The 144179-nt window shown below is 43.8% G+C and overlaps 3 protein-coding genes across 3 annotated transcripts in view; 1 reads left to right on the top strand and 2 right to left on the bottom strand.

The window, feature by feature from the left end:
* Window positions 1–19759: 19759 nt before the first annotated feature.
* Window positions 19760–20333, bottom strand: LOC133105329 (chromobox protein homolog 1-like). Its single transcript, XM_061211321.1, has one exon. It carries the CDS (start codon window positions 20285–20287, stop codon window positions 19796–19798), a length of 492 nt encoding a protein of 163 aa, XP_061067304.1. The 5' UTR covers window positions 20288–20333; the 3' UTR covers window positions 19760–19795.
* A 16901-nt stretch (window positions 20334–37234) lies between these two features.
* On the top strand, window positions 37235–131329 carry SLC4A5 (solute carrier family 4 member 5). Its single transcript, XM_061211429.1, has 26 exons — window positions 37235–37313; window positions 42352–42522; window positions 55781–55910; window positions 85358–85518; window positions 86398–86553; window positions 87269–87364; window positions 89793–89848; window positions 93139–93296; window positions 93730–93817; window positions 94779–94933; window positions 95301–95504; window positions 97160–97334; window positions 99179–99312; window positions 100001–100272; window positions 104617–104675; window positions 106933–107133; window positions 110387–110500; window positions 111906–112067; window positions 112877–113055; window positions 114336–114408; window positions 123207–123275; window positions 123756–123929; window positions 126204–126353; window positions 128049–128133; window positions 129224–129291; window positions 131241–131329. The coding sequence occupies exons 1-25, from the start codon at window positions 37235–37237 to the stop codon at window positions 129256–129258; spliced, it is 3336 nt and encodes a 1111-aa protein (XP_061067412.1). The 3' UTR covers window positions 129259–129291; window positions 131241–131329.
* Window positions 131330–134287: 2958 nt separating this feature from the next.
* The window catches only part of MTHFD2 (methylenetetrahydrofolate dehydrogenase (NADP+ dependent) 2, methenyltetrahydrofolate cyclohydrolase), a 22032-nt gene continuing 12140 nt past the window's right edge, over window positions 134288–144179 (bottom strand). The window contains exons 2-8 of the mRNA XM_061211430.1: window positions 141024–141208; window positions 139448–139570; window positions 138672–138824; window positions 138146–138253; window positions 137219–137311; window positions 136709–136834; window positions 134288–135521 (exon numbers count right to left, since the gene is read on the bottom strand). Of these exons, the coding sequence (XP_061067413.1) occupies window positions 135358–135521; window positions 136709–136834; window positions 137219–137311; window positions 138146–138253; window positions 138672–138824; window positions 139448–139570; window positions 141024–141208 (952 nt within the window). The 3' untranslated portion in view covers window positions 134288–135357. The remainder of the gene's footprint in view (window positions 135522–136708; window positions 136835–137218; window positions 137312–138145; window positions 138254–138671; window positions 138825–139447; window positions 139571–141023; window positions 141209–144179) is intronic.

Below are 144179 nucleotides of genomic sequence, written 5' to 3'. Positions count from 1 at the left end.
CACTGCTACAACGCCTCTGGAAAACACTGTGGTGTTATTTAGCAAAGATGAAGATGCACATACCCAATGACCAAGAAGTCCCCCAAATTTACCAAAAGAAACAGGCAAACAAAATCACCCCAAAAGAAGGGATTTCAAGAAGGAAAGAATTGCCAACAATGTCAAATGTACAGAGAGATCCATCAAGAAAAGACCTGAAAAGCATCCACAGACTTTTGCAATTAGGAGTCTGATGATGAGCTTTGCTAGAGAAATGTTTGTGGCACCATGGGGGCAGCAGTCAGAACACAGTGGCTTGAGAGGAGAGTAGGTAGTAGCAAAAGGAGACCGAGTATAGAACATGCTATCAGGATGGTTGGATGAGCACAGACTCAGCACACAGAAATATTTAGTATGTGAGAAAGGTAGTATTTTGAACCAGTGGGTACAGGGTACAAAGTCTGACAAATGGTGATGTAACACTTGGGAAAAATAATAAGTTAAATCCTTATCTTATAGCATATACCAAATTAAAGTCCAGAAAAAACAAAACCAGAAAAGAACTAGAAGAAAATATAGGTGTACATAAACTTGGGGATAGTTAAAGCATTTCTGAGATTGACAACAAACCTAGAAACCTTAAAGAAAAATATGGATAAATTTGACTTCCTTAAAATTCACACACACACACACACACAAACTAAACACTTCTGTAAGGAAAAGAAGAAAAAGACCATAAACAAGAATGAATGACAAATGACAAACACAGAAAAATATTTACAATATATGGTAAAGAATTCCTATAAATAAATAAGGAAAGGGAAATACACCAATATAAACATGGATATGAATGTCAATTCACACACAAAAAAAATGCAGTTGCATTAGGGCTGGAGAGAGGCACAGGCAGTGCTCCAGCCAACTCTCAGTGGACACTGGACACAAGGAGGAAAGCACTTTGCTGCCAGGGCAGTTCCCTTCCTATGTCCTCCATCAGGAAGGATCCTCAGCCTGCAAACCTGTTCCCTTTGTGCATCCTGGAGGGAAAGCTACCTATCCCATATCTTCTTATTCCCTCCCCAATCCAGCATAAAGCTCACCTTCAAATACCTCTATGAAGTCAAAAACAAAAATTAGAAGCTAAAATAATCTGAAGTAAATGTCCAAATGGTTTAGACAAAACCTGGGTGCGTAGAAACCAAAGGGTTTCACTTGAATGCCTGACAGTAATGTCCCCATTGGTCTTCCCACCTGTGCTACAGTCTACTCTGATGCCAATTACTCCATTCTTGTACAAAGTCCCATTCCACATTCCTTTGAGTTAGACACATTTGCTGATGTTTATTCCTCTATCTAGAATGGCGCAGCCTATCTTACAGGCCCAAACCTTTTTCTCCCCAAATTTGTTCTGTGCCAGGGAAACCGCGTCCATGTTACCAGGATATACTGTGTTCTTCCACCTCTCAGTTCTTCATTTATGTGGCTCCTTCCCTCTGCCTCAAATGCTCTTAGAAGGCAAGAAATGACCATTTGTGGAATGAATTAATTCTCCAAACACACGTAGTTTCTCTTTTACTGAATGCCTTCCTCCCTTTGTACTTCTTTAGGGGCCTCACACTCTTCTGCTTGTGAATTTGTCTAATCTCTGGCCTGCTGGAAACTCCCTGAGGCAAAAGTCTGTCTGGCTTCTGGCCTAGGCTGTCCTGGTCTGCCTGAGCTTGAGGGGTTTCCTTGGCCACTGGACTTTTCAGTGCTTAAACCAGGAAAGTCTCAGGCAAACTGGGATGAGTTGGTCATCGTAGTCTTGCTAGTCTTTCATTCCTTGGATTGTGAAGAGAACTAGGATGTACAGTTAATGCGATGGCTCAGCCATGGCCTCCAGAACATTTTCCACTGTCTCCTGCAGGCAGGACTAGGTCCGAGAGTGTGGCTTTTCCATTGAGGGAAAACTCCACATGATCTAGGAATAAAGTAAGACTTTAAACCAGGAGATACATTTCCTACGTGAAAGGGAAGTAAACCCTGAAATACAGGTCTGAAGACACAGAAAATCCACAGAAGGGCCTGTGGAATAAGAGGAGTGGAGTTCATTTTTCAATGGAGCTTCCAGCCCCTCCTCTTCCTCCTATTTCTATGAGTCCATGGGCAAGTATTGTATTCTCTGAACCTGAGTTTCTATGTCTACAAGGTTGGGGATGAAAATGCTGTCCTGGCAGAACCATTGAGGAAGTTAAATAAGGAAAGGTATGTGTAGTACCAAGCCCAGTGCTTGGTTCCTGGAGATGCCGAAACTGCCAGAGACTTCCCAGCATGCTTCCTGCCCCCTCCCTGCGCTGGTGCCTGGCCTCCCACTCCCACTTGCTTCTTTTCTTTTCACTTCCCATTCACTGTCTCTCCTTTCTCTCCTCTCTCCAAACTTCCTATTTTCCACTTATTGCTCCCTCATCTTATGTTTCCTACTTACGAAGAAGGAAGTAATAAAATGAGGGCAAAAATCAGCATAAAACCTAGAAAAATCAGAAAGTATGCAACATTTTTCTTGCAGGGTTTTGTTTGTTCTTTGGTTTTCCGTTTCTGTATCCTTCTCTGAAAAGTCAGGAATTGGGGTTTGCAGAGCTGGAGTGGCAGTGGGATGTGGAACATTCCCCTTAATCTCAGGCTTATGGAGAGAAGAGGCAAAAGGTCTGACATCCTTCCCGAGGATTGCCTATTTTAAGAAGCTGATTCTCCCTGAGTAAATGCCTCGGCTGGCCCTGTTGTGCTTGGACAAGCTAAACCAGCAAATAATAAGCCTCCCTAGGACATGCTGATTAGATAAGCCAATGAGAATCATGGAAGACACAGACAGTAGATTAAAAAACATAAAATGAACGTTACTTTTACAGTGTCTATGAATAGACAAAGACCTTTTGATTCTAAAATAGATGGTTGGTGAAGCAATAGTGGAGGGGCTATCTTAATAGCAAAGGTAGAAAAAGGAGTAGCGAGTGGGTTCCAAATGCAAGGCCCACCTTAAAGAGATTGGATTCAAGGGCCGAGGAGCAACAGGCTGCTGCACTGTGGGTGAGTAGAGTGAATTTTAAATATATGGAGTTACAGCTTGGTTGTAGGTTTTGGTTTGGGGATGTGAGTGAAAGAATTGAGTAGTATAGGCAGGAATCCCCAGCCCACCGAGGGTCACGTGAGAACATTATTGCTTTTTGCTAAAGGTCTGTGCAAGACTTACAAAGCAAAGATAAGAGACAATCTAATTGTTTAAATTAATCTATAACTATTCCAACATGGTAAAGGACAAGTAAGAGAATGACCAGTTTGTTCTACAGTAGTGTTGCTTTTCTGTGCTCCCATCTCTGCCTTCAGAGAAGGGATCATGTATGCGTGTGTGCATCTGTACAGTGTCAGACTTCTACAGTGAGGGGCTGAGAATAGTTATATTCTCTGCATGGAGGTCTAACTACCCCTTTTCAATCCATGCTTTTCAACCATGGAAGTCACAGAGGTTGGTCCTGTGCCTACTTCACGCTTCTTCCAGTTCAGTAATGATTATTTATAGCATCTTTTTGGAGGCTCCTAAGAATCCAGGAAACATAGGACTTGTACAAAAATCCCCACTTCAGTTAAGCTTTCAGGCCTGAGGGAGGCGCCCTTTTATGAAGGACCCGCTTCTCGGGCTCTTGAGGGAGTAAGAGGGAGGGATGCATGAGAGGCCGGGGGAGGGGGGGTGAGTCCACATCTGCCTCCCTAGATGGAACAGACTGCATAGTACTGTATCAGGACCCCTGGAGATCAGATGGCTTTCTAAAGAAAGTGTCACCCAGCCCTTGATGAAATTCTGACTCAGAAACCCAGAGCCCTTGGCTCTGTGGGCTTTTGTCCCTGAGAAAGTATGTTTTACTCTCTCTCTAAGCAGGCATTCTGGAATTTGGAACTGAGCTGTAAGCTCATGAGCTGAGGGATTACCTCAGGAGTACCCTAAAGACCCACCAACTATGATCTTTCTCCCTCTCACCCCCCAACTTATTTTGGATGGACCAGTCTAAGGAGAGACATCTTTCCCCATCAATTGCAGGCACTCAGTAAGTGGTTTGTTGCTTGACTGAATGCTTGCCCACTATCCTTTCAGTCAAGTTCATTTTCCCAGAGAGGCAGTAATCAAGTACTTAAACTTAATAATGGAGCCACTCAAACATCTCTTTGACCTCTCAACAGGGATGGAGGCCATGCCAACAAAGGAGATAACTTCAGCATGAGTGATGTCATAACAAGAATCAGACAGTAGAGTGTGTTCTCCAATGTTATCACTCCCCAAACCAGAATCAACTGGTCTTGGGTTTCCTTTTCTCAACCTTCATTGTAGAAAAGATTGCTCCTTGAGCTACTTGAGATATACTTCCCTATCTAAAGAATTGGGCTCTGTGCTTCTATTGATTTATTATCTCAAAAGTACATGATTGGGATGATTTTATATAACCTTGAGGACAGGAGCCCTTTAAGATTCTCTTAATAAAAAATGAATTCAGCTTGGTTTGAGGCCTAATAAGGCACTGCAATACTCACTTCTGGTATAACAGGTCGTAAACTAGGTCTGACTCACCCTCCTCTTGTGTTTTAGCCTTCCTCTCCTTAATCCGGTACAAGAACAGCCCTAACAGAGAAATAGAAAATGACCATCCACACCTCCTTCATCTCTGCCTCTTTTACCTTAAGTCTGGGCAACCTGCAGCATCATTTTATTTTATTTTATTTTTTTAAACATCTTTATTGGAGTATAATTGCTTTACAATGGTGTGTTAGTTTCTGCTTTATAACAAAGTGAATCAGTTATACATATACATATGTCCCCACATGTCTTCCCTCTTGCGTCTCCCTCCCTCCCACCCTCCCTATCCCAACCCTCTAGGTGGTCACAAAGCATCGAGCTGATCTCCCTGTGCTATGCGGCTGCTTCCCACTAGCTATCTATTTTACGTTTGGTAGTGTATATATGTCCATGCCACTCTCTCACTTTGTCCCAGCTTACCCTTCCCCCTCCCCGTATCCTCAAGTCCATTCTCTAGTAGGTCTGCATCTTTATTCCCATCTTGCCCCTAGGTTCTTCATGACCATTTTTTTGTTGTTTTTTAGATTCCATATATATATGTTAGCATACGGTATTTGTTTTTCTCCTTCTGACTTACTTCACTCTGTATGACAGACTCTAGGTCCATCCACCTCACTACAAATAACTCAATTTCATTTCTTTTTATGGCTGAGTAATATTCCATTGTATATATGTGCCACATCTTCTTTATCCATTCATCTGTTGATGGACACTTAGGTTGCTTCCATGTCCTGGCTATTGTAAATAGAGCTGCAATGAACATTGTGGTACATGACTCTTTTTGAATTATGGTTTTCTCAGGGTATATGCCCAGTAGTGGGATTGCTGGGTCATATGGTAGTTCTATTTTTAGTTTTTTAAGGAACCTCCATACTGTTCTCCATAGTGGCTGTATCAATTTACATTCCCACCAACAGTGCAAGAGGGTTCCCCTTTCTCCACACCCTCTCCAGCATTTATGGTTTGTAGATTTTTTGATGATGGCCATTCTGACTGGTGTGAGAACAACATCATTTTATATCAGACTTCCTAGAACACAGGCTCTCTCTTTAGGAAGAGTCATTTCAACTCAACCAGGTCTTGTTGCTCACCTGCTCTGTGCTAGGTACTGTATAAGCACACTAATGGTCTGGTGCTGCTTCCTATGGGGTAAGCCCTCTTGGTCAGCAGCCATTTCAGTGCCCACCGTGTACATACAAGGCACTTTGCTAGGCTGTGGGGGCAGTATGAGGATAAATAGCACATGGGACCTGCCTTCAGGGAACTCACAATCTAGGGGGAGATGCAAGATACATGCATTTCAATTAACAACTGAAAATAATACTGTGTAACTATTCCATTGAATAAGCATGACCCATCAGATAAAATCAGAAAGTAACTTGATTTCTGCCTCCTGTTGCTTTTTAAAATTTATTCTGTAGGTCTAGATCTTGCTCTGCCACTGGATGAAATTTAGACAAGTCACATGATTGTTTTGGTCACCCTTGGTCTCAGTCTTATTTCAGTAATGATAATGTCCATCCCAATAATAACCCAAACTTCAGTTTCAACTTAAAACTGAGGCCTCTGCCCAATCCCAGCTTGGTGTTGTTGAAGAAGAGAAGCCTATGGTAGTTGGTGGTCTGGATGGGGAATCTGCTCTTCCTCCCTTATTTAGCTACCAGGGGTCTGCAACCCCTTCAGCGTTGTTGCCTGGGGAAGGAGAAGAGGCGAGAGGAGAGGAAATTCTCTCTACACATTTGTGATCTCCAGCCTCACCAGGCTCCTCTGAGGAAAGTGATGGTTCTTTTACACATCCCTGGTCTGGCCCCTCTGTGATTCCCCTCAAAGACCAAGCTTTTCCAGCCCCCTCAAAATCTACCCCCAACATTCCTCATGGAGAAAGTCTATGTGGTCTGGCAGGAATTTCCTCTACTTCTGCCCCCACCCGTCACCTCTTCCCTTCCATTTTCTTCCCTGTCTTGGATGAAGCTCCCCTCCTCCCATGGTCCTGGCTCAGCCTGTCACCTCTGCTCTGTACCATGAATCCCCCAAGAGCCAGTCAGCGGAACAGGATAAACTGGCATGGAAAAATGCCAGGATTTGGAGACCGAGTCCTTTTTGCGATAGGACCATTCTTTGTTGTGGCTCATTCAATACAGCTCCTCATAATTAATCTCTGCATTTAACATAACTCCGATCAAAATTTTAAAAATGACTATTTTTATTATTAAAATTATTTAATTGTTTTTTGTGAGAAAATGTACCTAATATAAAGTTTACCACTTTAACCATTTTTGAGTGTACAATTCAGTGGCGTTAAGTAAATTCACTTTGTTGCACAATCATTACCACCATCCATCTCCAGAACTTTTTCATCATCTCCAGCAGAAACTCTGTACCCATTAAATACTAACTCCCCATTTCTCCTTCCTTCTAGCCTCAGGTAATCACCATTCTGCTTTCTGTTTCTACGAATTTGGCTATTCTAGGTATCTCATATAAGTGGAATCATACAAGTATTTGTCCTTTTGTGACTGGCTGATTTCACTTAGCTTAATGTCTTCAAGTTTCATCCATGTTTTAGCATGTGTCAGACTCTCCTTCCTTTTTAAGGCTGAATAGTATTCCATTGTATGGGTAAGCCACACTTTGTTTATACATTCACCTATCAATAAACGTTTGGGTTGTCTCCACATTTTGGTTGCTGTGAATAATGCTGCTACAAACAATGGCATACAAGTATCTATTTGAGTCCCTGCTTTCAACTTTTTGGACATATACCCCAATTTGTTTAATTGTTTTTGACTAGAGAATACATCCCTATGATGGACAATATAAAAGGTACAAGAGGTTATACAGTAGCCCTTGAGCTCCTGCCTCTCACTTTCCCTCCCAGGAATCATCACTGTTACCAGTTTCTTGTGACTTCATCCCTGGAGAGACTGTGCACCTATAGGCACACCCCACACACAAATGGTGACAAACCACAAGCATTCCTCTACACTTTGTTTTTTTTCCCATTTAACAACATTTCTAAAAGGTCATTCCATAGCACTGTTTAAAGAATATCCTCATTGTATTTAAAATCTTTGTGATTTTTCAATGAAAGACAAAACTTATTTTATCAGTCCCCTATTGATAGACATTCATGTTTTTTCCAATGTTTTGCTGTCATGAACAATGCTGTAATAATAACAGCCGGCATTTACTGAGCACTTACTATGTGCCAGGCTCTCTTTAACATCCTTTCCATGCGTTATATCAATTAATTCCCGTGATAACCCTCTGACATAAGTGCAGGAAGGTGAGTAACTGCCTCAGACCACATATGTGTCTTTGTCCACAGGTGGGAGTGTATCTGTAAGATAACTTTCTACACAGGAATAGCTGCTACCCAAAGGTATGTGCATTTTCAGGTGTTATGAATATTGCTGAAGTGGTGCCGTAGAACCTGTACCCATCTGCCATCTGTCCAACTGCTGTGTGGAAGAGGGCCCATTTCCTTCCACTCTTGCTGTTGTGAAACCTTTTGATATTTGCCAATCTGAAGGTGAAAAATAATATTTCATTGTGGCTCTAATTTACCTATTTTTCTTTTTTTTAAGTGAGTAAGGTTGAGCATCTTTTCAAATGTTTAAAGGCAACTTGTTTTACTAGTGGGGCTTTAAAAACTTGATAAAATGATTCCACTGTTAACCTAGAATCCTGGATTCCTTTATATTTTAATTTTATTTATTTATTTTTGAAAAGGTAATATAGTAACAAGATTCAAAATTCAATAGGAGCAAAAAGGTATAGAGTAGCCAGTCCTGCTTCCACGTCTCTTGTTAGTTGCCCAATTCCTATCCCCAAATGCAATCAGGTTCCATTTCTCCTACCTGCTCCCGTGGTCATAACTCAGACCATGCCATTACCCTGCGCTACTCCATGTCTGAAATATTAAGTTCAAACATCCCACTCTGACCCCCACCACTGTCCTCTCAACTCCACACAGCACCTGACCTTCAACCTCACCACAACTCCTCTCATCATGTAACACGTGCCCCTTCCTTTCCTGTCCGGGTGAGATTCTTAGCCCCTCCAGAGCTTCATTGTGCCACAGACTCCAGCCACCCCTGCCTGGAAATCCTTCCTTTCTATTTCATAGCACCTCACTCAGAGTTGGTCAGCCCATGGGATCACTCATTTAAAAATCTTGAGCAGAGTAACCATATAACTTACTGCCCAGACTGCATGCCTTTTGAGAATGAAAGAGGGAACTGCTGATAATGAAGCCAAGACAACAGGGCACCTGGTGATTGTCCAAGGCAACCTGGGCTGCAAGTTCAACCCCAGTATTAAGGGACAATCACATTTGATTTCAGAGCAGAGATAAATGTGCTGAGTCCAACAAATGATTAGATTTCTGCCTTTGTCTGCTGCCCAGACTTCTCCTCTAAGTGTCATTTTTGAAATAGTGCATTTCCCTGACACTATTTTCTTTAAAAATCTATCCTTTGGAATACCAGTTTTGGTCCCTGCACTCAAGGTTGTAAGAAACATGAGTTTCTAAAACTCTCCATCTATATTTTGAACCCTCATTTTTAAAAGGTGTTGACATTTAATCCCTGTCTGTTCTGAGTGTCCCTCATGGTTTCCATTTTGGGGTTGGAGTGGGGTGCACTGCAGGGTTCTAGACTCTTAGGGACCTACATAGGTCCCTACACTTGATGTCATTTGTTCTTGTTCCATATAGTCCTTGCTCACTGGTGCCTGCAGGTCATTGCGCAGCTCAGAGTCCCCCTCCATGTTTCCATGCAGCCTTGAATGAGGGGCAGGGGACAGCCTTGATCTTTCTCATGAACATCCTCTCCTACACTTCAGTCTAGGTTAGCCAGGAGTCTTTTCTCTTCCTCTAAGGGAAGAGGCTCATTTTGTCTCTGCTTCCTGCTTTCATACATGCTCCCTGAGGCAAAACATGGAATAGTCTGGCTATTTGGGGGAAAGAAAAGGAGGCAAAGAAAATATCAGGCTGGAGGAGGCATTGGCTCATCTGAGGAGTGGCTTTACAGGGTGTCTCAGGTTGGCCCAGGTGGCCAGAGCATTGTCCCCTGGCTCAGGAAGTGCAGCCTGGGGGAGGGGAGGGGTGGCCGTTCTCTGGGTCCCTCTTGGGGTCTGAGAGATGAATTCCTAGGTACCCACAGTTCTTCTGTGGTCTCAATGATTTCCAATCATGTTTGCCAAATGATGGCTCCACTGGCAGTTTTGTCAAGGGCCAAACTTAAGTAAGGGGGCTGCCATCCAGTAAAGCCTCATTCTTCCCTAGGAAATACATCATCCGCAGAGTCCCTAACACGGTTAGCTTTCGCCAGTGTCCAACCAGGACCTCCAGAGGGCAACAGAGAGCAGGTGCAGAGGAGAGAGAAGGACTGGTTGAGAGCCTGCAGGGGGATCTTTGTTCCTGGAGAAGTAACAATGACTGCTTCATTCCTGCAAGCTGCCAGGAATGCCACTCCCCACTCCTCAGAATACACAGGTCGTGAGCTTCCTGGGAGTATAATAATTATAATAATATTCATAGTTAATACTAATTATTTCCTGTGGCCCAGACATTGACCTAAGTTTTTTTTTTTAATTAATTAATTAATTAAATTTATTTATTTTTGCCTGCGTTGGGTCTTCGTTGCTGCGTGCGGACTTTCTCTAGTTGCGGAGAGCGGGGCTACTCTTCGTTGCGGTGCGTGGGCTTCCCATTGTGGTGGCTTCTCTTGTTGCCGAGCACGGGCTCTAGGTGCACGGGCTTCAGTAGTTGTGGCTCGCAGGCTCTAGCGTGCAGGCTCAGTAGTTGTGGCGCACGGGCTTAGTTGCTCTGCAGCATGTGGGATCTTCCTGGACCAGGGCTCGAACCCATGTCCCTTGCATTGGCAGGCGGATTCTTAACCACTGCGCCACCAGGGAAGCCCTGACCTAAGATTTTATATACATTGATTCAATCAGTTCTCATAACAACCCTTGAGGCAGATATAATTCTTATTCTCATTTTTCAGCTTCATTTTCAGAGGAATATGAAGGAAAAAAACGATAGATAAGTTGCCCAAGATCCCACAGTTAGTGGAGCCAGGATTTGAACCCAACCATTTATGAGCCTCTATTCTAGACATCAGGGATAAATCCATGAACAAGACAAAATCCCTGCCATATTAAAGGAACAGACAATAAATGAATAAACAAACACAAAATATGATTTTGGGTAGAAACGTCATATAGACAAGGAAGGCAGAATTAAGGACTAGAGAGGGGCATTTTAGATGGGCTGGTCAGGGAGACCCCTCTTGGGTAGATGGCATTTGGTCAGAGAGCTGAATACACAAGGGAGCAAGTCATGCTGAAGGTTAGGGAAACAGTAAGTGCAAAGGTTCCAAGTAGGAATGAGCTTGGGGTGTTAGAGGAACAGCAGGACATGCAGTGTGGCTGGTGGAGAGTGAGCTAAGGTCTCTGATGTTGCTGGCCACAGGCCACAGCAGTGATCAGGGGGTAGATGGAGATGTGCAAGGCCAGGACCCAGCCACTACCTAACCTGAGCCTGGCCTTTTGGGTATCTCAGCTTCCCTTTAAGATACCATCTTTTTTTTCCCCTCCTGTGCAGACTTGACACCATCACAGTATGTTCCCTCCTTGACCCTGGATACAGTTCAAAAGCAGCTAAAGGTGACAAGAATCTGGGGCAGCCAGTCTTGTACCACCTGCCAAAGCTTGGCACAAACAATCTGAGAGCCAAATAATATACATACTGGAGTGACTCTTGCCCAGCTCATGGAGAATATCTTATGGATAAAAGTTCTAGATAGGCCTGCTGGGGCCTTGAAATGTGTCCTTATTCCCACCAACACAAGGACCTGAACCTTGCAGACCTCTCCACGGTAGGAGGCTTGTTCTCTCTTCATACTATGCCCCCCATGCCAGGACCCTGTGTCAAACCTGCTTAAACCCTGCCATATGTTAAACTCATGTGGAGTTCAGATGGCATCTGGCCAGGAGATGGAAGAGGATCTGTCCCTGTGAGTAGCCACCTCTCTCCACCAGGTCTCTAAAGGAAATGGAAGCACAGAGGTCAGAAACTGCAAATTACTAAGAATCTTTGCCCCTCCTTCTTCCTTGTAGAGCCCAGACCAAGATGGGCCCATGTAGAATGCTCTTTTGGCCTGGGTTAGAGACAGCCTAGAGCCTAGACCAGAGGGGGCTGAGCTGTCTAATCCAGGACTTCTCAAACTCAGCACCATTGCCAGTTGGGGCCGGCTAATTCTTTGTTGTGGGGGGTGTCTCATGTAGGATGTTAGCAGCATCCCTGGCCTCTACCCGCTAGAGGCCAGAAGTACTCTCCTCTCAGTGTGACAACCAAAAATGTCTCCAGATATTGCCAAATGTCTCCTGGGTGAGGGATACCTCTAACTGAGAACCACTGGGTCCAACTTTTCCCTTTCCCCTAAGTGTGGATCTCCACTGTTACCACTCTGGTGATAAGGAAGGACTGAAAGCCTCCAATTTATCCCAGAGCTTAAAGCCAGCTGGGTGAACCAGTCTCCTTGGAAGTAACATGGAGAGAGGCCAGCGGGAAGGGAGAGGAGAGAAAGGGGATGGCCAGATCTTCTCTTAACAGTTTTTGGCTCACAAAACTCAATCATGGAGAAGGGCAGGGATGGTGTTGGCCACAGGCATCATGGGGCTAGGTCTCCCTCCCCCTCCCCATCCTGTCTGTCTGTCTGTCTCTCCCTCTCACACACACCCACGCACACACCCCCCCCACACACACACACACCCCTCTGCCACTCTGTGTATTGGCTTTGTTCTCTCCCCCTGCAGACAGGCTTTCTTCAGAGATGAAAGGGAGTTCAGTGCTGGAGAAGGTTAATGGGTGGGCTGATCTAGAATACAAGATTGGCAGGGCAGGAGCCAGAGGTTATGGTATCACTGAGGGAGGAGTGAAGGGATTCATCATGGGGTCCAGACCAGAACAGGGAGTAAATGAAGCCACGAGGGGCTGGTGGAGAGGGGAGGAGAGGAAGATGTTTGAAGATTTGAGGTCTTCTTTGTATTGAGAAGCAGGAAGGAGGAGAGTCAGAGATTAAGAAGTTGTTTGCTAAGAGTTTGGTTTTTTTCCAGAGAAATAGACTCATAGAATCACAGGATGTTAGAGCTTGAAGGAAACTTAGAGACCGTTTAGTCCAATCAACTCCATGCTGGCTGTCTCATTAATTCACCAGCATTGGAATTTGAGAGTGATCCTTGTTCCCAGTCTTTCTCTCTATGCTTGGAATCAAATGAGAAATAAGATACAGGGGTCAAACCGCTAGAGATTAAAATAACTTCATAACAGATAAAGCTGATTGGAGAATATGGTTTAGAAAGTACAACCACAATCAGGCTTCCTAACTCTTTCCCAAGAACCAAACTTATCTTTCCAGCACTGGAAGACTCTGTACCTGCAGGACAAGAACCTGCCCTGGGAAGTTTACTGCGAAGAGAGGAGGAGAGGAGGGCAGCTTGGGCCTTCTCTGGTGCAGGCAGTTCTCAGAAGCATCTGAGTCCTGGCACGTGCCCATTTTATTCTCCCAAATTCATCAAGCACATGAGCCACTCCTCATCCACTAAGCAGGAGTAAGTAAGAGAGGTGAGTGGAGAGTACTTTTCTCAAAGCTCCAGAAAGGACAGAAGCTCCTACTTTGTAGGGAAGAGTAAAGTGCTTGGAGGGAGAAAGATGAATTCCCCTAAACAAGCCACCATTTATTAAGTGCCAATTCTGCTTCAAGGATACTGAAGCCCAAAGAGGTGAAGTATTATCTCAAGGTCACACAGCTTTGGGGACAGAATAAGGTTCTCCAGATTCCTAATGACAAGGCTTCGCCATTTCACACTTCTAATCACAGAAAGTCAGATTCATCCAGGGTCATCAGCATAATAGTAAAAATAATCTCCTACTCCGTCATTTAGGAGGTCTTCTCAACCATTCCTCCATCACCACCACTGCCTCCACCACCTCCATCTACATCTTTTCCACCTCCATCTATACGTCCACCACCTCCACCTCCACTACGTCCATCCATACCTCCAACACCTCCATTTATGTCCAGCTACCATATTGCCACTTCTACCATTCCACCTATCACTTCCACCTCTACCATTTCCTCCGTTCTTATCACCACCTCCCCCATTTTTTTAGCAGGCAGCCAGCACAAACCATTTGGGTGGAGTGGCAGATGTGAACTAGAAGGTTACCCATACAGCTCTGGTCTCCAGAAGTCTTCAAGATCTTTGAGATCAAAGATCTCCCCAGCTCATGACATCCCCTGATCCCAAAAAGATCATCTTGGAGTACTTTATGAAGATTGTGATAGAGATACATAAACATAAGTACACATGTCTATACAAAAACTCATTGACCACAAGTACAAATCGCTGTAATTTCTAAGCCATGCCCTAATCTGATAGCTGCAGATTTAGGTACCTGAAGTGTGACAAGATCCATTTAACTGGCATCTCAGCAGTCCTCAAAGCTCTAATGACCTAATGGTTGAAGATATTCAAGTGAGCTGTAATGTTGGTGCCAGCCAGTCCTGGTCACTCCAGCATGCATTCCACACCCAGGCCTCTGCAGGCTCCTAGAAGTGCTGCTAACTGCCTATAAAATGGGTGGCCCCGGGGCAGGACTGGATCATCTCTAAGGTCCCTTAGACCTCTACCTCTAAGAGCCCTCTAAGACAGAATTCAAAAGGATCTGGGATAGAAACCATGCAGGGAGATAAACCAGCATTTCAAAATCCAGGCTGAAACAACACTGCCATGTAAAATCACCAAGTTAAAATCTAAGAAGAAACTTAAAGATGTCTGCTATGATCCTGGGCAGCTCTGTTCAGAACCTGCCCTACCCTGGTCTGTCAGCCAACCAGGCATCAGTCCCTCACACTGCAGGAGTGTCCCTTCCCCCATCCTGGTCACATGGCTGGCCGCCACTGAGCCCACAAGTCAATCTCCAATGCCCCAAATACTGTTCAGCCTGGAAATCACAGAGTCCTTCTCACCAACCAAGAGCAACAGAACGAGTGGTTCTGGCCTCCCTGAGATTTGGATTGTGGTTTCCAACGCTTAGAGCTTGAAGGTAAGTTTGCAGCTTGGAGCATCAGAGATAGTAGACAAAGCTATGCAGATAAGGGAAAATGTGCTTTACAGTATGAGCACAGAGTATTTAAGAGTGAGCTTTACACACACTGAGAAGGAGAATAGCATGAAAGCTGAGTAAATCCTCCAAATGAGCATTGAATATTTGCCTTTCCTTAAAAAAATTATAGTGTGTCATCTTGGTGCCTTGAGTTCATTGGTTTGGAACTCACACCAAATGAACAGAAATGACAGGAGACTCATTCTCTCTGACACCCTGGTGAGTTCTCTTTTGTTCTCATCTGATGGAACTGAGACTCTTTCTTCCAGGCAAATAAGTTTCTATTGTCTTTGCCAAAGTTACAAGACTGACTGAAGTATTTATGAAGTATGCAAAACCCCTGAGACTTGCCTCTTCCCGGGAAAACTACGGGAAAATAGATTATATCTGTTAATGTAACATCTCAGAATTGAAACTGAATAATGGCTAGCCTCCTTTTATTAGACATTTCTGTTGTTAGGTTTTGGATATGGTACCTGGTTTTGTTACTGAAAGTTTGCTTAGGGATATTTTGTTTGCTTGTTTTTCTTTCCTCTCCTGGGGCATGCATTTTAGGGGTCTGCTAAGCCCAGAGGCAATGGATAAACTATTGGTTGTGAAGGTGGCCTTTCTCTGGCTTCTAGCTTAGTTTTTTTAAAGCCCAGTATGACCCCATGTCATTCTTGTCAATTCAGTTCACAAAATAAACCCAGAGGAGCCCTTGGGGAGGTCCTTTTCTCAAATACTTTGGGCTATCAGAGGAGTTCACTGGATACCATGTTGGGCTAGTCCCATGTTCTTAGATAGTATAATAAGGTCAAATGGCTTAAAAGATGGGGTGGGAGGAAAATCTCCCAAAAGGCTGACTTTTGATGAATGTGGCACAACTTTTTTTCTAGTTTTTTTTCCAGAGATATGAATGTCTAACCTGAAGGATTTTTTTACCATATTTTGCCCTTCTTCCCTAATAAACTATTTTGTTCTCTTTGTTTGCAGTGTCTAGTGCAAATATCTGGAACAAAGTGAATTTGTTGGACTGAATTGATGTGCCCTTGTGGAAGGGAGGTTGGGGTGGGGGTGGGGTGGGGGGAGTGTTTAAATGGCAGGTGATTCAATTACCAGGGTTTTGATGGTCAAAACACACTGTCTGCCCATAAGACTGGCTGTATCACCACCTCCTTGCTGCAGTGGACATGAAGGCTACTTGTGCAGGGGCCCTGAGTGTTCACTGGTGTGGCACTCTTGTCCTTAGCCTTACAGGCTTAAGGCATTGATTTTTGTCAGTAGGGTTTGGAATCGCAGGGTTCCCAGATGTGATTTCACACTGGTGGCAGGGGCAGTAAAGTGGAATGGGGCCCTTAAGTGACTTGGGACAGAAGAGAATTTGGTCTGATCCCTCACTGTAAAGCCATGCTCATCCCCCAAGACAATCTATGATCTAAAGATGGATGGGAGGATAATAGTGAGCTAGTTGGGCAGTGGAGGGGCTGGTATAGGTAAAACTGCTGTTACAAGTTCTTTCATTTGCTACATGCTGGGGCTGCTGTGTTCTAACACAATTCCTTTGGCAACATATTGAGGTGGATAGCTGTACTGGTTAATACTCTTTGGATGCAAGTAACTCAAATCAACTGAAGCTAGCTGAAGAGAAAATGGGGTTTAGTATAAGGCCATTGGGAGGGCTTATGGTTGGGACCTAAGGCAGGGTCTGGAATCCAGAAGTGGAAGGCTTCTTCCAGACCTCCTCTATCTCTTGTTTCTTTGCTCTTCTTCCTCCCTCCCTCCCTCTCTCCCTCCCTGTCTTCCTTCCTTCCTTGGGTCCCAGAAGCAGAGAATCCAATATGATTCTTGGCTCCACCATGCTTGGCTCTGTGACTCAGGAAAAATTACTTAATTTTCTGAATCTCCATTTCCTCATCTATAACGTGGAGATCAAAATTATGCACCTCACTGAATTTTAGTCAGGATTAAATGAGATTATGAAAACAAATATTTGACAGCCAATTAATATATATTATATGAAATGGTGGAGATAGAGCTTCTGTTTCAAAGTTTAGGTCATGATTGGGAATTTTTATGATGGGCCATGTAGCTGCCAATCAGAGCAGTAATTAATCTAAACACTTTCCATTTGGTCAACACTCTGCTTGAGTTGTTTTAAATGGATGGCTCCCTTTGAAGATGAATCTGGGGAAGCCTGGGTTCTTCTACTTCTGCATACTCCTGGAAGGGAGCTTCTCTCAAATTGTGAGGGCGCAGGACCCAGCACAGAGGAGGTGAGGAGGGAATGGTCTCAGCTAGTGCAGAACTGAAAGTTATGCATCTACCTGAATACGAGCTACATTATAGCTCCATACTTCTGTAGCCCTGGAGAGTTTTCATCTCTATTTGCATCTGTATTGTCATTTTGTATTCATTTTTGCTTGATTTCCAATCTGAAAAATCCATAGAACTTCAAATATGAAAAAACACATTTTTAAAACATGTTGGAAAACTCTTACTTCATTTGTATTATTCAGGAACTATTGACTCCAAGTGTCAGAAACCCAACTCAAACATGAGAAAAAGTAAAGTGAATTTATCAGCTCAACACAACTGAGAAGGCCAGTCAGAATTAACTGACTCAGGGAGTTACAGTGTTATCAGAACTGTTTCTCTACTTTCTTTGGATGCATCCTTCCACAGGGCAGGCGAGATAGTAGCCCCTCAAGCTTATAAGCTTCACAATGCCAGAACCAGAGCAAGAGCCAGAACAAGGCAGTGTTTTTGGATGGCTCAAGTGGAAATGTCCTGGGAAGAATTCTGATTGGTCCAGCTTTGGCCATGGGGTCATCTCTGAATCAATCTCTGACTGGGGACTAGGGAGTGTTTTATTGGCCAGCCTAGGTCACATGGCCTTTCCCTTTTGTGGTTGGAGGTGGTCTTTGTGAGAAAGAGGATTTGTTACTCAGCTTCTCTTTACTCCTCATGCTATGCCTGAGGAGGTGATTTTCAAAAAATCACCAACCTATTGGAGCTAGCAGTGTGTTCTCACGAAGCTTACCAGTTCACAATGCCCAGTTTGAATGAAAAGATGTGATATTGTTATGTATGTAAACCTCATGTGAAGCAAACTCCATGTATGGTGATTCAATTTAATAGAAAATATAAATTAGGAGCTATTTCCTTAAAACCATGGTTCTCAAAAAGTGTGGTCCTTGGATCATCATCAGCAGCATCAACTGGAAGCTTGCTGGAAATGCAGACTCTCAGGCTCCACCCCGGATCTGCTGACTTAGAAACTCTGGGGTAGGGCTGAGCAATCCAGGTTTTAATCAGCCCCACAGATGACTCTGATGCCCACTTAAGTTTGAGAACCACCGTCTTAAAGCTTCTTTTTTTGTAGGTCTCCTGAATATCATGATTCATTTTGAACAAACAGATTTAACCATGGATTTTCAGGGAATACAATTATCACATAAAGTGAGAGCACATATTAAATTATTTGTTTTAAAATGTTTAAAGTAAAAATAATATATAATCATAATTTAAAAATCAAGTAACACATGTAAGAGCTTATAATAAAAAGCAACAGAACTCCATCTCAGCTTTCTGCACACCCCACAGTTCTAATTCCCAAAGACAGTCACTTGGAATTTTTTTTTTTGATTATAAATCTATAGTTTTATTAAGACAAAAACTGACAGTGTTGGTATGAAGCTTAACATTTAAACAAAATTTTCACAGAAACCTAACACATGCCTAAAAATGTTTTACAATGGAGTTCTAGATGCAGGTCTAGCCGATGTCAGAACTGATGGATCTCATGATTCAAGACAGAGTTTTGGGTTTTAGTTAATTCTTAGGATTAAAATAATTTGTTTTGTTTTAAAGTGAGCCACTGCCCCAGTATGAAAATATAATCTTCTCCTGAGACCAGGGCTTCTGAAATCATTCAGCTCTTGAAGTGATTCAGTGAACTTGTGCTGTCAGTGACTGAACCCTGCCACCAATGGTTTCAAAGTTCAAAAAACAGAGGCTCCAAGAGTTTTCCACCCTAAGAGCACCGGCCCTTGTCTTTCCCTACTCTCCCACCTCCTATACCACCCTCTGCCCTTCCCCAAATACTTCAGCCAGTGGCTTGGGTGGAGAAGCTGATATTTATAACTTCATAATTGGAAAAGAAAGGGTCTTCTTGTCAATTTCAAGAATTATCACCTCTAAGACAGAATGACCTGCCTGCGTATCCACTCCAATAAGACTTTTCCTCCTCAACCAGTTTCCATCCCACAGACGACAGCTTTGGTAACTTCTTAACTGGCTTAGTGCTTTGTTGGGAACAGCATTAAGCTCAGGCAGGGAACACCTTGGCTTCTAAGTTTCAGGCATTCACAGCTTTTAAACAGTCTCTCACAGTCCTCATTTAGGTTGCCAATGACATTTTTTGAAAGGATGAAATATTCTGGACACAGAACCAAATCATCATTAGTTGTTCTTTCCTTTGTTTCACCATTTCCCCAGTCAGGCCCCAAATTTTAACAAAAATGACCCTAACCCATCTCCCTTCTTTCCCACCCCATCCCTCCCACCCCAAATAATACACCAGTAATACTCAAAAACTACATACATGCTACGCTGTAAAAATGCAGAGTTAACACTATTGGGAAGAAGGCTGTGGGTTGTGGAGATGCTCTTTGAAGACCTATAGTATCTTTTGCTCTCCCACATCCCATTCTGCAAGTTTTGTCCTTCATAGAAAGCCCTTTGCTTTTCTCAGCAAGGTTCAGAATGGGTTGCCTTGAAACACTGACCCTCCTTCCCCTCCACCGGAATGGGTGTGCAAACTATACAGCATGGAACAGCTTTAAAGCACTTGGGCTACTGTAGGGCACAGAAACTATACTGGCTCTTCAAAGGACATCTTCTCAAGCCACCTCTATGGTGTCAAGACAAGTAGAACTCTTTCTTTCCCCACTTGAAACCCACAGTCAGATGTGACAGGGGCTGGTATTCAGGGGAGTTAATTCTTGTCATCTTTTTTGTCATCATCCTCCGAGGGGTAGGAATGCCACATCAGCCTTTCCTCATAGAAGGATATGACAACCTGTGGGCACGTTGACTTTGGCTTCCTTGGCAGGGACCAGGTCAGCCTCATCAGAGTTTTTCCACTTCATCAGGAACATGAGTTCTCCACTGGAGTCTGTAGCTCCAATAATCCGCTCGGGTTCCAAACCCGAGCAAAGCCTTGTGGCTTTTCTGACTCTCTTTCTTCTTCTTGGTTTGCTCTCCTCCCCCTTATCTTCCGAATCAGAATCAGCTTTGCGCTTGCCTCCCTCTGATTTATCTGTCTCGTGTGCTGTTTTCTGTGACTGCAGGAACTCGGCAATGAGGTCGGGGCAATCCAGGTTTTCTTCTGGCTCCCATGTGTTGTCCTCATCCGAGAACCCCTTCCACTTTAGGAGGTACTCCACTTTGCCCTTTACTACTCGGCGGTGGAGAACTTTTTCCACCACATATTCTTCTTCCTCTTCTTCTAGCACCTCCTCCACTTTCTTCTTGTTTTGTCTTTTCCCCATGGTGCCCGCCAGCTTTCTGGTATAAAGGGTGACGCTGCTCAGAGCAGTGCCCGTGAACCCGAGAGGAATCAGTGCCGCGCTCCTGGTGCGTCTTGTCCAGCCGGCCAGGGGAGTGGGGACCAGCAAAGCAACAAGCCGGCTGACCGCGGTCTAGCCCCTCACTGAAGCGGCGTTCCGCAGGCGCTGGCCAACCGCCCTTCCCTCAGCCAAACAAAAGAGCCTGGCACTCTGCGCTGCCACCACCAGCATCTGGAATTATTTTTTTAAATTGAGAGAGAGGACTTCCTTGGCGGCGCAGTGGTTAAGAATCTGCCTGCCAATGCAGGGGACATGGGTTCGGGCCCTGGTTTGGGGAGATCCCACATGCCTCGGAGCAACTAAGCCTGTGCGGCACAACTACTGAGCCTGCGCTCTAGAGCCGGCAAGCCACAACTACTGAGCCCGCGTGCCACAATTTCTAAAGCCTGCGTGCCTAGAGCCCATGCTCCACAACAAGAGAAGCCACCGCAATAAGCCCGAGCACCGCAATGAAGAGTAGCCCCTGCTCGCCGCAACTAGAGAAAGCTGGTGTGCAGCAACAAAGACCCAACGCAGACCAACAAAGACCTCTTTGGTTGCTTCCAAAGATAAATAAAATAAATAAATTTTTAAAAATTGAGGTAGAGTTGAGTTATAATGTTACATTAATTTCAGGTGTACACATAGTGATTCGATAGTTCTAAAGATTATATTCCATTTAAAGTTTTTTTTTTTTTAATAGATTTATTTATTTATTTATTTATTTATTTATTTATTTAGACTGTGTTGGGTCTTTGTTGCTGCTCGCGGGCTTTCTCTAGTTGCGGCGAGTGGGGGCTACTCTTCATTGTGGTGTACAGGCTTCTCATTGTGGTGGCTTCTCTTGTTGTGGAGCACGGGCTCTAGGTGTGCAGACTTCAGTAGTTGTGGCTTGCAGGCTCTAGAGCACAGGCTCAGTAGTTGTGACGCAAGAGCTTAGTTGCTCCACGGCATGTGAGATCTTCCCGGCCCAGGTCTCAAACCCGTGTCGCCTGCATTGGCAGGCGGATTCTTAACCACTGCGCCATCAGGGAAGCCCACTCCATTTAAAGTCATTATGAAATATTGTGTATATTCCTTATGCTGTACATTACATCCTTGTACCTTATTTATTTTATACCCAGTTATTTTTACCTCTTAATTATCTTCCTCAATCTTGCCCCTCCCCCACCCTTCTCTCCACTGGTAACCACTAGTTTGTTCTCTGTATCTATGAGTCTATTTCTGTTTTATATTCACTGGTTTGTTTTATTTCTTAGATTCCACATACCAGTGAGAACATACAGTATTTGTCTTTCTCTGTCTGACTTACTTCAGTAAATATAATACCCTCCAGGTCTTTCCATGTTATTGCAAATGGCAAATTTTCATTCTTTTTTATGGCTGAATAATATTCCATTGTGTGTGTGTGTGTGTGTGTGTGTGTGTGTGTGTATCGCATCTTCTTTATCCATTTGCCTGTTGAAGGACAAATGGGTTGCTTCCATATCTTGGCTATCATAAATAATGCTGCTATGAACACTGGGACGCATGTATCATTTTGGATTAGTGTTTTTGTTTTCTGCGGATATACACCCAGGAGTGGAATTTCTGGATCATATGGTAGTTTTATTTTTAATTGTTTTAGGAAACTTCAGACTGCACCAATAGTGGGTGCACCAATTTACATTCCCACCAACAGTGCACTAGAGTTCCCTTTTCTCAACATCCTTGCCAACATTTATTACTTGTTGTCTTTTTGACAATAGCCATTCTGACAGGTGTGAGGTCATATCTCATTGTGGTTTTGATTTGCATTTCCCTGTTGCTTAGTGATATTAAGCACATCTTCCCATACTTACTGGCCATCTGTATATTTGCTTTGGAAAAATATCTACTCAGATCCTCTGCTCATTTTGTAATTGGGTGGTTTGTGTTTTTGATATTGACTTGTATGAGCTCTTATATATTTTGGATATTAACTCCTTATCAGACATATCACTTGCAAATATCTTCTCCTATTCAGTAGGGGTCCTCTGTGGTTCCATACAAGTTTTAGGACTAGTTGTTCTAGTTCTGTGGAAAATGTCATGGGTATTAGGATAGGGATTGCATTAAATCTGTAGGTTGCTTTGGGTAGTATGGACATTTTAACAATATTAATTTTTCCAATTCATGAACAGGGATATCTTTCCATTTATTTGTATCATATTCAATTTCCTTCATCAATTTCTTATAGTTTTCAGAGTACAGGTCTTTCACCTCCTTGGTTAAGTTTATTCCTAGGTATTTTATTCTTTTTGATGCAATTGTAAATGGGACTTTCTTTCTTTCTCTTTCTGATATTATTAGTGTATAGAAAAACAACAGATCTGTATACTAATCTTGTATCCTTCAACTTTACTGAATGTATTTATTAGTTCTAATAGTTTTTTTGGTGGAGACTGTAGGTTTTTCTATACATAGTATCATGTCATCTGCAAATAGTGACAGTTTTACTTCTTCCCTTACAATTTGGATGCCTTTTATTTCTTTTTCTTGCCTGATTGCTGTGGCTAGGATTTCTAATACTATGTTAAATAGAAATGGTGAGAGTGGGCATCCTTGTCTTGTTCCTCATTTTAGAGGAAAAGCTTTCGGTTTTTCATCATTGAGTATGATATTAGCTGTTGGTTTGTCATAAAATGTTTTTATTATATTGTGATCTATTCCCTTTGTTGAGAGTTTTGTCATGAATGGGTGTTGAATTTTATCAAATGCTTTTTCTGCATCTATGGAGATGATCATGTGATTTTTATTCCTCCTTTTGTTAATGTGGTGTATCACATTGATTGATTTGTGGATGTTGAGCCATTCTTATATCCATGCAATAAATCCCACTTAATCATGGTGCATGATCATTTTTATATATTGTTGAATTCAATTTGCTAATATTATGTTGAGGATTTTTGAATCTATATTCATTAGGAATATTGGTTTTTTTGTAGTATTTTTGTCTGATTTTGGTATCAGGGTAATTTTGGCCTCAGAATGAATTTGGGAGTGTTCCTTCCTCTTCAATTTTTTGTAATAGTTTGAGAAGGATACATATTAACTCTTCTTTATATGTTTGGTAGAATTCCCCTGTGAAGCCATCCAGTCCTGGACTTTTGTTTCTTGGGAGTTTTTTGATTACCGATTCCACTTCTTTTCTTTGGCCATGCCACGCAGCATGTGGGATTTTAGTTCCCTGACCAGGGATCGAACCCATGCGCCCTGCAACATAAGCACAGAGCCCTAACCACTGGACTGCCAGGGAATACCCACTGAGTCCATTTCAATACTAGTAACCAGTCTATTCAGATTATCTATTTCTTCCTGATTCAGTCTTGGAAAATTGTATGTTTCTAGGATTTTATTCATTTCTTCTAGGTTGTCCAGTTTGTTGGCATTTAACTGTTCCTAGTATTCTCTTATGATTGTATTTCTGTGATATTGGTTGTAATTTCTTGTCTTTCATTTCTTATTTGGTTTCTCTCTCTCTTTTTTCTTAATGAGGCTGGCTAAAAGGCTCATCAATTTTGTTTATCTTTTCACAAAACCAGCTCTTGGTTTCATTGATTCTTTCTTTCTTTCTCTCTTCCTTCCTTCCTTTCTTTCTTTCTTTCTTCTTTTGGGGGTGGGTCTCTATTTTATTTATTTTCTTTCTGATCTTTATTATTTCCTTCCTTCTTCTGACTTGGGGCTCTGTTTGTTCTTCTTTTTCTAATCTCTTTTGATGGTAGGTTAGGTTGTTTGAGATCTTTCTTGTTTCTTGAGGTATGCCTGTATCACTATAAGCTTCCCTCTTAGAACTGCTTTTGCTGCATCCCATAGATTTCAGAAAGTTGTGTTTTTTATTTTCATTTATTACAAGGTATTTTCTGATTTCCTCTTTGATTTCTCTGTTGATCCATTGGGTTTTTAATAGCATGCTGTTTAGTCTGCATGTGTTTGTGTTTTTCCCATTTTTCTTCCTGTAATTGCTTTCTAGTTTCATACTGTTGTGGTCAGAAAAGATTCTTCATATAATTTCTATCCTTTTTTTTAAATTGGAATATAATTGCTTTACAATGTTGTGTTAGTTTCTGCTGTACAATGAAGTGACTCAGCTATATGTATACATATATCCCCTCCATCTTGGACCTCCCTCCCACCCACCCCCATCCCACCCATCTAGGTTATCACAGAGCACCAAGCTGAGCCCCCTGTGCTATACAGCAGGTTCTTACTAGCTATCTATTTTACACATGGTAGTGTATATATGTCAATTTAAATCTCCCAATTCATCCCACTCCCCCTTACCCCCTGTGTCCACATGTCCATTCTCTAGGTCTGCGTCTCTATTCCTGCCCTGCAAATAGGTTCATCTGTACCATTTTTCTAGATTCCACATATAAGTGTTAATACACGATATTTGTTTTCCTCTTTCTGACTTACTTCACTCTGTATGACAGACTCTAGGCCCATCCACATCTCTACAAATGACTCAATTTCATTCCTTTTTATGGCTGAGTAATATTCCATGGTATATATGTACCACATCTTCTTCATCCATTCATCTGTTGATGGACATTTAGGTTGCTTCCATGACCTGGCTAATGTAAATAGTGCTGCAGTGAACATTGGGGTATATGTGTCTTTTTGAATTATGGTTTTCTCAGGGTATATGTCCAGTAATGGGATTGCTGGGTCATATGGTAATTCTATTTTTAGTTTTTTAAGGAACCTCCATACTGTTCTCCATAGTGGCTGTATCAATTTACATTCCCACCAATACTGCAAAAGGGTTCCCTTTTCTCCACACCTTCTCCAGCATTTATTGTTTGTAGATTTTTTGATGATGGCCATTCTTACAGGTGTGAGGTGATACCTCATTGTAGTTTTGATTTGCATTTCTCTAATAATTAGTGATGCTGAGCATCTTTTCATGTGTTTGTTTGCCATCTGTATGTCTTCTTTGGAGAAATGTCTGTTTAGGTGTTCCACCCATTTTTTGATTGGACTGTTTGTTTTTTTGATGTTGAGCTGCATGAGATGTTTGTATATTTTGGAGATTAATCCTTTGTCAGTTGCTTCATTTGAAAATATTTTCTCCCATTCTTATCATTGTCTTTTCATTTTGTTTATGGTTTCCTTTGCTGTGCAAAAGCTTTTAAGTTTAGTTAGGTCCAATTCGTTTATTTTTGTTTTTATTTTCATTACTCTAGGAGGTGGGTCAAAAAAATCTTGCTGTAATTTATATCAAAGAGTGTTTCTCCTATGTTTTCCTCTAAGAATTTTATAGCATCTGGTCTTAAATTTAGGTCTTTAATCCATTTTGAGTTTATTTTTGTGTATGGTGTTAAGGAGTGTTCTAATTTCATTCTTTTACGTGTAGCTGTCTAGTTTTCCCAGCACCACTTAATGAAGAGACTGTCTTTTCTGCATTGTATATTCTTGCCTCCTTTGTCATAGATTAGGTGGCCATAGGTGTGTGGGTTTATCTCTGGGCTTTCTATCCTATACCATTGATCTATATTTCTGTTTTTGTGCCAGTACCATACTGTCTTGATGACTGTAGCTTTGTAATATAGTCTGAAGTCTGGGAGCCTGATTCCTCCGGCTCTGTTTTTCTTTCTCAAGATTGCTTTGGCTATTCAGGGTCTTCTGTGTTTCCATACAAACTGTAAAATTTTTTGTTCTAATTCTGTGAAAAATGCCATTGGTAATTTGATAGGGATTGCACTGAATCTGTAGATTGCTTTGGGTAGTATAGTCATTTTCACAATATTGATTCTTCCAGTCCAAGAACATGGTATGTCTCTTCATCTGGTTGTGTCATCTTTGATTTCTTTCATCAGTGTTTTAGTTTTCTGAGTACAGGTTTTTGCCTTCTTAGGTAGGTTTATTCCTAGGTATTTTATTCTTTTTGTTGCAGTGGTAAATGGGATTGTTTCCTTAGTTTCTCTTTCTTTTTTTTTTTTTACAAATTTATTGATTTATTTATTTATTTTTGACTGTGTTGGGTCTTCGTTTCTGTGCGAGGGCTTTCTCTAGTTGCGGCGAGTGGGGGCCACTCTTCATCGCGGTGTGCGAGCCTCTCACTATCGCGGCCTCTCTTGTTGCGGAGCACAGGCTCCAGACGCACAGGCTCAGTAGTTGTGGCTCACGGGCCCAGTTGCTCCGCGGCATGTGGGATCTTTCCAGACCAGGGCTCGAACCCGTGTCCCCTACATTGGCAGGCGGATTCTCAACCACTGCACCACCAGGGAAGCCCCAGTTTCTCTTTCTGATCTTTCGTTGTTAGTGTATAGGAATGCAAGAGATGTCTGTGCTTTAATCTATCCTTTTAAATTTGTTGCGACTTGTTTTGTGATCTAGTATGTGATCTATCCAGGAGAACGTTTCATGTGCACTTGAAAAGAATGTGTATTCTGCTCTTTTGGGATAGAATGTCCTGTAGATACCTATTAAGTCCAACTGGTCTAATGTGTCATTTAAGGCCACTGTTTCCTTATTGATTTTCTGTCTGGATGATCTGTTCATTAATGTAATGTGTGTTAAAATCCCTACTATTATTGTATCACTGTCAATTTCTCCCTTTATGTCTGTTCATATTTGCTTTATATATTTAGTGCTCCTATATTAGGTGCATATATTTACAAATGTTATATCCTCTTCTTGTATGGATCCCTTTATCATTATATAATGCTATTCTTTGTCTTTTATCATAGACTTTTTTTTAGGGTCTACTTTGTCTGACGTAAGTATTTCTACCCCAGCTCTCTTTTCATTACCGTTTGCATGCAATATCTTTTTCCATTCCCTCACTTTCAGTCTGTGTGTGTCTTTAGCTTTGAGGTGAGTCTCTTGTAGGCAGCATATAGATGGGTCTTTCTTTTTAAATCCAATCAACTACCCTACATCTTTTGATTGAAGCTTTTAGTCCATTGACATTTAAATTAATTATTAATAGGTGTGTATTTATTGCCATTTTGTTACTTGTTTTCTGGTTGTTTTTGTAGTTCTTCTCCGTTCTTTTCTTCTTCTTTTAGTCTTATCCCTTGTGGTTTAACGATTTTCTTTAGTGTTATGTTTGTGTTCCTTTCTCTCTAGTTTTTATCTATTATAGGTTTTTTTCTATTATAGGTTTTTGATTTGTGGTTACCATGGGGTTCATATATGTTGACCTATAACTATATCTACTTGTTTTAAACTGGTAATCATTAAACACACTCTAAAAGATCTACATTTTTCTACTCCCCCACCATGTTTTGTGTTTTGGGTTTCATATTTTACATCTTCATGTCTATGCCTTAACTGTTTATTATGGTTATAGTTGATTTTTACAGTTTTTGTCTTTTAACCTTCATGGTAGGTTATTTAAATGATTGATCCTCAGCCTTTACTGTATAGTTGCCTCAGTGTTTACTGTATAGTTGCCTTTACCAGTGGGATTTTTCCCTTCCTATAATTTCTTATTTCTTGTTGTAGCCTTTTCTTTTCTACTTAGAAAAGACCCTTTAACATTTCTTTTAAGGTCAGTTTAGTATTGATGAACTCTTTTAGTTTTTGCTTGTCTGAGAAGCTCTTTATCTTTCCTTCAATTCTGAATGATAACCTTGCTGGGTAGAGTGTCCTAGGTTGTAGGGTTTTTTTCCTTTCAGAACTTAAACTATATCATGCCACTCCCTTCTGGCCTACAAAGTTTCTGCTGAAAATCAGCTGATAGCCTTCTGGGGTTTCTCTTGTACGTGACTCCTTTTTTTCCTGTGGCCTTTAGAAGTATCTCTTTAAATTTTTGCCATTTTAATTATAATATGTCTTGGTGTGGGTCTCTTTGGGTTTATCTTCTTTGGGACTCTCTGTGATTTCTGTACCTGGATATCTGTTTCCTTCCTCAGGTTCAGGAATTTTTCAGCCATAATTTCATGAAACACATGTTCTACCTTTTTCTCTTTCTCTTCTTCTGGGACCTCTATAACACGAATATTAGTATGCTTGATGCTGTTCCAGAGGTCCTTTAAACTATTCTCATTTTTAAAAATTTGTTTTCCTTTTTGCTCCTCTGATTGGGTGATTTCCATTATTTTATCTTCCAGATCACTTATGTGTTTTTCTGTATCACCTAATCTGCTATTAATTCCCTTTAGTGGCTTTTTCATTTCAGTTATTGCATTCTTCAGCTCTCCTTGGTTCTTTTTATATTTTCTAGTTCTTTGTTAAAATGCTCACTGTGTTCATCTATTTTTTTCCCCAGTTCATTTAACATTTTTATTCTTATTGTTTTGAACTCTTTATCAGTAAATTATTTAGCTCTGTTTCATTAGGGTTTTTTCCTGTTTTTTTTCTTCTCTTATTCTTTCATTTGAAACATAATCTCCTGTCTTCTCATATTGTTTATCTTTCTCTGTCTTTATGAAATTAGGTGAACAGTTACTTATCCTGGTCTTGAAGGCATGTCCTTGTGTAGGAGCTCCCTGTGCAGCCTGTGTGTGCCCAGTGGCTTTGGTGGGAGAGCTGGATCTGAAGTAAGCAAGGGCAGTATCTTCCCAGGGTGTGCTGGCAACCACAACCTTGGTGGGAGGTAGGGATGGAGTGGGAGGGGCTACAGCCAGAGTCTGGTTGAAGCCATGGCTTATCCTATACTCAAGCAGGAACCCTGAGGGAGTTGTTTCTCCCATGTGTGGTGGCCTTCACTGAAGGCATGCCTGGGATCTGAGGGCTTGGGGCTGCACTTCTGTGCTGGTTTCATTCTTTCCCCAGTGTGCACACCTTGGTTATAGGCTGGGTTGGGGCTGGTGGGGTTGGTGCCACACCGCTGGGATGGCCCTGCACCCTCCCAAGTGTGCTCAGAGATGTGTGCCTCAGCAATGGTGGTCTCTGCCCTGGAGCTAGCTTCACTCCTTCCAGGTGTGCAGATCCTGAGCAGATTGCTTCTCCTCCCTTCCTACCAGATTCCATGTGGATCTTTCTTTACAACTTGGTTGTAGAAGAGCTGTTTTGCTAGTCCACAGGTCAAGTTCAGTGAGATTCACTCTATATATAGTTGCAGGTTTTTTTGTTCTGTTTTTGGCCGCACTGTGCAGCATGCAGGATCTTAGTTCCCCGACGAGGGATCGAACCTGTGCTTCCTGCAGTGGAAGCATGGAGTCTAACCACTGGACCACCAGGGAAGTCCCTATATAGTTGTAGTTTTTTTTCCCCCCCACTGAGGAAAAATTTTAATGTAATAAAGATTCTGAAGGCAGTTCATTTGTTCATTTGTTGGTTCATAAAGTTAGTAAATATTTCTTTTTTTTTGAATTTTATTTTATGTATTTTTTATACAGCAGGTTCTTATTAGTTATCCATTTTATACATATTAGTGTATATATGTCAATCCCAATCTCCTAATTCATCACACCACCACCACCCCCTGCCACTTTCCCCCCTTGGTGTCCATACGTTTGTTCTCTACATCTGTGTCTCTGTTTCTTAGTTGTAGTTTTGATGTGTTCATGGGAGGAGGTGAACCCAGTGTCTTCCTGCCTGCCATCTTGATCTCTCACTTGGAATTCTTTTAGGTTTTTTTGTTGGTTACTTACACCCCTCAAAAAAAAAAAAAAAAAAATAATAATGATAATAAATCTCCTGCTAGTTATCAAAGTTAGATATCAGTCACCTACAGGTGACTATTTAACTATCATACACAACACCCATCTCCTCTTCTTTATCCTCCCAATGTAGATATATCATTGCTGTTTTTAGTTAAAAATCAGTGTTTATGCTCTTATGATTATGTATATACCATAATCACATTTTATTTCTTACAGTTTTAATTTTCCCTGGTGTTCCTAATTGCCTTTCTTTTTCTTTGCACTTTTTTTTTTAATTTTAAAATTTTATTTATTTATTTTTTGGCTGCTTTGGGTCTTCATTGCTGTGCACAGGCTTTCTATAGTTGTGGCGAGTGGGGGCTACTCTTTATGCAGTGTGTGGGCTTCTCATTGCGGTGGCTTCTCTTGTTGTGGAGCACAGGCTCTAGGCATGTTGGCTTCAGTAGTTGTGGCACGCGGACTCAGTAGTGTGGCTCGCAGGCTCTAGAGTGCAGGCTCAGTAGTTGTGGCACATGGGCTTAGTTGCTCTGTGGCATGTGGGATCTTCCCGGACCAGGGATCGAACCTGTGTCCCCTGCATTGTCAGGTGGATTCTTAACCACTGCACCACCAGGGAAGTTCCTCTTTGCACTTTCTGTCTTTGTCACTTCCTTAAGTTGTTTCAAATTCTCAAGGAGTGTATAAAGTCTCTTGAATTTCATCTTTTCCTTGGTGGTTCCTTCTGAAACCTCATTTTTAGCTATTTTGAGGACTGACTGCTCTCTAGGGCTATATCACAGCTGTTGTCCAGGGACCTTCCTTCATTATTCTTCTGTTTCAACCCTTCTCTCCTGGATCCCATTGTCTTCCCCTTCTTTGTTCATGGAGGTAATATATATTATACATACATAACTTCCTAAGAAGATATGAGAGAGAAGTGAAATTATTTTTTGCATATCCTAAACTGTCTTCTACCCTCACTCTTGACCGGTGGTTTGGCTGAATAGAGAATGCTAGGCTGGAAACTATTCTCCCACAGAATTTTGAAGGCATTGGTCCGGCATCTTCTCTTGTCTAAGTTCCTGAAGAGCAGTCTTCTGATAGTCTGATTTTTATTCATTTATAGGTGACCTGTTCCTGTTTCTTTAAAAGTTTTTAGGACTTTTCTTTTCTTCACACTTAATATTCTAAAATTTCATAATGACATATCAAAGTGTGAGGATTTTTCTTCCCAATCATTCTTTGCGTAGAGTACTCAGTTGGCCCATTTTATTTGAGACTACTATGTCATAGTGTTGGGGAATTATCTTATTTATTATTTATCTTATTTATTTTAAAAATTAAAATTTTAATAATAAAATATTTCAAACCTGTAGAATGAAAGTTATATGTCATTGTCCAGGATTAGCAGATGTTAACATTTTATCATATTTGCTTCATATCTATATCTATCTATCAAAAATATCAAAGATACAGCTGAAACATCACCATTAAACCTTACCTGTCCCCAGAAGTAAACTGAAGTTAGTGTGTCTCATTCCCCTGCATGATTTTATGCTTCTATTACTTATAAATGTAGCAATAAATAACATTGGCAGTGTTTTGTGTGTTTTAAAGTTTTACATAAATAATGTCATTTTGTTTGTATCTTTTTACAACTTGCTTTTTTTATTCATTATGTTACTGAGCTTTATACATGTGATACCTAGAGATCTAGTTAATTCATTTAAACTCCCTATAGCTTTCCATTATGTATCAGTTAGGAAGACCTTCAGCTAAAAGTAACATAAAACTTGGCTAGTAGTTTAAATATACTAGGTAGATTTTTTTCTTTTCACATAGCAGGAAGACCAGAGATAAACAGTCTAGAGCTCAGTGATTTTATCAGGAGCCCAAGTTTATTCTAGCCTTCTGCTTTGTCCTTAGCCTGTGCCTTTGGTTTTCATACCTGTCACATCATTGTTGCAAGATGACTGCTTCATCTAGAAGTCTCATGCCTAGAGTCTGTGCAGGAAAAGGGGGAAGGTAAAGGGCAAAACATGCATTCTAACTGTGTCTGTCACTTTTTATTAGGAAGATAAAAGTTTTCCTGGAAACCCTACCCAGTAGACTTCCATTAAATCTCATTGGCTCAGTAGGGTAGGGTCACATGACTACTCCTAAGATCATTTACTGGCCAAGGGCCATAAGATTACAATGAATGGTTTAGACAGATCACAATTTATGTCTGGGGTTGGGGAAGGTATGTATGGCAATCAAGGGCCCTGTGTCTCTACCTGAGCAAAATGGGGTTCTATAAACAGGCAAGGAGAGGAAGGAACGAACGTTGGAAAGTGTAGCAGACACTTCTAGATGAGCACTCAGTGCCCATTCTCCCTGTTTTCCTTACTAGCAGAACCCAATCTTATTTGCCCAGAGTCTTTTAATTCAGGTGTGGTTTTGAGTAACAAAAAAGTTAACTATAAATTTAGTGGTTTAATTTTTCGCTGTAAAAAGAAGTCCAAGTGTGGGCTGTCCAGTGCTGGTAGAGTGGTTCACTGAAGATGTTAAGGACACAGGCTCCTTCGTCCCTTGTATCCATAGTTAGCATATAGCCTTCACTCCCATGATGACAAGATGGCTGCTGCACTTCCAGGCATCATGTTCCTGGCTCTAGATATAAGGATGAAATATAATTTGCCAGATATAATACGGTTTACCAGATAAAATACAGTTTGCCCAGTTAAATTTGAATTTCAGAGGAACAGTGAATAGTTTTTTAGTATAAGTATGTCTCAAATAGTGCATGGGGGGACTTCCCTGGTGGTGCGGTGGTTAAGAATCTGCCTGCCAATGCAGGGGACACGGGTTCGAGCCCTGGTCGGGGAAGATCCCACATGCCACAGAGCAACTAAGCCCATGCGCCACAACTACTGAAGCCTGCGCGCCTAGAGCCCGTGCTCCACGACAAGAGAAGCCACCGCAATGAGAAGCCTGCTCACCGCAACGAAGAGTAGCCCCCGCTTGCCGCAACTAGAGAAAGCCTACGCGCAGCAACAGACCCAACGCAGCCAAAAATAAATAAATAAATAGAGCATAGGGTATACTTATACTAAAAATTATTTATTGTGTATGTGAAGTTCATATTTAACCTGGAGAAACTGTATTTTTGTTTGCTAAATCTAGCAACCCTATTCAGGGAGGGAGGAAGAAGAAGGAAAAATGAAGGGGGTTTCTTTTGGAGAGGCTTTATCCAGGAAGGGAATCTTTCTCCAGGTTCTTTCACCTATATCTCTTTAGAGAGGGATTGCTGAAGGGCATCTGGGGGAAATGATTATTTTCAGTTGGCCACATTGCTGCCCTGAACAAAATAAGAACAGAAGAGGGGACAGACATCAGGCAGGTAGCTAGCAGTGTCCTCCACACGTGCCTCCATGCACACAGCCCCACTTTGTTTCCCCATCATCCCCAAATAGTTATATCCAGTGGGGACGTTCAAAATATTTCACAACCAATATGGCACCGACACTAACCAATCAGAATGAATACCCAACTGTTAAGAATGGATACCAGCCACAAACAGAAGCCATACTGGTGCATATTAGTGGAAAACCAACTTTGCTTATATCATAATTTTTCTTAAAATTAACATTTATTTTTATTTATTATGACTGTATAAATTTTGCTCACAGTTGACTTGCATAGTGTACCATGATTACTTTTCTTTTCTACAATTCTTTATTCTTGGTAGAATCTCGGTACCCTCTCGAAATAGTCAAATACATCCAGATAATTGATCAGTTCTAGGTTCTCCTTGGAGACATCCTGTCCAGAGCCTGATCTAAGATGCACCTGTTGCTCCCTGGACTGCTGCACAGCTCCCCTCCTAGGACCTACCTGTGCCAGTCTTTTGTGGTGAATCCCATTTCCCAGATGCCATATTCCTTTCTTTGATGTTCCTTCATCTTGCTTCAATCACTTCCTGAGAAAAGTTTTGAGACATTTCATGTCTGAAAATGTCCTTATTCTACTCTCACATTTGATTGATAGCTTAGTTAGGACTGGAATTCTAGGTTGGAAATAATTTTTCCTCAGTTTTGAAGGCATGAATCCCTTGTCTTATAGCTTCCACTGTGGCTATTCAGAAATCAATGCCAGTTTTCATGGTGGATTCTCTGTAGGTGAATTATATTCTTATTCTGGAAGCTTTTAAGGTCTTCTCTTTATATGTAATATTCTAAAACTTCATGATGATGTGAGTTGGAGTGGATTTTTTGTATGTATGTATATATTTATTTTTGGCTGTGTTGGGTCTTCTTCGTTGCTGCGCACGGGCTTTCTCTAGTTGCGGAGAGCGGGAGCTACTCTATTGCAGTGCACGGGCTTATTGTGGTGGCTTCTCTTTGTTGCAGAGCACAGGCTCTAGGCGCGTGGGCTTCAGTAGTTGTGGCTCACGGGCTCTAGAGCACAGGCTCAGTAGTTGTGGTGCACAGGCTTAGTTGCTCCATGGCATGTGGGATCTTCCCCGACCGGGGCTCCAACCTGTGTCCCCTGCATTGGCAGGAGGATTCTTAACCACTGAGCCACCAGGGAAGTCCTGGAGTGGATTTTTTTTTTAAAATTATTTTTCTGAGCTCTCAGCAGCCCCTTTCAATCCAGAGATTCAAATCCTTCAGTTCTGGGAAGTGTTCTTATGTCATTTTCTTAATAATTTCCTCTCTACCATGTTTCCTGATTTCTCTTTCAGAAACTCCTCCTACTTTGATTTTGGAACCCCTGGATTGATCCCCTGATTTCCTTGTCTTTTTCCTAAAATTTTTCTTTGTATTTGTGCTGTGTTATCTGATGTATTTTTTCAACTTCATGTTCCAGCTCTTGTATTGAAAGTTTTCTTCTAACATCTCTTTAATTTCCAAGAGTTCTTTCTTATTCTTTAAAAGTTCCAGGTTTATAGCATTCTGCTTTTCTTTTTGTCATGGATACAATGTTTTTTTTCTAGTCCACTTGAAGATGTTAATTATATGGTTTTTAAGTGGTTCTTTGGCTGGTTGCAGTGCTCCTGTTTTCTTGGACTTTGTCTTTTCCTGTTTGTTTTTGTCTGTGTCATTCTGGTGATTCTGTTGGCCATCATAATTTGGAGTGGAGCTGCTAAACAGCTGTTTGACAGCCTGGACTTCTTGAATGATAGACTCAAGGTGGGCAATTGGGTGGAGCCCTAACCATTTTGTTAGAGATCTCCAAAATGTCAGAAATTTAAGTCCTCCAGTCTCCTGCCTGGAATGTGTAAGCTTCATTACTGTTCTAGGAGAGGGCTGAGTGGCTCACTATCTTTAATTAAATCCTTTTTTCCCCCAGTGAAATGACACCATCTTGCTCTCAACTATCCAAGGGCCATCTGAGTTAACTTTCCATCTTCTGGGATAGGGGAGCCGTTCTAGGAGACTGAACCTAGGAGCAAGATCTGAGGGTTTAACTTAGTCCTTATGAAGATTTTCAACCAACTCTCCTGTTTTCAGCCCCATTCTCTCTCCTGGTGTTCAGGTGTAACGACTACCTCCAACTCCCCTTTCTGTACTTTTGAGAACAATTTTATATAAGTTAGAGACTATATATACTTGAAGGTTCAGATAAAACATTAAAAAAAAACCAAACTATATGCTTCTGGTGTTTATTTTTCTCTTCATTACAGAAAAATTTCAAACTTAATAAAAATAGAAAAAATAATACGATGATCCTTTTGTCCCTACAAAGCAGCTTCAATAATTATCAATATTTGACTGGTTGTGATGCCTTTCCCGTAACCATTTCAGTTATTGGTTAATTTGGAGTTTCTAATTCTTTAAAGTTATTTGATCATTTCTATTACTTTTCTAATCAACTATCTGTTTATTAGCCTTGTGACTAAGAGCTATAGTTCCAGAAACAGGGGGTCTGGGTTTGAATTGCTGTTCCCCCCTTTGAGCAGTCAATTATGCCTTCTGTGCCTCAGTTTCCTCATCTGTAAAATGGGAACAACAATATTACTTATAGCAAAGATTCAAGTAAGTCATACATGCAGAGCAGAGCATTTAAAATAATGCCTGGCACATTGCAACAGTAGCTGTTATTATTATCTAAGTTAAAATGTATTGGCGTGAAGTTTTTCATGGCATTCACTTATAATTTTTAAATTCTCTACTATATTTTTAGTTACATCCCTTTTTCATTCCAAATGTTGTTTACGTATGAATATTCTCTTCTCTTGTTGATTAGTCTTGCATGGTTTGCCTATTTTAATAATCTTTTCAAATAATTGCCTTTAGATTTATTAACCATCTCTATGCTCAGTTGCTTTCTATTTCATTATTTGTTGCTTTCATCTTTTATATTTAAGTTCTTCTACTTTCTTTTCTCTCTCGTTTTCTTCTAGATTCTTTAGTTAAATGCTTATCACATTTATTTTCCTTCTACTTTCCTCTCTCCCTCCCTCTTTCTTTCCTTTCTCCCTTTTTTCTCAAAGTATATTGTATCCCACAAGTTTCAAGTTGTAATTCAAGTCTAAATATGTAATAAGTTCCATTGTGATTTCCTGTTAAGCCCATCATTAGAAATTATTTTTAGTTTCCAAATATATGTATATATAATATATTTATTATACACATATATATAAATATATATTTATATATTTATTTATATATACAGTCATTCCTTGGTATCTGTGGGGGATTTGTTCCAGGACCTCCCGCTCCATACCAGAATCTGCGATGCTTAAGTCCCTTATATGAAATGGCATAGTATTTGTGTATAAACCAAGGCACCTCTTCCTGTATGTTTTAAATCATCTCTAGATTACTTATAACACCTAACAATGTAAATACTATGTAAAAAGTTGTAAATACAATGTAATGTTATGTAAATAGTTGTTGGTGTGTGGCAGATTCAAGTTTTTCTTTTTGGAACTTTCTGGAATATTTTTAAAAAATATTTTTTGTTCATGGTTGGTGGAATTCATGGATGCAGAACCCACAGATAATCTGTATAGTTTTGGGTTTTTTTGTTTTTTGTTTTTTTACTGTAGAAGTATGGTACAGATTCTTTAAAATTTACTAAGGCTTTCCTGAGACCTAGTATATGTGCTCTCTTTGTAAATGTTCCATTTGTACTTGAAAAAGAAGTGTGTTCTCTTATATATATATCTCCACAACATATATATATTTGAGCTTCCTCAATTTGTTTATATGTTCTTTTGTCTTAATTTTTTTCATCTGCACTAAGGTCTTCCGCTATGAGTATGAATTTGACCATTTCTCCTTGAAATTTTACCTTTTTGTGTCATATACATTTTGAGGCTCTGTTCATCTTTTATTTTATAGTTATGAAGGTGGAGGAGGAAAAGGCTGGGGTAGGGAAGCTGGACCCCACTAACTACAGGAGACGATGTCAGGATCAGGAAGGTAAGGTCACCTTGAGAACTTGATGCAAATTCTCGGAGGGTCTGGGAATTCCTTGGATATCCTTATAACAGCCCTTCCAGCTGGGGAAACTAGAGAGTTGGTCCCTTTCCCTGACTCACCCACAGTGTCTCCTCTAGATCTGGTGAGACCAGCCTTAACCATGTCTTAAAGGGACCACGTGGTCAGGTTGGAGGCAGGTAACTGGTACTAGGATTACGGCATAGCTTCTCCATCACAAAATTAAACTCACTTATTTTACAAGCTCTACAAATCATACTAAATGTCAAATATCAACTTTTTATAGATTCTAAATATGGCAGCTCAGGTTAAACCAATGAAAGAGGATATTGAGTGGGGATATTTTTGTTGCTCCAGAATTGCTCACTCAGAGACCCTAAGTATCCTACATTCTACAGAAAAGCAGCCACAGAGTTTATGAGGAGGCACTACCCCAGCCCTTTGGGAGGGAGACAGTAATCTTCCTGTCCAGCTGGATGCTTCCTGAGCTGAGGAATGTGTAGAGCCACTCTGGGGCTGTTGATGAAGAAGAATGCAGTGAGGAGCTGGCACTGTCCTGAGCCAAAGTACAAGATGTTCACAGTGAGAAGAGTGGTCCTGCAGAGCAAAGAAACAAGCTGGGGGTGGGCTAGTGACTCCCTACAGTTCACCAGCTAAACAGCCACACTCTGATGGTTATAGTGGAGAAAATGAGACAAGTTAGATCCAGGGCAGAAAGAAAATATTTCCCTGACAACCATCCCCTGATTTTTTTAAAAAGGGTGCTCTTTGTTTGTATAACCCCTCACAATTCCCAAAATCATGTTCCCATTCACCATTCCATTCTATCTTCTCAAGAACCATGCCTAGCCAGTAGAGAAAGAATTTTTATTCCTGCACTATCGGTGAGAACACTGAGTCCCAGAGAGGCAGATGTGCATGGCCATACAGCAGGTGAAGAACAAGTCAGGGAGCACCCAGGGCAGCTAACTTTTGGTAGAGGCCTTTCTGATACATCTGCTGCTTCTCATTTCCATTCCTGGCCTCAAGGGTGGAGAATAGGAACTCATCACTGAAAGAATCAAATATGCTAAACCTTTAGAGTAGAACTACTTATCTCTAAATATTGGTGTCCATGGCTTACTTCAAATTACAGCTTGCTCAGGCTCAGTGTAGGAGAGAGAAGGAAGGAGATGCACCAGTCATTCTGGTACTGGTTCACTAGGAAGTGAGGCTGCACTTCATAAAGATATCTACCTCAAATTTCTCATTACACCCACGAGAGACTGAGGGTCCAGAAGAGCAAGCAGTAGGATAAGGTGGGGGTGAGCTGGGATTCTAAAGAGATTTGGACACTGACATCCATGTAACCTTACTCTCCAGTGCCTAGTAATGCACCAGCCAGCGTAGACTAACACAGAATCTGCTCACCAGAGTGGGCATTCAACATGTCTCTAAAAGGCCTAGACATGCTTCTTCAAGTTTCAGCTTCATGTGGTTTCAGTGTGATATGTGCAGTCAGTGATGCCCAGGCATCTAGTATGCCAGTTTCAGTAGTTTGAGCCAACAGGTAGCCCTCTCCTCCAGGGGAAAAAAACAAACAAACAAATAGAAACAAAACAACCCCCCCCCAAAAAAAACCCTCACAAAATTAGTGTAGATCTTGATGTAAGAACACAAAGTCCAATTTCCCACTCTGCCACAGACTTTCAAATTTTAGTTGCTATTCTTGGGCTTCAGAAATAGTCATAATGATCAATAGCTGTTGACCAGCCCTAGGGAAAATTTTTACCACAAATCAATCAATGTGATACACCACATTAATGAAATGAAGAATAAAAATTATATGGTCATCTCAATAGATGCAGGAAAAGCATTTGACAAAATACAACATCCATGCATGATTAAAAAAAAAAAACACTCAACAAACTGGCTATAGAGGGAATGTTCCTCAATATAATATAGGCCATATATGACAAGCCCATAGCTAACATCATACTCAATGATGAAAAGCTGAAAGCTCTTCTCTAAGATCAGGAACAAAACAAAGATGCCCACTCTTGCCACTTTTATTCAAAATAGTACTGGAAGTCCTAGCCAGAGCAATTAGGCAAGAAAAAGAAATAAAAGGCAAGAAGAAGAAATTTTTAAATTGGAAAGGGAGAAGTAAAACTGTCTCTATTTGCAGATGGCATGATATTATAAATAGAAAATGCTAAAAATTCCACCAAAAAACTGTTAGAACTAAAAAATTTTTTTTAAATTAAAATTGCAGGATACAAAATCAATATACAAAAATCAGTTGCATTTCTATACACTAACAATGAACTTTCAGAAAGAGAAATTAAGAGAACAATTCCATTTACAATTGTATCAAAAAGAATGAAATACTTAGGAAAAAATTTAACCAAGGAGATAAAAGATCTGTGCACTGAAAACTGTAAGACACTGATGGAAGAAATTGAAGACAACACAAATGCATGGAAAGATATTCCATGTTCATGGACTGGAAGAATTAATATTGTTAAAATGTCCATATTAGCCAAAACAATCTACAGATTCAATGGAATCCCAATCAAAATTTCAATGATTTTTTTTCACAGAAATATAAAAATCAATCCAGAAATTCATATGAAACCACAAAGGACCCTGAATAACCAAAGCAATCTTGAGAAAGAAGAACACAGCTTGAAGATCACACTTCCTGATTTCAAACTATATTACAAACTACTGTATTCAAAACAGTATGGTACTGACATAAAAACAGACATACAGATCAATGGAACAGAATAGAGAGCCCAGAAATAAACCCACACATATATAGTCAATTAATTTACAACAAAGGAGCCAAAATATACAATGGGGAAAGGATAGTGTCTTCAATAAATGATATTGGGAAAACTAGGCAGCCACATGCAAAAGAATGAAACTGGACCCCTATCTTACACCATACAGAAAAATCAACTCAAAATGGATTGAAGACTTGAACGTAGGACCTGAAACCATGAAACTCTTAGAAGAAAACATAAGGGGTAAGCTCCTTGACATCAGTCTTGGCAATTATTTTTTTTAATTTGACATCAAAAGCAAAGGCAACAAAATAAAAAACAAAGTTAAACTACATCAAGCTAAAAAGCTTCTGTGCAGCAAAGGAAATTATCAACAAAATGAAAAGGTAACCTACAGAATTGGAGAAAATATTTGCAAATCACATATCTGATAAGAGGTTAATACCCAAAATATATAAAGGATTCATATAGTTCAATAGAAAAACAAAACAAAACAGAAATACAATTTAAAAATGGAAGAGAAACTGAATAGAAATTTTTCCAAAGAAAACATACAAATGGCTAACAGGTACTTGAAAATGTGCTCAACATCATTAAATCATCAGGGAAATTCAAATTAAAACCACAATGAGATATCACCTCACAACTGTTAGAATGGCTATCATCTAAGACAAGGGATAACAAATGTTGGCAAGGATGTGGAGAAAAGGAAACCATTGTGCACTGTTGGTGGGAATGCAAATTGGTGCAGACACTGTGGAAAACAGTATGGAGATTCCTCAAAAATTAGTAACAGAACTACTGTATGATCCAGCAATTCCACTTTTGGGTATATACCCAAAAGAAATGAAATCATTATCTTGAAAATATATCTGTACTCTCATGTTCATTGCAGCATTATTTATAATAGTCAAGACATGGAAACAACCTAAGTGTCCATCAGCAGTTGAATGGTTAAAGAAAATGTGATATACATATGAATATTATTCAGCCATAAATAAGAAAGAAATCTTGCCATTTGCAACGTGAATGGACCTTGAAGACATTATGCTGTGTCTTAGACAGAGAGACAAATACTGTATGATCTCACTTATACATGGAATCTAAAAATCCAAACTCATGGAAACAGGGAATAGGTTGGTGGTTACCAGAGGCTGGGAGTGTGAGGTGAGGAATTGGGTGAAGGTGGTCAAAAGGCACAAACTTTCAGTTATAAGATAAATTAGTCATGGGGATGTGATGTACTGTATGGTGACTGTAGTTAACAATAGTGTATTGTATGCTTGAAAGTTGCTAAGAGACTAAATCTTGAAAGTTCTCATCACAAGAAAAAAAATTTGTAACTATGTGTGGTGATGGATGTTAACTGAACTTATTGTGGTAGTCATTTTGCAGATATACGTATATCAAATCATTATGTTGTACACCTTAAATTAATACAATATTATATGTCAATCACATCCCAAGTTAAAAAAATAATAGGGGAAACTGGAGGTGGCATATGGTAGGGTACATGGAACTTCATGTACTATCTGCTCAATTATTCTGTACATCTAAAATTGTACTAAAAAAACTATTAATTATTTTTAAAATTGTTGACCAACTCAAGACAATACGGATGAGAAACTGGCGGCAGAATGTCCTTCCTGAGGTCTGAGGGAATTCTAGCTGCCTCTTTGTGCACAGAGTTAGTGGGGGATTTACATACCAGCCAGGCTTCTTAGTGGAATTCTGAATTAGGGTTCTTGGTAGCTCTAGTTCTTGAAAATTCTAGTTTACAAAACCAGCTTTGAGAAATCCTTAATAACTCACTTCTCTGATAAGTAGTAGTTCACATAGTCCTTGGTTGTTAGTAAAAATGGCCCTTGATGGAAATGCATATGGCTTTCCCATAACAATTGAAGCCGGGGCTTGGCATTTTGAACTAAATCTGTGACCCACCGAGGGCCTCTCTCCTGGACCACGTGTCATAAACCATATGTGCTTATTGCTGCTCTGGACTAGCAAGAATGGGGAGATGGGAGTTCTGCTCATTCTGACAGAATTCTAACTATAGGGCCAAGGGTCTCCCTTCCAGCAACTGGGGAGTTGGTTCAGAGTTGGAATTCTATCAAGCCCAGTGGCCCCGTCCAGGAATCCTATGTCTTCTGATCTTCTTCAGTGGCCTCAGCTCTTTGTAACTGGAAAATATTAAGGAGAAATGCCGATTTTCAGTAACTCTACCTACCTTCTCTTTTATTCTGTGCCGACAGACTGCCGTTCCATCCACATTGGGCTTTCAGTCCCCAGTTACCCTCACAGGAAAAGAGACCAGAAGGGACATCTTTCAGGCCTGCAAAAGGTCCGCTGGGGCTTGTGGCCAGACAAGCCGCAGCAGGGGCTGGCCAGTGCCGGCAGCACTGTGGATCATGTCAGCAGGACACGTGAGTTCTTGAGGGGACCATTCTGGGGAGCCCTCTGCTGGGTGGTCCAGATGGGGCAGGGCAGGGCAGGGCAGGGGGATTCTCTGGAGAATGTGAGGAACGCCCCACGTTGCTCAGGCCTCTCAGTCCCCTCTGCTCTGCTGCCACGGCAGACCAGCCTCTCTGCTCAGGGACGCCTTTAGTCAGGCTGAGCCCCTGTCCCTCTCTGGTGACTTTGAGACCTCTGCTCTGATCCATTTTGCCTTGATTTCACAGTTTAATTCTCAGAATTATTTCCTGTTTCCAAATTCCTAGGGGCCACACAGCCGTTGCCCGAAGAGCCAATAACAAACGTGAGTGTCTGGCGTGAGGTGTTGTGCTCAGTAAACTGAATTCCTTATTGCATTCCCTCCACCCTCGCTCTTCACCTGAGCTTGAAGGAATGGTCTGGAATTGTCTGGGCACCCTGCTCCTCAGCTTGCAGAGTCCTGGAGGCTTTCTCCCAGGTCAGCAGAGCCCTTGAGGCCTTCCTCTGCTGTTGAGGAAATCAGTTCTGGGCTGGTTAAAAATCAGTCTTTTGTTCCTTCCTGTGGAAAGAAAAGTATCAATCGTAAGAGGAGTGAAAAGATTAGAGCACAACTGTGACATTTTATCCTTTTGAGCCTTCGCTGTTTCTAGGGACATGATTTCACCTGCAGCATATCCCAAATCTGCGTAATAAATGGTACCTAATTGGTTTCTACTATATAGTTCCACTGTCTTGAGCAAGGCAAAATGAGTTATTTTACCATCTAAACCTTCAAAAGAACGTCAGAGGCAGTAACAGCCTCTTAACATTACTGTAGGAGACCTGACATACACGCTTGCGAAGGCCATCTGAGTCACCCCCAACCCTGCACTGCCCTGAACAACTGCTGTCATTGGCACCAAGTCTACCAAGGCCTGTGACTTTTCCAAAGTAAATGTGCCTATGTGGGAGAGGGGTTAATGGGGAGTCCTTTGGAGGTGTCTAGTTTAAGAGATAAGCTTTGATTAAAATATGCATGTGCACACATACACACAAACATGCACACACAGGCTTGTGCACACATACATGTTCAGGGATAGACATATCAGAGACCCAAAGGAGGGCAAGCCTGGTGGGAAGGCCTGCTCCCCATGTTGGATCTGGATGCCTCCCACTCACTCTCTGGGGCATTCTCCTGTCACCCCACCACATTCAGAGATGAAATCACCCTTTCAAAGTTGAGTCTGCTGGATCCTTCCTGAGTCAGGGAAGAGGAAAGTGGGTTAGAGCTGGTGCTCTCTGATTGAAGGGTTTGGAGGAGGTCTAATAAATGGTATTTGTTGATGCAACATGGTGCATCACGAAAGTGGTCATGAATGGTGGATTTTATGTTGTTTTGGTGGTTTCTGCTTAAGGGGACACTGGTTTTAACTGGAAACCAAAGGGGAGGGAATGGAGAATCCTTTGGTACATTTGAATCCTTTGAACATTCAGTTCATTCTCTTCACAGCCTGCTATTCCCATGCACGTCACATGGCATGGCTGTGGAACAGGGGAGAGAATGGGAGGGCCTAGGAGGACAGGAAATTTCAGGCCATGTCTTTCAAGCTGGAGTAAAGTAAGAACCCCTTTTAAAGGGAAAAGGGGTTGTGGACCCATGAAAATGCATTTGTACATTTGTAGAGCCCCAGGGGACCATAAAAATCCCAGTTTGAGAAATAATATCTTAATTAAGGTTTTATTCCATAAAAGTATCTTACATTTTTGAATTATAACAACAGAAAAGTTTCACCCTTATATCTAATGAAAGAAATCTTTTTAAGATTATCATCAAAATGGAAACATGAAATTAAAAAATTCTAATAGATCCCACCTACCCCTAAGAATACTTTCCAGACCACAGTTCCAGACATGCTGACTTAAGGGAGCCACAAAGCCTGCTAGCGAAGTCAACAGCCACCGTGAGTTTTCTGTAGCCCATGGGGGCTGAGCTTGTTCCAGCCATTCTCTTAGGGGTGGTAGAGGTTCACCCCTCAGTCCTTCACTTCTTTCAAACCAAACAGGGCGTTGTGTGTATGATGCAAATATAACCCCTGCTCCACCACATCCCAGCGTCAGTAACAATGACCCGAGGAAGGGAAAACAAAACAGTGCCCAAGTAATTTTACTGCATCATCTGGATAATTGCCTGTATCTGCCACTTTTCTTTGCTGTAGGGCAACTGACCACATATGTTTTCCCTCTCTGAGTGTCCTGTCTATTCTATGAATCCATTCAGACAGCCCAGGCAGGCGGTCTAGCTGACCACAAAGTCCAAGTGGGACCTACCTCTACAGAAGAGGGGAATCATGCAGAATGGAGGGTGTGGGTGCTGGCCAGGCAGGTGGCTAGACATAGCTAGGCCTGAGAGTAAAGCAGGCTGTGCAGATGAAGGATTGACAGGTGACTCCTTTAGTTCCTGCCTCACAAAACAATGACAAGAATTTGTACCATGAAATGGTATTTCATTGTAATTTTGTTAACTAAATGTATAGTGTTAATAAAAAGGAGATATTATTATCCCCATCTTCAGATTGGGAAATCAAGGTTTGAAGAGATGTAGTGTGATACAGTGGTAATCAGTGAAACTAGAATTTGAAAACAAGTCTGTAGACTCTAAAACCTGTGTGTGCCCCTTCCACTACACTACTGTCCTTTGTAAGTTATCACTGGTCAGTCACCATGTTGGATATGGGCTGAGAATTACATCCTTTTAGGCAGCCAAATTGCCTTATGATGACAGGGATATGTAGGTAGTAGTTATACCATAATATGATACACCATAGCAGTTGGATTGTTTATCCCCCTACTCCTTACCACCCCTTACTCCAATATGAATATAATTTAGGAAGTCAGTACTTAGCAGCAAATCAATTTTGACTCCAGCAGAGCATATATAGGGAACAGAACCATCAAGCTGTGGTGAGAATCAGCAAGCGCCATGCTTCCTTCCCTGGAAAGAATGCATTTTCTGGCTCTGAGAACCTCTTGAGAGCTATTAGGAGCAAGAGGGTGAAGAGCAGCTGTAGAAATATGGCTGCCCTTTGGTGTTTCTTGGCTGGTGCTAAGAACTGGAGCCAAGATCTAAGAGGAACGAGACCGACCAAGCCCAACCTGGTGTGTAGCCACTGGGGTCTCAGCGCCTTCATCTGTAGAGTGAAAGATTGTTGTAGGGTGACCAACTGTTTCAGTTTAACTGGGATGGAGGGCTTTCCCAGGACATGGGACGTGGGACTGTCAGTGCTAAAACCGGTCAGTCCAAAGCAAACTGGGATGTTGGTCACACTAAGTTGTGAGCTCCTAGATGAAATATAAACAGACATGAAGTATTTTGCATGGTGCACAGTGCATGACAGGCACTTGACATATGTTACTTCAACTGATCTATGTTAACCCAATTTAAAAGCACTCCTTGGGGTTCCCTGGTGGCGCAGTGGTTAAGACTCTGCCTGCCAATGCAGGGGACACGGGTTTGAGCCCTGCTCTGGGAAGATCCCACATGCCGCAGAGCAACTAAGCCCATGCACCACAACTACTGAGCCTGCGCTCTAGAGCTCACGAGCCACAACTACTGAGCCCACGTGCCACATCTACTGAAACCTGCGTGCCTAGAGCCTGTGATCTGCAACAAGAGAAGCCATCACAATGAGAAGCCTGTGCACCGCAATGAAGAGTAGCCCCCGCTCACTGCAACTAGAGAAAGCCTCTGCGCAGCAACGAAGACCCAACACAACCAAAAATAAATAAATAAAAAATAAAAACACTCCTTTACGAGTGGACATCTGGTTTGGCTGCCATCATTCGTACTGAGAAGCTTATGAGATCCTTCTGGTGGGAGGGGTGTGAAAAAGTGTTAAGGTCTTCTACTTGCCAAGTATTGAACAACTCTAGGGTCACTAAAAGATCAAAACCACCCCAAGATGAGCAGTAAGGGAGAGAAAGGCTATTTTTTAGCCAGGTGTTTGAGCCTCATATGGTTCCAAAGGCTTTAGATTTCATGGGGTCTTTCTTTCCCATTTCTTTTTATTTATTTATTTGTTTGTTTGTTTATTTTTGGCTGCGTTCGGTCTTCGTTGCTGCACACGGGCTTTCTCTAGTTGCGGCAAGCAGGGGCTACTCTTCGTTGTGGTGTGCGGACTTCTCATTGCAGTGGCTTCTCTTGTTGCGGAGCACAGGGTCTAGGCATGCAGGCTTCAGTAGTTGTGGCACGCGGGCTCAGTAGTTGTGGCTCGCAGGCTCTAGAGCGCAGGCTCAGTAGTTGTGGCGCACGGGCTTAGTTGCTCCGCGGCATGTGGGATCTTCCCGGACCAGGGCTCGAACCCGTGTCCCCTGCATTGGCAGGCGGATTCTTAACCACTGCGCCACCAGGGAAGTCCCTCTTTCCCATTTCTGATGAGGAAGGAGCAAGCGTTGGGACAGAAGACAAATTTACCTCTAAAGCATCTGCTCCACTAAGGAGCTCCTGAGACAGGCTGTGTTTGCAACATAGGAGCAAAGACAATTGGATTTCTTTTAGAGTTCGAAGCTTTAAAATGAGGTGGTTTCCTCTGTATACTTTACCAACTTGTTTCTGGGAAGGAGTGGTAAAGAGAGGAGCAGAGACAAAGGGAACAGGAGGGAGGAAAGGGGGAAAGAATATCATCTTAGGCCTTTTAGGCACACCCCACCCCGGTGTGTGTGTGGAGGGGGAGGTTGGGCAGACAGGAAGGCAAATTCAAAATTCCCGAAGGAAGCCTGTATTTGCTCTTCCTCTCTTCTTGCCCTTGACATCTTAAAACCTGGATTTCCTGGAATTATCAACATAGACAGCATTCAAACAAACAAAAGCACAAACAAACAAAAACCCCTATCCTGAGAATCCTGAGTTAGTGACCTTAAGACCTTAAGAGGAAATTAGGGTTTAAAGCTCAGTTTGCAAGTGAACCAATGAAAGTTCTAATAAATACAAAGTTATTATAACCCATATATGTTAGCTGGATTTACCTTATTCCTTGAGAGTTAGTGTCCTTACATCTGCCTAAATTTCTGTGAATTTCCAGCGGCTTCCAGTCTCAGTATCACTGTAGCTCCAAGTCCTGCCTGCTGGGCTCACAGTCTCGCTGTGTCTCACCTCCTGTACCTGTTCTCTGCCCTCACCTCCAGCTCCAGCTCAGGCATGGGGTTCAGTCCTCCTTTGGTCTCCCCCAGATTGGTCACATACCACATACAAGTGAACAGCAGGCTTTCTTGAAGTTCAGAACCATGGAGCAGTTTTACCTTGCAGAGATACACAATTTTTAAAGTGAGATGCTAGATATCCCCTTTCTTTAAAATCCCCTGGTCACAGGAAATTTCCTATTGGCCACTTTTCTCTGAAGTTTCAGCCTCCTACCATATTGGCAACTCCCACCTCACCCCCACTCCCCCTAGCCAGTTCCGTCACATCTCCTGCTTCTCAGTTTTCAGCCACCCCCCAGCTTCTCCCCTCCCTCCCAACACATACACTCACTCCCCTCCCTTTCAGTCACATCAATTTCCCTCTGCCCACCTTAGCTCAACGCCCATTTTTGCACAGCTAAAGACACACAATGTGTTGAGCTAAACACAAAGACCATCGCCTCTAAGTCTAGCCCTTTAGCTAGACTTAACATTCTTTTATAACACTTACACTTGCAGTTTTTGAGAAGGTATACAGAAGAAAATCTCCATACCTTAGAATTTCATATAAGGGAGACTCATGATTAAGATGGTAATTTGATCACAAGTATCAGAAACCTGCTTGAGCTGTCTTGAGCAAGGAGGGAGTGAGGGGGTGGGGGGAGAGAGAGTTAGTTTATACTGTAAGAGCAAAGGAGTTTCTCACAGTCCCTAAAGAACAACCAACCAGGCTCAGCAGGAGGATGGGCACCCTCTCAGTCCCCTCTCTGGGACTCATGGCCTTCCCCCTGCTTCTCCTGTAAGTCTGCTTTATTCCTCTCTCTCTGTAGCCTTTTCTGCCTCTCTGTGCCCTCAGCTTCCATTTTACATGCTCCTTCTCTCAGAAACCGTCAGGAAAGGCCCAGCTATCTCCGAAACCGAATTCAGAATTTCCAGGCTTGAGTCAGGTGTCTGATTAACTGTTCCTGGTCCAATTAACCATGGCGAAGGGGCACAGGTCAAGCATTCCACAAACACGGCCACCAAAGAGTCATCCTTTGGGTGGGGGACTGTATGGGCTGGCAGACAACCCCAAAGCTACTGACGACAGGATGGATTCCCATAAACACTACACGTCCGCAGATTCTCTCCTCTTCCTTCCCAGAGAGCATATTTTGAGTTTATGGACTGCTTTCTAGAAAAAAAACCCTTACTGACCATGAAACTATGACTTGGAGTCTTCCAGTCCCCTCTTGAAAACCACCTCAAATGACTGCAAGCATGACTTTGGAGCCCTCAGTTTCTGTCTCTCCCACTCCCCGGTACTCGGGGGCCTTGAGCTTGGTCCCCTACCCAGCTCCATTTCCTTGTTGTTGCTGAGGCTAGTCCCAGCTGCTATACTCATGAGTGTTAAGCAGTGAAATTCACCTAGCATATATTTAGAGTGTCCGTGCTGTGAGCTGAGAGAGAGCACCTCTGAAAACACTCAGAACTGAGGACCCTAGGTCCAAGCCCTCATGCTGACTTCCTGGTGGTGCTAAACGCCTCCTGGTTCTTCTAGGAGTTGAAGACTTGCAGGTTGCAGGCCACATGGTGATTTTGTGCTTTGCTCAACTAATGACTGGACAGGTGCCCCCCTCTCTGCCCCCAGTAAAAGCACGATTCTGTGTGCGTCTGTTCATGTGTTTCCTGAAGCTTGCTCCTTCCGAGGTTAGGTTTCTCCCAGAAACTGCTGGTTGAGTCCATACCTCCAGTTGGGCCATCGCTATGTGATTCTTGCTGTGAGCTATCAAGGGGCTATTATCTGTGGCCTTGCAGATTAACTTTCGTGAAGGGCCCGCAGTGCATTAGAGATGCACTGAGGCCCTGATGCAGGAACGCAGCTCATAGAGCTAGGCTTCTGCGGGCCCGAGGGAAGGGAGGGGCCTCAGGGTGGAGTGGGAGGGGTAGAACAGGTATTTAGAAGCTGAAAAGGATTGAGCCCTTGGACTGTTTAAAAGGGTTATTAGGGAGGAAAGTGTCAGACCTGTTGGCAACATCAATCATAGCGATATTTACTGGGTAACTGGCATATGCCAAGCACTGTGCCATCCACGTCACATATATCATCTCATTTAATGGCCATCACAATCCAGTAAAGCAGGTGTGATTATACCCACTTTATAGATGGAGAAACTAAGGCTAAGATTGCTTAATGCCTTGCCAAAATCCCACTGCTAGTAATTACCAGAGTAAGGAGTTGAACGTAGGTCTGGGCTCTTAAAGCACCACACGAGTAAAGAGAATCCTCTGGCGTCCTTGGTGATCTCTCTCTGGGTGTTCCTCTGGGATTTCGAGGTCACCCACAGCCCCTGACTCAGTGTAGCGTGCAAGGTCTGCCCCGTGGTGCTCAGGAAGAAATGGGCCGACTTCAGCCACAGTGCGGTACGAACTGTAGAGCCTGGGACCTTTAGAGGGGCCCATCTACTCACTGCCCTGCCCTGCTAAGGAGCCCACCAAAGCAGGAAGTCCTTGGTGGGGGCCCCGCACCTAAATACACAGCCCTGACCCTCTGCTGCTATGTTCTCAGCTTTAAAGTCGGCACACTTGATCCTTGAGCCTCAGGCATGAAGACATGGTAAGGGAGCACAGGGCAGTGCAGGGTGAGGGCGTCAGCAGACTGCTGTCCTAACCTGGGGCCTGGTGGGGCCTTCTGTGCTGTAAACTAGGTCTCAGATTTCTCATCCTCTCACCCTCTCATCCATCGCTAAGCTCTCTCCCAGCTCTGAGACTTAGTGAATTCAGGGTTCAGAGCTCCTTGGAGCAGCAGCCACTCATGACCTCTAATCAACCTTGGCACACTGTAAGTATTCACTAAGCACTTGTTGAACCAAACCCAGGAGATTAGGAGTTTCTTAGCAGAGCGAAATAATTCCCCAGGAGGGCTCAGCACACACCCTGAAGTGACCCGTTCCCACTGTCCATGGGCTCTCGGAAAATGTCCACTGAGTGATAGTTGGCATTTTGTCTTAGAAGCAGACTAAGAGGGGAAGGGTCAGGAGTTTGGGTTTAAAGTTGGGGAAGGAGAGAAGCCGGCTGCATGGAATATTACTGACCAAGCGTGGTTGCTGTGGAACATGAGACCCCCCAGCAACTCTCCCCCTACAACTCCACCTCCACCCTGGGGCTGTGCGGCTGAGAGAATCCACGGGCCAGGACAGGCCCTGCTCTAGCCGGCTCACCTGCAGCCAAGGCCCTTTAGGAGGCCCCGGGGAGTCTCAAGGAAAATCCTACCTTTGCCTCTATAAAGGGGCCTGAGGAGAGGTGCCTGGGCTCCCCTTGGGCCCCCGGCTCGGCAGGAAGGGCCCATGGGGGAGGGGGAAGGGGCAGTTCTGCCAGTCCTCTCGAGCCTGCAGCTGCCACCCTCTGCTGCTGTGGAGACCCGGCTGCCCCGGCCACAGAGCCCTTCTCTCTCCACCGTGCCTGAGAACCTGAGAGCTCTCTCTCACTCTCCCCCCTGCCTTTCTCTCTCTCTCTCTCTCTCTCTCACACACACACACACACACACACAATTCTCTTATACTCACAGTATCTTTAATTCACTCTCAATATTTTTTCCTCTCGTGCTTACTACATCTTCTCACATACAACCCTCTCTCCACTTCCCCAGTCTTTCATACATTCCTTTTCTCTCCCCCCACCCCCTCCCCCTCTCCCTCTCTTTCCCTCTCCCTCTTCTCCTCTCCCCACACCTCCCCTGGTGCTTAACTGGAAACAAAAGTGAGTTTGTTGTGCTCTGCTGGTGGGGAAGAGGACGTGTGAAGGCAGCAGCCAGGGTGGCAGCAGCAGAAACAGGCTGGGGCCAGAGGCAGTGTCCACAGCCGGAGACCCCAGCGCTCAGCTACTCCAGGGAGCAGGTAATGCCCCAGACAGGGCTGGTTCAGGCATCCCCCTCTCTGTCGGGTCTCATCATTTCATGACTGTTCCATTTATATGCCTTCTTATTTGGCCATGAAGGCAGAAGGGGATTGCAGATTTAGGGAATGGTAGGCACAAAAGGTCCAAGGAGTGATGTGCTCTCCTCTTCAGAGAACTGTGTGTGGTCTGATGTGGCTGGGGTCCACAGCGTCTGGGCTTAAGGATGGCTGGTGTCCAGGGTGGCTGGGGTCCAGGGTAACTGCGGTCCAGAGTATCCGGGGTCCAGGGTGGCTGGAGTCTGGGGTGTCTGGATGAGGAACATGACAGAACCTACTAGGGCAGGTTAGGGCCAGATCATGAGGGATGTTTTGAGCCATGTCATAGACCCTAGGCTTTAGGTAATAGAGAGCTATTGAATGTTTTTCACCTGGAGAGTAACATGACCAAATCTATATTTTAAAAGAGTAGTTCTTGAACTCTGATCTTGTGGAGAATTGGTGTGCCCTCTCAGAATCAAGCAGTCATAGTCTTCTCCCAGTTTAAGGAAAAAATAAAGTTATTTGTTCAATTGTTAAATTTTCGTCTATAAAATGTCCTTAAACCTTTGACGTCTGCTAGCAAGTGTCAATAATCAATAAGTCAATAAAAAGGACTAAGTTTAAAGTAGTAGAAAAATTCGGAAATAAAAATCCATTTAAATAAATGCAGTCCATTGAGCTATATACAGATAAATTGGTAGTATTCTCTGCTAGTAAAATTATTTCTAACTCATATGCACAATATTTTATGGTGCTGTTCAAAGAGCACCATGACTCCCAGGAGTTTGCCATGTGAACATGTTCGAAATGTCTTAAAGCAAACTCTGCTGCTACATAGGGAATGGGATGGATGGGGCAAGCAGAGCCAGTGGGAGCAGTAGGTGGCTCTTGCGATGATAGGAATAGGAGATAATGAGAACCTGAACAAAGGTGGTGGCAATGGTGGGAAAAAGGGAGAGAGCTAAAAAATAGTCAGGAAGTGAGTGGAAGACGTTAGTGTCTGATTGCACATGGATGATGAGAGAGAAGGAAGCTTCAGGAGTGAGCCCAACATTTCTCCTCTGGACGGCTGGGTAGCCAGGCTGCTTTGAATATGTTGAGACTGACTCGAGAAGGCTGGAGAACTCCCAGATGGAGCAGTCCAGCTGGCAGTTGGAAATGCTCAGTAAGTCAGGACCTAGAGACACGGGTGACCTCGGCTATAGGGTGACACCAAAAAGAACATGAGGTGGTCCAGTAGGGGTGTAGAAAGAGAGGAGACAAGAAGGCCAAGGAGGAATCCTGGGGAAGATCAAGATTTAAGTGAGACATACAAGAAGGGCCAGGGAAGGACGCTGAGAAGGAGTCCTCAAAGAGATAGGAAAAAATATCAAGAAAGTGCTATCTTATAAGAACCAAGAGCATTTCAGTTCAGAGGGAGCAGTCAGCACCACTCATGTCCCAGAGAGATAAGCCAGACCATAGCTTCACAGTGTCGTAGGTTTGATTGATTTTATTGACTTATTGATTTGAGAATAAAACAACAAGAGAGATCTGAGAGCAGGGTTGTAAACTTGGGTGCTTAGCATAAATGAGATTAACAGGGTAATAATAGGGAGTAGTGGGGACTGTGGCCAACTAAAATGCATATTCTCATCCATCACTCAGCTCTAATTGATTGTTGCCAGGTAGGAATATGGGCACTGTCATAAGAGTATCTGAATTTTCAAGAAAAGTCAGAAATCTAGATTTTTATATGCAATCTCATAATTCTTTATATTAGCAACAATTTCAAAAACTTTTATACTCTATGAGGGCTGAATTAAACACATCTTTGAGCTGCCAGTTTAAAATCTCTGCCTTAGTCAATGTCCTTAGTGTGGTGGGGATGAATCAGTTGCAGCAGGTTGGGAAGTGATTAGGTAAGGAGGAAGTGGAGACAGCGAGTGTAGACCTCCCCTTCAATAAGTTGAGGAGAGAGAAGGGAAAAGGAGAGCAGCAGAGCTTAGAAGGCAGGCAGGATCAGGGGAAGGTGTTTCGTGGTAGGAAGAGCTGTTTATCGGTTGAGAGAAAGAGGGTGGAGGGAGAGAAGTTGACGACCCAGTTAAGGAAAGGTTGGTTGACGAAATAAGGATCCAGTAGAAGGGAATAGACGGGGCCAGAGATAGGCTAGAGGAAGAAGTCTTGTTCAGAGATAGACTGCAGCAGTGGTAAGGACACAGAAGGACTGGAAAGGAGGAAGTTGATGGATTTCATGCCTGGAGGTCTTATTTTCTTGGTGGTGTGGGATAAGAGACAGGTCAAGAGGCTTGCAGAGAGGAGCAAAGGTTAGTGGTGGCATCGAGGAACATGGGAAAGGGCGTGCAAGGATGAGTGGAAGTGGCTGTACTTCTGAGACCTGTTAACAGTGGAAACCCCCCATTTGTACAGCTGGGTAGTTTTCTCCAGAGGGGCTCATGAGCCTGGGTGCTAAGCTTGGTGGCAAGGGGGATTGACACCTGTTATATTCCAGGCCCTGTGTCACGTGTGTTATCCTCCTTACCTGATTTATTGGGACAATAACCCTGTTCACTCAGACTGAATTCACTCATGAGTAAGTAGCAACTCTGAGATTCATACCCACGTCTAACTGGATTGAAAGCCTAGCGTGTGCCTTGCATCCACCGTACCACCATACCACACTGCCTCTCCCTGCACCCCAGGACACATTTGAAGAGGTGGAGATTGGCCCAGTGAATTCTTGTTTGGGCATCAGCTGCCTGGTTTTATTGGGAAGTCAAGGAGTAAGAGAGTGGAGACTGTGATGAGAAGGGTAGTTGAAATTATTGATCATTGGGAGTCCATGGAGAAATAAGTGAAGGCCAAAGGGATGATAAACTGAGGAGATAGAGGGGCTTGGAGGAAGAGGAAGACTTGATGAAGCCTAAAGACAGTGAGAGATTGAACCAGAGCAGGGGCAATGGGATTGGTGAGGAAGGAGAGTATTCTCGAAAACTTTTATTGTGGGAGTGGAGGTGAGAGAAAGAGGTGAGGTGAGAATGATGCCAGGGTGTCTAGCCTGTGCGGTTGGGTGGACAGTTATGCCTCTAACCAAGGCATTCAATGTTGTGTGAGACCTCTCTCTCTCTGGCCCACCATGCCCTAGACACACTAACCAACACACCCCACCTCAGGTCTTTGGCACGCTGGCAGCACTCTTCTTCCAGATATGCAGAAGTGGCTCATTCTCATTTTTCAAGTTCCAATTCAAATACGCCCTCCTCAGAGAGGCCTTTCTTGACCATGCTATCTAATATAGCTCCGTGGTCTTCTTTTTTTCTTTTCAGAACACTTATTACTACTTATCACTGAAATGATTTTTTATGGATTTGTTTACTTGTTTATTGTCTGTATCTGCCACTGGAGAGGCTCAAGAGATCAAGAATATATGGGCCTCCTTCACAGCTTTGTTTCCCTACACCTAGACCAATGCCTGGCACATAGTAGGCATTCATTAAATATTGAGTGAGAGAAAGAAGGAAGAGAGGGAGGGAGGGAGGGAGGAGGGAGGGAGGAAGAAAAGGAGGAGGGGAGGGAGGGAGGCAAGGAGGGAAGGCAGGAGAAGCATGTTTGGGGAAGAGTACGTGTTCCGTGTCAGAATGCTGACTTGAGGTGCCTGAGAGACACCCAGAAGGCAACATCCCCTGGGCAGTTGGAAAGCAGACTGGGAGCTCAGGGACAGACTGTTACGTTGCACGTGAAGAAAGTGGGCCCACGTGCCACACTGGTACAAGCACATCCTTTCACATGTCTGATTGCCCCTTCAAGGCCAATGCTGGGAGTTGACTGTGTGGAGTCCAGTGGAAAAGGGATCCCTCTGGGTATGTTATGCTGAAGTTGGGACAGAGTTTTTCTCCCCTCACTTATTTGTTCTGTTCCCTGTCCTTGCTGCTGCCCTGGCTTTGGCCATTTTCCATCTTTCTTCAGTGTCAGCTACAAGACCCAGGAGTCTGAATACAGACTAAATCCTTTCATGTCTTTTATCTCGAAGAATATCCCACCCACATCCAATCCACAGAAACTTGAGTCTAGCTTTGCCCAGAGGGTGGACTTCGTTTTACTGAATTAGGAAATACTTTGCCCTTGCACTTGGCTCCTGCTCCATTTCAGTTGGCCTCTACCTCCCATGGGGCACTCAGCAGAACCTGTTGCCCTCCTTTTGCAGGGTCTCCAGCTGCTGAGCAGCTCCAGGACATCCTGGGGGAGGAAGATGAGGCTCCCAACCCCACCCTCTTCACAGAGATGGACACTCTGCAGCACGACGGAGACCAGATGGAGTGGAAGGAGTCGGCCAGGTGAGGCAGAATCCCGGAGAGAGGTAGAGGGGACTTTCCACTGCAGTCTGCCTGGGCCCAGCCTGAGCTGACCAGTGGCATCTCATACCTTGAGTTCTACTAGGGCGCTTCCTGGCCCCCAAAGACCCACCTACTTGCCTTCCTTGGTGTGCAGAACTGGGCTGGATGCTAAGGAGCAAACAGAAACTTATGACTTTGTCTCATCCTCAGAGAAATGAAAATCCTGGTGGGAAAGTAGAACAGACACCCATGAAACCATGAGAGAATAACACAAGAGCATATATCCTTTCATGTCAAGTGGTTCAAACTAAATGTTGTAGAAGGGAAAGCACCAAGCAGGCTGGGGCAGATAGGAGTGCTTCCTGGAGGAAGAAGAATGCGTGCCAGGAAAAACCCACTTGGGGAGCTCCAGTGAGCACTGAAGCAAAGGGATTTGGCAGAGTCTGGGGCAGGACAAGAAGAGCGTAACTCTGGAGGCACACGTGGGGAGCAGAGAGAGCTGTGTATAGAGGGGCAGTAGAAGGAAGAGAAGAGCCAAAAGGCTGCAGGAGAACCATACGGTGAAGTCACGGGAGCCAAGGGAGAATCAGGGTAAGGAGTAGCGCTGGCCATACCCAGTGCCTGGGGCAGAGCAGCCTCTAAACTGAGCTGGACTGATCAGCAGCATCAAATGCTGCCAAGAGCTCAAGGAGAAGGCAGAATACAGTAGGGGCAGCAAGAGGGGCTGGTGAGAGGAGGAGGGACCCTGGGACAGAAGTTGAGAGTCTGCAAGCAGAGCATACCAATGTTTCTCAACCTTTTTTTGTATTAACGTCCCTCCCAAATTTTTAAATTTAAATTAACTTTGTTAAAATAGAATTAAATTTATTGCTAATGAGAGAAATGAAATGCTAAGAAATTAGATTTTGTCAGGTAGGTTTGAGCTTTGGAGTGCCACAAACCATTGTAATACCTTAAACTTTTTTGCTCTCCTAAGAACCAATTCTTGCCCCCTTGGGGCTGATATTGCCGCCGTTGAGAATGCCTGAACTAACTGCCAGCTGTGCCCAAGGTGGCTTTGCCTGGGGGCCACCATGACACCCAGGACCTGGCAGCTGCCCCAATCACAGCCTGGGCCCCTTCCTTACCTACCAACCTCACTCACCTCAGTAGCTGTTCTGTAGAACGAAGTGCGGATTTAACATTCCCAAGCTTCCCCCTCCAATCTCTCCTGGAAAAACAAAAAAAGAAAAAGAAAAAAGGCCATTGAGTGACTAGCAAATTCCTGCAGGCCTCAGAAGGAATGAATTCCTAGCCCCATGGCTGGGCCCAATCCCTGTCTGGAAGCTGTGGAGCCTCTTCTTATCAGACCATTCAATGAGCCCTTACTACTAATGCTAAACAATTCGCAGGCTCATCTCATTCAGGCTGCACAATGACCCTGAGGAGGCAGGAAATATTATTATCCTCATTTTATAGATGAGGATAGTTAGGTTTAGAGGGTCAAAGAGATGCAAGGGTCAGATCCTGCAGGTAGCTGAGTCTGGATGCTAGCCCAGGGCTATCTGACTCTCCAACTTGAGTGCTTATGAATTTTGTCATGTTTTCCCCATTTTCTCAGCCACTTCTCTCCCCTTCCTTCAACTTCCAGGGACTCTGTTTTGATTTCCATGGGAGGACATAAGTCTGGAGGGAATTCAACTGGTGTGAGAGATAAACGGCGACAGCCACAGAGCCCAGGACATCCATCCAGGGCTGATAAGAGAGGGGAGGACATTTCAAATGACCAGGGCCCAGTCTGTGCTACTGTGGCTTAATGCCTCTGAGGGGCTTGTACCTCCCTGGGCAAATGCCTTTCTTGTCCAAGGTGGGCATATAGAGAGAAGGAAAGTTGAGAAAGGCGTTCTCCAAGGCCCAGTAGGGAGAGGGTGACTTCTCCCCACCCTGGGCAAGGTGTGCATTCAGAATCCCTGGCAATAATTGCCAGGGCCAGACTTTCCATGAGGGCCTATCATACGCACCCACAGAGCCCTTGCTGAGAAGGCCCCAGGTCTCTCAGGGACACGAAATACCCAGTTTCTCTCTGAGTGTGGATCCATAGAGTCTTGCTCACTATAGACCCTGCAATGAAAGTGATAAACTGTAGATAATGATGTTTCTGGAAGAAGGCTCCTTTAAAATATAAAGGGTACTGGGGTTACCATCTGCAAACCAGGGTGTTTCCCCACAAGGCAGGCTTTCCAAGGACAGCATTTAAGGAGACCTGGGAAGGGCCCCAGTATAACCCTAGTGGACCTCAAACCCATAGCGAGAGGAAAGTGGAGGCTGGAGGAAGTTAAACAGCTGAACCCAATTCCAGGTTGATGGAGAGAGGAGCATCTTGAGGGCCAGCTTTGGGCAGGAAGCAGTGGGGGGAGAGCCGCTCAGGCCTCCTTATCTCGAGCTCCTTTCTCCACCCCAGCCTCCTTTAATCTTCTCTCCAGCTCCCCGTGGCTGGTTTGCAGCTCACTGTTGGAGGTCTGAGCAGTAGGCCTCTGCAGAGGTCAGAGACAGGGTTTGGTTATCGGTGAGCAAGTCCGCCTTGGCCTGGACAGCTGTGCTGGGGGTTCCTCCTGGCAAACTGCATCAGTAGAGGTGCTCCGGGCCAGGCCTGTTTGGGGCCTGTCACCCCACCAAAAAATGGGAAGAATTTCCCTCAGTGGACAGGCTGTGCGATCTACACAGGGAAGCCAGAGGTCTCGAAAGTTTCCAGAATCCAAGAATCAGCAAATCCTAGTGGGTTCTGGGCCTTCTTGGAATAACAGGAGAAAATGATAGGAGGCGGGAACAACCCCTCACGTGGACACTCAGGCCCTGAGAGGGTTGCAGGTTTGTACCCACATCAAAGAGATTGGAGGAGGGGACCTTTTAATAAAAGTATTTAATTTGTTGCGGGAGTGTTTGCTTTATTGAGTTAGGAGATTAACAGAGTGAAAATCTCAAATCCGCAAGGAATTTTCCCCGGCAGTGCTTTTCTGGGGGTTATTAGTTTGGGGGATGTTTTGGGCCCTTGGGGAAAGAATCACCACTGGACAGATTTAACTGGTTTTTTGAGCTCCACTGAGCCTGGCCCTTTGTGCATGATGGGGATTGTGTGTGCGGGCGTCATTTCTAATGTGATCAATGCTGGTAGGTCAGGCTGTTAATCAGATAGATTTTTATTAAATTTGTCTCTTTAGCGTTCCCGGCAGCTAGCTGTTTGCTGATACTGACCTTGCCTGAAGGGAGGCTTGGGTTGGGTGGCGCGGGATGGACCCCCTCACTGTGAGCAAACAATTTACCCATAATTCCATTGTCTCTCAAGCTTGAATCTGCCTGGCTGCAGGGGACAAAGGGAAGGAGAATGATCTGGGCTGGAAGCCAGCCAAGTGTGGAGGGGCTTTTGGGTTTACTCAAAAATAGAGCTTTGAGCCTTCCATGAATTCTGAAAGCAAACTCCAAATCCAAGCTGCCTCTGATCTCAACTCAGAGCAGACCAAAAGCGTGAACTTGCCGGAATGTTCTTATAAGACACATATGCTCTGAAAAGATTCCTGCCATGACCAGGAAAGGGCAGAAAGAGGGGCAGGAGAAGTAGGTCAGCTTAGTTGGGTCAGACCAGATCAGTACATTTTCAAAAGCCCCTCCACACATAGGCGGGCATGCTTTCTCACTCTGTACATGATGGAAGAAGCCTGAACTTTGTCTCAACCCTGAAACTGTTCCTGCTTACTACCTTGTAGCATGTTCTCCTACCATCATTTTACCTCTTAGTCTGGGGCAGAAGATGCCCCAGCCCTCTGGTCTCACCACTCACCTGGGATCACCCTTATGGCGCCACAGCAGCCCTGTGTACGTAGAAAGCAGAGCGGGGAGCTGAGAGTTCTTAGTATAGACATCAACAAACCTCACTCATTCATTCAACTACTATTTACCAAATGTTTACTGTCTGTAAGCCCTGAGCCAGGTGCTTAGAGATACAAAAAACATGGCAGATGCCATCCCTGCTCGCTCAGGCTCTCAGTCTAATGGGGCACAGAGCTAAATAACTAGATACTTGGTGATGAGTTTCTAAGAAAGCACAGTGTAGGGGCACTTAACCCAGACAGGAGGGATCAAGGCAGATGTGCAGGAAGAAGAGTTGTTCACATAGACACCTGAAGGATGGGTCAAAGTTATCCAAGAGAGGGTACAGAAGGGGGAAGAGGCCCCTGGAACAGGGGAAACAGAGAAGAAGCGGCAGAAGTTCCCTGTAGCTGGACTAGAGAGGGAGTGGCCAATGATGCAGGTCCTATGCAGACCATGTTGTGGAGTTTGAACTTGATGCTGAGAGCTTTGGAGGACCACTGAGGGGTTTGGGGTGGGAGAGGGACAGGATTGTGTGTTTGAGAGAGATCACTCAGGCTTTAATGTGAAGAATGTATAAAAGAAGGTAAGACTGGGCCAGTTAGGAGGCTGGTCCAGGTGAGAGGTGATGAGATTCTCAACCAAGATGTTGACAGTGGGAATATAGAGAAGGTGTGGATTTGAGACATATTTTTTGAGCGTATAATTATATATATATAATGTATAGTGTATCTGTATTTCCTTTTAAATATACTTTATTATTTAGAGCAGTTTTAGATTCACAGCAAAACTGAGCAAAATGTACAGAGTTCCCATGTGCCGCCTGGCCCTATACATGCACAGCCTCCCCCATTATCAACATCCTCCACCAGAGTGGTACATTTGTCACTATTGATGAACCTACATTGACATCATTATCACCCAAAGTCCATAGTTTACATTAGGGTTCATATTTGGTATTGTACTTTCTATGGGTTTAGATAAATGTATAGTGACATGTATCCACCATTACAGTATCACATGGAGTAGTTTCACTGCCCTAAAAATTGCCTGTCCTCTGCCTATTCATCACTCTTTCCTTCCTAATTTTTGGCAACCACTGATCTTTTTACTGGATTTGAGACATATCTTAACAGGACTTAATGACAGATGGCATGTGGGAGAGAAGGATAGTCAAGGAGATGCCCAGGTTTCCGGCTTGAGCAAGTGGTATCAATTTAGGAAACACAAGAGGAAGAGTAAGGTTTTGTTGTGTTGGGTATTTTGCTTTGTTTTCTTTTGGGGAGCTTGATGATGAGTTTTGAACATGTTATGTTTGAGGAAACTCCAAGTGGAGATATCCAGCAGATCACCATGTAGACATAGAGACCTGGAGTTCAGAGGAGAAGCATAGATTTGTGAGCCATTAGCATCTAGGTAGAAATCAAACCCAAAGAAAAGGATAAGGTTGCCCCCAAGATCTGTGAAATGAGGAGAGCACCCAGGACAGAGCCCCCTAGAACACTAACATTTGAGGGATGGGCAAAGGAAGCAGAACCCACAATGGAGACTGAGAAGGGGCAGCCAGAGAGGTAGGAGGGGAATGAGAAGAGTGCTGTGTCCAGGAAACAGGGGCAAGATGGGGAGTGGCCAAAAAGTAGAGGAAGAACTGAAGAGTATCCACAGGATGGAGGGACACAACGGTCTCGGGGGAGGGACGGGGACAGAGGGTGGAGAAGAGAGTCAGGAGGACCAAGGTGGGTTCTTTTGGACAGTTCTTCTAATGTGCTTGTCTGTGAAGGGCAGGAGTCTCTCAAGGCGAACATGGGGTCAAGGGAGGCTTTTGTTTTTTTGAGAAAGATGGGAGTGTATTGAGTGCTGATGGAAAGGGGCCAGATGAAAGAGAGTGTTTAAAGATGCAAGAGGGAGAGAGGGCCTGCTGGATGGAGGGTGCAGGGCCCTGGGTGCAGTTTGGGGGCTCCCCCAGCCAGAAAGGCCCACACCTGTGCCCTGTGACAGGCCCGAGGGAGCAGGGGGCAGGGAAGTTGCAGCAAGGTTTGGGGGCTCTGAGCAGGAGTTGAGAGTTCTGAGCTGATAATTCCCATACTATCTCTCATCTGAAGAGAGAGCAGAGTGGAAGAGCTGACTGGAGGAGTTGCAGATTGCCAAGTGGTTCTGAGGCAGGTAAGCAGCTCCAGACCCTGGCCATAGTGGAGCCATGCATGGGGATTTATGGTCAGAGGAAAGATTTTAAGGTTGTCTGACTCTGACTTGATGCTTATCTACTGGCTCGAATAATCATACTATTCATCATTGTCAAGCTACTTTCACATCCAATATCTAACATGGTCTTTCCTTCTCTCTCCTCTAGTCAAATACTGATATCTGACATACAGCACTGAATAAGTTGAAGGTGTAAAGCATAATGCTTTGACTTATACACATCATGAAGTGATGACCACAGTCAGTTTAGTGAGCATCCATCATCTCATACAAAATTAAAGAAATAGAAGAAAAATTGTTTTCCTTGTGATGAGAACTCAGGATTTACTCTCTTCACAGCTCTCCTGTATAACACACAGCTGTGTTCATTATATTTAGCATGTGTACATCACAGCCTTCAGACTTATTTATCTTATAACTGGGAGTTTGTACTTTTGACCACTTTCATCCAATTCTCCCTACCCCCACCACCACCTCTGGTAACCACAAATTTGATCCCTTTTACTATAAGTTTGTTTGTTGGATTTTGAGGTATAATTGACCTATAACGCTATGTTAGTTCCTGTTACACAACATAGTGATTCAGTATTTCTCTACATTTCAAAATGATGACCACAATAAATCTAGTTACCATCTGTCAACATACAAAGTTATTATATAGCTTTTGACTATATTCCCCACACTGTACGTTTCATATCTGTGACTCATGTATTTTGCAACTGGAAGGTTGTACCTCAGTCTCTCTCACCTATTTTTCTCCTTCCCTCAGCCCCCTCTCCTCTGGAAACCACCTGTTTGTTCTCTGTATCTATGACGCTGTATCTGCTTTATTATGTCTGTTCTTTTGTTTTGTTTTTTAGATTCCACATATAAATAAAATCATACAGTATTTGTCTTTCTCTGACTTATTTCACTTAGCATAAAAGCCTCTATGTCCATCCACGTCACAAACGGCAAGATTTCATTTATTTTATGGCTAATATTCCATATATAACGGAATATATATGTGTATACATATATATATTTTATCCATTCATCTGTTGATGGACACTTCCATAACTTGGCTATTGTAAATAATGCTGTAATGAACATAAGGGTGCGTATATCTTTTCTAATTGGTGTTTTTATTTCTTCGGATAAATACCAGGAGGGAAAAAGTGATTTTTTATGAATCAGAACCTGGACCAAGTCCCAGGTAGAAGTGGGCATGGTTCCCCCAGGCCTCAAAGTCCCGGATTCTAGCCAGCACTCTCACCTGTGAGTTGTGTGAACACAGGATGGGGACTGTGCTAGGGTCATTCATCCCCTGGGGACTTAGTGATCACTTACAGTTAGCACAGCCAGGGCAGGTCTGCATGAGGCCTAGCAGACCAGAAGGGGCCACCTTCAAAGGGCCTGCAGTCAGGTTGGGGAAGCACCAGTCCACATCCATAGCGACAGCCAGGCAGTGATGCAAGGCCTCACACAGTGGACTGAGGATGGTAAGGTTAGATTAGCTGGCCAGAGAGTGTGATAGTAAGGCTAGTTCAATGAGGAGAGCTCCTTTGGCAGGAACTCTTTATGCTAAAGTCAAGAGCTCCTCCCACCCCCATCTGATATGTCTAGCTCTGCAACTACAGCCCAAGCTCAAGTGAGCTGTCAGAACCTGTGCATGATGCCCAAGGGAAAGAGAAATGCCACTGTCATTGTCAGGATATTTTAGGCTGCAAGTAACAGAAGCCCATTCAAGCTAACTTATGCAAAAAGAGGGAGCATCGGCAGAACACAGGGTGACCTCATGGTACCCAGGGACAGTCAGATCTCTCAAGGGCTGGGCCTGGGAAGCCAAGCTGTTCTCTTTTTTCTGCTTCTGGTCTCTGCCTCTCTCTGGGTATCTTCTTTTACCCTTCTGCAGCCAGCTTCTTCCACTTGTCCCTGCCCTAGGCCATTCCTCAGCCTCTCTGCTTACATCTACTCTACAAGGGACCATCCCAGAATGTGTTCCTCAATCCACCAATTTCTAATTCTTCAGAGATAATCTAATTTGCCCAACTTTGGTTGTCCCATCATTGTGCCCCAGATCAGAGTTACGGAGAAGTATGGAAGGGCCAGCCATTGCCTGGAGACTACATCGGTATGGATGGCAGCAGAGCAGACACTCCAAACATATCTTTTACACATATGTAATAGTAAAACTATGCACTTTATGCATTGGCCGCAGTTGTGCTTCTCATGCCAACCAGAACTTTTAGAATTCTTCAAGTTGCCCATGAGAGTATAGGTGGTGGAGTTTTGCAAAACCATCCCCCTCTTGGACAGGCATCTCAGAGGTCATGCCCTGTCTTTGTAGTGGACACCAGTGGATGTCACTACAATACCACACCAATCCCTAGGGTAGTGGAAAAGGGGAAGCTCTAACCTGTGGATCTAGGAGAACTTTGGAAAGTTTGTCTTATCCACCACGCCTTTCTTCTTTCATTCTAAAATCATTTTAGGGGATGCTGTGTTAGGTCCTGTGGGAGAATTAAAAGGAGTAAAGTATGAATCTGTTCTCAGAATGCTTATCATCTGGTGCAGGTGTCAACAAACGTATCTGTTAAGGGCCAAACGGACAGTGTTTCAGGCTTTTTGCTCGTATATGATCTCTTCTTCCTCTGCTTTCTTCTTCTCTTTTTTTTTCACAACCTTTTAAAAATTTAAAAACCATTCTTAGCTAGCTGGCCATATAAAAACAGGCTGTGGTGTGCTTTTAACCTGTAGGGCATGGTTTTCCCACCCCGATCTAGTGTAAAAGGCAGGTGTGTGCTCATACACACAGATAACTAAAAACCAGGGCAGTACGTGTGAAGTGGTGAGAACACGGCTCTCTGTCAAAAGACTTGCCCTCAAACCCTGTCTCTTATAAGCTGCTTGATCTTGGGCAGGCTCCTCATCCTCAAAGGGTCTCCTTACCTACACAATGAGAGTAGTGACAGACCTACCTCGGCGATAGATTTGCGGATTGAAGGATATAATATATGTAAAGTGCTTAGCATAGCGTCTGGCACATAGAAGGTACTCAGTAAGCTTTAACCATTGTCAGTATTATTGTGCATGTGACAAAGTGCATGGGAGTCAGAGGAAGGAGTGGTCTCTGCAAGCTGGGCCCCTGGGGGAGCTTTGTCATGAAGGAGGTAGCCTTTGAATTAGGCCCTGAACAGCAGAGGTGGAAGAGAGAACATCCAGGTGTAGGAGGGGGTATCTCCTGAGGGGCAGTGAGGAGAAGGTGCTGGCAGACTCTGAGGGAGACTGACAAGTCTATAAATGACAGACCCATTAGGTAATTACAAATGCCCTCTGGACACACAGACAAGTAGCCCTCAGAGAAGTTTGGCTCCAGAAGTGTTCCCTGAAGGAGCCAGTTCAGAATTTGCCAGTAGCTTTGTCTGATGGCATTCACTTAGCCGTGGGCTCCTCCTTACCCCTGAATGAAGACATAATGTGTGTTCACTAAATGCATGAGCTGGGAGCAAGCCCTCCCCACCCCATTCAATTCCCCACAGCTCTGGGAATGCCACACCTCTGCCCCACCATCCCTGCCAGCTGCACTACTGGGTACATTTTTTGGGAAGAAGTGGTTCTCCAGTAATGCCCAAATCGCACTGCATAACTAAAGGTCCTTAGAGGAGACGCCTAGGTTAGCAAGGGGAAAGACTTTCAATCACAGGGAGTTAGCCATGGAAGTTCATGGGTTCATTCCAGAACAATTTAAGAGGTCTCCACCTCTCTAGTCCCAGTCCCAGGCAAATCTCATTTGCAGGGATGGAGGATTCCAGACATCTTATTCTGAGTCTATTAAACATTTGAATCACTTTGCTAATGTGCCTCATTCTGATTCTATAATTTTCTGATGACAATTTGACTTTCCATGTATGGCTGCCTATAAGGAGAGAATGCAAGGGCTAGAAGATGAGAATAAATAACCCTTATAACTGTTGTAAATCTCATTGTAAATTAAATAAATTGGCCTTTGGGTTTATACATCAACCCTTGTGAACTTGGTTAGTGTTAGTCAATATCCCTGGACCTAATCATCTCTGGGACAATAAAAAGACAAATTTCTGAGTCTAGTCTGGAGTGGATACCCCAAGAGGCCTGTGGGGCCTTTCTGGTGCCATCAGCCCCTCTTTGTACCTTCTAAACTCCTGCATATGCATGTTGACCCTTGACCCATGCCTGCTTGCTCAGTCTTACGTACTTAACAGTCTTTTAAATTCATTGTCAAGTTCGGTTTGTGAACATATTACTGAACTCAGATTTGGCTGCTCACCACTTGAAAGCCAATACTCAAGAGACAAGTGCTGGTAGGAATAGAAAGTTTGCTTTATTCAGGAGGCCAGCAACCTGGGGAGATGGCAGACTCCTGTCCAAAAGCCAGCTCCAAAGATTCTGCTCAACCATGAAAGTTTTTTGTTTGTTTGTTTTTGTTTTGACCATGAAAGTTTTTAAAGGGAGAATCATTTGGGGAGGATGTCAGTCTTCATTATCTTCCACTGTGTGCTGACTTTCTTTTGATTGGTTGGTGGTTAGGTAACAGGGCAGTGTTCCAGGAATCTTGTGCTCAGCCTGAAGTTACCATCCTCCACCTGCGTGGTGGCTTTAGTTCCTACAGAAGAACTCAAAGATATTGTTATGTATATTCTTTGAGGAGGAACCAGGGCTGCACTTATTGTTTCTTGACTGATCCTCCTTAGTTTCTGCATTCTTTCCCTTCCCTATAAACAATTGTTTGAATCTGCTCTTCAGAACTCTGGGAAGGTCAAGGAGGCTGAATGAAGCTTATTTCCTACAAACAAGAAACGGGGGACACAGAAAGAATTTGTACCCAGGAGGGCCCCACAGGGTCCTGCTCCCTTTCAAACATACACACCATATGTGTAGTTTTAATCAGTTCTATAAATAACTTTTTACATTATTTCACATACATATTTTAATGCATGTGTTTGTCATGGTGTAGTATGAATTTGCCAAATAAATTGGAGGAATGGGCAAGAATTTGCTTAGGAGTTCCTCTTTTGAAAAACTTTCCTCCTGTAAATCATCTCTTGGTGCCTCTGTCAAAGACTGAACCTAGGGAGTATCTGATGGTTACCAGGTATCTCTAGGACAGTTCTTCATTGCCCCATAAGAGAATTAACACTGGCCTTTGGTTTCTGCTGGAAAATTCAGGGCACTGATATGACTCAATGTGGAGTTAGAGAGCTTTGCTGGATAATGGGGATAAACTGACTTTCACATTACTTCTAAGAAATGAATCTGTTAGAATCACAAAATTTATTACAAACAAGCCTCAGGCAGAAAGTGAAAACACTGTCTTGATGCTTTGTAACTAATACATGGAAGTCAAGTCTTAGGATGATGGATGATGGGGCGGGCATGGAAGAGTAACAGACTAAAAGTCAGTGAGCCCACATAGATAGAGAATTAACACAGTGTGGGTATGTACTTTACAACTTTTAGGTGAGTAAACTTAACTTCATCTGAGAAGTAAATTCATACAGTTCTAAGTCTTAAAACAAGTGTTTAGATGCAACATAAACTTATCATTAAAGGTTGCATTGTATAGGAAATTAAATTTTTAAAAAATATTTAAATCAGGGTGTCCTAAGGGTAATTTTTGCAAAGAAATTAGCCATATATAATTTAATGACATTGATATGCAAAATAAGCGCAGAAGGAAGGGACCTTCACTCTAATTGCCATAGATATAGATATAGATTTAGATTTAGATATAGATATATAGATATAGATTTAGATTTAGATTTAGATATAGATTTAGATACAGATATAGATTTAGATATAGATTTAGATTTAGACATAGATATAGATTCCAGATTCCAGATTTTACTCTTATCTAACCACACATAACGGTCTGCTCATTGCTTTGTTTTCTCAAAGACCTGTGTCTTCCTTTTAAAAAGTATTGTTTCTCAGGCCCCTAGATTCTTTTTTTTTTTTTAACATCTTTATTAGAGTATAGTTGCTTTATAATGGTGTGTCAGTTTCTGCTTTATAACAAAGTGAATATAACAAAACAAAGTGAATCAGTTATACATATACATATGTCCCCATATCTCTTCCCTCTTGCAACTCCCTCCCTCCCACCCTCCCTATCCCAACCCTCTAGGTGGTCACAAAGCACAGAGCTGATCTCCCTGTGCTATGCGGCTGCTTCCCACTAGCTATCTATTTTATGTTTGGTAGTGTATATATGTCCATGGCACTCTCTCACTTTGTCCCAGCTTACCCTTCCCCCTCCCCGTATCCTCAAGTCCATTCTCTAGTAGGTCTGCAACTTTATTCCCGTCTTGCCCCTAGATTCTTCTGACCATTTTCTTTTTTTTTTTAGATTCCATATATATGTGTTAGCATATGGTATTTGTTTTTCTCTTTCTGACTTACTTCACTCTGTATGACAGTCTCTAGGTCCATCCACCTCACTACAAATAACTCAGTTTCGTTCCTTTTTATGGCTGAGTAATATTCCATTGTATATATGTGTCACAACTTCTTTATCCATTCATCTGTTGGTGGATACTTAGGTTGCTTCCATGTCCTGGCTATTGTAAATAGAGCTGCAATGAACATTTTGGTATGTGACTCTTTTTGAATTATGGTTTTCTCAGGGTATATGCCCAGTAGTGGGATTGCTGGGTCGTACGGTAGTTCTATTTTTAGTTTTTTAAGGAACCTCCATACTGTTTCCATAGTGGCTATATCAATTTACATTCCCACCAACAGTGCAAGAGGATTCCCTTTTCTCCACACCCTCTCCAGCAATTATTGTTTGTAGATTTTATGATGATGGCCATTCTGACTGGTGTGAGATGATATCTCATTGTAGTTTTGATTTGCATTTCTCTAATGATTAATGCTGTTGAGCATTCTTTCATGTGTTTGTTGGCAATCTGTTTATCTTCTTCGGAGAAATGTCTATTTAGGTCTTCTGCCCATTTTTGGATTGGGTTGTTTGTTTTTTTGATATTGAGCTGCATGAGTTGCTTGTATGTTTTGGAGATTAATCCTTTGTCAGTTGCTTCATTTGCAAATATTTTCTCCCATTCTGAGAGTTGTCTTTTCATCTTGTTTATGGTCCCCTTTGCTGTGCAAAAGCTTTTAAGTTTCATTAGGTCCCATTTGTTTATTTTTGTTTTTATTTCCATTTCTCTAGGAGCTGGGTCAAAAAGGATCTTGCTGTGATTTATGTCATAGAGTGTTTTGCCTATGTTTTCCTCTAAGCGTTTGATGGTGTCTGGCCTTACATTTAGGTCTTTAATCCATTTTGAGTTTATTTTTGTGTATAGTGTTAGGGAGTGTTCTAATTTCATTCTTTTACATGTAGCTGTCCAGTTTTCCCAGCACCACTTATTGAAGAGGCTGTCTTTTCTCCACTGTATATGCTTGCCTCCTTTATCAAAGATAAGGTGACCATATGTGCGTGGGTTTATCTCTGGGCTTTCTATCCTGTTCCCTTGACTATATTTCTGTTTTTGTGCCAGTACCATACTGTCTTGATTACTGTAGCTTTGTAGTATAGTCTGAAGTCTGGTAGCCTGATTCCTCCAGCTCCGTTTTTCTTTCTCAAGATTGCTTTGGCTATTTGGGGTCTTTTGTGTTTCCATAAAAATTGTGAAATATTTTTGTTCTAGTTCTGTGAAAAATGCCCTTGGTAGTTTGATAGGGATTGCATTGAATCTGTAGATTGCTTTGGGTAGTAGAGTCACTTTCACAATGTTGATTCTTCCAATCCAAGAACATGGTATATCTCTCCATCTATTTGTATCATCTTTAATTTCTTTCATCAGTGTCTTATAATTTTCTGCATACAGGTCTTTTGTCTCCTTTGGTAGGTTTATTCCTCTTTTATTCTTTTTGTTGCAATGGTAAATGGGAGTGTTTTCTTAAATTCACTTTCAGATTTTTCATCATTAGTGTATAGGAATGCAAGAGATTTCTGTGCATTCATTTTGTATCCTGCTACTTTACCAAATTCATTGATTAGTCTAGTAGTTTTCTGGTAGCATCTTTAGGATTCTCTATGTATAGTATATGTCATCTGCAAACAGTGACAGCTTTACTTCTTCTTTTCCAGTTCGGATTCCATTTATTTCTTTTTCTTCTCTGATTGCTGTGGCTAAAACTTCCAATATTATGTTGAATAATAGTGGTGAGAGTGGGCAACCTTGTCTTTCCTGATCTTAGTGGAAATGGTTTCAGTTTTTCACCATTGAGGACAATGTTGGCTGCGGGTTTGTCATATATGGCCTTTATTATGTTGAGGAAAGTTCCCTCTATGCCTACTTTCTGAAGGGTTTTTATCATAAATGGGTGTTGAATTTTGTCGAAAGCTTTCTCTGCATCTATTGAGATGATCATATGGTTTTCCTCCTTCAATTTGTTAATGTGGTGAATCACGTTGATTGATTTGCATATATTGAAGAATCCTTGCATTCCTGGGATAAACCCCACTTGATCATAATGTGTGATCTTTTTAATGTGCTGTTGGATTCTGTTTACTAGTATTTTGTTGAGGATTTTTGCATCTATGTTCATCAGTGATACTGGCCTCTAGTTTTCTTTCTTTGTGATATCTTCGTCTGGTTTTGGTATCAGAGTGATGGTGGCCTTGTAGAATGAGTTTGGGAGTGTTCCTCCCTCTGCTATATTTGGAAGAGTTTGAGAAGGATAGGTGTTAGCTCTTCTCTAAATGTTTGATAGAATTCGCCTGTGAAGCCATCTGGTCCTGGGCTTTTGTTTGTTGGAAGATTTTTAATCACAGTCTCAATTTCAGTGCTTGTGATTGGTCTGCTCACATTTTCTATTTCTTCCTGGTTCAGTCTTGGAAGGTTGTGCATTTCTAAGAATTTGTCCATTTCTTCTAGGTTGTCCATTTTATTGGCATAGAGTTGCTTGTAGTAATCTCTCATGATCCTTTGTATTTCTGCAGTGTCAGTTGTTACTTCTCCTTTTTCATTTCTAATTCTATTGATCTGAGTCTTCTCCCTTTTTTTCTTGATGAGTCTGGCTAATGGTTTATCAATTTTGTTTATCTTCTCAAAGAACCAGCTTTTAGTTTTATTGATCTTTGCTATCATTTCCTTCATTTCTTTTTCATTTATTTCTGATCTGATCTTTATGATTTCTTTCCTTCTGCTAACTTTGGGGGTTTTTTGTTCTTCTTTCTCTAATTGCTTTAAGTGTAAGGTTAGGTTGTTTATTTGAGATGTTTCTTGTTTCTTAAGGTAGGCTTGTATAGCTATAAACTTCCCTCTTAGAACTGCTTTTGCTGCATCCCATAGGTTTTGGGTTGTGTTTTCATTGTCATTTGTCTCTAGGTATTTTTTGATTTCCTCTTTGATTTCTTCAGTGATCTCTTGGTTATTAAGTAGTGTATTGTTTAGCCTCCATGTGTTTGTATTTCTTACAGATTTTTTCCTGTAACTGATATCTAGTCTCATAGCGTTGTGATTGGAAAAGATACTTGATACGATTTCAATTTTTTTAAATTTACCAAGGCTTGATTTGTGACCCAAGATATGATCTATCCTGTAGAATATTCCATGAGCACTTGAGAAGAATGTGTATTCTGTTGTTTTTGGGTGGAATGTCCTATAAATATCAATTAAGTCCATCTTGTTTAATGTATCATTTAAAGCTTGTGTTTCCTTATTTATTTTCATTTTGGATGATCTGTCCATTGGTGAAAGTGGGGTGTTAAAGTCCCCTACTATGATTGTGTTACTGTCGATTTCCCCTTTTATGGCTGTTAGCATTTGCTTTGCGTACTGAGGTGCTCCTATGTTGGGTGCATAAATATTTACAATTGTTATATCTTCTTCTTGGATCGATCCCTTGATCATTATATAGTGTCCTTCTTTGTCTCTTGTAATAGTCTTTATTTTAAAGTCTATTTTGTCTGATATGAGAATTGCTACTCCAGCTTTCTTTTGATTTCCATTTGCATGGAATATCTTTTTCCATCCCCTCACTTTCAGTCTGTATGTGTCCCTAGGTCTGAGGTGGGTCTCTTGTAGACAGCATATATATGGGTCTTGTTTTTGTATCCATTCAGCCAGTCTATGTCTTTTGGTTGGAGCATTTAATCCATTTACATTTAAGGTAATTATGGATATGTATGTTCCTATTACCATTTTCTTTTTGTTTTGGGTTTATTATTGTAGGCCTTTTCCTTCTCTTGTGTTTCCTGCCTAGAGAAGTTCCTTTAGCATTTGTTGTAAAGCTGGTTTGGTGGTGCTGAATTCTCTTAGCTTTTGCTTGTCTGTAAAGCTTTTAATTTCTCCGTCAAATCTGAATGAGATCCTTGCTGGGCAGAGTAATCTTGGTTGTAGGTTTTTCTCTTTCATCACTTTAAATATGTCCTGCCACTCCCTTCTGGCTTGCAGAGTTTCTGCTGAAAGATCAGCTGTTAACCTTATGGGGATTCCCTTATGTGTTACTTGTTGTTTTTCCCTTGCTGATTTTAGTATTTGTTCTTTGTATTTAATTTTTGATAGTTTGATTAATATGTGTCTTGGAGTGTTTCTCCTTGGATTTATCCTGTATGGGACTCTCTGTGCTTCCTGGACTTGATTAACTATTTCCTTTCCCATATTAGGGAAGTTTTTGACTATAATCTCTTCAAATATTTTCTCAGTCCCTTTCTTTTCTCTTCTTCTTCTGGGACCCCTATAATTCGAATGTTGGTGTGTTTAATGTTGTCCCAGAAGTCTCTGAGACTGTCCTCAATTCTTTTCATTCTTTTTTCTTTATTCTGCTCTGCAGTAGTTATTTCCACTACTTTATCTTCCAGGTCACTTATCCGTTCTTCTGCTTCAGTTATTCTGCTATTGATCCCTTCTAGAGAATTTTTAATTTCATTAATTGTCTTGTTCATCTCTGTTTGTTTGCTCTTTAGTTCTTCTAGGTCCTTGTTAAACATTTCTTGTATTTTCTCCATTCTATTACCAAGATTTTGGATCATCTTTACTGTCATTATTCTGAATTCTTTTTCAGGTAGACTGCCTATTTCCTCTTCGTTTGTTAGGTCTGGTGGGTTTTTGCCTTGCTCCTTCATCTGCTGTGTGTTTCTCTGTCTTTTCATTTTGCCTAACTTACTGTGTTTGGGGTCTCCTTTTTGCAGGGTGCAGGTTCGTAGTTCCCACTGTTTTTGGTATCTGCCCCCAGTGGGTAAGGTTGGTTCAGTGGGTTGTGTAGGCTTCCTGGTGGAGGGGACTAGTGCCTGTGTTCTGGTGGATGAGGCTGGATCTTGTCTTTCTGGTGGGCACGTCCACGTCTGGTGGTGTGTTTTGGGGTGTCTGTGGCCTTATTATGATTTTAGGCAGCCTCTGTGCTTATGGATGGGGTTGTGTTCCTGTCTTGCTAGTTGTTTGGCATAGGGTGTCCTGCACTGTAGCTTGCTGGTCGTTGAGTGGAGCTGGGTCTTGGCGTTGAGATGGAGATCTCTGGGAGATTTTTGCCATTTGATAGTACGTGGAGCTGGGAGGTCTCTTGTGGACTGGTGTCCTGAACTTGGCTCTCCCACCTCAGTGGCACAGCCCTGATGCCTGGCTGGAGCACCAAGAGCCTGTCCTCCACACGGCTCAGAATAAAAGGGAGAAAAAAAAGAAAGAAAGAAAGAAAGAAGAAGATAAAATAAAATAAAATAAAGTAAAATAAAATAAAGTTATTAAAATAAAAAAAACTTATTAAGAAAAAAAAATTTTTTAAGTAGTAAAAAAAAAAAAAAAAAAGGACAGACAGAACCCTAGGACAAATGGTAAAAGCAAAGCTACACAGACAAAATCACACACAGAAGCATACACATACACACTCACAAAAAGAGAAAGTCCACCTTTGAGGTGCTCCCAAAGTCCACCTCCTCAATTTGGGATGATTCGTTGTCTATTCAGGTATTCCACAGATGCAGCGTACATCAAGTTGATTGTAGAGATTTAATCTGCTGCTCCTGAGGCTGCTGGGAGAAATTTCCCTTTCTCTTCTTTGTTCGCACAGCTTCTGGGGTTCAGCTTTGGATTTGGACCCGCCTCTGCGTGTAGGTCGCCTGAGGGCGTCTGTTCTTCGCTCACACAGGACGGGGTTAAAGGAGCAGCTGCTTCGGGGGCTCTGGCTCACTCAGGCCAGGGGGAGGGAAGGGTACGGATGCGGGGCGAGCCTGGGGCGGCAGAGGCCGGCATGACGTTGCACCAGCCTGAGGTGCGCCGTGTGTTCTCCTGGGGAAGTTGTCCCTGGATCACGGGACCCTGGCAGTGGCGGGCTGCACGGGCTCCCAGGAGGGGAGGTGTGGATAGTGACTTGTGCTCGCACACAGGCTTCTTGGTGGCAGCAGCAGCAGCAGCCTTAGCATCTCATGCCCGTCTCTGGGGTCCACGCTGACAGCCGTGGCTTGCGCCCGTCTCTGGAGTTCGTTTAGGCGGCACTCTGAATCCCCTCTCCTCGCGCACCAGGAAACAAAGAGGCAAGAAAAAGTCTCTTGTCTCTTCGGCAGCTCCAGACATTCTCCCGGACTCCCTCCCGGCTAGCTGTGGCGCACTAGCCCCTTCAGGCTGTGTTCACGCTGCCAACCCCAGTCCTCTCCCTGGGATCCGACCTCGAAGCCGGAGCCTCAGTTCCCAGCCCCCACCCGCCCCGGCAGGTGAGCAGACAAGCCTCTCGGGCTGGTGAGTGCTGGTCGGCACCGATCCTCTGTGTGGGAATCTCTCCGCTTTGCCCTCCGCACCCCTGTTGCTGAGCTCTCCTCCGTGGCTCCGAAGCTTCCCCCCTCCACCACCCGCAGTCTCCGCCCGCGAAGGGGCTTCCTAGTGGGTGGAAACCTTTCATCCTTCACAGCTCCCTCCCACTGGTGCAGGTCCCGTCCCTATTCTTTGTCTCTGTTTTTTCTTTTTCCTTTTACCCTACCCAGGTACGTGGGGAGTTTCTTGCCTTTTGGGAGGTCTGAGGTCTTCTGCCAGTGTTCAGTAGGTGTTCTGTAGGAGTTGTTCCACATGTAGATGTATTTCTGATATATTTGTGGGGAGGAAGGTGATCTCGCATCTTACTCTTCTGCCATCTTGAAGCTCCTCCGCCAGGCCCCTAGATTCTGATGTCAGTCTGGAGTCAGCCTGGATGTTGGAATTTGTTGAAAGTTCCCAGATGATCCTTGCAGCTAAGGTTGAGAGCCACTGATATACATGCTAGCCAGGGCAGGGCCAGTGGGGGTTATAATTTATTTCCATCTGAGGATGGAACTAGAGTTCAGGTCTCTCAGTTTTCAGCCCTCTCCAGATCCTAAAAGGAGACCCTCCCATCTAGTGGTTTGGCGGTGCCTAGTAACTTGCCCCATGATGATTTCTACCACTCTTGGTATTAACTGAAAAGCAACTTCCTCTAATCGTATAGTGACCAAGTTACTAGTCACAGAAAAGGCCTCAGTTCTGGACACCCTTTGCGTGACTGAGAACTGCTTTCTGTGACATGTGACTCTTCGAGCTTCCATTCAGCTCCGTCCCAGTTGGGAGGGACACTTGGCACCTGCCCCTGGTCTGGACAAAATCCCTGAGAGTTCTTTTCCAGCCCAGAGATTTTCTTTCCATTTGACCTGCTTCTCCAACTCTAATTCCCCACTTTTGAAGCCAACTGTGGTATAAAGCTCACTTCGCAATGAGTTGCTTGGGATTACACATTAACCACTTTATCAGGCTTCCAAAAGTTTTTAAGCCTGGCTTTGGCCGGAGGCTTTTTAAAGAGCCCATTCCTTTATTCATCCTGAAAAGTGGTTAAATGTTTTATTATGGAAATTTATACAAAAATTGTATATAAATTTGTATACAAATTTATACAAAAGTGGTATGTAGTAGAATGACTTCCCTCAACATAACCATCACCCAGCTTCAATGGTTACCAGCTAACTCATGGCCAATTTCATGCCTCTATTTCTACCCACTACCCCAGACACACACACTGGATCATGCTGACACAAATCCCACTCCCCATATCAATCCATCTGTAAATATTTCAGTAGGTGACTCTAAAAGATAAGCCCTCTTTCTTCCTTTCCCCATTTTTTTATTGTGGTAAAATATACTTAAATATAATATTTACCATCTTAACTGCCTTTAAGTATATAGTTTAGTGGTATTTAATACATTCACAATGGTGTGCAGCCATCACCACCATCCATCTCCATAGTTCTTTTCATCTTATAAAACAGAAACTCAGTACCCGTTAAACAATAACTCTCCATTCCCTTCCCCCCAGCCCCAGATACCACCGTTCTACTTTCTGTCTCTAAGAGTTTTAGCTACTCTAAATGCCTCATGTTAAGTGGAATCATATAGTATTTGTCTTTTCATGACTGGCTTATTGCATAATGTCCTCAGGGTTCATCCATGTTGTAGGATATATAAGAATTTCCATTCTTTTTAAGGCTCAGTAATATTCCTCTGTATGTATGTACCACATTTTGCTTATCCAGTCATCCACTGGTGGACAGCTGGGTTTCTTCCACATTTTAGTTACTGTGAATAATACTGCTGGGAACATCGTTGTACAAATATATCTTCAAGGCACTGTTTTCAATTCTTTTGGGTAAAGGTGATGTCAAAACCTTGGCCTCTGTGCACTGGTGCCGAATTGAATCTCAGAGACAGAGTTTTGGGTGAAGTAGAAAAGAAAAAAAAAAGCTTTATTACTTTGCCAGGCAAAGGGGGATCCAGGGGGCTCATGCTCTCAAAACTGTGTCCCAACCCAGGGGAATTTGGTGAGGAGTTTTATAGCAATGGTTCAAGGGTGGTGTTGCTGATGAGGATCAGGGTGTGTGCAGGCCTGCATTCCTTTAATCTGGCGTCAGGTGGTCTCCTAATTAGCTTCTGTGGATCTAGAGGTTATCAAACTGTGACCTTCTCTCTGGAATGAAGAGTTCTGTAGAAGAACTCAAGATATTGTTATGTGTATCCCTTGAGGTGGAACCGGGACTCTACCCCAAGGCTTCACTATTGTTTCTTGACTGCTCCTCCCTTGTCTCTGCATCCTCTCTCTTCCCTGATTAGCAACTGTTTGAACCTGCCCTTTGGAATGCAGGGAAGGTCATGGAGGCTGAAACCTATTCCCTACAAACAAGAAACGGGGGACACCGAAAGGCCTCTGTGCCCAGGAATCCTACAGGGCCCTTCTTGGTTTCAAAGGCCTATTTCTTTTTAACACAACCACAATATTACTGTCACATCTGGAAAAAAATGACAGTAATTCTTTATTTTCATTGAATTATCCATGCAGTATTCATTTATTTCCCAGATCACCTCATGTATTTTTTAATGTGATTGGTCCACACATTGCATTTGGGAGATATGTCTCCTACATCATTTTTAATCTACATGTTCCTCCTCCTTTATTTTTCCCTTGCAGTTGCCATTATTGCTAAAGAAATTGCATTGTTTGTCCTAATTGGTTTTCCACATACTGGATTTTGTTAACTGCATCCCTGTGGTGGTGTTTAACATGTTCCTCTGCCCCTGTCTTTCCTGTAAAGTGGTAGTTGGGTCCAGAATCATTTGATTCCTGTCTGGCTTTTCCACAAGACTACTTCGTAGGTGGTGGTCTCTGCTTCCATCAAAAGGCAGTTCCTGCCCAGCTGGTCTTTGTGTGTATATTTGTGATGTTATTAGACACTGATGATCATTGTTTAGATCATTCTGAGTATTTTAAAACAATTTAAACCCACGATTGTTGAGCTCTCTTTTTCCCAGTCATTTTCTCATAGTGATTCTCATAGTGATTACCCAAAGTAATCACTGAGGCCTCACTACCCTCAAGCAGGAAGGAGCAAGCATTTGATGAGGACTACTCTGGGCAGGAGATCAGAAGGGACACCAGAGAGGAAACAAGGTCCCTGTCCTCAAGAAGCTTGATGTCTATTTGGGGGGACAAGTATATACCAAAACAATTAGGAAACACAATTGACTACAAATTAATTGTCATTTTAGCCTCTGAACCCCAGAAGTCAGGAACTTTACTTAGAACAATCTGTAGCAGAGTTGCCTGGATCCCACCCAGATATTCTGATGTAAATTGGTCTAGGATATGACCTAAACATCAAGATTTTAGAAGTATCTGAGGTATTTTTATATGCAACCAAGTTTAAGAATCATCATCCTAGGATAGGGGTTCTTAAAGTGTGGAATATTACTCAGCCATAAAAAAGAATGAAATAATGCCATTTGCAGCAACATGGATAGACCTAGAGATTATCATACTAAGTGAAGTAAGTCAGACAAAGACAAATATCATATGATATCACTTTATATGTGGAATCTAAAAAAAAATGATACAAATGAACTAATTTACAAAACAAAAATAGACCCACAGACATAGAAAACAAAGGGGTTATGGTTACCAAAGGGGAAAGGGGGTGGGGGGAGGGATAAATTAGAAGTTTGGGATTAACAGATACACACTACCACATATAAAATAGATAAACACCAAGGACCTGCTATATAGCACAGGGAACTATATTCAATATCTTGTAATAACCTATAATGGAAAATAATCTTAAAAAAGTATATAACTGAATCACTTTGCTATACACCTGAAACTGACACAACATTGTAATCAACTATACTTCAGTAAAAAATTTTAGAAAAAGAAATGCAGGGACTTCCCTGGTGGCATAGTGGTTAAGAATCTGCCTGCCAATGCAGGGGGACACGGGTTCAATCACTGGTCTGGGAAGATCCCACGTGCCGCGGAGCAACTAAGCCCGTGTGCCACTACTACTAAAGCCCGCATGCCTTAGAGCCCACACGCCTCAACTACTGAGTCCATTTGCTGCAACTACTGAAGCCCGCATGCCTAGAGCCTGTGCTCCACAACAAGAGAAGCCATGGCAATAAGAAGCCCACGCACCTCAACGAAGAGTAGCCCCCGCTCGCCACAACTAGAGAAAGCCCTCGCACAGCAATGAAGACCCAACACAGCCAAAAAAAAAAAAAAAAAGGAAAAAAGAAAAAAAGAAATGCGGTATCTTGGGCCCCATCCCAGACCTGCTGAATTAGAACCTGCATTTTAACAAGATCCCCAGGTGACTTGTATGCACATTAAAGTTTGAGACATGCTGATGTAGAGGTATGTACTCTACTTAAAAAAATCAGAGAAATGAAAGCATAGAATGGCCATGCTGGGAAGGAGTCTTCAGAGATCCACTCCACCTTTTCAACTGGTGTTCTCGGAGCCATTCTAAGGGAAAGAGGCCATGTCCCCTCTTATACAAAAAGAATGGGACCTATGTGCCCAGAGCAGTTTGCCTGCATTGGGATCCCAGACAAGTCCAACTATCCCTGAGCCACATGGTTGTATATGACTACAGGGCAGAGTCTCGTCAACCCTCAGGGCACAAATAACCTGGGAGTTTCCATGGCCAGGCCACCCTCCTGGTGGCATGACCATCCAGGCATCAGTATTTTTAAAAATTTCCTCAGGTAATTCTAACAGACAGCCAAAGTTGAAAACCACAGCTGCAGACTTTGGGTCCTCTACGTTTCTATATTCTACTCAAGGTGAAAAGTGAGCTTAATTTCTAGCTGTAGCCATAACAAACACAAAATTAAGTTCAGGCCTTGGGTTTACTGTTTCAATATCTGGATTCCCAAAATAGTTGCAAGGACAACTGAAGAGGTATCCCTAGTGAAGTTGTTGAGTATCCTGGACTTTTTAAAAATCAAGTTCTCAAGAGATGGTGGTAGCAGGAGTCTAGTTTTGGCATTGCCCTGAACCTGGAAACAGGTAACTTTGCTTTTCTGCAAACTGTGCTCAGGTTGGTTGAGACCTTTTCTGTGTATAGAGCTAATGTTTTATGGGTGCCTGTAACACAGTACAAATAGTTGAAGTCCTGGAAAGTGAAGAGGACCAATTGTTCTTGCTATCCAGTGTTACTAAAAGGATGTTTCAAAGGGTTTCAACTCACCTTTCCAGATGGAGTTGCATTTGTATAGGCAGGAAGCTGAAGGTTGGATGCGTGGGAGAGAACTGCCCGAATGTCCACCCAGGATGTTTATGAGACAGTGTAGAAAGCAATCAACCCAAGTGGCCCCACTTACTGGGACACATCATACCTTTGGGTGGATGGGGTAAGGCTGTAGAGTAGCGAAAGGGTCCTCAGTGGCAAGGAGACAGTGTGGTTTATCTCGTGTATTTTTGAGGTAAAAGGGGGCAATTTGAGTGATTACATAGGAGAAGGACTCTCAGGGAGAAGAGTGAACATCTCCTGATGAAAACATTTGGACCTGTCCTTTGATTTCTTCCTTGCAAACCATTATGTTAATACAAGTTTTAGAAAAACTTTGTATTGATATTATACAGACTTGGATCTACCATAATTTAAATAATGTTCTCCCAAACATATTTCCCCATTAAAAATGTCCACTACACCTTGGTGAGTCTCCGAGGCAAGTGTCTGAGTGGTCTCTGCTCCAGCCCCATGTCTTCACCTCCCAGGCCTCCTCTAATCAAACCTCCCCATCCTTCGGAGTTTGGGACTAGCAGATGCAAACTCATATATAGAATGGATAAACAACAGGGGCCTATTGTATAACACAGGGAACTATATTCAATATCCCGTAATAAACCATAATGGAAAAGAATATGAAAAAGTTTATATATATAACTGAATCACTTTGCTGCACACCAGAAACTAACACAACTTTGTAAATCAACTATACTTCAATTAAAAAAGAATCATTTGGGGCTTCCCTGGTGGCGCAGTGGTTGAGAGTCTGCCTGCCAATGCAGGGGACATGGGTTCGAGCCCTGGTCTGGGAAGATCCCACATGCCGCGGAGCGACTAGGCCCGTGAGCCACAATTGCTGAGCCTGCGCGTCTGGAGCTTGTGCTCCGCAACGGGAGAGGCCGCAATAGTGAGAGGCCGGCACACCACGATGAAGAGTTGCCCCCACTTGCCGTAACTGGAGAAAGCCCTTGCACAGAAACGAAGACCCAACACAGCCATAAATAAATAAATAAATAAATAAATAAATGGATCATCACACACACACAAAAAAGAATCATTTAAGGACTTCCCTCGTGGTCCAGTGGTTAAGAGTCTGTGCTCCCAATGCAGGGGGTCTGGGTTCGATCCCTGGTCAGGGAACTAGATCCCACATGCCACAACTAAGAGCCCGCATGCTGCAACTAAGAAAGATCCTGCATGCCGCAACTAAAGATCCCTCATGTCTCAACTAAAGATCCCGCATGCCGCAACTAAGACCTGGCACAGCCAAATACATACATACATAAATATTTTTTAAAAAAAGAATCATTTACCTGTAATAATAGGTCCATAATAACACTAGTCAATAAACATGTATATATTTAGAAAAAATACCTCCCCATCCTGTGTCCATCCAAGCCCCCAAGGCCCCATCAGGCTCCAAGTAAACTGGTCTCAAATAAATGTATTGAATCAGGATATTAAACACTGATACTGCAAAGTGCTCACACAATTGTGTAAAGAAGAAATCTGACAAAGGAAAAGATGTTCAACCTCACATGTAGTCAAAAGAATGCAAATATGATATAATTTTTCAATTACCAAATGCACAAAAGTGAAAAGGAATGACAATACTAGAGTTTGAGAGACTTCAGAGAAATGTGAGGTCTCCTGTACATTGGTGGAAGTATGAATTGGCACAGCTTTCTGGAGAACAGTTTGACAATGTATGTCATACACGTAAAAATGTGCAGACACAGCAGTTCCACTCCTGAGAGTTTATAGTAAGGAAATTATTGAACAGGAAAGGAAATTCAAACCAGCCTTGTTTATAATAAATAATAATTAGAAATAATCTAAATGTCGACCAAATGAGGATTATTCACATAAATTATGGTCTACTCATACAATGGAATGTTAAAGAGCCTTTAAAATGATATGAATATTTATAGACATTTATAGACATGAAAGGATATCCATTAGATACCACACCCTTATGGTGTCATTAATGTAAAAGTGTGTGTGTGCATGCATGCACATGTGCGTTCATGCACACAGAGATCTAATATGAAGGTCATCAGAATATCAACCATGGTGTCTTCTGGTTGGGAGAGCTTTGAATGCCTTTACTTTCTTACTTCCTTATTGTTTCTAAACTTACAAAAGCAACGTTATTTATTTTCACATTAATAGCTAACACTAACAGAGTGTGCATTATGTGCCAGGCACTTCTCTAATTGCTATAAACTGTTAATATTCCTGAAGAAAACAAAGGTGGTGAGAGATTGAGTAACTTGCCCAAAGTCCGTAGCTAGTAAATGTGAAGCTGGAATTCAAAACTTGGTTGTCGGGACCTCCCTGGTGGCGCAGTGGTTAGGAATCTGCCTGCCAATGCAGGGGACACGTGTTCAAGCCCTGGTCCGGGAAGATCCCACATGCCGTGGAGCAACTAAGCCCGTGCGCCGCAACCACTGAGCCTGCGCTCTAGAGCCCACGAGCCACAACTACTGAGCCCATGTGCCACAGTTACTGAAGCCCACATGCCTAGAGCCTGTGCTCTGCAACGAGAGAAGCCACTACAATGAGAAGCCTGCGCACTGCAATGAAGAGTAGCCCCCGCTCACCGCAACTAGAGAAATCCCGCACGCAGCAACGAAGACCCAACGCAGCCAAAGATAAATAAAAAATAAAACTTGGTTGTCTTGCTCCACAGGTTGCGCTCTTACTACACTAATTAACCCCAATAGATTGAAAGTCTCTTAAATCCTCCCCCCCACCAACAACCCCACACTTCCCTTCAGAAGTAACCATTTAACCACCTGACAGGCATCCTTTCAAAACTGCTGCTGGGCATGTTCAGACACATGTGTAAACACACACTCACACACACGTGTGTGTTTTTCCTTTTTTTATAGAATGGGATGGTATTGTCCATCCTGTCAGTACGCATAGTTCACCCTCGTGCTTTTTATCTCTGAGGGTTATTCTTCAGCATGGATGTATGGAATTGATGTGACCATGTCTTTACTGAAAACTGGTGGTTTCCAGTTATTCACCCTACTGGACAAAGCTGCAGTAAGCGTCTCCTGGTATACATATTACTGTGTGTAGATGTGCAATGATATTCCTGTGATAATTTCCTAGAAATGGAACTGCTCAGTCAAAAGACAAAAGAGACTCCCCAGTTCCCCACCCCAAGAAGGCTATGTGGCTACCCTATATATATATATATATATATATATATATACACACACACACACACACACACACACACACGCATACTATATTCATACATACAGTTTATGAGTGCCCACCCCCCATGTTTCCACCAACACAGGAAGTTGTCAATCTTTTAAATTTTTGCCAATATGAGAAGTGAAGGATGTTGTTTCATTTGCAACAATTTAAATGTTCTTGATTACTAGTAAAGTTGAACATCTTTTCATACATTTATTGGCCATTATTTCTTTTCAGAATTGTTCACTTTTCAGTTGGAAGCAGGGGGTGCAGGTTTGATCCCTGGTCGGGGAACTAAGATCCCACATGCCGTCTGGTGCGGACAAAAAAAAAAAATCCTTTGATGCCCTGTTTGTTGCAAATATTTTCTGAGTATGTTGCACTTATGTGAATTTCATTTATGTCTTATTGTGTGATACAGAGGTTTTAGTTTATTTTTATGTAACAAAATGTGCCCATTTATTTTCCCTTTATGGTTTTACATCTTGCTTAGGAAGTCTTTCTCCACAACCACAACAAGAATATTCTCCTATATTCTCTTCTAGTATATTTATATTTTTGTTTATAGATTTTAACATTGTTATTTATTTATTTTAATTGTGGTAAAATATATATAACATAAACTTTACCATTTTAACCATCTTTAAGTGTACAGTTCAATAGCGTTAAGTACATTCACATTGCTGTGTAACCATCACTACCATCCATCTCCTGAACACCTTCATCTCGCAAAACTGAAACTCTATACCTCTTAAACAGTAATTCCCCTGCCTCTCTCCCCTCAGCCCCTGGTAACCACCATTTTACTTTCTGTCTCTATGAATTTGACTACTCTAGGTCCCTCATAGAAGTGGAATCTTACAGTATTTGTCCTTTTGTGACTGGCTTATTTCACTTAGCATAATGTCTTCAAGTTTTATTCATGCTGTAGCATGTGTCAAAATTTCCTTTATTTTAAGGCTCAACAATATTCCATTATAGATTTATTTTTATGTCTAGGCTTTAATCCACGTAGAATTTAGTAGTGCTTGGTAAGAAGTAGGGACTTTTTTATATTTAGGTTGGTCATCTTTTAAATGGCTCCTCCATCAAAACCCAAATTCTCATGGGGGCTCAGGTCTGTTTCCAGACTGTTGTTTTATTGATCCCTTTGTCTATATCTGGACTGGAATTACAATGCTTTAATTACTCAAGGTTTTCAGTAAGTTTTTATATCTGCTAAAAGCATGTCCCATCCCCATTCTTCTTTTTTAGACTTTCCCGAACCACTCTCAGACATTTACTTTTTCAGGGGAACTTTAGAATTAGTTAGTCACAGTCCAAAAATACTCCCCTGGGATTTAGATTGGCATAGCTTGACTCTACTCACTAACTTGAGGTCGACATCTAATAAAGCTGAGCCAACAGGTTTCCAGCCAGATTTTGCTTCCCAGTGGCTCTCCAGGCTGTGTGGTGCTGCCCTCTGCGGAGGAGGTACAGGCCAGTGCTACCTCTGCCAGCCTGCCCAAGGCCTTCCCACTTGGTCCCCTCCACCCCAGCCTATGATTCCAAGGCTTCTAGAAAGGACAAACTCCTACATACCCTTGGTTTAATTTCTTTTCTTCCTCAAATGACGTTTGGATTTTAACTTGAACTTTCAGAGCCAAAATCCTAGTGGGACTCATGGAAACCTCAGGCCCTACACTAGAACTGTGGGGAAATACTTTCCTGCTCCCAGCAAACACCCCATAAGGCAGACACTGAACACATGTGTGACCAGTAGACGGGTAACTAGGGTCCAGTGGACGATTTTTTTAACAGCTCTATTATTAATGGATACCATAAAGTTCCCTTGTTTTAAGTGTATTAATTAAATGATTTATAGTAAAGGTACAGAGTTGTGTGACCATCACCAAAGCCAATTTTAGAACATTTCCACCACCCTAAAAGTATCTTTCATGCCCATTTATGGTCATTCTCTGATGCCACTTTGTCCTGAGCATTACCGCATCAGGAGGAGTGGGGGACCGAGTGGGGATGTCCCCAGGAGATCCTCTGCCTGTGAGTCTAGGACCAATGCCCCAACAATGTGCACAGCATGACTTGTAAGCCAACACTCCTCTCCTGAAGAGGCCCAGCTGGGGGCTCCTCCTGAGGGCAAAGGCCATGCTGAGCCCCATCCTTACTTTTCCAGGTGGATAAAGTTTGAAGAAAAGGTAGAGGAAGGAGGCGAGCGCTGGAGCAAGCCCCATGTGTCCACACTGTCCCTGCACAGCCTCTTTGAGCTCCGGACCTGCCTGCAGACGGGGACGGTGCTGCTGGATTTGGACAGCGGCTCCTTACCACAGATCATAGGTGAGGCAAGGACCGCTGTGGCCCCCACCAAGCAGGGCAGTGTCCCCCTTCACCTGCCCCATCTCATGCCCACCCTTGGTCTGCATGGCACACCCACCTCTGATGCCTGCCTAATTCTGCAGAGACCAGGCTTTGGGTCTGAGGCCCCCAAGGCAGTGTCACAGTTGCTCCAAGTTTCAGATACACGTAGAGAGGGAAAGGTCAGCCTCTGAAATGCCATCCAGCAATGTAACAAAAGGGAGAAGGGCTTCTTAGCATGGTTGGAGACACCTATTGCCATGGCAACCTGTTTCTTATCAGGGTAAATAGATCACCATTCATCTTTAGGAAATTAGCTCTCGTTTGATAGAGTGGCAAAGGGAGGGAGCGGCTTGCCTTATCATCCCTAAAACTTCTTGTGAATTTTGTTTTAGCACATTCAATTTTGCCAGAACTACATTGCCCAAAATACTTTTCTAAAAAGAATTCATGTTAGGACTAAAACCACTTAGCATTGTACCTTGTACTTCTTAAGGTACTTTCATGTGTACAATTTCATTTATTTTCCACAATGTTATTGATAGAAAGAGCAGAGAATCCTATACCCACACATGCATGCACATGTGCACCCACATGGGCACACAATGAACCCCCATGCACACACACATGCATCCACATGCATGAACTCCCACAGACATACACACACCCTTTTACATATAAGGAGGTTGAGCGTTCATGACTGATCCAAATTTTCAGTTTGTGGCAAAGGTGGGATTATTTCTACATTCCCTGCCTCCTTTAGGTCACTTTGAATCCCACTAATAACAGATGAAACTGAAGACCCCCACACCCCTGGTCATTCGGTGCCACATGGACAAGGCATGTTTGTTTCCCACTTAGATGATGTCATTGAAAAGCAAATCGAGGACGGCCTCCTTCGGCCAGAGCTCCGAGAGAGGGTCAGCTACGTCCTACTGAGGAAACACCGTCACCAAACCAAGAAGCCCATCCACCGCTCCTTGGTTGACATTGGAAAGTCAGTCTCCTCCACCACCAGTGAGTCGGGCCATACGCTGGTGGCTTGTACTATGCACGCATCTCAAACCTGCAACCCTCCACTCTTGATATCCCAGAGTTGAGATGCCCAGACACTAGCCTTGCTGGACCTGTCAGATAAATGCAATAATCAGTACAAAGTTGATAACGCTGCTAACTAAAGAGACTTGAGGAATCTCCTTAGATGAATTATTTTAAATGGAAAATGTTTAGCCTACAGTGGGTACGTACTCGGCACTTACCTGTGTTCCAGGCACTGTCTGAGTGCTCCACATGTATTAACTCACTTCATCCTCACAATAACCCCATGACTAGGTACTGTTCTCATCATCCCCAGTTTACAGATGAGGAGGCTGAGGCACGGAGAGGTTAAGTTACTTACCTAAAATCACATGGCCAGTAGGTTGTGGAATCAGGGGTGAACCTAGGTCATCTACAACACCTGGTGTCTATTTAATCAATTGTATATCTATTTCACTTTCAAAGGTACAAATATTTTCTCTAATCATGTTCAGACTATTCACTTGCTTAAAAAAATCCTGAAAAACAAGAACCAAAACCGAAACATCCTTTCTTCCTAGAAGGGGAAGAGACATGTCTTGCAGCCCAGCTTTATTTAGGTGAAATGATTGCAAACGTGAATCGTGCTACCGTAAGAAGCTGCGCCACTCCAGCAAGTCTGCCGAAGTCAAATCTCTTCTGTCCCTCCTCCCAGATCGCAGCCCAGGCCGGAGCCCCGCGGCGGGCCCGAGCCTACACCACTCCACCGAGGACCTGAGGATGCGGCAAAGCGCAAATTACGGCCGCCTGTGTGAGTATCTTCTTTCTCTGCCACTGTGTGGCAGCTTCGTCCTGGCTGTGGCCACTCTGGAGTCAATTTTCATACTTTCATAGCAGAGGAGGTAAAGCCCAGGGTCTGTCTAGAACTCTCAGGCATCAGAAGAAATCTAACTTTCACCCTAAACCTGGGCTGCCCTCAGAGTCTAACTTACTACTGTAATTTTCTAAATAATTACTCCAAAAACTGCAGCTCTAATCAAGTCCTGTCATAATCAATACCCAATCCTGTGTGCTAGGTATTTTTAACTTAGTCTATGGCTTTATTTTCACCAAACTGATCATTAGCCCTGTTTTTGGTGAGAAAAAATCCTAGAAACAATTAAAAGCAGGCTAGGTCCTTTGCCCCAGGACAGAGAATGTTCCCGTCCCTGGATGACCGTCTTGGGCCCCAGACAATGAAATGCTGGTGGAGCTGCAGCCCCCGAGGGCTGTGACTGGGTGAGTGGAGCCTGTGAGGGGCATGGTCACAGACCGGGCTTTGTCAGGCAATTCATCAGGGCTGAACAGACAGGTGAGCTGTGAGGCAAAGAAAAGAGGGAACTTGGAAAGTGAAAAGAAAAAGCAGCGTGAAGGAGTATTTTCCTTTAAATACTTTTACTAGAATGACAAGATACGAACAAGCACATCCCAGGGCTGTGCCCCTGACCGGGCCAGAGGAATGCTTCAGGACAGTGACAGTGATGTGACCTTCGCCACGGCAGGGGTTTGTCACGGTCTTTCCTCTCTGTTCTTAGTGACCCCAGGATGCTCTTAGTCTCCCTGGTCTTGGTTATTCCGCAGAGGGATGCTGGCAATCAGAGGCGGTGAACGGCTTTGGGACGAGCCTCCTGCTCAGTTATTCACTATATATGAAGTGCCAGCGCTGCCGTGGTGGGGACCTGGATAAAAGACATGAATAAGTGATTACAGCTTTGTGTGCACACCTCCCCACCCCAAGGTGGCACCTGGGAAGGCTCAAAGAGGAGGAGACACTTGCCTGAGTCTTGGAGAATAAATAGAAGTTTTCCAGGAGCATGGGGGAGGAAGAGGGTGTTCTTTAGAACAAAGGAAACAAACAGCATGTGAAGGGAAGGTGCTGTGAAGGGTGTGCCGCATATTCGGGGAAATAGTGTGATTCAGTTCACCAGGCTCTAAGGGAAAGAGGGTCCAATCCAAAGGGGCCTATGAATCCTGCAAAAGGCCCCAGCCTGTATTCTGAGGGTAATGGGGACTTCTGAGAAGTTTTATGCTGGGACATATCATGATCAGATTTTTATTTGAGAAATAAACTAGAAGGGGCTGAACTATTGGGACCAAGAGACGAGGGCCATGTTCAGGCAGCGAGAGCAAGAACAGAGAGAAGGACCCCGCTGGGATCCAGCGACTGGTGGGAAGTAGGAAATAAGGAAGAGGGAGGTGTCGAGGCTGGCTCCTGGTCTGCTCTGATTGCCAGTGGACAAAGGGGAGGAAGCACTGGTGGTGTGGGGTCTATGGGGGGAGACGTTTGATGGAAGACAATGAGTTTCGTTTCAGGTGTGTTGAGTTTGAGGTGCCAGCTCAGGCTGCTCAGAGGAATCTGGAGCTCAGGACAGATCTGGACTGGAGACCCAACCTGGGCACCCCCAGCACAAATGTGGATGGGGAAGAAACAGGAGGGGATGGGATTGACCGAGGAGGATGAGGGCGTGAGGGGGGGTGAGGCCTCTGGAGGGTTTGAGTGCAAAGCAAGGCCCTGAGGAGAGCCCAGCAAGAGAGGATCCTGGATGGAAATAAGAGAGGGGAGCCAATGGAAAGCAGAGTCTGGAAGTGCGGGGACACCACAGACCACAGAAAGCCTGAGAGGGCTCACTGGATGTGGCTGCTGGTGGGAAATGAGAGCTGAACTTCTCCTGCCTTAATGGAGGAAGGAGCTGTTTGAATAGTTCACCGCCACTCTTCTCGCCATGGGGAACCCCACCTTCCTTCCCTCTGCCGGCCCAAATCCCCAGCCGTCTTTAAAGACTCGCATGGGTCATGGAGGACAGAGGTGAAACCGCTCTTTTCTCTCCACTAAGGCCCAAGCTTAGTGACACCTGGCTCGTTACCCAATAGTGTGTCTGTGTCCCTCCCCACCTCAGGGCCTGGCGCAGAGCAACATCTTAGTCTCTGCCCAAGAAGGCAGGGCGGAGGGCTGGGACCAGGGCGTAGCACACTGAGGAGTGAGAAGGACGCAGTAGAACTTGGGGCCCAGCAATTCTTTTAAGAAAGCTGCCATTGAAAAGAAGAAAAGAGAGAGAATGCTAGCTGAGAGGGGCTGCAGGATTAGGGGAGGGGAGTTTGCTTTGGTTGTGAAGATGGGAAAAGCCTGTGTAGAGACCAAGAGAAAAGGACCTGCGAGAACCTGTCTTCCCCTGATGGACCTTCTTTTCCTTTTCTCCTAGGTCACGCCCAGAGCAGAAGCATGAATGATATTTCTCTCACCCCAAATACAGACCAGGTAGTAAAGCCCCTGCACTTGGCTGCAGTGGAGGGCCAGGGCAGGAAGAAGTCTTTGGTTTCAGGGGTAGGGAGCCCCTACAGGCAAACCTCTACTCCCGTGAAAAAGTGGGAGTCCCCGGGAAGGATGCGGGTGGGGCTATGGGTTGCCTTGGTGACTCAGTCCAGTCCATCACCTGGGTGCTGGCTCTGTGCCAGGCCCTGGAAGGAGTAGGGGACAGAGAAGTGTGATCAGATGAGATGCCAGCTATCCCTGACCTTGGGGTTTATTGGAGAGAGAAGACTGCCACACAGAGTTTCACCTCATCCATGACCCGCAAACACTTTTAAGGATGAAGTGGGGGCTTGGGCTGGTAGAGAAAAGCAGTGGGGCCTCCCTGTGGGGACAATAATGATAGTGAATCAACTGGACTGCCCAATAGTGTATCTTCTCCTTGGCTAGTGCCGGATAAAGTCAGTTCTTGTCTCCCACCAGCTTGGCTGAAACCTCCTTGATGAGATCAGAATCCCGCAGACAAGTTGAGTCCAAGTTCTAAGCCCACAGCCCAGGACCCCCATGACTCTGCCCCCGAGGAAAGCCCAGAGGAGGCTGCCCTCAATTCCAAACATTCACATCTCAGGGGCAGAAGGTCCCAAGGTCTCCTTGCCTGTGCCCCCAGGAGTGGGAAGGAAGGTGATGAGGGAAACCTGAACTTTGACACCTACTCCTCAGGAGCTTGGGTGACCTCCAGGCCTCCAAGGCAGTCCCAAGTTTGATGGAAGGCAAAACAAGAGTATTCCCTCATGTCAGTGTCTCCAGGGCCCTTTGGTGGCCAAAATAATAAAATAACAATAATAACGGCATCAACCAACATTTGAGGTCCACACGTTGCATGCACTACATTGTGCGGTGCATTTTCTGTGCGTCATGAAGGTACTATATCATCTTCACTCTACAGATGAGAATATAAAAGCAGTTAAATAACGTGCCTAAGTTCATGCAGCTGAAGGGTGGCATACCCATGATTTGATCCAGGCAGTCTGACTCTAGAGCCCTTAATTTGGGAGTGACTTAGGAACGAGTATTCTGGAATATTATTTAGAGAAGAATCCCACTTTACTATAGTCATGCACACAGACAGTGGAGCCATTATAAGAAAGCACTGCCTAGTAAAAGTTTTTCACAACCTATTTTTCACTACCTAAGTGGTAAGAAGAATACTCTCTGCTACTTTCCCCCGGAAATGCTGCCTTTAATTTAGGGATTGGAACCCAACACCAGGCACCAGCGTCCAGCTCTCCTAACTGGTTGTGTGATGCTGCTTCTCAGTATCTGCAGCAGCCCTGGCAGTTCTTTAGGTGTTCTTTAGGTGCAACTTTCTTCACCACTCCACATTGGCCCTGAGTTCCAGTGAGTTCCCGGTGATCAGAGTGTGGATTCAAACAGCATCTCTGTGTGCAGTGACTCAGCAGAGCTGGACCAGAGTCCCCTGGGTTCAGGCAGTAGAGTCAGCAGGACCCTGGTTAGACAAGCCCGTGTCCAGACCATCAGGGTGGCCAGAACACCAGCATGGCCCATTTCTGGGATGCCACAACCCTGGCCTCCTTACTGGGGTCACAGCCTACAAGGGAGGACCAAGGCCCTGTTTTAGCTCCTCTCTGCTCATGGTTACGAGCGTGTTGCATGGGCCACCCCAGAGCATTGCTGTTTTCAAAACCTTGTTCTCCAGGGCACTCCTGCCACCCACCTGCTCCCTGCCTGATGCCCAGGGACATGGAGTTGGCAGGGAGACAGTGCCTGCCCTGGCACACCCAGACCTCCATCCTGAAGAACCTGCTTATGAACCAGCTAACTGCTCCTGGGACAAAGGGACTTTTTGAGTTGTGGGGATTCTGGCCTTCCCATTAACTCCTGCTGTTGCTTATTCTCACTGCGTTAGGGTCCTTGGGGCTGTTGCCCAGGTGGTTATGGAGAGTTTTATGTTTTTTAAGGGATTTAAAAGATTATAAGGGTGCAGCCCTTGCTCACAAGCCTTTTCTAGTGCTGGTAGGTCCCCAGCCCAGTATGTATCACGTCCCCCACGAGTCAAATCAGGAAATGGCTGTGGACCCAAAGGGGCAAGACCTGTTGGCCATGCCCATGCCCATAGCTGACCCCTCTCCAGGGACAGAAGGAAACTATCTTCACTGAGCTTATGAGAAACAAACATTTCTGTGCCCACAAGAGAGACTCTCATCAAGGGGGAATGGGTGGCAAAATTGTGGCGTCCACAGAATCTCTCTGTACCACTTGCCTCCACCTCCTGGGCCCTTTCTTCCTTTGTTGGCCACTGTGGACTCCCACCAGCCCGGTCCTCCCCAAACGCTCCCTCCCCACCTCTCTCTATGAAACTATCTCTGTCTGCTGCCCAGAGGGAAAGTGATCTGAAAAACTAATGCACCCTAAGATGTTAAAGACTAAGAAAAGTGCATATGTGACCACCCCTGGGCATTTTCATCATAAGAGAGGGCTCGGGAGGAGTCGGCATCTTATCCATAGGATGAAAGTCATGACCGCAGAGAGTGGGGCTGATTTGGGGCAGAGGGTTTGTCTCCAGCACCTCTCACATTGGACCCCACTCATTCTTCCTATTTGACCTTCCTGCCCTGACTAGACACCAGCCAGAGGGACTTGACAGAGGGTACTTCGATAGTCTCAGTTGGAAAGGCTCAGAAGCTATGAGTTTCCTGGGAGGGCCTCTAGGGGTGACTTGGGGGCACAGAAGTCTCCCACAGGCTTGGACCCACAGGTCCAGGGGTTCCTGTCAGCCAGGAAGCTGGTGGTAAAGAAAAAACAAAGTGTGTCCACTCTGGCCATCAGGATGGTCTCATTCCTCCCACGGCCATCCAGGGTAAAGGCAAAGAGGGAGGGCTGGGCAGCTGGAGTGTAAGGGCCAAGACTCCCATCTGCTTGAGCTGCTGCTGGGGGAAGAGACCTGATGTCCAGCAAGCCCTGACTTTCTATTCTGACCCCTCAACTCACACTTCTGTAGAACAAGGTTTTCGCCCATCAAGGAACATCTTAGGGGGTCAAGACATTGCCTGTTCCTTCCCATCTACGAAAGGCTTAATTGGTCCCTGGGGTTAACCAACTTTGAGTCTCCTCATCTGCAGATTGTGGGAGAGTGTCGGCTTATTTCCTTCAGTCTCTTGAGAAATGCTGGGAGAATTTTGTAAGGTTAGGTCTCCACAGTAGTCTGAACAGGCTGAGTGAGAGCCGAAACCACTGCATGTGAGTATCCATGGGTATCTCGTGTCCCCCTCACTGACCAGAGGAAAAACAAATTCATGAAGAAGATCCCCAAGGACTCAGAAGCCTCCAATGTGCTCGTGGGCGAGGTGGACTTCCTGGACCAGCCATTCATTGCCTTCGTGCGTCTCATCCAGTCAGCCATGCTGGGAGGAGTGACAGAGGTGCCTGTCCCCACCAGGTGAGAGCCATTGAAATCTGCCCACCATACCCACCCTTGGGTGGCCAGCTGTCCATGCAGTCAGCTAGTAGTGCTGTTGGAGACACCCCTAAATCGAAGAAGGAAAAGTAGGGAACTGTATGGGGAGGGCAATCTGACTCAGGAAGAATTTGAGAGAATTTATTTAAAATAATCATAAACAAGAAGTAGCCAGCAGCTGGGAGAGGCGCTGCTGGGTGAGCTCTGGGATGCCAGGGCATGGCAAAGATGCTCAGGTGGGAGTGAAGAGGAATGTCTCTCCAAAGCAAATACGGGATTCAGAGGAGGGAAGGGACATGTTTCTGCCCAGTTAAAAAATTAAGAATGGATACTATTTAGGGCCAGAAAATCCTTCTCTCCACCTGCTTTTACTTTTCCTTCTCACTTTCCCCCTCCTCCTCCATCTTCTTTGCAGATTTCTGTTCATACTGCTGGGACCTTCTGGGAGAGCAAAATCCTACAACGAAATTGGCCGTGCCATTGCAACCCTCATGGTAGACGACGTAAGTGCCACGAGAAGCATGTACTCCTGAATGTCATGGCTCCTGCATCAAACACTGTGCCTTCATTCATTCACTTATCCAATAGTCACGTTTGAGCACCTACTGTATGCCAGACCCTGTGCAGGGTGTGAGGATTATGAGAATGAGGGAATAGTCTCTGCCCTTTAGGAGCACCAATCAAGTGGGAGAGATAGACCTACAATCCTAGAGTGAACCACGTGCTAACTGCCCAGGCTGTCAATGGGCCCTTCACACACGAGGGGGCTTTAAAGCTAAGGATGAGCACCAGCCTAGGAGGCAAGCATTCCAGGCAAAGGGCCACGGTTCGGAGAGGGAGGAGCTGGATGGAAGTGGTTTGATATAGGCTCAGTGTAAGAGCTTCTAGAGCAGGAGGTGACACCAGAGAGAGGAGCCATATACTACATGGAGCCTGTAGGCAGAGCTGAGAGTTGACACTATGCGACAGGGAGCCTAGAGGAGTTTAAACACGAGCACAGCCCAATCAGATCTGTAAAGTCAGAAAGAACCCTCTGGAGACAGTGTGGAATGATGCAGCCTGACCCTCCAAAGATGAAGGGCTGGGATGTTAAAACAGATTTGAAATACCTGAGCTTCTCCGACTGGGCTCTGCACAGGTTTTCTAATGAGCTCGCTCTGTGGGAAACTGAGAGCAGAAAGGTTAAGTAAGTAACTCAACCCAGGTTGGACAACTGGAATACAGAGACCTGGCCTTCAGGTCCAGGAAGAGCCGCCTTGCCCCATGTCCCACTGTCCCCACTGTGCTATGTTTCAGCTGCCCCGTTGTTCTCATCTCAGAAACTGAGAGCAAATTGGCAGCTGGAGTAATGGTTCAAAGTGACTTTCTTTGGAAGTATATGTGGTGTGCCCCCGGGAGGTGGATGAGATGGGGACCGCAGCAAGAGAGCGGCCCTTTCTCTTCCTCTGCCTCTTTCCCTGCCAGCTCTTCAGCGACGTGGCCTACAAGGCCAGGAATCGGGAGGATCTGATCGCGGGGATTGATGAGTTTCTAGACGAGGTCATCGTGCTTCCCCCTGGAGAGTGGGACCCAAATATTCGAATTGAGCCACCCAAGAAGGTGACTTCTGCTGACAAGAGGTGTGTATGAATGAAGGGGTGGCAAGCGGGGAGCCGGGTCAGAGGGAGCTTTCAGTCTGTCCGTTTCTTTTTTTGGATTTGAAAGAAAGATGTCAGCATACATGGTTTTATACTTTTTTTTTTCAGTTTCACTTTATTTCTCTGAAAAAAAGAATCAGAAGCAAATATGCTGAATGTGACCATCTGTAAAACCTGGGTGACCTGTGTGTGGGCGTTGCTAGATCATTCTCTGCATTTTTCTCTGTATTTTAAGATATTTGATGATTTTAGTTGGAAAGGTAAAGGAGTTGTGAGGACAGCCCTGGAGGTGCTGATCTCTTCCTAGGATTGGGAGCCCCACTGTCCCCTGTCGCCCTTCTCCTTCCAGGAAATCCGTGTTCTCCCTGACTGAGCTAGGCCAGATGAACGGCTCTGTGACGGGAGGCGGCGGCGGGGCTGGAGGCGGCGGCGGCGCTGCAGGCGGCGGCGGCGGCGGCGGCGGCGGCAGCGGGGCCGGCGGAGGGAGCAGCGGGGATGATGGAGAGATGCCAACCGTGCACGAGATCGGGGAAGAGCTCATCTGGACAGGAAGGTGCCCACTCCAGGCCTGACAGCGACACCAGTTGTCTTAGATTTCTCTTCTCCTCACCCACCATTTAGGAACCTTCTCCACCTCTGTCAGCAGCACCCACTCCGGGCCTTGGGATCTGGCCAATGCACGCTTTTCCTCCCCAGCCCTCAAAGCCCCTCCTGGATCTGGCAGGAAAGGGGAAGCTAGTGGAGGAACCCAAACTTTTCTCAAGACACCCTTTGTTACCGGTATTAGTTTCCTAGGGCTGCGGAAACAAAGTATCACAGACTGGGTGGTTTAAACAATAGAAATTTATTCTCTCACAGTTCTAGAGTCTAGAATTTCCAGATCAAGGTGTCAGCAGGGCCATCCTCCCTCTGAGATTCTGGGTGGAATCCTTCCTTGCCTCTCTGTAGCTTCTGGTGGTGGCCAGCAGTCCTTGGTGTTCCTTGGCTTGCAGCTGCACCATTCCCATCTCTGTCCGTGTCCTCAGATGGTGTTCTCCCTGTGTTTCTGTCTTCATATAGCATTTTCCTCTTCTTATGAGGACACCAGTCATATTGGATTAGGGCCCACCCTAATGAATTCATCTTAACTTGATTACATGTACAAAATAAGGTCACATTTACAGGTTAGAATTTTGATATATCTTTTGGGGGGACATAATTCAATCCATAAGAGTACCTTTTGAATTTTTTTAACCTTATGTTACCTAGTCAAAAAACTTGTTTTAAAAGAAAACAATAGAAAATTTTCCTGGCTTGCGTTTCTTTGCCAGCTCTTAGAATAACTTGGGTAGATCTGAATTTAGGAAAGGACACAGCCCTGCAAAGCTATGTATAAATCATAACTTTGAGAACGAGTCATGTTTTTTATGCCCTTGGCTCTCTGCCCGCCAGTGGTTCCCAACTTTACCTACTCCCCACTCCCATCCTCACCCAGGGGACATTTGGCAATGTTCAGAGACATTTTTGTTTGTCCCAGCTGGAGGGGAGATGCCACTGGCATCTAGCAGATAGAGACCAGGGATGCTGCTCAACATCCTCCAATGCACAGGACTGCCCTCCCCCCAACAAAGAATTATCCAGTCCAAAATGTCAACAGTACCAAGGTTGAGAAAACCTGCTCTATGCTAAGCACTGTGTTAGGAGCTATGGAGACTAGCATCCCCAGTAAACATTCTCCCTAAAACTAAAATTCCCCACTCGTTTGTTCCACAAAGCAAAGAAACCAGTTATAAGGTTCAGAATCTGCCCTTGATGAACCTGTTATAAACCAGGATCTCTCCATCTCCTAAAGTTGGACACACCTATGTTTACCAAGCACAGGCACCCTGCGGATGATCAGGGGCGTGAGGAGGATAGCCATCTATGGACCCCAGGATTTCCATTCCCTGTGGAATGTTAGGTCTACCCCAAGACATATTCCCATAAGGCCTTCCCTCTCCCACCCAGGCTGTCTGTGACCACCCTTCCCAGTGGAGATGGTGCCAACCACAAACTCAGTCTAAAGACTTCTTCCCTGGTCTTAAATGTTCTGGTGGAAAGATCCCTTTCCGCATCCACCCCTAGTCAAGTTCCCCTCCTCACTGCAGACTCTGCAGGCTCCTGTAAATAGCCCTGCACCTGCACTGGTGTTTGTGGTGAAAAAGCAGTATCTGGGCCTGTCTTGAGCAGGTTCTTCGGTGGCCTGTGTCTGGATGTCAAGAGGAAGCTGCCCTGGTTCCCAAGTGACTTCTACGATGGCTTCCACATTCAGTCCATCTCTGCCATCCTATTCATCTACCTCGGCTGCATTACCAACGCAATCACCTTTGGTGGGCTTCTGGGGGATGCCACTGACAATTATCAGGTGTGTGTGAGCTGGGGACATGCATGCAAACCTCAGAAAAATCTGCTGCCACCAGGTAGTGGTAAGGAGCTTATTCCCATAATCCCAAAACCAAGGTTTGGGTTTGACCTACCATCCTGGTTCAGACCATCACTTTTTGTAATCCTTTACCCTTGAGAAAAATAATAACAAGCTGGCATAATTAAAAGGTCTAAAGCTAAATCATATTACTAAAGACCAAATTTAAAGATTATGTAAATAGAGCAAATGTTTAAGGGGAAATCATCTGCTTTGTTAGTTGATACTTTTCCTACTGATGCTTTAATGAATTTAATGAGCACAATTAATTGAGTTGCTAATTGTGACCTTCTTCCCATACTTTTTAAAAAAACTAACCTTAAATTCTTAGCTTGAAGTTAAGACATTTTTAGAAATGTCTACCATGACAACAACACAGGTATACCTGGGGAAAACAGTTCAGCAGAGACACTAGCCTGAGACCCAGACAAGGGTCTTCTCCACTGGGGGCCTTTGGGATAGTATCACTGGAAATCTCAGAGCACCAAGGTGAAGACCCATTTTCCCAGATAAATTAAGATGAGTGCCTATCTCCAGCCCACACCACTCTCCTGAGCAGCAGGTTCAATACCCAGCTACTTCCTGGGCATGTCCATATAGCTGCCCTTTGGGATCCCCCAACTCACAGGGCCAACATTGCATCCATTATCTTCCCTCCAGATCTGCTGCTCCCCCCAGTCAATGAGCGACACCATGGTTGACCCAGATATTCACTCATCATCCTTGACTCATAAATCCCAGCTTCCCCCAGTAGCCCTCATGACATGATCCTACTTGCCTCTCAAGCCTCATCTCCCAGTATTCCCTTTCTCAGATTCCTGTCCTCCTCACTCATCTGCATTCTGTTTTCCATCAATCCTGATCATCTTTCAGTTCTTCAAAGACATGCTCCCTTTCAGCTCCAGCCTTTGTGAATACTGTTCCCCTTCCTGGCACACTCTTTCTCATCCACTTACCCTATTCTCCTGGTCAATTCTCTGCTCATTTTTTGGTTCTCAGCTTCCCTGTATCTACCTCTTGGGAGGCTTTCCTGACCAACCCTTCACTCTTACTGTGTGCTCCTACCTTATCCCAGCTTATCATATTCCATGGCAGTGGTTCTTAACAAGAGACGATTTTGACCCCTAGGAGACATTGGGTAACATCTAGAGACAGTTTGGGTTTTTATGACTGGGAGGTGAGGTGCTACTGAGATGCTAATAAACATCCTACAATGCACAGGACAGCCCCCTACAACAAAGAATTATCTAGCCTGAAATGTCAGTAGTGCTGAGGTTAAGAAACTCTGCTGTATGGAAATCGCCTAGTTTCTTGTGTGTATATCCCACTAGAATGAAGATGCATTATCTTGTTTGTTCATGGGTCCTCAATGTCTAGCACAATGCCTGATACATAGTAGGCCCTTAATAGGTTTTTGAATGAATGAATGAATGAATGGTCTGACCTCTAAAATCACCTACTAGATCTTTGAATGAATAAATGATTGGGTGGATGAATGGACTGTCCTCTGGGAGTAGAATGGACACAGGAAAAGCATGACCATTAGCAGCCCTGTTTTCTAGGCCCTAGGGTGCCAAAAGGAAGTCACATGGGACCTAGAATTAGAGAGTGATGCTTGGCAATTGTGAGAGGTTGTGGAGTCAGAGATGGGGAGCAGAATTTGAGGAGGAGAGGACCTAGGATAGAGGACGAGCATTGTGGCCCTTGCTGAGATAACTGGGTTCTATCCTGTCGGAGAAGCCCCTTTCTCACACCTCTACTGAGCCTCACACTCCTCATGCCCCCAGGGAGTGATGGAGAGTTTCCTGGGCACTGCCATGGCTGGCTCCTTGTTCTGCCTCTTCTCGGGACAGCCTCTCATCATCCTCAGCAGCACAGGGCCCATCCTCATCTTCGAGAAGCTCCTCTTCGACTTCAGCAAGTAGGTGCCCTTGGTGGCCCCCAGTGCCTGCTTTCACACTTGGGACAGTATGCCAAGGTTGGGGTAGGGGAAGAGCCCCAAGGGGGAGGTGGGGTGAGAAGGTACCAAAGCCGTCTTTACCTGTAGGAAGCACTGCCAGGTGGTCCCTCCTGACTCCCTCCGATATCTGCCTTTAAGCCACCTTAGTGCATATTAGCACAGCCCAGGGGGGAGAAATCCAGGCAAGACAAGAGGAGAGAATTCACACTGCTCTGCTCATGAGCAATTATGACTTGAAAGTCAATGCAGTGTATAAAAAGTTTCAAGCTAGAGGTCAGAAGGCTATACCCTGACTCACGCAGCTCTGGCCTCAGTTGCCTCACCTACAACATGAGCCCATTTCTAAGGTCTGCTCCAGCTGTGTCATTCTGAAATTCCCTGTTTTTCATTCACTCTGGTGTTTTTTACCAAATGTGTAAGAACCGAAGTGTGTGAGCACCTTTCTGCCACCCCATGGGAGCCTTTCCCGGAATTCTCAAAGACCAGACAACCCCACCCGGGAACTGTCCTCATCCCCAGTCCTCTTGTACTTCCTAGGAGGGCATCTGTGCCACAGGAGGGGCAGATGAGGCGCCCAGGGTGGGTCTGGGGAGCCGAGCACAGCCAAGAGCCTTGGGCTGGAGGCCCTTCGATTCCCTCTGCTTTCCAGAGGCAATGGCCTGGACTACATGGAGTTCCGCCTCTGGATTGGCCTACACTCAGCTGTCCAGTGCCTTATCCTGGTGGCCACAGATGCCAGCTTTATCATCAAGTATATCACCCGCTTCACTGAGGAGGGCTTCTCCACCCTCATCAGTTTCATCTTCATCTATGATGCCATAAAGAAGATGATTGGTGCCTTCAAGTACTACCCCATCAACATGAACTTTAAGCCTGACTCTATCACCATCTACAAATGCGAGTGTGTCGCCCCCGACACAGGTGACCGGTAACCCCAGAGGTGCCCTAGGCCCCCACCCACTCCCCACTCCCCTCTAACACCCACTCCCCCTCTGCCTCCCCACCTCCACCCCGTTGTCTACTCAAATGCAGGAGCATGAGCCTGCTTGGGAGGGGCTGTTCAGCCAAGGACTTTCTGTCCCAAAGGAGCAAATACAGGGTCTTAAACCAGTTTTTGGAAGGAAATCAAGGGGACAGGAGGTCTAATGAGGATCACAATACCAGAGCCCAGGGTCATAGTCAGGAGGGAGCAGTGATAGTGATACCCCAGGAAGGGAAGAAGGCATGCTTGGCCTCAGTGTGGAGTAATGTGGAGGCCACACCAGTCAGAAATGCTACTCAGGGGTTCCTGCTCTAGGCCAGAGGTAGACCTGATGGAGCCTAAAGTCCCTCCCAGCTCCATGAGCACATGACACCATGAGTTCTCCCTGACACATCACTGCCAGTGTGTTCACACCAGAGGGATGAACATCCCTACAGATGGGGACATGTCCAGGGTGGAGGACTAGTCAGGGTGGAGGAGGACCTGGCAACTATGTCATTAAAGAATGGTTAGAGAACCTGGGGTTATCCAGGCTTTTAGAGAGGTATTAGAGAAAGACTGTCATGTCACAGAGGGGCCAGATTCACCCTGTGTAACTATAAGATGCAGAATGAGGGCTGAAGAACAAAAGCTCCAGGAGCCAAACACTGGCTGAATTCAAGGTATATCTTAACAGTGGTGGAAGCCACCACCCTGAGAGGTATTGGCCCCCTCGGGTGGTAGCAAGCTCCTTGGACACTATCTGGATATCCATCTGCCAAAGGTATCGTAAAAAGGATCCCTGTGCTGGGTGGGAGGCTGAATCAACCAACTGGTCAGCTCATTCCTGTGAAGTCCCTTTCTGACCAAAAAAGTGTCATCTGTAAAGTTAGGACTTTCCATAGCTGAACCACTGGCCTCTTTCGCAGTCAGAATCATGCCCCTAAGAGCTTTCAGTGGGACGTGCTCAGAGTGCCCAGGATGCTATAGAGCAGAGGCTAGAGAGCCATCCACATACCTCTTAGCACCACCAGGCTGGACTCACAGAGAAAACTGAGGTCCAGAGACACCCAAGGTCACACCAAATGTCAGTTTCCCTAGGGGATATCAATGCTGGCCCTTCCAGTCTCATGGAACGCTTGTGAGGTTTTCATATCTATACTCAGATTCAGTTGGCATTTCACATAAATAGTTACCATGTTGTTCAGCACCTTAATGCATACAACTGATAAAAAATATTGATAAGTCAACCAAAAATATTTGTTGCACAATTATTGTGCACTCTACTTTAGACTAGGCCTTGTAAAGATAAAGTTGTTCTGACATCAGGGAATATAGTTTTGGTTGTACCCTCTCACCCTCTGTCACTGCTTTGAATTTGTAAAGATGTCGAGAAAATTTTTTTCTCTTCTTTTCTTTTCTATAATTAATTTTGAGTTATTTCATTAAAACCCAGCAGTAGGTGAAACTGTCTGTTGTCCTGAGCCAGGGCATGTTGCTTGCTCAGGGGAGTGAGGAGATCCTACCTGCAGGCTCTTGTCATCACACTCTAGAGCAAATCCCATCTCTGTGGACTAAGCCCCATCAAGGCACTTTTGTTTTCTGCTCACACCCTCTGGACTACAGATCCATTGCACTGAACACAAATGTTCCCACAAACATGGCTTTTGGAAGTACACATCCTTAATTTCTTTCAGAAATGGTCCAAATTCTAGGGTCATATGTGGAACTTTGGCCATTCTGGCAATCATCTGTCCACAGGAGGAACCAAACATAGGGGTTCCCTAGGAACAGGGCACATAAGGTAGGATTTGAGAACTATAATAGAATCCACCTACCACCAAATAGTGTCCCCTCTGGCCTTACCCAGGTGCCTAATGTCACCTCATTCTTTTGGGTCATGCTATTGCCATGATTCTCAAAGTTGGTCCCTGGAAGCAGCATCAGCACTATCTGGGAACTTGTTAGAAATGCAAATTCTCAGGCCCCACCCCAGACCTGCTGAATCAGAAACTCTGGGATAGAGCCAGCTGTATATTAACAAGCCTTCTGGGTGATTCTCATGTATGCTTAAGTTTGAGAACTACTGCTCTATTAAACTGAGTCATTATTAGCAACTAGCCATAGTGAGATTAGGTTTTCAGTTTCTTCATGGAGAGTAAAGGAACTGGAAACAGGACAAGTTAGTTAGTTAGTTTTGATTAGGACAACATGAAAGGGAAAATTCTAGATATTTAGGAGACTGGGGAGGGGAGAGCTAACTAGGAGGGTTTCTTTCCCAGTCCATGGGCCACTCGTTTACTAACTGTTACATAATCCTAGTGTTACTGCAAAACCCAGTTTGACTGTGGCACACTATCACTCTTTGTCACTCTTTATCATAAGAGCTTGTTTCGGGGCACGCTTTTTAATCTAATCTTGTTTCCATTGTAACTGATTTGTATTCTATTTATGGATGCTGCACACACTGACTTGGCTGCTTTCAATCCCAAGTGAGTACCACTTTGTAAACAGTAGAATTTAAAAATATTTGATACTTGGACCCTTTCTAGGATTTTCCATGTTATAGTTCTTCCTTCTTCATCTCAAAGTGGCTTTCAGATAAACCTCACAAAGTTCTCGATATAAAAGAATGGCAAAGCCTAAGCAGAAGACTTCAAAAGAATGTCTGATCTGACAACCTTGGGCAATGGAAGTGCATCTACACTCACCAGGCTCGAGTGTTAGCTGGGAGTTCTGTAGCATTTGCGAGGGGACCCCTGAGTCAGCCTTCCTGCTCGCCTTCCCTGCTCCATTGTTAACTGTGCATCATGTTCTTTTGGTCAGTAGTGTGAGGAAAGGCAGCAGATGTCCCTGATTTCTCTTAAGTGAAGCGTCCTTCAGAATAATTGTAACAAAACTCTGCGTTTGTAGAACTTCTCAGAATATTCTGCCCTAGGTCAAGACTGAATTCCTTAGCCACGCCCAGCCCCAACTGCCCCAGAAGTAGGCAACATAGAAGGGCCCTGTGATCCCATCCACCCCATGACAGTTTGTTAGAGGTTGAAGGAAGCTTCAGGAATAACCTCTTATTCCCTCTGGGTTCCTAACAGGAGCTAAATGGGGTTTGCGATGCATTTAGATTATTGCCAGCAAACTGGCTGAGCCTCCTCCCTCCCTCCTTAAATCAGCTGCAGAGGAATTGCTTAGTCAGTCCTCACTTGGAGGATGAAGGCGAGGAGGACTTGGCCCTTCTCCTCTATGCATGCAGGGCAGGAGCAAGAGAGAGGGTGACCTGGCCCTTCTCCTCTACGCATGTAGTGCAGGAACAAGAGAGAGGGTGACCTCCAAAGCTGCCTTTTTAATAAATGGCTGAATCCCTCAAGGAGGGGATTACAGTTCCTCTCAACTCGTCTCATGGCCCCTGAAAGGACCCCTCCTCTGCTCCACTTAGGGACACTGAGGCTGAGGCAGGGGACTGTGGACAAGGGATGCAGATTGAACAGCTGAGAGCAGCACCTCTGGGGTCCTGATTCTCCTTCAGGTCCTGGGCCCAGGTTTAATTTTCCTCAGCTAGCATTTAACGGGCAGATTAGGGAAGATACCCAACAAGTTCTTACAGGCCCAGCTGACCTGAAAAAAAACAAAAACAAAAAACACATATGGACAGGGCAGGAGAGAAAGGAAGTGTATGTGGAGGGGAGCAGGGCAGGGAAGGAAGCTCGTCGTATAGAGCTGGGAGGTGTGTAGGCTCTGGGCCAGCCTGCCTGGGATGGATAACGGCTCCTCCAAGTGTGAGTTGCGTGACCTTGGGCAATGGGCAGGTTACTTAACCTCTCTGGGCCTCAGTTACCTCATCTTTAAAATGTGGAGATTTCTTGGGGATTTAGGAACTTAGCAAGATGATGTATGTAAGGGTTTGGCACAGTGCGTGGCAAAGAGTAAGTTCTTTGAAAATGTCAAGTCTAAGAGCACAGACATTGGTCAAGTGGGTGGTAGGGATTCACAAGGCACATTATTTACCCACTTGTGTTAGCATTTTGTCTTGGCAGCAGTTTTTAAAGCCAGCCTTTCCATGTCAGACAGGAGCTGTCCTAACCTGGCCCAGCTAGACTGTCGGAGCTGTGGCCCAGGCTCCCTCCCAGAACCCCTGCCCTCCCTGAGCAAAGTGAGGAGAGTGAAGGGTACAGCTGCCCTCACAATGAAAGCCGGTCCTTGTCTCTAAGGAACTGGAAGGAAATGGGCAAGAGTGGGGCCTGGGGTGGGGTGCAGGATCCCCACCCAGCAGTTGCTGACCCTTCCCCATGCCCTGTGCTCATCCACAGCGAATACAACCGCGTTCAATGCTTCAGCCACGTCGCCACCAAACACCAACACTTCTCTGGTAAGTCCTTTGTTCATGTCAGACATTCAAGGGCTTATGTTTGTGGGGAGAATGAGAAGATTTGGGAAACTTAGACCAGACTTGCAGAGATTAACCCTGCTGCACACCCACACCAGGGTCACCCGCAGAGCTGTGAAAATGAATATTTTTATTTTAAGTATATACTGTCAAAATCCCATTTTGTCTCATTTTATTAAATCCTTGTGCATAAACCTCCCCCCTCCCTCCCACCCCCCCCCACACACACCCACCCACACACACACACACACACACACACACACACACACACACGACAGGGGTGGGGGTGGGGTTGAGGTGAGGAATGGTAAGTAGGGCTGTGCAAGGCTGTAAACTTTCCCACCCATCTTTCTACCTTCTTCCTTGCCTTTCTACCGAGGACTCCCAGTTCCTAACCAACAATGCTACCCTCCAGCCCCAGAAAGCTTATTAATGCTCCCCCCTCTCTGAATCTGATCTGTCCTTTGCACTCATGTGTCTCCGAGGGCCCCAGGTCTGGTCTGCCTTTCCCAATAATGAGGAGCAGTGGCCGTCAGGAGAAGACACCTAGCCTAAGTGGTACTAACGGTGGGAAGTAGAAAACCAGGTGAAGGGTAGCACCTGGTCGGTGCTGGGAGGAGACTTTTGGACTTTCAGTGTCCCTAAGCTTGCCCCTTAAGTTACCCCTGCACAGGCAGCTGACTGCTCAAAGGCAATTTAACAAAAGATTTTCTCAAGTATCTGATTTTGAGGGAGGAAAAATGGAATCAGTCAGTGCCTATGTATGAATACTTACTATGCGTAAGGTGCTGTGTGCGGGTGATATGATGGTTCGAAAAACATCTAAGAAACAAATGTGGTCCTTGCCCTCCAACCTGCTTGTAATATGCATGTGGAGATTAACCTGAAAAAGTAACGGGCAGCACAAGTAGAGCGTGCCATGCGTCCAATATAGGTCAAATGCATCCTTCCAGCAGTGGAGGCAGGATGTACTCTGCAAACTAGAGAAGAAAGCCTCATAGAGAAAGTAGAATGTGATCTGGTCTTGAAGGTTGGGAAAGTTGGTTCCATAGAGAACAGCACATTCCAAGCCTAGGGACCAGCATAGACAGAAGGGCACAAGAGGAAAAGCACAAAATCTGTCCTGAGGACAGTGGGTGGACCAGTCCTGCTGAGACAGAGTGAGGGTGGGGCATCACACAGGGAAATCGGGAGAAATAAGCCAAGACAGAGATGTTGGGCCAGACCAGTGGGGCAGTAGAGGCATGGCTACATTGCGGGGAACATTCCCATTGTGTTGGTCTGTTGATCCCCATTCTATTGGTCTATTGATCTAAGCAGGCCCAGGGCCAGCTCAGATTCAAAGGGGAATCGCCTTTTGATGGGAGGACCGTTGATGTCACATCGCAAAGGAGTGTGGACACAGGGAGCCATGATCCATTGGGGACCGTTATTATATCAAACTACCACACTTCTCTTAATACAAACATACATTATGGCTAGTTGCAAACATCTGTTTACTTCATTATGTAGGTTCCTGAATATTTGCACATTTATTTTTCAAAATATAAATTAAATTTTATTATACATTACTCTCCTTCTATTACACTTAGAAACATATATATTAATATACATGTGTGAATATAGATATATGAATATATGTACATATACATACTTAGGAACATAAATAAGAATATATATAGGAATGTGTATTTTATATATATATATATATATATATATATATATATAATTGTTTTGTGTGCCCTGGATTTTAGGCATCTGGGACACCAAAGGTCAAGTGACTGAAGTGATTAACCCAAGAGAGGTCTGACAAGGGTGGGGTGTGAGCCCCTTTCCTTCTTCTATGCACACAAAAAGTGTGTGCATAGAAGAAGGAAAGGGGAGGATAAATGTGAGACACTCCAGGAAGGAGTTGTGGACAGGACCCATGGTTGATTGACTGAGATGGGAGCCAGTCCTGCACTTTTCCTCCTCACTCACAAAGCAGTACAACCTAGAACACAATGAAGAAGCACATGTCAGCTCCTAACCTTCCCAGGGAACCTCCTGCTTGTCATTCCTTGAAACAGCCTGTCCCCAGGACCATCACTCTGTTGCTGGGCACTATCATGGGGCAGGAGGGCTGGGGCCCCTTGGAGGGTGGGAGGGGTGCGCGGGCTGCCTGGAAACTGCAGTGGGGAGGAAACAGCTGACCTCCCAGGAAGGCCCTGACTGTTTCTCTCCTATCTTGGTCTCCAAGTACAACCCCCTTAACCTCACAGCGTTGGACTGGTCCCTGCTGAGCAAAAAGGAGTGTTTGAACTATGGTGGGCGCCTACTTGGGAATTCCTGCCAGTTCATCCCAGACTTGGCACTCATGTCCTTCATCCTTTTCTTCGGGACATACTCCATGACCCTGACCCTGAAGAAGTTCAAATTCAGCCGCTATTTCCCTACCAAGGTAACTTCACCCTACAGTCAGACAGTTCACATGGAAGCCACCACTGAGTCCCTGAGAGGGTTCTGGTCCATCTGATGGAATGGACACCACATCAGCACTTGCTCACTGAGGTTTTTTCAAGTTGAGAGCACAGACTTTGGATCAGAGAGAACTGGGTTCCCTTGTTGTCAAGCCCCATGACAACACTTGATATTGTCAGACTTTTATCTTTAGCCTAGTAGTATATTGTGGGTTTTTTCCTTTTATTTCCCCAATGACTAATGAAGTTGAAAATCTTATGTGTTTAATGGACCTATGACCATTGACTTTCTTTTTTTTTTTTATACGGAGTTGTAATTTTAAAAGAAGTGACTTACAAAGAAGTCACTGTTATTTTTTTTTTAAGGTCTTTATTGGAGTATAAATGCTTTACAATGGTGTGTTAGTTTCTGCTTTATAACAAAGTGAATCAGCTATACATATACATATATCCCCATATCTCTTCTCTCTTGCGTCTCCCTCCCTCCCACCTTCCCTATCCCACCCCTCTAGGTGGTCACAAAGCACTGAGCTGATCTCCCTGTGCTATGCGGCTGCTTCCCATTAGCTATCGATTTTACATTTGGTAGTGTATATATGTCCATGCCACTCTCTCACTTTGTCCCAGCTTACCCTTCCCACTCCTCGTGTCCTCAAGTCCATTCTCTAGTAGGTCTGCATCTTTATTCCTGTCCTGCCCCTAGGTTCTTCATGACCATTTCTTTTTTTTTTTATATATTCCATATATATGTGTTAGCATACGGTATTTGTTTTTCTCTTTCTGACTTACTTCACTCTGTATAACAGACTCTAGATGACCATTGACTTTCTTCTTGTAAGAGCCTGTTTAAATCTCTTGCACATTTTCAACTGGGTTGTCTGTCTTTTTCTTTACAATTTGCAACTCTTTATATATTCTGGATAGAAACATTTTTGTGATCATATGTGTTGCAAATATCTTCTGCTCTATGACTGGCCTTTTTACTTTCTTAATGGTATCTTTTGATTAATAGAAATTCTTAGCTTCACTGTAATCAAATATATCCAATTTTTCCTCAAGGAAAATATTGGATAGAAGATATTCTCCTATGGTATCTTCTAAAAGCTTCATTGTTTTTCCTTTCATGTTAAATCTATAATCTACCAGAATTGCTTTTGACATATAATGTGAGAGAGTGTTTGTTTTTTATTTAGATAGCCAATTGTTCCAGCACTTTTAAATTTTATTTTATTTTTACAAACTAAAGAGGAAATTTTATTTACTTAGGTAACATTGGTTTATAACATTATATAAGTTTCATGTGTACATTATGTTTATACTTTTTTTTTTACATCTTTATTGGAGTATAATTGCTTTACAATGTTGTGTTAGTTTCTGCTGTACAACAAAGTGAATCAGCTATATGCATACATATATCCCCTCCCTCTTGAGCCTCCCACCCACCCTCCCTATCCTACCGTCTAGGTCGTCACAAAGCACTGAGCTGATCTCTCTGCCAGCACTTTTTTTTAAAAAAAGACCATCCTTTTCCCACTACTCTGCAGTGCTTCCCTTGCCATATATCAAATGTTCACATGTGATGGGATCTGTTTCAAGGTTCTTTATTCTGTTTCACTGATTTATTTGTATGCCAATATCACAGTCTTCATTTCTAAAACTGATAATAAGTCTGTATATCTTACAGACCAAACTTTCCCTCTTTGTCCTTCGTTTTCAATAATGCCTTGGCCCTTTGTATTTCCACATAAATTTTAGAATCTTAAATTTCACCAAAATAAAAACTTATTGGAATTTTGATAGAATTATATTGACTCTAAATGTCAATTTGGGGAGAATTTACACCTCTCAAATTCTGAGTCTTCTAATCCTTGAATATGGTATACCTTGCCATTTATTAAGGTCTTTTATTTATTTATTTTATTTATTTATCTTTGGCTGCGTTGCGTCCCCGTTGCTGCACACGGCTTTCTCTAGTTGTGGCGAGCGGGGGCTACTCTTTGTTGCGGTGCGAGGCCTTCTCATTGCGGTGGCTTCTCTTGTTGCGGAACATGGGCTCTAGGTGCGCGGACTTCAGTATTTGTGGTGCACGGGCTCAGTAGTCGTGGCTCGTGGGTTCTAGAGCTCAGGCTCAGTAGTAATTGTGGCGCACGGGCTTAGTTGCTCCACGGCCATGTGGGATCTTCCTGAACCAGGGCTCAAACCCGTGTCCCCTGCGTTGGCAGGCGAGTTCTTAACCACTGTGCCACCAGGGAAGTCCCTATTAAGTCTTTTTTTTTTCTCTCCATAATATTTTGTAGGTTTTGATCTTGAGGTCTTGCACATTTTTTATTAGATTTATTCCTAGATACTTGATTTTTTTTTTGTTTTTACCTATTGTAAATGCTAACTGCTATTTTAACTTCATTTTCTAACTGTTTTGGGGCTAGAATAAAAGCATTTATTAATCAAAACAGCACTTGCATATGTGAGCAACAGTTATGAAATGAGGAGGGGCACTGGGAAGATTTTTAGCAATGCTCTTCTAACAGAAACCCCATGAGCACTCTTCTAAAGCCATCTTAAATAAATTTTCTACTACTATTACTACCAATAATAATAATGATGATGATGAAAAATATCTTTGATATGAATAATTGAATTTTTGCCAATATTTTGTAAAGACTAAATAAAAGATTTTGGGGAAGATTTACAAAATACAAACTGAGCAAAAAATAGTGTACTTGCAACACGAATGCATCCTCAAGAGAAATTCCCTCCCTTCCTTCCAACTTCCAACCAGATCATTTCCCTAAGTTGCCTTTTATATAAAAATTCCAGAGCAGTGACTGCATCTGAGAATATCTATTGCCTGAAGGATGAAATAAAATTCATGTTAGTGTCATATTCTTTTATCACCACCTTTTTTTCCCCTCAAATTAATACTTACAAAGTGCCATGTTGCCACCTGGAATTTAGTGTTGCAGAGAAGAATGAGATCATACCATTTCACAGCCATCAGTTTGGTAAAAACACAAAGGTCTTGGAAAACCAAGTATTGGAAATGAAAAGTGATGGGTGGGAGTGTCACCAGGTTCATCCAACTTAGAGAGTGACTGGCACTCTCTGAGATAGCTGAAGATGGGTCTTCTGACTCTGGAGCTCAAGCTCTCAGCAGCTCTCCTCTTCGCTACTGGAGGACGGGGTCTGCCTGGAGCAGGCAAGAGCTTCTCTGACTTGCTTATCTCTTTTCTGCAGGTTCGGGCCCTAGTAGCTGACTTTTCCATCATTTTCTCCATCCTGCTGTTCTGTGGAATTGATGCCTGTTTTGGCCTGGCAACCCCCAAGCTGCTCGTGCCCAGCGTCATCAAGGTTTGCCCAGGGCCCCTGCTCTGTGCATTCTCTCCGCCTGCCCACCAGCTGCAGATCCTTTCCCCTCTATGCTGATCAAATTTTTATGTGCTCAGCCAAGTGACCACATGGGTTCTCTGTATGCTCCACCCTTCCCACACGGCCTGCTAGGGGCGGTCCTTTGGGATAGTGGTTTGGGGATATATCCACGATGAACTCCTGCTGTGTAGCCACAGGATGGTGAAGGTGCTGGAATCTACTCTCCAGCCCAGCTGAAGCCCCTTGATTTCCACTTACAGGTTTACAATTCCCTCACTCATAGCAGTCTACAAGTTGGGCCATCTGTTGAAAATGATCCTTTGAAACAGTGATCCTCGGGAGTTCCCTGGTGGCCTAGTAGTTAGGATTCTGGGCGTTCACTGCCATGGTTCATTCCCTGGTCGGGGAACTGAGATCCCGCAAGCCACGTGGCGAGGCCAAAAACAAAAAAAAACAAAACAGTGATCCTCAAAGTGTGGTCCCCAGACTAGCATCTCGCCCTCATCTGGGAACTTGTTAGAAATGCAAATTATCAGCCCCACTCGAAACCCATGGAATCAGAAAGTCTGGGGGTGGGGTTCAGGGCTTTGAATTTAACAAGCCCTGCAGGAGATTCTGGGGCCTGCTTAAGTTTGGGAACCACTGCTTCAGAATTTCCCATTAGTCTAGAGTTGGTGCCATTTGCTTGTAGCTCCGCTTGAGCCCTGCTCCCTCACAAGGAGCTCCACCCGTCTAAACTGGACTGGGAGGTACAGGTTCTAGAATTGACCCTCCCTGCCTTTGAGGGCTTGACCTTTGCAATATTATTTCAGCTTAAACATCTCATAAAACTCATGCTGGCCTTGAAATTTAAAGTACTTCTTTCTCTGAAGTAAACAAACGATAAACCTCAGCCCAGCTCCTGCACAGATAATCCTTTATTCTTAATATGCAAGTCTAAATTAATGTTCGGTGTTTTACAGACAATTCTATAACCTCCCCAGACAGATGACTCAGAGAAGAGACAGAAAGCATCAGGCACTGGGCCCATCATTTTCTTTTTTCTTGCTGTTGGGCCTCATTTCCATTTCTTGTTAACATCTTTTGCAATTAGTGACCACAAGCTCTCTACCAATGCCCCCTGACTCTGCACCTCCCCGTTTCCCAAACAAGCCCATGGCAGCTGCAACAAATCATCTCCTTTGTTCTGTAGACACCACGCCCTTCCCAAGTCTGTGCCTCCGGGGTCTCTTTAAAGTTGCAGGTGCCTAATGTCTTTAAGGGATAAGATTGCACTTGAAAAGTACCCCAGGTGTGGGAATAGCAGGAAGTCTGGGAGAGCGGACCAGACAACAAGTGCACCGGGACAAGAGAGAGAGAAAAGGGCCTTCTCCTTTGCTCTGCTCAGCCCACGCGGCCTGATCGAGGCTGGTTCGTGGCCCCCTTTGGGAAGAACCCGTGGTGGGTGTACCTGGTAAGCATCCTGCCCGCCCTGCTGGTGACCATCCTGATCTTCATGGACCAGCAGATCACAGCCGTCATAGTCAACCGGAAGGAGAACAAGCTGAGGGTAAGGCTGGTGCTAGGAGGAGGGGCACAATCTCTTTCTTTCCACAGAGTCAGAAGGAATGAAGGAGGGAGGAGGTGCTTCTTTCAAAATGTTGGGCCATTTGTGAAGCAAAATATGAAGGCAGAAGACTGGAGTTCCGGGGGTGGGGAGAATATGCCCTCCAGATGTGGGTAAGGCCAGAAGGGCCAGCGGGGAGGCTCCAAGGGCCAGGACCAAGCCCAGGATGGGCCACTGGGCGCGGCTCCTTGCTTCTCCCAAAGTGACCCTCCCGCTCTGTCTCCTGACAGTGAACTTGGGAGTCTGAACAGATCCTAACAAGGGGATTTTGACCCAGAGCCATAAGGCAGAGGAGCATCCTTAGCCTTCCTGGCCCCGCCAACTGTCCTCCCTGCCTCTGAGTCTGAGGAGACTCAGACTACTCTCTCCCCCATCCCAATCTGGATCACTCTAGGCTTGGTCTAGGCCTGCCCCACCTGGGACCCCTCATTAGGGAATTATAGAGATATTGGGCTGCTGGGTAGGAGACCTTCTTCCCAAGGACCCAAACCCAGGGCCTCTCCAAGCCTGAACACCCCTCCCCTCCCTTACCTGCATCAGTTCCCTGGTTCACCAAACCCTGGGGTTGGTGAGGCCTGGTCAGCTTAGGGTGGCAGTCCTCTCAGAGTACTGTATAGAAGCCCACGGGGAGCCCTCAAAACGTGTTCCACAAAATGGCTGCCTTGGGAGAGTTCTGTCTCCCCCACCCCACCCCAACAGGTGGTTGGGAACAGGCTCCCTAGACAGCGTCCTCCCTCCCACTGCCCCTGCAGAAGGCTGCTGGCTACCATCTGGACCTGTTCTGGGTGGGCATCCTCATGGCTCTCTGCTCCTTCATGGGGCTCCCCTGGTACGTGGCTGCCACGGTCATCTCCATTGCCCACATCGACAGCCTCAGGATGGAGACGGAGACCAGCGCCCCTGGGGAGCAGCCGCAGTTCCTGGGGGTCAGGTAGGTGGGGGTCAGGGCCCGAGGACCACCTGGGCAGGAGTGGTCAGATTGGGGGCAGTGGGGAGGAAGCAGGTTTTTCTTACCATCAAGGCGTTTGGGTGAATAGGGCCCCTTCTCTAACAACCCAGGAACCACAGGGATAGGAGTGATAGCCCTGAAGGGAGGGAAGAGGGAGATGAAAAGTCAGTTTTAAGCGGTGCTTTTTTCTTAATAGATTCCAGTCAGTACACCCCAGGCCTTACACGTGCTCTCACCTCTCACCTGTATAGCTGCTCAGGGGTTCCCACAGAGCCCCTTCTGACCTGACTCTTTGTCTCCTCTTCAAGACTCCCTAGCCATGCCGTCCCCCAAATCCCCCAAAGCAGGGTTCGGGTCCTGCTCAATCTCCATTCCTCCAGAAAGCCTTTCTAGGACCACTCCCACCCCCTGGGCTGTGGCCCATGGCCTGTCACTTCCGTTCCTTCACTCGCCGCTCCTCTCATGTGAATGTTTCAGGCAGGGAAGCGCATCTTCCACCCCTTAGGACCTCTGGGGTGAGCCCACATCAGACCCTGGCATTCTCATACACGGCTGTCCTAAGAGCTTGTCCTCACTACCTCGGAATTCCTGGGCTGCCCAGGCGGCCCTGAGCAAGGTTCCTATGGTCAGGGCAGTGTCCCCTCCCCAACCCCTGAGCCCCAGATGGCTGGGCCTGAGCAATCTGCCCCAGAGCCCCAGGCTTCCCCTGGACTTGTGCCTGGGTCTGAGCACTCCAGAAAACATACCTGCCCTCCAGCCCCTGACACCTGCTCTGCCAGCAGCCAGACCCCCTTCCCCTAAATCCTCATCAGTCATGCCCCACAAGCATGGGATCTTATTATAATCAAAGGGCAGAGATAATAAGCACTTCATATCCCACTTCATCCTCACAACAGCCCCTGAGGTGCGTGCCATTAGTTATTTCTACTAATGCTGAAGACATTTAGGGCCTTGCCTGATGCCACACAGCTAGTAAGTGTCAGAGCCAGGATTCAACCCAAGTTGGTCTGGCTCAAGCACCCCCTGTTAGCCACTGCACTGGATAACCTCCTGAACACCCCTACAAATGCCCTCACCTCAGTCGGATTCCCTCTCTTCCCATGTGCCGGGCAGCTGGTCCTCAGGTCACTGGTTTACTCTCTGGAATGGGGCAGCAAGGCAGAGGCCAGAGCCTCAGACACAACCTTCAAGTGCCCACAGAGGGCTGGAATGGTCATGGAGCATCTCCCAATCCACCCTGACCATGTGTTCTTTTCTGCCAGGGAACAGAGAGTGACCGGCACCATTGTCTTCATCCTGACAGGGATCTCTGTCTTCCTGGCTCCCATCCTGCAGGTGAGGCTCTGCACCCTCTGCTAGGGCCCTGTCCACCTGAGAAGGCACTGATCCGATGCCTCAGAGGGGGGAACAGCCTCCCTACAAGGCCCCTAAAAAGGCAGGATCCTATTAGGCCAGACATGTTTCATCATTATTACTGTTTTCTGTAATGTTGCATCCTTTATTATCAGCACCAGGCCATCCTCACTGCTCTTTCCCACCCCACCCAGGGTCCACCCTCACCTTTCTGAAGGACCCTTCCCACAGACATATCTGCCAATTTCCATCCTTGCTTAAATCAGTAGCTTCTCAAGCTGGTTGTGTTTCCATGTTGTAGTTTATGGCCTCCTTGCTCACCTATTTCCTGAAGTTTAAAACTTGCAGTGGGGGAGGGAGGCTTCTGTCATTATTCTTGGGGCCTGTTTTCTGCTCCTCTGTCTTGCATGTCTTGGGCGCATAAGTGACTTTTTCCCACACTGTGAGAAGCTCCTCTTGCTCATGTCCTTCCAGATCAGCTGGAAGAGATGATAGCAATGGGGTGTACATTTGGAGCATGGGTCCCCCAGAAAGGCTTTCCATTCCAGCCACTCACCTGTTGTATTAGTCTGCTCTGGGTGCCATAACAAAAGGCCACAAGCTGGGTGGCTTAAACAAGAGACATTTATGTTCTAGAAGTAGATCATGGTCTTTCCTCATGTGTGCACGTCTGTGTCCTATGTAATGTGTCCTGTGTCTCTTCTTATAAGAACCAGTCGTATTGAATTAGGCTTCATCCATATGACTTAATTTTACCTTAATTACCTCTTTAAAGGACCTATCTCCAAATTCAGTCACATTCTGAAGTACTAGAGGTTAAGACTTTAACATATGAATTTGCCGGGGCGGGGCTGTGGGGGGTAGTTAAGGCGCAATGGTTCTTTGGCAGCCTCTCCGCAAAAGTAGATATTCCCTGGCCGTTTAAAATACTCTTTTAAATAAACAAAATGCCTGCCCCCCACCCCCGTATGTAATCTGTTTCCTGCAAAATGGAAACATCCATTAAAAAAATACCCAACCTCAAACCTGTTTGGTTGTGCCCAGCACCAGTTCTCAAGCCAGAAATATTTTCCATTGTAAACAAATCAATTAACATCATGGTTCTTTAGTCTTTGTTTTTTTACAAGCTTACCGCGAATGAGCTTGTAAAAAGATATTCAAAGGGAAAAATAGCTGCAAAAGATTGGGTGACTACAACTTAGCTTAATTCAAGAAAGGAAAGTCTTCTGAAGGCATTAAGGGAAAGGGCCACTGACAGATCATGTCGTGGAGTCTTAACCACTGCACCACCAGGGAAGTCCCCTGCTGCAGTTTTCGGCACAAATGTTGTAACTTCCAAGCTGTAGACTGTATTTCTGTATTAATTTATGCATCTTATAAAAACAAATGGCGGGGGCTTCCCTGTTGGTGCAGTGGTTAAGAATCCGCCTGCCAATGCAGGGGACACGGGTTCGAGCCCTGGTCTGGGAAGTATCCCACATGCCGCGGAGCAACTAAGCCCGTGCGCCACAACTACTGAAGCCTGCGTGCTTAGAGCCCGTGCTCCACAGTAAGAGAAGCCACAGCAATGAGAAGCCCAAGCACTGCAATGAGGAGTAGCCCCCACTCATCGCAACTAGAGAAAGCCCGCCTGCAGCAACGAAGACCCAAAGCAGCCAAAAATAAATAAATAACAATTTTTTAAAATAAATAAATTCTTATTATTTTTTTTTTGCAGTCCAGTGGTTAGTTAGGACTTGGCACTTTCACTGCAGTGGCCCGGGTTCGATCCCTGGTCAGGGAACTAAGATCCTGTAAGTCTCCCAGCACAGCCAAAAAAAACCTAAATGCGCTCTATAAATAGGATAAGATGCCAGATATGGGGAAATATTCATTATTGCTTTGGCTGTCATGAAAAAGTTTTTATGGGGTTTATTATAGCTCCAAATGCTCTGATATTGTCTTTGCATTCAATCACAAAAGGATATGAAAAATTTGCCTGCTCATGTTCTTTTACAGTGAGAGGAAAAATATATATAATCATTTTATTTAACCACTAATCTATTTGATAAGTTTTATAGCATGGAAGACATCTAGATTTTTATTGATCATAAGATTTAAGATTTCTGATTTGATTGTATCAAGGTATATATCAAGGCTTTCAAAACTGTTAGGTGATTAAAGCATTATGACTAGCTGACACCAGTACTAAATATTAGATTGATTTTAGGTAAAGGAGAGATACTTGGTATAGCCAGTTAAAGAAAAATACAACTTAATCCAGATCTGAATTCTTAGATTTAATCCCAGAATTTATTTCCAATCAAGAAAATTTTCCATAAAACTTGTTTAACTTTTTGCAACTGTAAGGTTGCCTAGTTCTGTCAAATTAGGCATAGCCAAGTACTGGACTCATAGAGAACTTACACTAGAGAGCTGTCTACCCAAGACCATACTGTAGTTGAAATTTTTAATTCTTATTTATGTAGCCAACAGAAGAGAGGTCCCCCTGATGCTACAAATTCAGGGGGTGCAAGTTGGATCCTAGTTACTAGTGGTTTATTTTTATTAATTTTTCTGTATCACTTATTAACTTCACCTATTTTTGTACCAGTTCCTCCAGTAGAGTTCTGTTCCAGGGCTTCTCAAATTCTAATGTGTATTCAGAACTAGAATAAAAAATTTCACAGTTTGTATGGAAACACAAAAGACGCCGAATAGCCAAAGCAATCTTGAGAAAGAAAAACAGAGCTGGAGGAATCAGGCTCCCGGACTTCAGACCATACTACAAAGCTACAGTAATCAAGACAGTATGGTACTGGCACAAAAACAGAAATATAGATCAATGGAACAGGATAGAAAGCCCAGAGATAAACCCACGCACATATGGTCACCTTATCTTTGATAAAGAAGGCAAGAATATACAATGGAGAAAAGACAGCCTCTTCAATAAGTGGTGCTGGGAAAACTGGACAGCTACATGTCAAAGAATGAAATTAGAACACTCCCTAACACCATACACAAAAATAAACTCAAAATGGATTAAAGACCGAAATGTAAGGCCAGACACCATCAAACTCTTAGAGGAAAACATAGGCAGAACACTCTATGACATAAATCACAGCAAGATCCTTTTTGACCCACTTCCTAGAGAAATGGAAATAAAAACAAAAATAAACAAATGGGACCTAATGAAATGTAAAAGCTTTTGCACAGCAAAGGAAACCATAAACAAGACGAAAAGACAACCCTCAGAATGGAAGAAAATATTTGCAAATGAAGCAACTGACAAAGGATTAATCTTCAAAATTTACAAGCAGCTCATGCAGCTCAATAACAAAAAAACAAACAACCCAATCCAAAAATGGGCAGAAGACCTAAATAGACATTTCTCCAAAGAAGATATACAGATTGCCAACAAACACATGAAAGAATGCTCAGCATCGTTAATCATTAGAGAAATGCAAATCAAAACTACAATGAGATATCATCTCACACCAGTCAGAACGGCCATCATCAAAAAATCTACAAACAATAAATGCTGGAGAGGGTGTGGAGAAAAGGGAATCCTCTTGCACTGTTGGTGGGGATGTAAATTGATACAGCCACTATGGAGAACAGTATGGAGGTTCCTTAAAAACTAAAAATAGAACTACCATACGACCCAGCAATCCCACTACTGGGCATATACCCTGAGAAAACCATAATTCAAAAAGTCATGTACCACAGTGTTCATTGCAGCTCTATTTACAATAGCCAGGACATGGAAGCAACCTAAGTATCCATCCACAGATGAATGGATAAAGAAGATGTGGCACATATATACAATGGAATATTACTCAGCCATAAAAAGAAACGAAATTGAGTTATTTGTAGTGAGGTGGATGGACCTAGAGTCTGTCATACAGAGTGAAGTAAGTGAGAAAGAGAAAAACAAATACCATATGCTAACACATATATATGGAATCTAAAAAAAAAGAAAAGAAAAAAATGGTCATGAAGCACCCAGGGGCAAGACGGGAATAAAGACACAGACCTACTAGAGAATGGACTTGAGGACACGGGGAGGGGGAAGGGTAAGCTGCGACAAAGTGAGAGAGTGCCATGGACATATATACACTACCAAACATAAAATAGATAGCTAGTGGGAAGCAGTCGCATAGCACCGGGAGATCAGCTCGGTGCTTTGTGACCAGCTAGAAGGGTGGGATAGGGAGGGTGGGAGGGAGACGAAAGAGGGAGGAGACATGGGGATATATGTATATGTATAACTGATTCACTTTGTTATAAAGCAGAAACTAACACACCATTGTAAAGCAATTATACTCCAATAAAAATGTTAAAAAATTTTTTTAATGTGTATTAAAAATCACCTGGGAATCTTGTTAAATGATCTTGTTAAATGAAGATGACTCAGTAGGTCTGGGGGGGGGGGGGCGCCAAATTCTGCATTTTTTTAAAAAAAACATTAATTTATTTGGCTGTGCCAGGTCTTAGTTGCGGCACTCGGGATCTTTAGTTGAAGCACGCAGGATCTAGTTCCCTGACCAGGGATCAAACCTGGGCCCCCTGCATTGGGAGCATGGAGTCTTAACCATTAGACCACCAGGGAAGTCCCCCAAATTCTGCATTTTTAACAAACTCACCAATGGTACCAAATCATGCTGGTCCAAAGGTCACACTTTGAGCAGCAAGGAACAAAATCACCCCCCACCCCTCTCTCCGTATCAGTGGATGTTTAGACTGATATTAGATACAGTGATGTTTATTAGAGGATCAGTGATAATGTTGCAGGAAGGGGGACCCCTTCCAGGGCCCAAGAGTGGGCTCTTGTCTAACACGCGGAAATGAATTGTCTGAGGAGATACACATGCTGACAAAGCAAGAGACTTTATTGGGAAGGGGCGCCCGGGCAGAGAGCAGCAGGGTAAGGGAACCCAGGAGAACTGCTCTGCCACATAAAGTCTCAGGTTTTATGGTGATTGGGTTAGTTTCCGGGTTGTCTCTGGTCAATCATTCTGACTCAGGGAACTTCTTGGTGGCGCGCGCATCACTCAGCCAAGATGATTCCAGTGAGGATTCTGGGAGATTGGTAGGACATATGGATTGGCGTCTCCTCTCTCCTTTGAACTTTCCCGAATTCTTTCTGTTGGTGGTAGCTTATTAGTTCCTCGTTCCCTACCAGGACCTCCTGTTGTAAGATGACTCATGCGAGTGGCTACTATCTTGCCTGGCCAGGGTGGGCGGCTTCGGTCAGTATTTCCCCTAACAATAATCTTCAGTCCTTCCATCACCAATTTGCAAATATTTGGTTATCTTGCCAAATGAGGGAACTGAGGGATGAAGTGACCATGTATCTGATGGGCAGCATAAATGGCTTACACACTCAGTTCTGCAGATTCTCAGTTCATCCCAAGCCCCAAAGGTTTTTTGTTTGTTTTGTTTCCGTTTTTGCTTGCAACTCACCACAGCTCATTAAGACTGTGGATTACTGTATTCTGCCTCAGAGGAACTCCTGACCATGTGGAAGTGCCCCCTCTGGTCCCCATGTTGTTCTCATGATCTCAGCCTCAAATTATATGGGAAGGCTGTGATGTCCTTATGTTTATAGGGCTGTGATCCTTGTTCATTGCTTTAGCAGGTGGTATAAAGCTGACACCAGAGGCACCTTTTTGCCACTTGACTGTGTCACTAATATTTGAAAAGGGCCTTTCCCTGGAGATTCAAGAAAGATTTGCACCGATTAATCTAGAATTCTAGATCACAGCACTATCACTTGTGATGTCATGGGCCATTGGGATTTTCTGAGAAAGCTGCTTCAGCCTGCAAATGACAAGACTGGAGACAATTTCCTAGGCTTGATAATGAGGTGACTTGATAATCAGTCACTGGTAACTATAAACTGAGACAACTCAGTTTGATGTGGTTTTCACACTCATTAGGGTGAAAGGGAAGTTTGTTTTTTTTGTTTTTTTTAATTTATTTTTGGCTGTGTTGGGTCTTCGTTTCTGCGCGAGGGCTTTCTCTAGTTGCGGCAAGCGGGGGCCACTCTTCATCGCAGTGCGCAGGCCTCTCACTATCGCGGCCTCTCTTGTTGCGGAGCACAGGCTCCAGACGCGCAGGCTCAGTAGTTGTGGCTCACGGGCCCAGTTGCTCCGCGGCATGGGGGATCTTCCCAGACCAGGGCTCGAACCCGTGTCCCCTGCATTGGCAGGTGGATTCTCAACCACTGCTCCACCAGGGAAGCCCTGAAAGGGAAGTTTTAAGCCATCTTAAATTTGTGTTGTTACAGATTATAGCTTGGTCTTTTTTTTTAATTAATTAATTTATTTATTTATTTTTGGCTGCGTTGGGTCTTCGTTGCTGCGTGTGGGCTTTCTCTAGTTGTGGCAAGCAGGGGCTACTCTTTGTTGCAGTGAGCAGGCTTCAGTAGTTGTGGCTCGTGAGCTCTAGAGCGCAGGCTCAGTAGTTGTGGCGCAGGGGCTCAGTTGCTCTGCGGCATGTGGGATCTTCCCGGACCAGGGCTCGAACCCGCGTTCCCTGCATTGGCAGGCGGATTCTTAACCACTGCCCCACCAGGGAAGCCCCTATAGCTTAGTCTTTTATTTAAGATTTTATTTCTTTGTTAATTGCTCCAACACTTTGAGGCTGATTAGTACAGATTTTTTTTTTCAGATTATTTTCCCATTATAGGTTATTACAAGATATCGAATATTGTTCCCTGTGTTATACTGTAAATCCTTGTTGTTTATTGTATATATAGTAGTGTGTATCTGTTAATCCCATATTCCTTAACTTATTCCTCCCCCTCCCTCTCTCCTTTGGTAACCATAAGTTTATTTTCTTTGTGAGTCTGTTTCTGTTTTGTTTTGCTTTTTTAAAAGTAGATTTATTTATTTACTTATTTATTTGGTTGCACCGGGTCTTAGTCGCAGCAGGCATGATCTTTATTTTAATTTTTTTAATATGAATTTTAAAAAATAAATTTATTTATTTATTGATGGCTGCATTGGCTCTTCATTGCTGTGTGTGGGCTTTCTCTAGTTGTGGCGAGCAAGGGCTACTCTTTGTTGCAGTGCACGGGCTTCTCATTGTGGTGGCTTCTCTTGTTGCGGAGCATGGGCTCTAGGCTTGTGGGCTTCAGTAGTTGTGGCTCGCAAGCTCTAGAGCACAGTCTCAGTAGTTGTGGTATATGGGCTTAGTTGCTCCGTGGCATGTGGGATCTTCCAGGCCCAGGGCTCAAACATGTCCCCTGCATTGACAGGCGGATTCTTAACCGCTGCGCCACCAGGGAAGTCCCAGGTGTGCTCCTTAGTTGCGGCTCACAGGCTCCTTAGTTGCGGCTCGCCAGCTCCTTAGTTGTGGCTTGTGAACTCTTAGTTGCAGCATGCATGCAGGATCTAGTTCCCTGACCAGGGATCAAACCCCGGGCCCCCTGCATTGGGAGCGTGGAGTCTTAACCACTGCACCACCAGGCAAGTCCCTGTTTCTATTTTGTATAAAGATTCATTTGTATGATTTTTTAGATTCCACATATGTGATATCATAAAATATTTGTCTTTCTCTGTCTGACTTAGTATGATATTCTCTAGGTCCATCCATGTTGCTGCAAATGGCAATATTTCATTTTTTATGGCTGTATAATAGAATAATATTCCATTTTGTATATACATATATATCTTATTAAAACAATAGTCTGTTGATGGGTTGAAATTTTTACCTTATTTCATAATTAGGCAAAAACTTCATAAGCCATGTACAAATGGAATGATGCAATGGGCCCAGATTTCCTTTCTTTAAATTCAAGTGTTGTAGTTTAAGGTTTATAGCATATGGGTCCAAATCATGCTTTGTGTTTAAAAAATGAACACAGCCTAATTTATTTTCAACGAGAGGTTATTGATTTGTTTGGATTTGCCAACATTCTTAAACGGCTTCTGAAAGTTGGATACAGTACTTTGTGTTCTCGCAAGTGTTCAGCACAGCAGCCCTGGGAGCGAGCAGAGCAGCCTTGCTCGCAGTGGTGAGCCACGGGTGCAGGTAAAGGGAAGGATGAAAGAAACAAAGACTCAGCTTGGAGGGACATACCTCAAAAGTCTTCTAAAGAGTCACAATGATGATTGTAGAACAGAATGAGTGACATGACCCAACTTTTGAAAAAGCCAACAAACTACCTGTGAGCATGATGGGAAGGAGAGATACCCACCAAACCATCAGCAGTTGGTTGTCAGCCAGTAGGGGTTACTTCATACACTTCTGTTGATTCTATCTGATCGTATATGATGCACGAGCTTTGTTCATCAGCTGGTACTCCCCACTCATTAGTAGGTCAGCTCATCAAAGGTCCCCAGCCCCCTGCAAGCTGAGCAATGCAGTTTAGTGTGGGGGGGGGGCGGGCCTTAGCTGGCACTGGAGGTGGGAAGGGGCTGGCAGGAATGAGCAGTCTGGAGATTTGCCGTGTTCCAGAAGGAATATCTTCAGCCAGACCACATGGCTTCTGCAGGGCCTAAAGGGGGTGGGGGTGGGGGGGACCAGGCTGGGAGAGCAACTGTCCACTGGGCTAGAGAAGAGGGCAGGAGAGCCCCAGAGACCATCTCCTTCCCCAGTGACACTCTGGCTCCAGATCTGCTAGCAGACACTTCATTCCTCCAAACATCCAGCTCTTTCACCACTTGGAGAAAGCCGAGGCCGACCAGGCTGCTTCTGTGGCTCAGCAGACACGGTCATCCTGAACAGGGTGGCCAATAGCCTGCCTTGTGCGGAGGCCCAGTCCAGAGCTCTGCTTCCCTCTCTCATTTCAGTACATCCCTTTGCCAGTGCTGTATGGAGTCTTCCTCTACATGGGTGTGGCCTCCCTGAATGGCATCCAGGTAAGGCTCTCCCCTTAGGTCCTCTAATCCTCATTTTACAGATGAGGAAACTGGGGCTCAGAATTCAAAACCCAGATCGAGCTGACTCCTATGAGCATTTCACTACACCTCTCTCTTCTCTAAGGCAATTTGCACAGAAGAAAATATTTTGTTTTGTTTTGTTCTTTATTTACCATGATACACCAGACGTCTTGGATAGCTTGTGTTGCTGTTAAGTTGCATTTTCCTTGAATGTGGGCAGTGTTTACTGGGGCCAGCGCCAGGGCTGTAGCCCTCACCAAGGGCTCAGCACTCCCCCAGCATAAGATCTCATTGTACATCCTCCTAGACCTCCAGTCCCCTTCCTTTGCATCCTTAAGGCCTGACCAGGGGCTCCCCTCTATGAGACCCCACTGCAGCACCCATTTCACCAGACCCAAGCCCCCAGCAGGGCCACCAGGGTCCCCATGGCCTGGCTGAGCCTTCCTCTGTCCTCACCAGTTCTGGGATCGCTGCAAACTCTTCCTGATGCCGGCCAAGCACCAGCCGGACCATGCCTTCCTGCGGCACGTGCCCCTGCGCCGGATCCACCTCTTCACCCTGGTGCAGATACTGTGCTTGGCTGTGCTCTGGATCCTCAAGTCTACGATGGCCGCCATCATCTTCCCAGTCATGGTAAGATGAGCACAGGCTTCCCAGTCGTGTTCAGCAGATTCAGCTGGGGAAGGTGTCCAGGGGGAGACCCACACTAGCCTTCTCCTCCACAGTGGCCTGATTCTCTCGGGGTCACAAAGGCAGGCACTGATGAAGATTCGGGTTGTGACTCCAGGCCAAGTAGAGCTGGGGTGGGGGGTGTGTGTGGTGGAATGGAGAGGAGAGAGGGGGAGGGAAGTTGTATGTGGTGGGTGGATGCTGTAGTGACAGCCCACACGCCCGCCTCCACCCAGCTCAGGTCAGGGCGGCTCAGTGAGAATGCAAAAGCCAACCAACTTCCCCAACTCGGGTGCGATGGAGAAGCTGGGCAAATTCAACAAGGAGACTGAGTTCCCCACTGCCAAAATTCAAACCAAGTGCAGAAGCAGATCTACACTAAATATAATTCTTCACCCTTCAATATAACTGAATTTGAAAAGATAAATGGGGGGATGGGATGGGGAGAGCTAGAAATAGAGATTTAGAACTTCAAAGTCCAATGTCTTTAACATGTCATTGTTTGGAGAAGCTGGGGAAAGTATGTGAGCATTCTTTGACTATTCTTGAAATTGTGTAAGTTTGAAATTATTCCAAAATTAAAAGTGAAAAGAAGAAAAGCCAACAACATGTTGCATCTGGCACCTAGATCGCCCATGGAGGGCAGTGGCCTCTGCCCCTGCTGGGGCATGGGGAATGGGAGGGGGGACTGTGGGCTAATGCTTGGGGGAAGTCCTAGGTGGGCCCTAAAGCCTGCAGGGCTGGATTAGGGACCAAAGTGAGGACACAGAGTAGGATTTGAAATATCCTGGCAGGGTTCTGAGTCAGTGATTCTTGACCCTGGCTGCTCATAAGAGTCACTTGGGAGCTTTTTAAACGCACATGCGCCCAGGCCTCAGCCCAAATCAATTAAGTCAGAATCTCTTAGAGAAACCCAGGCATTGGTATTTATAGTAAGTCTACAGGTAAGCATAAATGTGCAGCCAAGGTTGAAAACCACCACTCCAGGGAAAAAGTGAAATGGATCCTCCCCAACAGTGCCCTCATGGGTTTCAGAGGTGAGGAGGGGAAAGGATCGTCACAATTGGCATGTACTGAGTGCTATTTCATTTAGTCCATACCTTCGCTAAAGAACTACCATTTTATAGACTGGAAAACTGAGGCTCAGAGAGCATGTGTGAGTGACTCAAGTCACACAACCAGGAAGGAGCAGAGCCAAGATTCACACCTTCCCCCATATTGATACTTCTGAATTTACATGCAGTAAAATTGACTCTGCCATTCTATGAGTTTTGACAAAACACAGAGTAGCGATTCCACCACCATAGTCATGATACAGAGCAGTTCCATCACCTCTAAAATTCTGTGTTGTCCCTATGTAGACAGCCCTTCTTCCTACCCTTGCCCCTAGCAACCATGCTCTGTTTTCAGAGCCAGGAATTTTAAAAACCAGGTCTGACCAACTCCCGAGCTCTGCTTGCTCCCAAGACACAGGGTCAGTGAGGACCCAGTGTTAAATCCGGCTGGATGGTTTTCTCCCTGACCTCATCTAATGGCTAGTTCTTGGTGGTGAAAGGACAATATTCATAACTAGCTACTTGGACCCATTGCATTTATTAAAAGGTCAGTGTTTAATCTTCTCCAAAGAGCACATGTTTTGCCTTTGTTTATCCTGAACAGAACCAAACTTTCTAGACTTTCCTTTAAAAATTCTAGATATGCCAGTATACTTTATTCAGTTTGTTAGCAGAGAGATTGGCAGCTCTCAGAAATGGGGGCATGGGGACAGTTGGTCTCAAAGTGTAATCCCTAAATCAGCGGCATCAACATCTCCTGGCAATCTTGTTAGAGATGCAAATCTCAGGCCCCACCCCAGACCTTCTGAGTCAGAAACTCACCTAGCACCAAGCAGTGTGGGTATTAACAGCCTGCCAGGTGATTTGATCTAAGCTCAAGTCTGAGAACCACTAATTTAAAGAATAACTGTAGTTCTCCACCCATGGTCCCCATCTGGCTCCCCACCTCAGCTGTCACAGGCTCTGTGCCTCTGGGTCACTGGTAGGCATCGCCACTCAACTGAGGAGAGGCTGGATGAGAGGAACCAAGATGGGTGGGAGGTGAACAATGGTTTGGGGGAGCTTTGAGAATGTTCCAAAGATACCAGAAAAAGTCCCTGAACATAGCTGACTGAGGGAGAAAAAAAATTGTGCCCAAGTTTGGGGCCTTGAGCCCATGGTTTTCTCTGAACTCTCACCACAGATCCTGGGCCTCATCATCGTTCGAAGGCTTCTGGACCTCATCTTCTCCCAGCATGATTTGGCCTGGATTGACAACATCCTTCCAGAGAAGGAGAAAAAGGAAGCAGATAAGAAGAAAAGGAAAGGGGCCCATGAGCACAGTGACGAGGAGGTGGGGAGGATGTGAGGCCTGGGCTGATGGGAGGGATCAAGAGACCCTCCCTCCACCTCTGCCATGGCCAGGGTGGGGTGGCTTCTCAGGTAGCCAGGAGCGATTGCCTGGGCCCAGTGTCAGTCTGGTGTGCTGAGATCATGTCTATTCATGTGAATACCCTCAGGGTAGGCCAGAGTGAATGAGCCCTCTCATCCAGGGAAAAGTCAGTTGGCCATGCCTATTTTCCCCCATTCCTGTGGGCTCTTGGGGCCATTACAACAGCAGTGTAGGTCCCTGAGGGGACAGGGCAGAAGACTCGGCTCCATCATGGAGGAGGTTATAAGGACTGACCTCCAAAGAACAGAGCAGGCCCAGGGGGAGGGGTCTAATAGGGACTCATTAGTAGACTGGACTCCTGGGCAAGTGGGAGGACTGGTGACAAGCCTTGCTTGGGCCTGCCCGTAGGGTCCTGGGCAGAGAGGTGGGGGAAGACGCACGTGGCCTCCTGAAAGGAGGGTGACTACATTCCCCAGATGCCTGGGACCACTCAGTCTCAGTTGCCCCATCTGCCCCTCTCTTCTCCCATGCTTCCTCCCCATCTCACCTCAAAACACTCAGGGAGTCAACAGACAAGAAGCCAGTCCAGAACTTATAGTAAATCACAAAATGTAGTGAAAAAGATTGTCTAGTTCAAGTGTTCATTACAGATGGTGAAACTGTCCCCAAAAAGGGAAGTGACTCACCCAAGATGCACGTATAAGCTAAATGTCTAGGAGGGAACTAAGAAAACCATTCCGACTTTGAATCTGATCATTTCCAACATACTAAGCTGCCCATGTCCTTCCTAACACCATGCCTGGCTCCCATTCTCCCAATTTGACCCAAACCCACATCCCTGCCTCCACCGTGAACTGTTCTCCTAGCAATCTTGCCTTTTGCAGATCAAAGCTGCTCATAGGCAAGCCCTTGCTGATTGGTGATGACTAAACCATCTTCTGATGGTAGTGATAGGCCAAAATTCCCCTGGTCCTTAATTACTGTCCTCTTCCCAGAACGTAAGAGGCCCATAATCCCCATTCACATGTTTTTCATTGATGATTTTTTTTGGACGTGCTGCACAGCTTGCAGATCTCAGTTCCCTGACCAGGGAATTGAACCCGGGCCACAGCAGTGAAAGCCCAGAATCCTAACCATTAGGCCACCAGGGAACTCCCCCTTGTTGATGATTTAGACGATTTGCAAAGTTAGGTTCTGAGAACAAAGAAACTGAGAGTCTAAGTGCCTTTTAAAGACAAGTATTATTCTTTCACTGATTCATTCAATAAATATTTGAGTGGCTACCACATGCCAGGAATTATTTCAGGGGTGGGAAAAAGCATCTCTGGTTTATATGATATATTCAATGGAAAAACGGGATTCAATTTACATAAATTCATTTTATACACGTCTTCAGCTACTGTGTGAGGTTCACTCCCAAGTGACTGGTTACCACGACAGTTGAAACTGTTCTGATGAGTAACATTCCTGCAAGAGTTCTGTCCTTTCTAGTGCCCTCAGTGGGCCCCAGGGTAATTGCAGCACCCACTGTCTAGCCTGGATATGAAGAGGATGGTGGTTTGCACACTGTGGACGCATGTATTTTCCATCTTGGCAAGAAAGCCAACACTGTTGTATTGGTGGTATTTATCAGCTTTTCCCACTGTTTCTCTCCAGCCCCAGTTCCCTCCTCCCTCAGTTATAAAGATTCCCATGGAAAGTGTCCAATCAGATCCCAAAAACGGTATCCACTGCGTTGCCAGTAAGTAAAACACATGGTGTCTCTCCCTTCCTACTTACTACTAACCTTCCACCTCTTCCTCAAGGAACTTTCATCTCTAACTCAGATCTATTGGTCTTAGATACTAAAGGACTCCTGTGCTAGGCAGAGTTCAAAAAGAACTGGGCTACAAGAACTGGAACTCCAACCATATGGAAAAGCCCCAAATCAAACCATGTAGACTTCAGTGATCAATCTATCTTCATTAGTTTAGGCAAACCCCCTCTTTCCTTCCTTACCCCTAGTGCCCTCAGATGCCTGTGGCACCACCTGGCCCCCTCTTGCATTGTTTCAGACTGCATTGATCCAAACACGACCTGCTGAGCCTCTCATGTTTGCCAGTGGTTGTTGAAATGATTGAGAGCTCAAAGCCAAGCTGAGTTGTCCCCTTTAGGAAAACAAGTAGCATCACACTGGGATTATAAATTAGTCAAGGTCCTAGTGGTTGGGCTGTGATTCTGTATGAATCACAAGCACCTTCCACATGTTGAAAGGGAACTTGCCTGGGAAGGATCAGATGTGGCTTATGAAGATCTTGGGGGATTTTATTGCTGCCTTTACACGCTTCCAGCCTCAGCTTCCTATTGGTGGATAGTCTTGTCATCAACACAACACAGTCTATCCTGGGAGTAGTCTGAAAGATGCCAACATGGGTCCTGACCCTGGTGCTCCTAAGGGCTTGCCGCTTTCCCCAAAGGCCCATACTGGGGATCCTGCCAGCCCCCACAAGGGCCCTTCAAGGAAGGGCTTCCCATTACATCCTCTTCCAGAAGTACCTCTTCCTTTTGAATTTCTCATGCCCTTCCCCCTTCTCATTTGTATGCCTTCATCACCTTTCTTCATTCTTCCCTGGCCCTCGCCATGCCTCCCACTCATCTCTGGGTGAAGGAATAACTGAACCAGAAGCCACCTATCTCTGTGAGGACCCTGTATTCCTCTTGTGTAGTACTGGCCATGGGGTTAGAGAATAGAAAGGAGAAGAAATGGGTGAGGGAAGCACTGGAGAAAGAGGGTATTCTCCAGAACAGTTCTCAAACCTGCTCCACATCTGACACTTTAATTTTCCTGCCAGGACAAAGATCTTCCAGTTGGAGTTACTCACTCTGATTCTTCCTTCAGTGATTCAGAACTCGACCGAAGGTAACAGCCATGAGATAAGACTCTCTCTCTGAGTGTTAGATAAGAGCCTAAGCAATGGCTTTGAAAGCGGAGGGACTAGGATTTCCCGGGCTACCCAGTGTCTCAGTAAAAGGCATTTGCTGGTCCACCACAGGACACAAAGGCACAGACCTGATTACTGAGTGTCAAGTAACAAATCTGTCCTCTTATCGACATAATATGATTACAACACACAAAGGTACTGAACTTTAGAAAAGGAAATTATTACAAAATGTTAAGTAGAATGAAAATTGAAAGTAAATATTGAAAAAAGAAAACAGAAACTAGACGTGATTTAAGTATATATTATTAAAAGCCAGGATAAACGAACTCTAAGGATCAAAACACCAAGCACTCTAATACTCTGTGGAGTAAAATAACAGCATGGTTAATATGCAAAGGTCAGAAAGGGTATCGAGGAAAGCTAACTAAATATCAATGATCAAGTGGAGATAAAAACAGTCAAGAAAGGATTCAAGGCCCAGGTTCCAGGAACTCCCATGCCAACCATGTGATTCCTTGCTGTTCTTAATGAGAAGCCACCCTCAAAAAAGGTGGGACTACTTGATGATTTAAAACAAGGGGGGATCAAAAATGGAAAAGAGGAATTCAGAGGCAAGAAAGTCTGCCTCAGTCATTACTAGGGAAGATGGTAGGGGCAGTCCCATTCCTAGTGTGCCCTAAGCTGGACAAGTCACTGTGCTACATCTGACAGTAAAAGCACGGGCTACCCCAAGACTAGAGGTAGCTGGCTCCAGATGGAGACGGGACTCACCTGAGAGATTTTAGGAAACATGTATAGGATCTTCTGAGTTATATGTCAAAGCTGTTATCACATTGCCATGATGAGAAGAGATTTATCACCAGTATAAGCCTCCCTAAGCAGCAGGCCCAAGACTACTGTGTCGCATGTCCAAATGACATCTCTGCCTGCCTTCTCATCCCACCTCCCCAGTCAGGGCTCCTATGCCCTTAATGCCACAGATCTTTATAAATAAATGTGTTAAGAGAAAAGCACTGTCTATCTTATTTTCATTTTAAGGTAGCCTACACAAAATTAAATCTCTAATTGCTCTAATTTCAGTTAATGGAGAGAGAATTTGGACCAGGATAGGACATTTCCGAAAACCTGTTAAAGTACACAAAGCAGGGGACAAAGTCAGAAATGCAGAAAATTTCATAACTAGTGATGGCACCTCCCAACTATGCTGGTGTTTTACTGAATCTATGAAAGTACATAGAAGTAAAGACAACTAAATAGCAGGATTCCATTTCAGTGAGGAAAAAACTCAGCAACATGATCTAGTTTAACAAAGATTAAGCATCCATGATCTACCAGGCACGATGCTTAACCTCTGGGAATATAGAAAGAGAGGCATGTGTACCACATGCCAAGAACGGAGCACACATAAGAGAAAGGACAGGCATCTAAGGGAGGAATCTGCCTTACCCAGAGAATCTGGGAACAATAAATAGGAGTCTTCCAGATGTACACACTAAAAGAAAAAAGAGAAAAAAGAAGACACTGCAGGTATTGAGAAAAGGCCTGAAATACCACACAGACACAGGGCAAAGAACCCAGGATGGACGGGGCAAACAGCAAGCAGGCAGAAGTTTGAGCAGAGAAGGCTCTTGTCTCGCCAGGCTAAGGAGCTTGAATTCTCTCCTTTGAACAGTGGGGAACCACAGTCAGGTTCATGATCCAAACAGTTCACTTTGGCAGCAATGTGAAAAATAGGTTGAAAAAGGGTGAGACCAGTGATTGTGACTGCTGAAGGCCAAGCAGATAGGATACTGCTAGTTCCTGTGATGTGTTAAGAGTTCAAAAGCAAAGACAGAGCTATTTGCACTAGAACCCTGTTCTGGGGGATAGCATTAAAATACACCAAATCCTAGATAAATCATTCTTCCCTCTTCTTTTTCTCATTCAGCATCACCCTGCACTTCAAAATCTCCTGTCCAGCTTCACCTGCCTTCAGCTACTCACAGAGCCCAGTCTTCATGGTGCCACAGGTGAAGATAGAGATGGAGCCAGACTGTGACTTCACAGACATGGAAAGATACAGAAGAGAAGCTGACAGCGAGACCACCCTCTAGGAGGACGGATGGGGCACAGAGTGAGGGCCTGGTTTAGTCTTCACTGTGAGGGTCTGGGCCAAAACCCTTCACTTTTCCAAACCTGTTTCCTATTTACCAAACAGAGGGAGTCATTCTGCTTGATTGAAAACTGGAGAGCTGCTGATGAAAAGTACTACTTACGTGCAAAGCCCTCTACTTCCCTCTGTAGTTATGAAAATAACTAAAGCTAAATGTTACACCTTATTTTAAAATGCAGTCCAGCATAGAAATTATAACATTTCTTTTGAAATGAAAAAATGCTTTCTCTCAAAACTGTAGCTAAGATAAAGGGGCACTAGTCAATTTTTATTTAAAACAAATATCAGTTAAGATTTTTTTTTTTAAAGCTGAGATTTTAAATTATCTAGATGGTCTTAAAACAACTTAAAATACTCATACTTTAAGAGACCAAGGTTGGAAAATTTGTTTTGCAATTTTGCATATTAAGAAATGCTAAAAAGGACCTCTTATCTCTCCATCCAATTCAGTTTTCTAAGGGTCATATGACAAGTTTGAACTATCTGCATTATGAGCCTTGTTCCAGCACAGAAGTGTGACTGGGGCTTTTCCAGATTGAAAGCTATTTCTAAAAGTCTGGTAATGAAAGAACCAACATGTTTGAGTGGATATTTTAAAAACAAAATAGTTCCTGTTAAAATGAAATCTCAAATCACATGGCAAATCAACAAAATGATCCTTTAAATTAGTATCACTGGTTTTTCAAGCCCAGAATCACATTTCATTATGCATTTGGGTAGGTCTTTCCTGCAAGTTTTCAATGGCCTGATTCCCAAAGTCAAACTTGCATTCACATGAATATTGCATATTAGGCAGGGCTAATGTGAAATTTTGGAAGGTTAAAACTCTGTAATACTAGTCAGACTAGTACTTTAAAGGAATAATTAGAAACAAATTGGGTAGATTTAAAACCCGTTAATAGTGAAGCAAACTCTTTTCCTCATGAAACTTAAGATCAGTCTTCTTATCTTCAAGTCACATTTAATAAACACCAACCGTGTTTATTTACCACCTACTGTGTGCCTGATAGCCACAATGCATCTGACATTTACCTTCTCCAAAAAAACTGTGGATTTGAATCTTGAGTAAATCACTTTGGTTACGGTTACCACATTTACTCAAGATGACAAATGCAGGTGCTTTTTCTTTATCCCTTTCTATTTTTTAAAGACAAATGACACTAGATCATTAACCACCTTGAGTACAGGGACAGTTAATTGCCTCTGTAATCCCCAGAGCCAGTACAGTGCCTGGTCCATAGAAAGCTCTCAGTGTTTATTAAATTAAATCTCAGAACTCCCTTCCAAGTATACTGCCATGAGGTAAAGCTCTAAACCTCCACCACTTCTACTGAGGGCAGCAGAATTACTTAGCTGCTCACTAATCCAGAACCATTGCCTGAGTTTAAGTATAAATTCTTTGTCTTCATCTGCACCAATTCTGGGAGAGCTAACAATCTACCCTTAACATTTCAGTTTTAAAAACTGGCTGATTTCCAATAGCACTTTGTCCAAATTGAATTGTAGAAATGTTGTGGATTCAGGAGTAAATGTGCTTGATTAATCAAACAAGCTGGAAAACTAGAATGTTAATTTTTTGTTGTTGTAAACTGATCACCGTAATTTTCACATTGCCTGTCATTTGCATTTTGTACACACACACACACGAACATTTTAATTTCCATAGCTTTTCATAGGTTGACATATTGGTACTTCTCCATGCAGTAACAGTAACTTGTAACTACAGTTCAATAAAACTTAATCCTGTCTGCTCATCTTGCTCCATGTTTAATAATTTGGGTGAGTCAGCAGGCATGGCTTATGTACAGGAACTACACCTCACTTGCAAAAATATCTCTCGCAACTATCACCCCTCTTCATCTCCAGAAAACTATCAAAAGCATAAAGGCGACAGGCTTCCCTGGTGGCGCAGTAGTTGAGAGTCCGCCTGCCAATGCAGGGGACACGGGTTCGATCCCTGGTCCGGGAAGATCCCACATGCTGCAGAGCAACTAAGCCTGTGCGCCACAACTGCTGAGCCTGTGCTCTAGAGCCCGTGAGCCACAACTGCTGAGCCCGCATGCCACAACTACTGAAGCCCGTGCGCCTAGAGCCCGTGCTCCACAAGAGAAGCCACCGCAATGAGAAGCCCACACACTGCAATGAAGAGTAGCCCCCACTCGCCGCAACTAGAGAAAGCGCGCGCAGCAACAAAGACCCAACACAGCCAAAAACAAATAAATAAAATAAATAAATGTATAAAAAAAAGCATAAAGGCGGCAGATGAACAAGGGGGGGAGAAGGCCAGCTCTGCATTGTTCTCCTTCCTCTCTCTGCCTCAAGCTGCCTGGCACAGGAGTTGCTTCTGCCTGCATGAAAGCCAAATATCCAGCCCTTGAGCAGAACACACCGGACCTATCCTCGCTGCAAATGTGCCACAGCAAATACCTTTCAATCTGTGCAATCAAACTAATGCTTTAAACACACACACACAGACACACGAAAAACATTTATATATATGTGGTGGGGGGGGCTTGGCAAAACACATCAAGAACTCCTGTGTAAACTGAACATATGGTTTAGAAAATAATCAGAACAAGACTAACCACTTAAATGAATCTTACAGATTAAACTCCTGGCTTGGCACGACCTTTTGGGATGTAAGATTAAAAGGACTAGGCTGGTTTCTCCACAGCTCTTTAAACCAATTTGTTTAAGGCATCGGATTGGGTATTACCACATATAGGAATATTTAGGTTGATTACATCCAATGAGAAAAATTAGGTCACAACAAGATAGTAGCAGAAAGATACAGTATTTCAGAAACTCATTCTATACCAGTCAGAAGTGTTTTATTTAAAAAAACAAAATGAAACAAAGAAGTCCTTTAATCAGAAAGTCTGATTAAATTCAGTATTAACTCAAGTTCTCAAAAATCAATCAAGGAAAGCCAACAGATGCATCAGAGAAAAGCCGGCAGCTGTTGACAGTTCTTTGGTGGAAAAGTAAGTTGCACACTTATACAAGCTGCCCTAATGATCATCAAGCCCAAGTTATGTTTTCCAAATACAGGTTTCAAGACACACTAAAGAAACCATACAGACACCCCCAACAGTATAAAAATTTGACAGTGAAGTTTAAGGATGTAGGAAAGTCAAATATGACAACACACATGAATAATTTATAAAATAAGCCTTTCAATCCTAGAAAACTAAAATGGGGAAACCTCAGGAATGGTAACCAACATAAAACGAGGGCTAATAGCAAATGAAACAACCCCAAACATTTTCCCAATGACTAAGCTACAAAATGACAGCTTAGGAGACTATTAACATGTAGTTTTTCTTCTGGTTATCAATCAATACATATATTAAATTAGGGTAATTTTTTTTCTACTCAACTACCATCATTTCTTTCTTTTTTACCTTTTCCCTAATTTTCTCTTGCAACATTTTTCCTTTGGTTTGACCAGTTGAACTCAAAAGGTTTGGAACCTAAAGTGAGCATCAACTCATTATTGGAATAGCACTTGGGAAATGCAATCGTAGAAAAGACAAATTTGTGCAGCGTTGGTGGTATAGTGGTAAGCATAGCTGCCCTCCTAAAAAAGACAAATTTTAACTGAAGTGGTTGACAAAGTTAGGCAGCCATTCTCAATGTGACAGTGTCCCCCTGTTAATCAGTAGGTTAATGGCTTCTCTTGGCTGGATCCCATGACCCAGCACGATAGTGGCGTGCTCCCTGGTGGGTAACTGCAGAGCTATGTGTGCAAACACCCACCCATTTAAGCTTACAAATAAATAGAAAGCATTGTTTTAAACCATTTAAGTAGAATAAATATTGCATTTCTATTGGCCTGGTTTTCCTTGTGAACTAGCTTGGAGTGCTGTTCATGACACAGAAGACACAATAGTTAATTACTTGCTACTCCAAGCTCCTTAGACTTCAGTACTTCCCGCTCTTCAAGCCTCAGCACTTTTTTTGCAGCAATAATGGTATTCTTCATTAGCATTGCCACTGTCATGGGACCAACACCCCCAGGGACTGGAGTGATGTAACCGGCTTTCTTCCTGACTCCTACATAGAAATAAGACAGGTAGACTGCTTTAATTATGGCAAAGGAACTGTATGTACTTTATCATGGAAGAAGCATTCAAAGAAAAAGCAATAAAATACATAAGCATCTTCATAAGCCTCAAACTCATTTAAAAAAATCACAGCTACATTACTCAAGAGTAAAGGCTTTTGAACATACTAATATAAAATAACACACATATAGGGACTTCCCTGGCAGTCCAGTGGTTAGGACTCTGCTCTTCCACTGCAGGGGGCGCGGGTTCAATCCCTGGTGGGGGAACTAAGATCCCGCATGCTGTGCGGAGCGGCCAAAAATAAATAAATCAATAACACGCATATAATAAGCAGAGTTGTTCAGTGAATATTTATATATCTAAACAACCTATAATTTACCAGTCATACTTTTCCTCCATATTAAATCAACTTAAAAAGAAACATCTCAGTAGGTTAACTGTATGGGAAGTGTAACTATAATAATAATAAGCATTACTTCAATTAATACCTGCCTACAATATTTTCTTAATTTCATCCTATTTATTTAACTATACTGTTTGCCCAAAGCACCAAGCAAAGTAATTTTCTGGAAAATAAAAAGTAAGATTTTTTTTATTCCAATCTAAAGGGAAAAATACGTAGAAACCTAGGCTTGTGTCTGACTGCTTTAGAAGAAACAGAAAGCTAGCAATAGGATTATTGGCATAAAATTCAGATAAAATCAGAACTGAAAGGAGAAATCTACTAGCAAATTCCAAAATTTTAGTAATTTGGCTCTGTCCCATACTTTTAACATGCCAGGTCTGTGATATCTCCTCTCAGTATGAAAATGAGAAATCTGTAACACTTTTTAGGAGACTCAATAGTTTAGGAAAATCACTTCATTAAATTTTCAGACTTGTTAAAAGTCTTGAAGTTGTTTTAATTATAAAATAGCCCTAAGCGGAAAAAAACAAAACAATTCTCTGAAAACTCTATATCTGTTCTCCATAATCTGATGATACAAACACCTAAAATAATTCTAGAATGACTGTAATTGTTAAAAAGATTTTTCTTAATTAATTCTCATGGAAAGCATTTTAAATGGTATTACCAAGGTAACATAAGTTTAAAAGTTAAAATAGTCTGCCCTAAATGTCCAATAACAATAGTATTTATTGACTTTTATATTTTTAAAAAATTATAGAATTTACCTTCAAAATCCACATCTCCAACCAACTTGGGTTTAGCAGTTATGGGATCTTGAATTCTATTTATTCCCACATCAATGACAGCTGCTCCTTCCTTAATCATATCTGCTGTGATCAGATTTGGAATGCCTAGAAATGGAGATAGGAATGATCGGTTTAGTACTGAAAAGAAGATTCTTAGATAAGATTCTTATCTACTTTCAATTTCAAGAGACCTGGAAGAACGAATTAGCTTGTTTTACAAAAACCTATAAAAACTATTAACCAAGGAAACATTTAAATTTCATATAGTAAACAGGCTGTAGAAAAAACATTCATCCATCAAATCTATAATGGAATGCCAGAAATCAGTATTCCAACCACAACTCTCTCCTCATCTTTGTAAGCAGCTCAGATTATCAATCCTAGGAGAATAATGAATGGAACAGCAGTGCAGCAGGCAAATTCGAAGATGAGAGTCCCATCTTCACCCTCTGAGGTGACGTGCTCCCGCCCCTTCCCTGGTGCTCTTACCTGCAGCGGAGACCACAATATCTGCAAGAGCTGTATGTTTCTTCAGCTGCTCCTTGGGAGTATATCGATGAGATATTGTGACAGTGGCATCACCTATGAGTTAAAAAATATTTCCGAATCAAAGCTGGGATTGGATGAGATCTCAACTAGGCAAACCATGCGAGAAATTCAACATCTCTGAAAAAATAATTGACAGTTCCTGTGCCATACTTTCTGGGCAGCCAATTGTCATTTTTTAAAAAAAACAAATAAATTTCTTGTAACTTTTACCTGTTGGTCCTAGCTCTACCCTTTGGAGTCATACATCTTTAGATTTATTCCTTATCCTATTTAACAGCCTTTCTAAACAAAATATCACTAGAATTACTCAAGGATTTTTCTTAAAAGTATGCTGAAAGATACCTGGAAATATTTAGTTTTGACATTATTTCTGATATAATCATGTATAGTCATATTATGATAATCACATTAACTCTGATTTGAAGCTTTTTCTCAAATTAATAGAACTTGACACAATGATGACACATTACAGTAATATCAATTCAATTGTTTGCATTGGTCTAAGATTTTTTTCTACTAAATGGCACAGAACAGGACACTAACTTTGAAAAAGTTCTACTTCTTAGCTCCAACTATCAAAGCCATAACTGGAAATTCTAATTGTCTACAACCATACTTATACTCAAAACTCAAATTTCTGAGGCATATCTATCTCTGAACTAGTTCCATACTAGTGAATATAAATGAACTTTCAAGTGACACTGAGTACAGCTTCTCCTACAAAGATTACTCCCCAAGTACCTATTAACAAAATTACAACAAAAACAAAGTTTAACAAAGTTAACACTTCCAAACATCCACAGGGCAGTCTCTCAAGCGTCTCTCGTAAGGGAGAAGAGGACTCATCCCGGGGAGCAAAACCCTTACCTCCGGGGCGTTCGTGCGCCCCGTCCGTGTGCAGCAGCACTGCAATGGGCATTCCAACGTTTTTTGACCTTCCAGCCACAAGCACATTCTTCCCCAGGGTTGGAATACCTATGAAAAATAAATATATTTGCATTTAAGATAGTGCCTGATTATCTTAGAAAGAGCACCTAAGGAAAAGGAAGGCTGATGGCCTAGGATGTGACTCTAATTGTGATAATGAAGGAATTCACTAAGCTTATTGCCTCATCAGTCAACTGGACTATCACTCGCTACACACAGTGAAAGCTAAAAGGAAACATTTTATAAGCTGCAAAATGTTATGAGTGTGCACAATCACCACTATTAAAGCTTAAGTTTCCCTCAGAGGTTTCTGGATTAAACAGCAAAAACAGTTGTAGGCAACTGCTAAAGGAGTTAGGCTCTGGGGAGCAGGACTAGAGGCTGTGGGGTGGGAGTTTCCACTCTTTGCATGAATTTTTACCATTTGTAAGTACTGCCTTGATAACACTGAGACGGATATACCTACCAGTTCGCTTAATTATTTCCCACACACCCCATGGAGTAGCTGGTAACATGGAATTCTGGTCCAAACACATTCGCCCTACGTTAATTACATGAAAGCCATCAACATCTTTGTCTGGAGAAACAGCATTGCAGATCTTTCTCTCATCAATGTGCTCTGAAAAAGAAATCAGAGCAGTGGTCTTAAGTCACTGTTACGTAGTTAGCACTGCTTGACTCCAGCTTACCTGGTTTGCCACAAAAACCTATTCCGCTTTTACAGCTCGCCCCCATGACTTATTTCTTCATCTGCATATAAGGAACACACATCGAGCAAAGCCAAATGCCAAGATCAAAGCCAGTGTCCTGTTGTACAACTGCTTCCTTCCACTGTCCTTTGCTTTAAGATCTCAATACCAAATCAAGGAGTAATTGGTATTCTGAGTAGGTCTGTCCCATATCTAATAACATACTCACTCTCTTGAGTTTACCTCCCTTTTATGTCAAATCCACACAAGGGGCCAGTTGTATAAAGTAACAAGCCTCTCCATTCCTCAGAAATCATTTAAAATATTTATTTATTTGGCTGCACCGCGTCTTAGTTGCAGTATGCGGGATCTTCCTTGCAGCATGCGCGATCTTTAGTTGCGGCATGTGGGATCTTTGTTGCGGCATGTGGGATCTAGTTCCCTGACCAGGGATCGAACCCAGGTCCCCTGCATTGGGAGCACGGAGCCTTACTCCCTGGACCACCAGGGAAATCCCCAGAAATCATTTTAAATGGTGGTGTCCAAATCTCACCTGGAAGAGGCAGCTGAACAAGGAGGCCATCTACATTATCATCATTATTTAGTTTATTGATTAAATTCAACAGTTCTTCCTCTGAAATTGAAGCTGGTTTCACAATTGTCTCACTGTTGATTCCTATAAGAAAATTTCAAGGTAAAAAAAAAAAGAGGCATTTATTGAGACAATGCTACGTTGCCTGCCACGCTACCATCGAGGCTTTTTATCATCATACCCACCCTGGTAGCTGGAAAGCTTGAATCGGCTCACAAGTAACCTTAAGTAACTTCCCAAATACAAACACTAAAGAATACTAGCTTGATACTTTCTTGTCTTTTCTTTTTTAACGTCTTTATTGGAGTATAATTGCTTTACAATGGTGTGTTAGTTTCTGCTTTATAACAAAGTGAATCAGCTATACATATACATATACATATATCCCCATATCTCTTCCCTCTTGCGTCTCCCTCCCTCCCACCCTCCCTATCCCACCCCTCTAGGTGGTCACAAAGCACCGACTGATCTCCCTGTGTTATGCGGCTGCTTCCCACTAGCTATCAGTTTTATGTTTGGTAGTGTATATATGTCCATGCCACTCTCTCACTTTGTCACATCTTACCCTTCCCCCTAGCTTGATACTTTCTATATATTATACTACATAATCCTCATCAACCTCATTTTATAGACAAGGCTCAGTGAAATTGAAACACAAGCTGGCTGGTGACAAAGACAATCTTTCCAGTTCCAAAGTCCATGTTCTTTCCACTGTATCACACTACCTTCCATCCCAATGTCTTAGAAAGCCATGGCTTACTATTTTCTAGAAGTTCTAAAGGTTTTTCAATGAAAAGGGCAGGAGGCTTCAATCCTCAGTGATCAAGAATAGAGTATACCAAGGGCTCACAGTCCAGTAACACTGGCCAGGCACGCCAGAGGTTTCACAGCCCTTCAGAAGGGCAGGCACACGGTGCTCAGACCACTGACCCACAGAGAAGCGGGCAACGGCATAGCTGAGCCTACCCACCTCTGGTCTGCAGCCACACAGAGTCTGCAGTACAGCGAGACCTGGAACACAAGCCTCCCTTCACTCAGACCTGTGCCTTCTGCATTCAAACCTCCAACCACTTCTACACTGCTGATTTAACTGGCTTTGGAACCAACTGGTGGAGAAACCAAAGGCTATTTCAAAGAAGTCAGAGTCATTTCCTTCAAATTCATGACTGTGTTCTAGGCCACATCACTGAGGTCTCCTCAACCAAATGCTCAAACACCTCATTCAGACTCATTATTGCTCAAGGAAAGCAGATGTAAACTGTGTTCAAGGTCACCTATCAAATGTTAGACTAGAACAGAATTCAGACTACATTCCAGAAGACACCAAGAATACCAACCATATTCCTCCTGTCCTAGTATATAACCCTCCCCAGTAGACAGCCTGATTTCGTTATGACAAATATTTGGATACAGTTCAATCACATTAGTCTCCTCTGCCTGGGTTTTCTAATCAGAAAAAGGAATCATAAATTGCAATAGAGTTTGCCTCAGATAAGTCTCAGTTTAACAGCAGTCGGGGTCTGAGAGTGACACATACCCACATCGGCAGCTGCTCTGGTTTTGTTGAGGACATAGGAGTGACTTGCAGGATTCTCGCCAACCAGAACGACGCTCAGGTGCGGCCGTTTGTTGCCTGACGCCACCCACTCTTCCACCTCCTGCCGCACTTCCTGCTTGATCTGCTCAGCAAGTTTCCTTCCCGAAATGACAACAGCTTCATTTCTGCAGAAGGCAATAGAATCACAAAAACAAATAGCTTGAATCTTTGTAAAGAGTAAAGATCAGGCTACAAAAGTGTTATTAAATACCCAAAACTTCAGGAGGTGGGGGAGGGGGAATTGGAAGAAGGTGGTCAAAAGGCGTGGTGGACCCTCCTATCTGCAGGTTCTGCATTTGAGAATTCATTAACCATGGGTCGAAAACATTGGGGAAAAAAAAATTCCAAAAAGTTCCAAAAAGCAAAACTTGAATTTGCCCTGCACCTGGCAACTATTTACATTGTATTTACAACTATTTACACAGCATTTACATGGTATTAGGTATAAATAACCTAGAGATGATTTAAAATATACAGGAGGATAGGTTATATACAAATACTATGCCATTTTATATAAGGGACTTGACCATCTGGGAATTTTGGTATCCTGGGGGTTCCTGGAACTAAACCCCTTCAGATACTGAAGGATGACTGTACAAACTTCTAGTTATAAGATAAATAAGTACTAGGGACGTAATGTACATCCTACATTCTCAGTTAGTGAATTGGCTTTTAATTTATACATGCTTTTAAATCATTTCCCAGTTAGTGAATTGGCTTTTAATTTATACATGCTTTTAAATATATAAATTATACTATGCAGTTAAACCAATAAGCAATATACTAGACAAACCTCAAATACCTACCACTCCCTACAGCCCCTCCTGGAAAAGGAGGGGCTGTACGTCCAGTGTAGTTAACACTGCTGTATGATATATAAGAAAGTTGTTAAAAGAGTAGATCCTAAGAGTTCTCACCACAAGGAGAGTTTTTTTTTCTTGTCTTTTATATACCTATATGAGATGATGGATTTTAACTGAACCTATTGTGGTAATCATTTCACAATGTATGTAAATCAAACCATCATGCTGTACACCTTAAACTTATACAGTGATGCATGTCAATTATTTCTCAATAAAACTGGAAAAAGAAAAAGAAAAAAATTCACCAAACTTAAAGTTTAGAATACATAGCTCCTGATCTGAGGGACAACTGAAATCTGAAGGATAGGTTCAAAGTGGTAAATCTGTGTCCAGCTACTTATTTAGGAGGGTAAAGGTGGTTTTTTTTTTAATCTTTATTGGAGTTTAATTGCTTTACAATGTTGTGTTAGTTTCTGCTGTACAACAAAGTGAATCAGCTATATGTATACATATATCCCGATATACCCTCTCTCTCTAAGCCTCCCTCCCACCATCCCTATCCCGCACCTCTAGGTCGTCACAAAGCATCGAGCTGATCTCCCTGTGGAATGCAGCAGCTTCCCACTAGCCATCCATTTTACATTTGGTAGTGTATATATGTCCATGCTACTCTCTCACTTTGTCCCAGCTTCCCCTTTCCCCACTGTGTCCTCAAGTCCATTCTCTACGTCTGTGTCCTTATTCCTGCCCTGACACTAGGTTCATCAGTACCATTTTTTTTTTTAGATTAGGAGGATAAAGTTGATTGAAATAGTTACTATCATTAATCTGAAGCGTAGAGAGTTTAAGTAACTGACAGCTAGTACTTAACAGAAGTTGGGTCTCATGTTTAGCGCTTCTGAATCCAGAGTCTAGGCTCTTAATGCTACACCATCCTGCCTCTGATCATTGACAAATTGATAGGCCAAAAAAAAAAAAAAAAAGTTTTTTGTTGTTAATTTGCATTGTTTTATTTGATCACTCACCACTATGAGGTTAAATAGTTTTTCCTATATGCTTACATGCCATTTGTAGGTTGTGTTTTGCCCATGTTGTTAGAACCGAGTCATGTATCAAATCATTTCCCAGTTAGTGAATTGGCTTTTAATTTATACATGCTTTTAAATATATAAATTATGCTATGCAGTTAAACCAATAAGCAATATACTAGACAAACCTCAAATACCTACCACTCCCTACAGCCCCTCCTGGAAAAGACTTTCCTGATGAAGAATAGGGATTAGAAGGGGGACTAAGGCAATTCCATCTCATAGGTGGCAGTGTGCTCTACCCCGAGACCCCAGTGCCCCATCCACAGCTGACACACCAGGAGTAAGTATCTGATGTCAAGAACAACAATTTCTAGGCTGGCCAGCGGTCCAGCTGGTGCAAAGGTTTATTCACCAGGAGCAGTGGTAGTGAACTAGACCAGTAAGAGCTCCTCTCTGAACTACATTCACACGCTAGAACCACATGGATGAGAAACTGCTTGTTGGGGGTGAGACAATGAGAAAACTCAGATCTAGAAGAACCTTCAGTTCCCAAAAACATATTCAAATCTCTGAAAGCCTATCTCTTCCCAGTAAGAATTGGTAAGAACAATAAGAACAGCTCTTCCTGGTTCCAACGTGGAGGATTCCTGGTTTTCTTATTTCCACATATATGCTTAAAGTTCCCATTACTTAAAGTAGGACAAGCATCTATTCCTTAAGAAAAAACACCCCGGGGACTTCCCTGGTGGTGCAGTGGTTGAGAATCCGCCTGCCAATGCAGGGTACATGGGTTCTAGCCCTGGTCCGGGAAGATCCCACATGCCGCGGAGCAACTAAGCCCGTGCGCCACAACTACTGAGCCTGCACTCTAGAGCCCGCAAGCCACAACTACTGAAGCCCGCGAGCCACAACTACTGAAGCCCACGCGCCTAGAGCCCGTGCTCCGCAGCAAGAGAAGCCACTGCAATAAGAAGCCCGCGCACCGCAACTAGAGAGAAAGCCCGTGCGCAGCAACGAAGACCCAAAGCAGCCAAAAATAAATAAATTAATTAATTAAATATAAAAAAAAAGAAAAAGAAAAAACACCTCACTGAAAACAAGACTTTCCCTTTAGATTTTTGTCCCCAGTGTCATAAGGAATGCTCCAACCTCAACACCAATGAAGAATACGATTGTTTGAAACATTGAAACAATCTATTTCCCCTTATAGCAAGTATTTAATTCTCAGGGATAACATCAAGGTACTGGATATCTTGTATGGT

This window comes from Eubalaena glacialis, chromosome 14, assembly GCF_028564815.1.
Source record: "Eubalaena glacialis isolate mEubGla1 chromosome 14, mEubGla1.1.hap2.+ XY, whole genome shotgun sequence".
Lineage (NCBI taxonomy): Eukaryota > Metazoa > Chordata > Mammalia > Artiodactyla > Balaenidae > Eubalaena > Eubalaena glacialis.
This window is presented reverse-complemented; position numbering and strand designations above follow the sequence as displayed.

Bases quoted from the DNA above. Each gene is read 5' to 3' on its own strand.
- LOC133105329 (XM_061211321.1), bottom strand. From the start codon at position 20,287: ATGGGGAAAAGACAAAACAAGAAGAAAGTGGAGGAGGTGCTAGAAGAA.
- SLC4A5 (XM_061211429.1), top strand. From the start codon at position 37,235: ATGAAGGTGGAGGAGGAAAAGGCTGGGGTAGGGAAGCTGGACCCCACT. The intron at 104,676-106,932 runs GTAAGTCCTTTG...TTGGTCTCCAAG, and splicing joins CAAACACCAACACTTCTCTG to TACAACCCCCTTAACCTCAC. The intron at 126,354-128,048 runs GTGGGGAGGATG...GTTTCTCTCCAG, and splicing joins ATGAGCACAGTGACGAGGAG to CCCCAGTTCCCTCCTCCCTC.